At 43.6% G+C, this 144,179-nt stretch overlaps 1 protein-coding gene across 1 annotated transcript; it reads left to right on the top strand.

The window, feature by feature from the left end:
- The first annotated feature begins 73,675 nt into the window (after positions 1 to 73,675).
- PCDH8 (protocadherin 8) lies at positions 73,676 to 131,658 on the top strand. Its single transcript, XM_030202413.1, is given in 8 exon segments — positions 73,676 to 73,696; positions 74,462 to 74,579; positions 79,634 to 79,689; positions 82,392 to 82,574; positions 125,165 to 125,194; positions 125,196 to 127,577; positions 127,690 to 127,897; positions 131,249 to 131,658. Coding segments are annotated over 8 exon segments (3,408 nt in total).
- Positions 131,659 to 144,179: the final 12,521 nt, after the last annotated feature.

Raw genomic sequence — 144,179 nt, 5'->3', positions numbered from 1 at the left:
CAAAATTGGTTTTCTGGCTACGCCACTGCTTTGAGACCTGCCTTTCTCTTACCTCAGTGTCTTCTAAATTCTATCATGTGAGCTTCTGAGGAAAACTAGTCAACACAAACAAACCACTCATCCTCTCATAATTAAACATTACTGCAGTCCTGTTTAGCCAAAAAAAATGGAGGAAAAAGCCTCAACAGACTCCATTATTCAAAGATCCATAGTCATCTCTTTCAAAGAGTTCTTACTGTCATCATTGGTTACGTGGGAGATGCCTGGCATCCATATAAGATAAGTTGCCTTCTTTAAATTTCAATAAAGGGACAATAAAAGGATAATATATTAAAGAAGAGTAGATTTATTGATGGAGGTTTTTTGCCAAAGATGACGTAAGAACTCCTTGAAAGAGATGACTATGGATCTTTGAATAACGGAGTTTGTTGAGGCTTTGTCCTCAATTTTTTGGATAAACGGGACTGCAGTAATTTTTAATTGTGAGAGGATAAGTGGTTTGTTTGTGTTTCTCTTACCTCAACCAGGTAAAAAACCTGACCCTATTGGTCAGGTCCAGAGCCCTTGGCCTATTGGGTAGTCTTCTATATCTCTCCCTCTCAGGAGAAAAATCTCCATCTCAGCTCCCAGCACAGCAAGCAAGGTCTCACAAAGCTCCTCTCCCGCATTTCACTTTTGAAAATCCATCACTTTTTCCCTGGTTCAACATTCATCAACTGCAGCATTTGTCTTCATTCATTACCATGGAAGTCAGTTCAGCAGCACATCCTATCAGTGGTTGTTGAACTGGGACGATTCATTCAGACAGACTCTGACACATTTCAATGATCTGCTTGCAGTAAGTTACCTGCCTTTACTTATCTGAATTAAACAGCTGCAACCTAACAGGCTGACGATCAGAAGCCCCACGCTGTTCCAAACAGTGCTCTAAAAATAGCGCTGGAATAACACAGGGCAATAACAGCCCTATGATCAAAATTAATAGAATGCAAATTTGTGCGCTATTAGCTCTGATCATAGGGGTACTTCTGCAGGATGATTGTGCTTGGGCTATATTTTTCAATATTGAGGGAAGGGGAGTAGCGGTTCCACTTTAGTGTTTATGGGGTGGGGGCCTGGAGATCCTCTTCAATGGGTCTCCCCCATTCCTCCCTTGCTGGCAAACCCTAACACCAGCTCCGAGCTGGCGTAAGGTTTGCAGCGGGAGCAGAACCCTTGTTTGGCGTGCTGCCTACTGATCATTAGGGAGGAATGTGGGAGAACTTTGTTTGCATGCATTTGCATGCAATTTTGCAATCAGCGCTGGCGTGCGCTTTGTTTCACGTGCTCACCGGCTCTGATCCTGGGGCACAGGCAAACGCAGGAATTAGTCCAGCGTTAATGGCCTCTAGTGCCTGCATTTGCTTCTAATCATCAGGGCTTAAAAGACTGAGGGGCTCATTTTCAAAACAAAAAAGTCCAAAAAAGGTCATAAGGTGGTAGATGAATGTTTTTCTCTCAAAAACGTCCAAGTTGCAATTTTCCACACTCTGATTTTAGACAAAGTTTCAAGTTTCAAGGGGCATGTTTTGGGCGTGAATTGGACAAGATAAGGTAGGCACCAAATGATAAATGTTTTTCTGCAATATTGAAACAAAATGAAAGTGTCTGGGGCTAAAATTAAGAGGTTCTTGGCTAGACCTGTTTCAATGATAAGTGAGTGACCAAAAGGTGCCCTAAATGACCCTTAGAGGGAGTAAGGCATAACCCCCTGTGAAGAAATTGTGTTTTAAGCCTGTAAAATGTATTAGATACTTTCCTATTTTAATTATGTCCTGAAATGTATTTCTCTTATTTGGCCAGCAGGTGATGTTCCTTTCCTGTAAAGTTGTCATAGGGAACTGAATGTTCTTTTTCTTTAACACAAGCAGGAAGCAAGTAGCAGTATAGTTTTAAAACTTGTTGACTGGGCTCCGTTTGGTCTGGAGTTTGAAAAATTACCCAGTAGTACTGGCTGTTGCTTCAGTCTTAGCCCGGGTGAAAAGAGAGACAGATCTCTTTGCTGACGCTCGGTGAATTATATGTCCTGATCTCCCCAGGTACTTTCTAGGAAGTAAGTACATGTTTAGTTAGTGTTATAATTCATCCATATTTCAGTTTGCTGATTGCACATTTTTTTGTACATTGCTCAATTTTAAGACAATAAACAATGTATTGCCTCTCTGTCTAGACTGATAAAGAATCCTGGTGGTTTGTGTATTGGGTCTGTGAGTGCTTTCTGGGAACTGTGGGACCACTGGGAATGTGGCTCCAGTAACCTAGAAATCACTGGGAATAATTGGAGGGTGGGAGACTTGCCCAGAGGGAAGAGGGTGCTAGTGTAGAGCACAAGTGGCAGGTGCAGGAGGACCTGAGCTGTGCTGGGAATAGACCCTCTAAGTGGCCATAATTGGCTGAGGGGTAACCCCAGGCAGGTGGCTAGGTATTTCGTGACACCCCCCTTTACTCCCACAAGGGTCACACACCCCCTCCCACCCACCCCCTAAGATGTGACATGTTTTGTACTTTTTTGGGATCTTGCCAGATATTTGTGACCTGGATTGGCCACTGTTGGAAACAGGATGCTGGGCTTGATGGACTTTTGGTCTGTCTCAGTATGGCAATACTTATGTACTTATGACAATGACAGTACATACCAGGCTCTGTGACAGCTTCAGATATGATGGCCTTTCTTGTTAGAGCAGCAAGAAGGTCCCTGGAGTAGCCTAGTTGTCAGTGCAGTGAATGTAGAGAAGGGGATCCAGGCCCATATCCTCCTCTAACTGGTACACTTGTGGTTAAATGTGTGAGCCCTCCAAAAAACAGTAAATACCTACTATACCTACAAATAGGTGACACCTGCAAGCTTAAGGGCTACTGTAGTGGTGTACAGTGAGGTACAGTAAGTTTTTCTCTGTTCCTGGATGGCTCACCATACAATAGAAGGGGGTAATGGTGAGATGTGTATCTGGACCTTTTATGTGAATTCCACTGCACTGCCCCCTAGACTACCCCACTGCTCTTCTGGGATGCCTGTGTGGCCAGTCTACTAAGAATGATGTCCCCCCAGACATACCAATGGCTGTTTTTTGGCATTTTTCTCTTAGACCTTTTTTTTTCCCAAAAGAAAAAATGCACTGAGCACAAAACATCTAGAAAAAGGCAAATTTTTAACCAAGAGGATAGATATTTTTCAGGTTCGAAAATTGCTATGTTCACCACTCAATTTTTAGACATTTTGCAAAATCTGATTTAGATGTTTTATCAAAAATGCCCCTCCAAATCTCCTCCAAGTTTAGCTAACTGTTGAATATTGCAGTGGAAAATGCAATATGAGAACATCATACTGTTATACAGGGCTTAGTCTGTAGACAAAAGGAGGTGGAACTGTGCAGTTAGGGACAGAAGCAGGCGATTTGGCCAGGGGACAGAAGCAACAGATGAGGGACTAGATTAGGGAGTAGAATGACTGTTCTCTTCTTTGCTCCAGGTTCACACCCTTGCTCCCTCTTCCTGGTAGGCTGCCTAGAAGGAAGGGGCTAGAGCAGAACACCCTTGCTGCTTTAGAATATGAAAAAGAAGTGGGGGGAACTGTGTTCCAGGTCGTTCCCCTAGAAATTAAGCCCTGCTGTTATATATGTAGAAGGGGGAAGCTCTAGAGTGGAATGTTCTGATTCTGCACTATACACTTTTAGGTTATTTGTATCTATCTTTCTTACCTCTCAGGATGTGCAACTCTTAATAAGTGCTAGTGTATATAAGTACACCAGTCAATGCATAACTCCCTTATTCCTGGCTGTTCCTGATGCTCCTGTCCTAGTCGCCGCTGCCCTGAAGTGATTAAATCTAAAAGCAAGCTAGAATCTCCTGGAATCCTGACTTCTCAAGCTGGACATCACATCCACCTGAAAGAAACGGCTTCAAGCTCCATCAGACAGCAAATCTACAAAGAAACTTCCTGTTCCAGCAAGGATCTCCTGCATCACTCTCCATAGCAGCCTCCATCAATGTGAGTTATTCAGCTTCATTTACAATCAAACCTGTTATTTTGTAGCATACTTCCATTGGTAAAAGATCCTCAAAGAGGTGGGATAATGTGGGATACAAATGCAATAAATAAATAAATAAAATAAATCCACAGAATTTCAAAAAATGTTACAAAGTGCCAGGCCATTTACATCACTAAATGGTCAACACTATCCTTACAATTGTTGGCCTAGTTTGGGATGGGATCCTAAAATATATCCAGATAGTAGTGATATTTGCCATTGCAGTCACCAGAAGATATTGCCAGCATGGTCACAAATGCAGACAGACAGGCAGAAAGACAAAGAGACAGACAGACCTACCTTCAACAATAGGTGCTTTGGTTTTTGCAAAATCCGCCTAAAAATGGAAGTCAAAATTCAAAAGCCCTTATGTAGTTAATATATTTATTTATTTATTTATTTATTGTATTTGTACCCCACATTTTCCCACCTTTTTGCAGGCTCAATGTGGCTTACAGAGTATGGAAATGAAAACGTCGCTACATGATTTGAAGCAAAAAAAAAAAAGGATGATGACTGCAAAAATGCTCTGGAAAAATCACCCTACTTCCCCTTGTTATAGACGGCGTGTTCCCCCAGTGGTGGCCTGTCCTCAGATACAGCTTACATTCCTCCTTTCTATCCTTCTTTGCCCATTCTTTCTCCTTCTCTCTATCTTTCCATGTGAGTGTACTATTAAACCACTCAGTCTGACCTAACCCAGCTAAATGTGTCTCCAAAAATTTTATTCTGATTATGTAATCACTTCTTATTTTTGAGTTCTAAGAAATTTGAAGCAATTTATTTTCCAAATCATTGCACAGCAGTTCCTTCAAGTCTCATTACTGTTCAGCTTCATCTTCATTTTAAAGACTCCCTGAGAATCTTGGGGGTGATCTTTGATAGCCATCTAACCTTCGAAGATCAAATAAATTCAGTTCTAAAGGTCTCTTTCTTCGTATTATACCATACTCGGGCTATTCGCTCTCTTTTTTTCTTTTACGTCTGTTCGCACTCTATTTCTCTCTTTGGTTATTACACATTTGGACTACTGCAACTCCATGCTGGCTTACCTTTATCTTCTTTGAAACATTTACAGCTGGTTCAGTCTACTGCTGTACGTCTACAGCATTTGATCATGTCACTCCTTTATTACATGCTGAACACTGGCTCTCACTTGTTTCTCGCATTCAATGAAAAATACTCATACTTGTCTTTAAATCTTAGTTACCTAATGTACCGGATTATTTGTCTCGTCTTCTAATTTCTCATGTGCCTTCTCGCTCTCTCCATTCTATAAGTGCTGGCTTATGTCAGGTTCCACCCCCGTCTAGAAATCGACTAGAGACTACTCATGCCACTGCTATAAGTTATTTGGGCCCATAACGTTGGAACTCTATTCCTGCCTATATCAGATCTGAAACTTCTTTTGTTAAATTTAAAACTTGCATCAAAATCTCTCTTTTCTCTTTGGTACTGTATATCCTTCCTCTTCTTGGTTGTTTGTGTGCTTGTATGTGTGTGTGTTTCCTCCCCTGGCACAGCATGACTATGATTAGTATTATGTAAACCGCTTAAAGGCAAGTTCCTGGTGCAGGCGGTAAATGAAATGCTTGTAAATAAATAATATAATATAATATACTGTGGAGCTCATTTTCAAATCACTTATTTTTTGTTGCATTTGTACCCTGTGCTTTCCCACTCATGGCAGGCTCAATGTGGCGGGCAATGGAGGGTTAAGTGACTTGCCCATAGTCACAAGGAGCTGCCTGTGCTGGGAATTGAACTCAGTTCCTCAGGACCAAAGTCCACCACCCTAACCACTAGGCCACTCCTCCACTTAGACTTACAAAGTCTAAATGATTTGACAATACGCCTCTGTGTGAATTGGAGTTCCTTTCTTACCATTTTACTGAACTTTGTTTTAGATTTCCACTGCTCTGCCCTGTCAGGGCACTTTAGCAAGTGTTAATAAACTATAAACTAAGTGCTCTGTTTTAAAAACCAGCTGACAGCAAACAGGTTTTGGCTATATAAGTCAATATACTCCAGGGTATTCTGGGGTGGGGTCAAAACATATGTGGCGAGCAGTGATATTCAGTTGCTATCCACAAGATTTAGCCATTTAAGAGTAGGTAGTTAACAATGTGCATTAAGGGAATAACACACAATCTTTACAAATAAGGATGGTGGGGGTGATGGCGATATCAGAGAGTGAAAGGGGATAGGATGAGTGAAGCTGAAGATATAGGGAACACCACAACCAGTTGAGGTTTCAGGATATCCAAAGGCTACAACCCCAAAATAATCTCCAAGAATATTGCCTCCTCCCTCAAAACACCCAGGGAAAATCTGCTTGGACTCACAGGATATCCAAAAAGAATATACACAAGATAAATTTACATACATTGGAAACCCAGTACATGGAAATTTAGCTTATGCATATTCATAGTGGATTGTCTGAAAACCTGATGGGCTATGGGGTCTGTGGGAAGCCCTACATAAAGGCATTCCAATGCCCTTGTGCTAAGCCAAAATTTACTTTACAACAGAACTTCCTGGACCATCTAGTTCCCATCTTAATTTTCAGACAGAAATAAACCAGAGTGCTTCAGCAAGCTTTCTAACATGCTGCTGGTCCATTTCCTGCAGAGATCTAATTAGACACATGGAATTTCATCAAGGAAATCACCCAGCATTCAATAGGTGCAGAGCCAGCTGGATTATAATCACAGCTGCACTGGTAATCCATCTGGCACTAGAATATTTATGGACATAGAGTGTAGATAATATGGTGCTGCCAGTAGCATAATTGTAACAATAAAGTTTGAGCGAATGCAAGATGTTTCGATTTGTATACTTTTTCCTACTGATATTACAAATAGATGACCGAGTTTAATAGTGCCAATCTGTCTGTTCTTTGGGAGAAATCCAGGGAGTGTGTTTATTTTCTTTATACCAGTATTTATGCACTGCACAGCTCTAAGTACTGGTTCACTTGCTTGGGATGAGAAGTCACTATATGAAGCACTATATCAACAATTCAAGCAATATTTTAGCCTAGCTTCCTAGAGGGAAAATTACCTTTAAAAATCATATCTGTGTGTTCATTTGCCTATCTGGTTGTCCTTTTCTTGCCCCCAATCACTTTTGAGCTATTCATGTTTTTTCAAATAAAAGAATACCCCATGAGCCCTGGCTCACACATTTCATCTGCTTTTCATGCTCCTGACACTTAGAATTCCTGCTTCTTTTGTTGACTGTTAGGGAAATAGGCCAGCTCAGTTCTGCTGAAATTTGAGTGAGGTCAGAGTACACTGTGATGTCATAAAGCATTTTGAAATGTTCTCTGCCATTTTGAGCATTTTGAAAGTTGCCCTGCTATTGCTTGGTGCCCATTGAGGATACTATGCATACTGAAATGTTTCTTCTTATCATTCTGCAGTACTACTGGATGTACAGTATGCAGGGCTATACAGTAGTGATAAGTACTCACGTACAATATGACTGTGCCTCAAAAAGTTTACCATTTAAGTCAGGGGTGGGCAACCTTGGACCTTGAGGGCCGCAACCCAGTCGGGTTTTCAGGATTTCCCCAATAAATATGCCTGAGATCTATTTGCATACAATGGTGCATGCAAATAGATCTCATGCATATTCATTGGGGAAATCCTGAGAACCTGACTGGGTTGGGCCCTGGAAGACTGAGGTTGTCCACTCCATATCTAAGCCATATCAATATAGCGCAACAAATGATAGGTGCCAAAATGCACATGAAATGCCAAGCCCTAAGTACTATTTATAATGGTATCTGGATGTCCAAATGCTATTAGGGAATAGAAAGTAAGTCGGCATTTATGTGGCAATATTTAGGTGCAAGCACTTACGTCTATAGCGGGTGTAAATGCATGCTTAAGTGTTGCACTTTAGCACCTCTGTAATTTATAGTATTCTATACATAATCCTGGGGATTCTATATAGCACACCTAGAGATCTATGCCAAAATCCAAGCAGATTCTATAACAATGCACTTAACTTAACAAGCTAATGAGCGCTGATCACAGCACTTAACAAGCAATAATGAGCACTAATTGGCACTGATTAGAATTTAGGTGCACAAATCGCTAAGTGTATTCTGTAATGAAGTGCGCTGAACTTCTAACACATGCAGACAAAAATGGGTGGGGTATGAGCAGGAAAATGGGTGTTTCATGGGCATTCCAAAATTTACATACATATAGAATATGGCCCAGTACACGTAAATCTACATGCCATGATTACGCCACATTGTTGTTGGTGTAAATGGATGCATGTAGTTTTAGGCACTGAAATATCAACTAAGCGTATTCTATAATCGGCGCCTAAATCTAGGCACCAATTATAGAATGTACCGATTTTTTAGACGCCATATATAGAATCTCCCCCTATTTGCATAAATATGGCACCTGTCCATGCCCTGAGCAAGTACATGCCTCCTAGCTAATATGTGAAATGTATGTTGTGCATACAATTTGCAGAATAGCATTTACTGTGCATAGAGCACTTATATACGTGAATGTTACATTGATGTGTGTATGTGCTAGAATTCTGTAATCTTGTGGAATGAGGGGGAAGAGTATCAATGGCAGAGGTGGGAATTAAACCCTGGCTTCCTTGATTCTTAGCCCCTTGTTTTAAGCTCTATGCCACTCCCCCCACCTCCAGCTAGAAACAAGTTGACACAATGTAAGCCATTTATCAGAACATTAATCTTGTACAGTAAGTAATTATGATGATGATTATTATTATTATCATCATCAAAGGGAAGTACTCAGATGAAAATGGGAAGTGTAAATGCACAGGCAAAATAAAGTGAAAGAAATGCAGGGATACAAGAACTATAGTTTTTGAGGGTTTACTTAATTCATTTCAACTCACAGCTGGAGGAGTAGCCTAATGGTTTGTGCAGTGGGCTGAGAACCTGGGGAACTGGGGTTTGTTTCTAATGTAGCTATTTCTGACCCTAGGCAAGTCATTTAAGCCTCCATTGCCCCACGTACAGAAAGAGTGTGAGCTCACTTGGGACAGAGGTAGTACCTGTATGTGTATATAATATGCAAACCACTTTGGTTGTATCACAGAAAGACAGAATACAAAATGCATGACTGTTACTCTTACAAATTAGGTAGCACAGTAAAAAAAAAATCCTCAGTAAAAAGCAGTGCCCAAGTTCTTTGAAAATTCAAGACAAGCTTTATGATTTACATAGTCCTCACCACTGGACAAAGAATTAAGCAATATCTACAAGTATTCTCCATTTTCCTCTGACCAACAGAATTTATTGAAAATGGGGAGGCCACAGGCCAGGGTGCCCGGCAGCTGGGGATAACCTGGCGTCATGCCCCTAATCCTGCCCCCACGATGCACGCGGCTCCCCAACAATCACGGGAGCCACAAGGAAGCAGCGCTTCATAGATGTGCAACTGTGAGAAAGGGTGCCAACAGGAGGTGTGCTGGCGCTTATAAGCAGTGACCACGAGACCGGCACCCTCTCTCAGTCTAGGCATGGAGTTCGAGCCCACCCACCCCTGATCTGTAGCTGTGGGGGTTCACAGCAGTCGCAGCAGTGAGGGTACCCGATCCAGATAGGAAATCCATGACTTAAGAGAGAATAATATTACTACAGAGGAGTGCCCTGTACGCAGGGCCGGTGTACCCCTAGGACTATGGACTGCTGACGCTTGAATTGGTGCAGGACGGGGCCACCTTGCTTCATGGCTGGTGCTACCCCCGCCCCCTCACTTGGCAAATGTAACTGTGGGCAGGCCTACATGATGTTCAGATCAAAGGTACCACATGGCTCGGGTACTGAATTGTTTGAAATGGCATGTTGATGCATTTAATAATCAATACAATTGTGTGGCTAATTATTTCACCTGGGAATCCATCCACCTATGTTTCAACTGGCTCGGTTCCAACTACAACTTTCTGTGACCCTGGACACGTCACATAAGGAAAAATGAATTCTTACCTGATAATTTTCTTTCCTTTATTCCCAACAGATCAATCCAGAGACTTGTGGGTTGTGTCCCTCTACCAGCAGGTGGAGATAGAGAGAACCTCCGAGATTTGCTATATGTGGACCTGTGCAGCCAACTGAACCTCAGTATGAACGATGCCAAAGCAGTGGAATGGAAACAATAGAAAACTCTCCTGACATTGTCAGATCAATTGCCCAACACTTCCACCACTTCTATATTTATTTATTTTTTAATCAAACGAAGGAAGATTCAGAACAACAGAACCCGAAAAAATAAAACTAACCAACCACAACAAAACCGCAGACAGTAAACCCAGGGGGGCCTCTGGATTGATCTGTTGGGACTAATGGAAAGAAAATTATCAGGTAAGAATTAATTTTTCCTTCCATGGCATCCCACAGATCAATCCAGAGACTTGTGGGATGTACCCAAGCAGTCTTCAAGTAGGGCGGGACACCCCCAACCCGGCAGAAATCACCGACAAGCCAAACACCGCATCTTGACAAGCTGCCACATCCACCCGATAATGACAAGTGAATGCTTGGACCGAAGTTCATGTAGCTGCCCTGCAGATATCTTCCAGAGAAACCAAATGAGACTCTGCATAGGAGGAAGCTTGAGCTCGCGTAGAATGAGCACAAACTTGCAAAGGGGCTTGCTTGCCCAATGCCACATAGGCCGAAGAGAAGGCCTCCCACAACCAATGGGCTATGGTGTCCTTGGACGCCATATGACCCTTCTTACTGCCTCCAAAAAGGACAAAGATATGGTCAGAAAGACGAAATTCATTCATCACCTCCAAATACCTGAGAAAAGCCCGTCTCATGCCGAGGCAATGAAGAGCCCTGAATTGCTTGGGGTAATCTTCCCGATGGAAGGCCAGCAAATGCAGGGACTGCCCCAAGTGAAAACGAGAAACCACCTTGGGCAAAAACGAAGGAACTGTCCTAAATCGATACCCCTGCCTCCGTAAAATGTAGGAAGGGGTCTCTGCAAGAAAGGACCTGCAACTCTGAAATTCTCCGAGTGGAAGTAATGGCTACTAGGAAAATCGCCTTCAAGGTGAGATCCTTAATCATAATCCCTGAGAAGGGTTCGAAAGGAAGACGCTGAAGCTCTTTGAGAACTAGATTAAGGTTCCAGGATGGCAAAACTGGCACGTGAGGAGGGCACAAATGATTTATGCCCCTCAAGAAATGAACCACATCCAGGTGGGAGGTGATGAACACACCCTGAAGCCGACCTCTAAAACATGCCAGAGCTGCCACCTGCACCTTAAGCGAACTCAACGAGAGTGATTTTTGTACAGCCTCCTGAAGAAACACGAGGATAACCGAAACTGAAGGCGAAGCTGCTGACAATCCTGAATTCGCACACCACGAATCAAAGGTATGCCACATCCTAGCATAAGCTATCGAGGTGGATCTTTTCTGAGCCTACAGCATCGTAGCGATAACTGCATCCAGATACCCTTTTCTTCTCAACCTCGCCCTTTCAAGGGCCAGGCCGGAAGACCAAAGGGGGAGGGATCCTCCATCGTGACTGGCCCCTGCAGCAGGAGACCATCCTGGGCCAGTAGCAGAAAAGGACAATCGAACAGAAGCCTGATCACATCTGCATACCAGGGTCATCTGGGCCAATCCAGGGCCACTAGGATCACTCGACTGGGATGACTGGCAATGCGAGTCAGTAACCTGCCCACCATTGGCCATGGCGGAAAGGCATAGAGCAGGCCCCTGGGCCAAGGTTGACGAAAGGTTGAGATCTAAGATGGGTCAACAAGAACCGCCCTTTTTTGGCACCACAAAATAAATGGAGTATCGACCGCACCCTCTTTCTGCTGGGGGTACAGGCTGGACGACACCCAGTCATTGTAAGTTGAGGAGGGTGTGTCGAACGGCCCTAACCTTGGCGGGACATTTGCAAGGAGATTCCAGAAAAGAGTCTACTATCGGACGAGCCAATTCTAACTTGTAGCCGTCTCTGATAACCTCCAAGACCCATTCGTCGGATGTTACCCTGGTCCACTCCACCAGGAATAGGGACAGTCTGCCCCAATAACCGGCTGGATATGGACCAGGGCCCCATCATTGAGCGGACCTGGCTGCGGGCTGGATTCTGCTACCAGAAAGGAAGACCCACCTGTCATCTCGAAAGGGCTGAGACCTCTGAGAAGACCTTGCTCTCTGAAAAGAGGCCCCGCGGCCTGGATGGTAACGCCATGTATCCCTAAACTTAGGTCTAGGTCCCGCCGGTCGTACAAACTTGGACCTGTTCTCCGGGAGGCACTGGCCCTTAGAGTCACCGAGGTCCTTCACAATCTGTTCTAAGTCCCAAACAAAAGCTTTCCCCTAAAAGGAAGACTTGCTAAATGTGACTTAGAGGCCACGTCTGCAGCCCAATGCCGCACCCACAGCAAGTGACGTGCGGTGACCACTAGGGAAACCTCCTTTGCCGAAGCCCTCAAAAGATCATAAAGAAGATCCACAAGGAAAGCTAAACCAGACTCCAAGGCCAGCAAAACAGCCATGAGATCTTCCAGAGAGGAGGCTTTCTGTACCGACGATAAGCATGCCCACGCCGCATAGGAGCCACAAACTGAGGCATGCAGGGAAAGGACCGCTACTTCAAAGTACAGCTTCAAGCAAGTCTCCAACTTATGATCCTGAGGGTCCTTGAGGGCCATGCCCCCCCCCCCCTCCACAGGGAGAGTGGTTTTCTTAGTGACCGCTGTGATTAAGGAATCCACCGTAGGGACCTTCAGCAAGTCTAAGTCAGGAGCAGGTAGCGCGTAAAGACGCGACATAGCTCTAAGCAACCTTAAGCCCACTGTCCGGCATAACCCACTACGCCGAAATAAGGATCTTCATGGCCTCATGCACATGAAAGGAACGAGGTGGTCATTTGGTGCCAGACATAATAGAGGGCACCGGACCTGTTCCCCCTGAGGATTCATGGGGGAAATGGCCAAAACCTCAAAAGCCCTAACAATCAGGGAGGGAAGCTCTTCCCTGCGAAAAAAGGCGGGCAGCCGTCGGATCATCCCCCTCCTCAGAAGGCAGGGTGATCTCATCTGCCAAATCCAAAGATTCTGAGGGAGAGCCCGGAGACAAAACCGGGCCATCTGTGTCACCCGGGGACGTTTTGGCAGGAAAGACTGAGAGGCTGCAGCAACCAAAGTTTGCTGAAGAAGAGATTGGGCTGCCTGAAGAGAAGCTCCTGACTTCTTCAAAAGAAAGGCATTGTGCATTAATAAAACAAAATCCGGGGAAAAAGGAACTGCAAGGGACTCCCCTGCTCCCTGTACATCGCTTCCCTCCATCGGAGCCTGTGCCACAGAAGCGCGCTGCACCTCTTGTCTATCAACCGCCACGTGCGGAGCAGGTCGCACCTGAGGGGAAAAAATGGCACCCACCAACACTAACTGCCCTGAGGAAACCGCCAAAACTGTCCCCTGCACTTCCGCCTCACCGGACACCTGAGGGGAACCCCCATCGTGCTGAACACCCGCTGCGGGCTGATGGCGGCAGGACTCACACTCCCCCGATGCTGCTCTCCGGCCCCCACATCTGGAGCAGCGCTTAGGCGCCTCAGAAGACACCGACATGCTCCACAAACGCCTGCCCAAAACTGACTCGGAAGAACATCTAGTTCCTCCATATGATTAAACAAAAACAAAGTCTTACCTTTTTTTTTTTTTTTAAGTCAGGAGAGAAAGGAAACACCTGATCAAGTCAATAGCCCCGGGCGACAGAGGAAAGGTAGGGGGAGACCGGGAGGGACCTGGCACCACCAGGTGTACACCACATGCTGCAAACAGCCACTCAACCCCTGTCTGTGCTAGACTAGGCCCAAAGGACACCAGTAGCCAGATCAAACCAGAGCTGCACAGAGATACCCCTCCACCTCATAGATAGAGAGAATACTGAGATTCAGTTGGCTGCACAGGTCCACATATAGCAAACCTCGAAGTTTCTCTATCTCCACCTGCTGGTAGAGGGACACAACCCACAAATCTCTGGATTGATCTGTGGGACACCATGGAAATCTCCATTACCGCAGACCCCTGAGGCAGGCGTTTGTACGCTGAAACACAACCCGTGTCGGGTCATTTTCAGAATAAAAGGATAACATTTCTCTCAATCCTGAAGGCCCAGTGTTTGCTTTTTTTTGTTTTTCCGCAACTAAATATAATCACAGGAAATGAGTGCTGGCGTATTCTATGAACTATACCTAAATTTAGGAAACCACACCTAACTTTAGGCATAGATTATAGAATACACCTAGGCATATTTTTTGGGCAACAATTTTTTAGGCATCATAAATAGAATCTAGCCTAAAAGAGGCAATTGTACAAAATATGCTACTTATATGTAGATGCAGTTAGAGATTTCAAGGAGGCCTGTTCTGAGTATGGTTTGGGTGATTTTTCAAAGTATACATGTATTCCATATTTTAAAGCAACTATATAGGTAAATCCAGGTATATCTGCCAACAAGCCTTCTCAGGAGAAGCCCACACACTCTGGAATTTACTCCCAGAGGGGCTATGTCTAACTCGAGAGCACCTCAAGACTAGCTCTACTTCAAGAAGTAGGTGAAAGCCTGGCTCTTCTCCCAAGCCTTTAATACATAGGATGACCAACTATACACCACTCTGCACCTGGACTAACTTGCTATACACACTGTCACTTAGACCTGTTTCTTACATTTTGTTTAACTGTACAAAGAATGTGCCTTGAGTTTAGCCACCTACCTATTTATCCCAACTGACTCTGTACCACCCATCTTGTCCCCTTCTATATATCTGTACTTGGCCTCTCGGCTATATAGTAAGCTGTATTGTAGAAAAGCATTAGCATCATACCTACGTTATTTGAATATTCTAAGTGTGTTCTTATTAGATGTTTCATTTGTATTATATCTCTGTTATTTGAATTTCAGCAGTGTTAAAGATTATATATATATTGTGAAGAGCAAAGAAACTACAAGCCCCAGAAGGCAGTGCAGCACCAGAGAGATTCAGAACCAAGGAACTACAAAGCCCAGAAGGCAGGGCAACGTCAGAGAAGCCAGGAGCTAAGAAACTACAAGCCCCAGAAGGCAGTGCAGCACCAGCAGACAGATCAGGGGAAGGGAGAAGAATCTATGCAAGGGGGGGAGGAGCCGGGGTGTGATTGGGAGATGGAATCAGATGGGGGAAGGGAGGAGCCCCTAGACCGGGAGGAAGGGGAGGAGAGAATGGAACTGGAAGAGGAGAAAGGAGGGGAGAATGAGGAGGAAATGGAAGTGCTGGTGGAGAGCTCTTAAAGTGAGTTATGAACTGAACTGAGGGGAGTGAATGAAGCCTGGGTGAATTGACCCGGTGGGTGGATGTCAGGTGGTTTTGTGCTGACAAATGAGGGAGGTGGGTCATTAGGTCTAAGAGTGAGAAAGTGACTTAGACCATATTGCCATTGAATGGAACTGTTTAATTTCATTTCTAAGATGAACTGTGTTTGAAGGCAATGCTAAACTAAACTGTGTTTGAAAGCAGTGCTAAAACTGAATTGAGGAGGAAAACATTGCTAACTGAACTGAATTGTGAGCAGTGCTCGTTAACTGTGGGAAAGAGCAGTGCTACTAAGTACTGGATTAGAAGCAGTGCTGGGGAAAACCATATTGCAAGCAGGGCTCAAATGAACTGTGTTTAAAAGTGGAGCTACACTGAGGAGAGGGAAAGGCCTGTGAAGCCTTAAAGCAGAGTAAATGTACTCTGCAGATAATAAAGCACTTCTGGTGATTTGCCTGTTGTCCGGAGACCCTGATTGCAGACTGTCGACTCGGGAGTGAAGGGCGTGCTTGGTAAAGAAAGGAAGAGACTGAGAAAGAGTGTTGCGGAGCTGGCGGCTGAGCATGACATATTATGGTGGCAGTGGTGGGATCGCAGTGAACCTCCACGGGAAAGAGTAGTGTCCTGGAAGGAGTGGAGTGGGTTCCGGACCAGACCAGTCGAGCAGTCGGAGTGAGGTGAAGGAGTCCTGGAGGTTTCGGAAGCCCGTCGTGTGGGCCAACGCTGACAAAGGCGTATTACTCGCCTACCCAGGTAAAGGGTACCTAGGGAGGAGGCGAGGGAGGATACAGTAATTGGGGAAGCACAGTTTCTGTGCAATGGAAAAGAGTTTGTGAGATACCGCACTTGGGTGGTTGTTTTTTTTTTGTCTTTTTGCAGGTGCGGGGAATCCGGTGAAGGATATGGATCCCAAAGAGCTGTTTGCGTTTATGACGCATCAATTTCAGAAACAGCAAGAGATGGCTCATCAGCTGTTGGAGGAGTCGTTGGCGGCTTCCCGGGCACAGCAGCAACCTCTCTTGGACTTATTTCAGGAGTTGCTTCGAGGTGGAGGACGGTTGTCTGACAGGGGGCCGGATGGAAGAGTGGACCGAGCAGAAGGAGCGCTGGGAGTAGGAGGACTTCCCGGAGTGAACTGGCTGCCGTGGGGTAAGCTGACTGAGTCGGACAATATTGAAGATTACTTAGGGGCATTTGAAAGGGTGGCGGTGGCTGCAGGGTGGCCCCGGGAACAATGGACAATTCGATTAGCCCCTGCGCTGTCTGGTGAGGCCTTGGCCGCCTTTAGGGCTTTGCCTACACTGGAGGTGGCGGACTATACCAAATTGAAAGAAGCTATTCTGGACAGGTATGGAGTGAGCCGCCACACATATAGAAGGCGATTCAGAGAATTACGCTGGGTGGAGAGTGAAACACCCCGGGCGTTGGCTCAAAAGCTTTTGGATTTAGCAGGAAAGTGGTTAGAGCCTGAAAAGAGAACTATGAATCAGGTAATGCAAGAGCTTGTGCTGGAACAATTTTTGGAGGCACTACCTGAAAAGTTTCGGGTAGATTTGATAAAGAAGGGTTGTATGTCACTTGAGGAGGCCATTAAAAGCATGGAATGCTTCCTGGAGGCCCAGCGTTGTGAAGGGGGAGGGGGACGAATGGGGGAGAAAGTGGCAAGAGTAACAGGGGCCAGACCTTCAGTGAATGAGGAGAGAATGTGTTACCGGTGTGGAAGGAAAGGACATCTGAGGAGGGACTGTTTTGCTAAACTAGGGTTCACCTCATACTCCCAAGGGCCAGTGGTGAAACAATTGAGGCAAGCAGTGGAGATATGTGGGGTCTGGGTCAATGCTCTGCTAGATTCAGGGGCGGATCAGACCATGCTGTCTCGGGCCCTGTGGGAAAGAATAAAGGGAAAGAGGGGAGTATGTAATGATAATAGGGGCCGGGAGGTTAGAATTCAGTGTGTTCACGGGGCTACCACTACATATCCCCTTAAGCGAGTTGGTATAAAAGGTCCTTCAGGGTCACACTGGGTATGGGTGGCAATATTACCCCGGCTACCTCAGGAACTAATTTTGGGGAGGGATTGGCCCCCATTTGTGCACTGTTTAAGAGAAAAGGAAGGGTTGGTCGTTACTCGGGGGCAGAGGAAAGAGCAAGAAGGAGAAGAGCAAAACTTGTCACATATTTTTCCCTTTCATTTGGAGGTACTAGGGGCACCTGGGAAGACGCGGGAGTCAGGGCAAGTAAAAAAATTAACGCAGAGGCACAGGACTCAGACAATGAAAGGGATTGAGCAGGGAGGGGAGTTTCCGGAGGATCCTGAGGAGTTGTTGAGCAGGTTCCCTTATTTTAGCAGGGAACAGGAGTCAGATCTCACATTGAAATATGCCTGGGAACGGGCGAGGGAGCCGGTGGGGGGCACACAGGGACCCAAGTTTGTGATAGAGAAGGGTTTACTGTTTAGGGTGATGCCAGCTGAGGGCAGTGAGGAGGAGATTAAACAACTTATTATACCTAGGGGATTCCGGAAGTTGGTGTTACAGTTAGCGCATGACCATCCTCTGGGAGGACATAAAGGGATCCAGAATACAGTGAAACAGTTACTAGGGCGGTTTTACTGGCCTGGGGTATATAAAGAGGTAGAGGAATACTGTAAATCCTGTGTGGTATGTCAGAAGCTGACAGAGAAAGGGCCAAGGCCTGCTCCATTGCACCCTCTTCCCCGAATTGAGAATCCGTGTGGGAGGTTGGCAATGGATATTATCGGTCCCCTACTTAAATCCAGGAGAGGGTTTTATTATATTCTGGTGATTGTTGATATGGCTACCCATTTCCCCTGGGCCATACCCTTGCGAAATATCTCGGCAAAGGTGATTGCTGCGGAGCTGATTCGGCTCTTTTGTGAGGTTGGTTTTCCTAGGGAGGTGTTAACTGATAGAGGCACCAATTTTCTTTCTCGCACCCTGGGACAGGTTTGGGAGGCTTTTGGCATTAAACACATTTGTACTTCAGCCTATCACCCTCAAACCAACGGCCTAGTGGAGAGGTTCAACAAAACTTTGAAGATGTTGTTAAGGAAGGGGTTAGGATCGCACTATGAGAACTGGGATCAACTTTTGCCTTTTGCATTGTATGTATCTAGGGAATGTGTGCAGGCGTCCCTAGGAGTATCCCCCTTTGAATTATTATATGGGAGGGCCCCAAGGGGAGTGTTGGATATTCTCCGGGAACAGTGGGTACCACCGGAACGGGAGGATAAGACGGTAGTAGAATATCTTCATGATTTGAAAGGGCGGTTATGGAGGTTAGGCACTTATTCCCGGGGTAATCTAGAGAAAACCCAAAGTTATCAGAAGACGCATTATGATCAGGGAGCGCAGGTCAGACTATTTCAGGAAGGGGATAAGGTGGTGGTTAGGGTCCCGGATAATCCACATAAATTTTTAAGTAAATGGAAGGGACCCTGTACGGTGAGGAAACGGTTGGGCCCGGTCACTTATGAGGTATTGAATGAGCGAGGGAAGCCTCAGACCTATCATGCGAACTTACTCCAGCCTTGGCAGGAAAGGAAAGCCTATTGGGCAAAAGGGGAGGAGGAATTGGAGGAGGACTTAGGACCGCAGATATCGGAGATCTTTATTCCTAGGGAAGTGACAGTGGGAGACAGCTTAGAGGGTCCCCAGAAGGAACAGATGCAAGCTCTGTTGCTGGAGTTTCAGGATGTTCTCACAGCGTGTCCTGGGGAGACACACTTAATCGTACATGAAATTGAGACGGAGAAAGGGAGGGTGGTTCGTCAGCGGCCTTATAGGTTATCCCCAGGTAAAAAGCAGGAGGTAGTTAAACAAGTGAAGGAAATGCTGGACTTTGGGGTGATCGAGGAATCCTTTAGTCCGTGGGCGAGTCCGGTGGTGCTAGTGCCTAAGAGGGATGGATCCTGGCGTTTTTGTATTGATTTTCGGCGAGTTAATGCGCTGTCTGTGCCAGACGCTTATCCTATGCCTCGTATTGAGGATTTGATAGATAGGCTGGGTTCGGCACAGTTCTTGTCTACTCTTGACTTAACAAAGGGGTACTGGCAAATTCCCTTATCGAGGAAGGCTCGGCCTAAGACCGCTTTTTGCACCCCGCTTGGGTTATTTCAATTCAAGCGAATGCCATTTGGCTTAAATTCAGCTGCGGCTTCTTGCCAACGCCTGCTGGACAGAGTATTGAGATCACACCAGGAATACTGTATGCTGCTGCATATTTGGATGATGTAATCATTCATAGTCCAGATTGGGAGACTCATGTAGTCCAGGTTAGGGGGGTATTGCAATCTTTTCGGGAAGCAGGTCTCACCCTTAACCCTCAAAAATGCCATTTTGCACAGCGAGAGGTAAAATACTTGGGATATCGGGTAGGAAATGGACAGGTTAAGCCATTGTGTGATAAGGTGAAAAGTATTCAGGAGTTTCCCCTTCCTACAAATAAGAAAGCGCTAAGAAGTTTTTTGGGATTGATAGGTTATTACAGAAGATTTATACCTCACTTCGCCTCTCGAGCCGCCCCCTTGACAGATATGTTGAAGGGTAATAGACCGAATCAGCTCCGGTGGCAGGAGGACTCGGAAAGGGTATTTGCGGGGATGCGGTCAGCATTATGCCAGGAGCCTCTACTTAAAGCAGTGGACTTTGAGAAACCTTTTGTATTGCATACTGATGCATCTGGGGTAGGATTAGGTGCGGTGTTATCACAAGTGCATGAGGGAGAGGAGCACCCAATTATGTACTTGAGCAGGAAGCTTCTCCCTCATGAAACTAGATATGCCACGATTGAAAGGGAATGCCTGGCAGTTAAGTGGGCGATACAAGCCTGTGAGTTCTATCTTGAGGGGTGTCCCTTTAAGCTGGTCACGGATCATGCCCCCTTAAAGTGGCTGGGTCAGATGAAGAACCATAATGCTAGATTGATGAGGTGGTATTTGGCATTGCAACCATTTCAGTTTCAGGTGGAACATCAAGCAGGGAAATTAATGCAGCATGTTGATGTTCTGTCTAGGATTGCTAGTCCGGTAGTTAAGGAAGGAAAAAACAAACGGACTAGCAATCGTTTGACTGGGGGGGTATGTGAAGAGTAAAGAAACTACAAGCCCCAGAAGGCAGTGTAGCACCAGAGAGATTCAGAACCAAGGAACTACAAAGCCCAGAAGGCAGGGCAACGTCAGAGAAGCCAGGAGCTAAGAAACTACAAGCCCCAGAAGGCAGTGCAGCACCAGCAGACAGATCAGGGGAAGGGAGAAGAATCTATGCAAGGGGGGGAGGAGCCGGGGTGTGATTGGGAGATGGAATCAGATGGGGGAAGGGAGGAGCCCCTAGACCGGGAGGAAGGGGAGGAGAGAATGGAACTGGAAGAGGAGAAAGGAGGGGAGAATGAGGAGGAAATGGAAGTGCTGGTGGAGAGCTCTTAAAGTGAGTTATGAACTGAACTGAGGGGAGTGAATGAAGCCTGGGTGAATTGACCCGGTGGGTGGATGTCAGGTGGTTTTGTGCTGACAAATGAGGGAGGTGGGTCATTAGGTCTAAGAGTGAGAAAGTGACTTAGACCATATTGCCATTGAATGGAACTGTTTAATTTCATTTCTAAGATGAACTGTGTTTGAAGGCAATGCTAAACTAAACTGTGTTTGAAAGCAGTGCTAAAACTGAATTGAGGAGGAAAACATTGCTAACTGAACTGAATTGTGAGCAGTGCTCGTTAACTGTGGGAAAGAGCAGTGCTACTAAGTACTGGATTAGAAGCAGTGCTGGGGAAAACCATATTGCAAGCAGGGCTCAAATGAACTGTGTTTAAAAGTGGAGCTACACTGAGGAGAGGGAAAGGCCTGTGAAGCCTTAAAGCAGAGTAAATGTACTCTGGAGATAATAAAGCACTTCTGGTGATTTGCCTGTTGTCCGGAGACCCTGATTGCAGACTGTCGACTCGGGAGTGAAGGGCGTGCTTGGTAAAGAAAGGAAGAGACTGAGAAAGAGTGTTGCGGAGCTGGCGGCTGAGCATGACTATATATATATATATATATATATATATATATATATATATATATATAAAAGGCACCACCAATGTTCTAAATGAAGCCTCCAGCCGGAAGTGTGAAGGGGGAGAGATATCCGGTTTCCCCATGAGTGTCTGCCCCGCCCTCGCTCTCTCTGTAACACAAACAGTGAAGGAAAACACAGCAAAGCACGAAATCAAATCGCTCTCTCTGTAACAGTGAAGGACTCAGAGGGGGGAGGGGACAGAGGGCAGAAGCCCTCACTATCTCTGTAACACAAACACAGCACAGCAGGAAACTTAACACTGAAGGACTTGACTCCGAGGGGACAGACAGCACAGGGGAAGGGAGAGAGGGCAGGGACACACACACTCCCACATGCACACAGAAGAAAACCTTGCTAGCTCCCGTTTCATTTGCATCAGAAACGGGGCTTTTTTACTAGTATATATATATTTGATACTTTTTCATGGTAGTCCTATTAGGTTTCAATTTACTGTTTTCAAGTTTACCTCATTTATTGTATTTATGTTTATATTTGGTCATTTTTACTATTTTTATGCTGTTAACAAAATTGTAAGTTTTATGTTAAACTGTACCTGCTGTCCACCACCTTGGGTGAATCTCTTCATAAAGGTGGTTAATAAATCCCAATAAAATAAACCGCCAGTGTCAGTGGCTGGGAACATGACCGCCAGTTGCCAAAGCGTTCTGGCTGAGAATATCCAAGGTATTAGGGGACCCTTTTACTAAAGGGTTGGTGCATGGGCTTGCCATGCAAAAATCCAGAACTACTGTAGGAGCCGGGGGGTAGTTCCCACCCCAGCATGCGCCATGTCTGGCGCTACAAAAATATTTTGTATTTCTGTTGTGCCGGGGCGTTACCGCCACGTTAGCATGGGAGCCCTTACCTCACCTAAATAGGTGGTGGTAAAGACTCCCCCTAGAAATAGACGCATGGCCATTTCTTTTTTTTTAAAACACAGCCTTTTACCTGCTGTGGTGAAAAAAAGGGGCCTCGGTGCATGCCAAAAAAACACATGCTAATACCACCGCAGGTCCCCTTTTACTGCAGTTTTGGTGAAAGGGGCCCTAAGTTTGTAAGTTTGGTGGGGATTGGGGATGGAGAGGAAATGCATGGGGCATCCAGACATTGCTTTCCGGCTACAATTCTGGTATTGGACCCACTTGACCACCCAGGATCAAAGGTTTCCCTGAGGGAGTGAATTCCAGGGGACCTCAGATTCCCTGTGCTGCTGCTGCTGCTGGCAACACCACTCATTTAAATGCAAGAATATGAAGTATCTGTTCTCACGTTTAAACCTGTAATTGTGCCAGTGGCAGTTGAAGGAGGTGAGCACAGCACCAACAGCAGAGCTGTGAAGGGTGAGCTAATGAGATAGACTTTCAGCACCCTTGAACGTGGGCACCCTGAACCAGTTCCTCACCTGACCCATGCATCAAGACAGTCCTGTGTACAAAGGAGGCAGTGCATGCCAATAAATTTCATCCTTATTCCATTGTGAATATCCTGAAAACCCAACTGGTTGGGTGTAACTCAAGGAATGAGCAGAAAACCACTGCACTAGGCAACTAGATTTAGCACTTGTCGCGTGCTCGAGGACCTTGGCATACTGTCAGGCTTCCTCCCCGGGAGCACTGGGTTTGTGAGTCCGTGGGCCACTACCGTGGAGCGGCAGTGGCAGGCAAGATCACCTCCAAGGTAGAGATAAGACAAAACTGGACCGGAACCCCGGACTGGAGTTCTACACAGGAATACACGGAACTGGAACGCACCGGACGGGTGCGCACTGGAGTGGAGCCCGCTGGACTGGAACACACTGGAGGGCCCCACTGGACTGGAACATACAGGAGTAAAACCCGCTGGACTGGAACACACTGGAGCGGAACCCACGGGACCGGAACCCGCTGGACTGGAACACACTGGATCTAGGCTTCACCTACGCTTGACCACCTTTCCCCGAGGGTTGAGCCCTCAGGTTCGGGTGGCCGGCAAGGCTTACAGGAAAAACCGGAACTGGAACTTGCAAGCAGGAACAGCAGGAATGGGGATCCAGGAGTGCCCCCTGGCACCTCGGCGAAGGCAAGGCAGCCAGGCAGGGAATGTCCGGGTTCTGGCAGTCGGCAGGTTAGACACAAGGACTAGTAGACTGTACCCAAGCTAATAGGAAAGCTATGCCCAGGCAAACCAGTCATACACAAGACACATACACTAGGTAACTCAGGAGACTAGTAAAGCTATACACCAGCTAACAACAAAGCTGTGCCCAAGCTAACAAGTCATACAGTGCCTAAGCTGGCTAGTCTAAACAAACACAGAGCACTAGCAAAGCTATACACAGGCTAACAAGCCACACGGTGCCTAAGCTGGCTAGTCTAAACAAACACAGAGCACTAGCAAAGCTATACACAGGCTAATAAGCCACACGGTGCCTAAGCTATCTAGTCAAACATAGAAACTCACACAGAGCAAACACTGAAACAGTGTACAGAGCACTCTATACACCAGGGCCCTAGATGAAATGCAAAGGGCCGGGCTGTAGTCTCTAAGTGATTAATAAAGCCCTTCCACACCAGAGGCACACTGCAGCAATCACCTTGCATCCAAACAGAGGCTTGACACACAGAGAAGTCAGCCCAGCGGGAGCCATCTTGGATACTGGCATAGAGGAGTCGGTGGCAGCCATCTTGGAAAAGGCATAGCCCACACAGGTGAGGTTCAGTAGGGCAATCAGCACACAGAGCCAGAGAGAAACTAAGACAGAGACAGACACAGAGACAAGCAGAAGCCAGCACAGCCACTGACTCCCAGAAACAGGGTAAGTCTGAGGGTGGTCACGGCCACAGACATAACAGCACTCTAACATAAGTATCCCCAGAGGCAGTATGTGGTCAGGTGAGAAACCATGTGCATCTATTTCATAGTTCAGTAGATGTGCATAGTATTTTCCAGCTAATCATACATGCAAAAATAACAGAGGCAAGGCATGTAAGTACTTTTGTTATCAGGTATGCGCTAGATGACTTAATAAAAATGGCCCCTTAGGAGTTAATACTCAAATGTTTCATGCAAGTTTGATGATTACTCTCCCATAACCACCACCAACAACAAATACAGCTAAAACATTGCATGCTGGAAGACAGTGTGCATACATTTAGATATGCCAGCAGTGGGAGCTGCGTTAGGGTAGGGATAGTAAAGTACACACAGGGAATTAATTTTGAAATCCCTACATTTACTTTCAGCATGTACTTTTGCACCAGCTTCAAGACAGATGCAGAAATACGCAGTTTTGACTCACTGGCTGGACTTTTCAAGGGAAACTATGAAGTTTCCCTTTTTGAAAATGTGCTTGCAGTCCTGTGAGTACCACTGGATGCTACTTGTTTAACTTGGGGAGCAAGAGGAGAAATAAAGGCATTATTCAGCTGCTGCTTCTTCTATTTGACAGGGCAGAAGGAGGTAGGGATCATGGTGCTGCTTGGCTGCTACTCTTATACTGAGAGATAGAAGGAATGTGGGATTGGTGAATGACTCAGTGGTGTCTGTGCAATATTTGTCTTGATTATCTGATTAAATTTAGGACAACTGCTTGGCCAAGTTGAATTATCTGGATAACTTTAGCCAATCAGCACTGAATATCAGAGTTAACCGGTTAAAATTTACCTGCACCAGAACTGTAAGTTCTGGGCAAGCAATGATTTGCTATTGCAAAATGTATCCAGTGAGTAGCAGAAATTTTCAAATACCAGGCATTGCTTGGGTAACTCCAAACGTTGCACAGCAAACCCTTTGAATATTGACTTCCTTTATTTTTACTATGCAATTTTGTAATATGCAACGTAATTAAAGTTTATGCACATGAGCTCTAGAATTGCTACAGAATTGGAGAAACAGTGCAGTTGAATTTTTCTTTTTCTGTAGAAACTACCCTAACCTGCCACAAAAAAAAACAATGGATATCTATAATTGTAAGAATGTGAATATGAACAAGTATAGCTGTCACTCATGTTTCTAATATCTTAAAAGAAAAATGAACAAGGAAGGATATGAAAGCCATGCTTGTGCATGGATTTTATTGTGCTTCAACTTTGACCCTGTTAAAAGATAATCTCACCCTTATCAAGTAAAGGTCACTTTTAGTACAATGGGTGCTAGGCTCATGCTGCCTCTTCCCTACCCCACCCGTCTGTACCCAAGTAGTAAATTTTCACAAAAATCAGTGTGTCCCCCTAGGCAGGTGGACAGATGGATTGTTACAGTGCTATAGACCCTTCAGCCCTGGATGAACAGTGCTTAAAATGAAAGAACATTAAAGCGAAAAAGAAATAGAAGCACCGGTTTCTGTAAGATTCAAATCAATTGTTTGAAAAGATCTCTATATGTTTAACATTCCCCATCATTGCAGACTGACACAACACGTCTCTGCATGGTTTTCAAGAAAATGCAATAAATTTTTAGAGCGTATTTAGGTGGCCCCAGTGGCAGCTAATGATCCTATAACTGCAAATATGTTGTTGTGTGGTTGTCTGGCTGAGTGAATGGTTTTCTCAGCAAAGCAAATAAATTAGATAGCGCATATTGACTGATGCACCCTGGGGTTGTTAGTACAGCTTATGGGGATTTTAGTTTATAGGAACATAAAGTTTCATCTGCAGTCCCTTTCCTGTTGGCAGGTCATTCGTTTCCCCTTCTTTTGCAGGGTGCTCTGAAGAATTTAGCTCTTCTGTCCCATACCTAGTCTGCCAAATCAGTCTCACAAACATACAGGGAATCTTCTTCAGTAGGTTCATTCATTCTGACCCATATTAATTAGCAAAAAAGGGGGCACTGTAAAAAATAGATGTGATGGAATCTCAGTCATTTTTGCCTGAGGTCCAGTACTCTAAAATCATTGCTTTGCTAGAGATGAGGAGGGCTACTGCTGTGTCAGCCCTCTCAGCCCTAAGACTTTGGCAAACAGCTTTAATCCTGGCACTTGAAAGCCCAGAAAGTTCCCTTTCTCTTCTTCTCCCCAGGGTAGAAGGGATGATTCAGAGAGCAAGGGGCAGGCAGAGGTGGAAACTAGCTCAGATCCCGGAGAAGAACAGAAGCCGCGAGGCAAGAAGGACAAACAATGCAGGCTTGTACAGTCTTCCCTGAAAGGGAAAGGAGGGGCAAGGAAGGGGGTGGGGGATGACAAAGCCTCATACATTATCATTGAAAAACCATTAGAAATCTGGAGGCCATCTCTGCACAGATTGCTAGCTCTGACGAAGCACAAAACAGCACGTTTCTCCACATAATTATGGAAATAGGCTAGAACAGAGGTAGATGGGACATGAGGAAACAAGAGAGAGAAAGAGGGAAAGATTTTAAAGAGGGTGGCCTTCCCCTTTGGAATTTTTTTTCTAACTTACCCCCCAAAAAAGTTTTATTCATGAGCTCTTAACCATTTTGTCTAGCAAATTGGTTTATCCCAATGACCTTGCCCGTCTTAATTTCTAGATACCAGATGGCATGAAAGAAATCCCTAAATCCAGCCCTACAGCTAATCTGTTTGCCGAGTGTATGCAGGCATCAGCATGCCAAGCACAGCCATGATTGAGCCGCAGACACAAGAGCTTGGGAAAGAAGAGGCTTTGGCTTATTCAGGGGTAGACGGTGGAGACCCTAAAACCTCTCTCTGCTGTTGTTTGCAAACATCCAGCCATCCTGGCCACACTTGTTATCACAGTGTGGACTGTATCCTGAGGTTCAACATTTTAATGTTTTCCAGGGGAGGAATGGGGGGGGGGGATGTGTTCACACTTGATTAATGCCGAACGGCAGAGAGTAATAGGGAGGGAGCGGTTTGCCTGTATAGCAAACAAATCAGAATTTATTTTAAAAGAAAATCCAGTCTCACGATTTACATCTTCAGCAATTTCTCTTTTCCTAATAAGCCAGCTGCTGGACAAAAATACAAATGAGGGTAGACAGTAGAAAAAAAAAACCTAGTATTTTAAGTCTCCATTCAGCCACTAAACTGATAGTACCATCTAACACCATCTGGACCATCCAGTTAGAGAGCCAGTTTCCCTCACTCTGCCTTACCGCAACCCTTTTACAGGGCTCAGAAAATTAGATGACAGTTGAAAATATATTTCCAGGGGTATCTGCTGGTTTATTTTTAGGGAAATCCTTACAAGTTCGTGATCTCTTTCCTATTCTATTTCTATTGATTGGATATGATTATTTGACTTTTCAAATCCAAGCTGACTGGATTTGAATTTTGCATTTGATTCACAGGCCTGGCACTATCTGGATAGCTGTGGGGATGTTGGTAATGATTTTCAATGGTACTATCTGGATAATGCAACTGAAAATCACTGGATGGATCAAGCCAGCAGCACTTATTCGGATAGCAGGTATTGCAATGTGGCTAAGTTCATTAGATATTTCCCTGTTCAAGTTTTGTACCTGAAGTAATGGAGAGTTAAGTGACTCGCCAAAGGGGGATTTCAGCCCTGGCTTCCCTGGTTCTCCGCCCACTGTTCAAACCATGTGGCAAGCTGAGGCCCTCATTATCAAAAGCAAACTCCGGTGCTAGAGGCTGTTAACGCCATACTAGCGCCAGAGTTTGCTGCCGACCCATGATCAGAGCCCTCGAGCGCGTGAAACAACGCGCTCGAGGGCTCTTAGCGCAAGTAGCATGCAAATGCATGCTAAACAGGGCTCTTAGCGCAAGTAGCTTGCAAATGCATGCTAATCAGCACTTGATATATTCTGGGGGTTTGGGGGGCTGGAGACCCACCGGATCTCCAGCCCTCCCTGAACTTGGGGGGGGGGTGAGATCGTTGGGGGGACCGGAGGTCCGCCTGACCTTCAGCCCCTGTTTTGCCTTGCTCGGGGCAGGGGTAGTCAGGGCTTGGTGGTCCCATGGACCTCCAGCCCCTGTGTTTGAGAGGTTTGGGCTTTTGACAGCCCAGACCTGTCAAACAAGTGCGGGAGAATTGTGCTGAGCACATGCTCAGGTACAATTCTCCCACACTTCTAGCCTTGATCAGAGATAATTGCGCTGCTTAAATTTGCTTGCATTATCTCTGATCATCAATGCAGAAAAGCCCTGCACTGTTCCAGCACTATTTTTAGAGCTCTGTTTGGAACAGCGCGGGGCTTTGGATCATGAGGGCCTGAGTTACAGAGAGTATTTAAAATTGTTAGCACCTGAGGCAGTGGAGGGTGTAGTGACTTGCACAAGGGGTATCAGTGGAAAAAGCAGAATTTATTTATATATTTCCACTCTGACTTCATTGATTCTCAGCCTGCTGTTCCAAGTACTAAACGGCTTCTCCACACAAGTCATGGGCTGTAGGTGAAGAACAATTAAAGCCATACCCAAATCATAAAATCAAAACTACAAACTGTAAAAATAAAAACCATTGTAAAAATGAAACATATCAAATGCAACATTAAGAGGTAGTTATCAAAATGCAGTTTAAGATAGGTTTTTGCCTCATCTTGATTTACCACAGGAATCAGCAACCAGTGGTAGTTCTGGTTACTAACTCCCATGATATCTGAATATTACTGCTGGTTAGTCACCCTGCAAGCAGAATTATTCTACCATCCAGGAACACTGGGCTGCAAAGCCATGACCAAATGCTCCCAGCTGACATCTGAAAGACTAGCCTCTGCTCTCCCAGTCCGCTGATTGAGACCCCCCCCCCCCCCCCCCCATTCCAGAAAGGAATGAAAAACAAAAATGAGGACGTTATAATGCCTTTGTATCACTCCATGGTGTGATCGCACCTCGAATACTGTGTGCAATTCTGGTCACCGCATCTCCAAAAAGATGTAGTGGAATTAGAAAAGGTTCATAGAAGAGTAAAGAAAATGAAAAAGGTGATGGGACAACTTCCCTAAGAGGAAAGGCTACAGCGACTAGGGCTCTTCAGCTTGGAGAAAAGATGGCTGAGGGGAGATATAATAGATGTCTATAAAATAATGAGTGGATCATAATGAATGGAACAGGTAGACGTGCTTGTTTACTCTTTCCAAAAATACTAGGACTAGGAGATACGCAATGAAGCTACAAAGTAGTAAATTTAAAACAAATCTGAGAAAATATTTTTTCTCTCAATGTGTAATTAAACTCTGGAATTCGATGCCAGAGAATGTGGTAAAAGTAGTTAGCTTAGAGGGTTTAAAAAAGATTTGGATAACTTACTAAAAGTCCATAAGCCATTATTAAAATGGACTTGGGAAAATCCACTGCTTATTTCTGGGATACTGCCAAACACCACAGCAACACTGTAGCTGATATACCTAATAACACCACCAAATACAAAAGTAGAGTAGAATGGGAGAATCAATATGGTGGGATTTGTTTAGGCAAGGTCTCATATTCTAGTAGCAGCCAATAATCAATATGTTCATGGCTGCTAATATTCTAATCATTGACGCTTGCCCACCCTCCTACTATAACTAAAGCTATGTAACACGCTCGTATTTTTTATGTAACAATTATGCTTCTTGTGTTCACTATAATTTTTTATCTTTTTTTTTGGCGTGCTACTAGCTAATAGATCTTTTGTTGGCTAGAAATGGCTTAAGTCATTGATAACTTATCTGTGTGTCAGTAGACCAGCACACCCCTGGGATAAGCAGCATAAAATGTATTGTACTGTTCTGGGATCTTGCCAGGTTGTTGTGACCTGGATTGGCCACTATTAGAAAGGATGCTGGGCATGATGGACCTTTGGTCTGTCCCAGTTTATGTTCTTATGTACTACACTCAATCAAGGTACCCCCATTTCCAGCCTCCCACCACAAATCAAGGAACCCCTGATCCCAAACTTCCCCCCCCCCCCAACACACACACACCGATTCTGACTTGCCTCAATCAAGGCATCCCCCAATCAAAGCACCTCCCAATCCAGACCACCATGGGTGTACCCCCTTGCCCCCCCCCCAGCCCCTCTGAGTCTACCTTAGATGTCCCTTGTGGTCCAGTGGGTCCCAGGAAGGAGCACTTCCCATTAGTTCCTGCCCCTGCCAGCACCAGGATTCAAAATGGCACTTGTGACTCCTAGCAGTAGTCTTGTGTTACTACTGCTAGAGGCAAGGTTTCCATATAAAGGCAAAAGGCCGGGGCTTGCTCCTCCAGTAGACCTACTGGAACACCAGGGACAACTGAGGTAGACCCAAAAGAGCTGGAGGGGGCAATGAAGGAATACTGAGGGGGGTGCCCTGATTGGGGAGGTTGGGACATCACAGACAGGCCCTTGAAGATGCCAGCCAGGAGCATCAAGCCACAGCTTTGTAACTTAATGTTCTGGGACAGTAAAATAACCCCAGCTTTTTGATGGCATTATTTGCAACACGATTTGCATTAATGTCCTTTAAGTCATATTAAAGGGCAAACAACACACATTCTAACCGTAATGCAGCTTGATAACTACCTTCCTAAGTCAAATTGATAGCATTATTAGTAGCACCAGCTAGAGGATCTATTTAAAGAAAAGAAGCCAACCATTAGGGGATAAAAATAAATAAATAAGGGGGTAAAAATAGTAATACAGCAAAATATAAGAACAAAGCAAGCTTAAGTAACCATGTGGCTGATATTTAAAGTGAATTATGTATTTGCCAGCAGGTGGTAACTCATAACTCACCTATCCATATATTTTCAGCTCTTCTAGGGATAAAATCTGGTCATTTAACTCGCTAAAGGGGCCAGCTTTGGGGAGAAGCAAAGGTGGATCCAGCAATTATTTTTTTTTTTAAATGGAAAGATTGAAAATGACAGCAGATAATTACCATATGGCCTTCAGGTATCTAGTCGGCCTATCTACACCAACCACTGGATATTCTATCTACTTTACTCGTACCTCCAGTACTGGATCCTGATCAAGACTTTTAAATTATTCTTCAAACACTGGGATGTTCAGTTTTTCAGTATGGAAGTCTGTATTTTTCCTGATGTAGCTAAGGTCACACAAAAAAAATGTAGCAACTTTTTTTTTGTAATATGACCTAGAAAATGCCAACCTTGCTCCTCAAGGGGCCTCAATTCAGCTGAGTTTTCAGGATTTATTCAATGAATATGCATGAGATCTATTTGCATGCACTGTCTCCATGGTATGCAAACAGATCCCATTTGCAATATGTAATAAGGATAGTTTTACCAAACCCTAATAAACATATACATAAATACATCCAGAGTGAAAATTCTGAAAACCCAACCTGGTGAGGGCCAAGTTTGGACACCCCCTGACCTAGAATCTTGCAGGTGGAAGCTGTGGGCCTAATATTTAGAAGCACTTATCCAGATTGCAGTACCTACTATCTGAACAAGTGCTGCTGGCTAGGTCCAGTGATTTTCAGTTGCACTATCCAAATAGTACTATTGAAAATCATTATCGACCACCCCACAGCTATCTGGATAGTGCCAGGCCAGGGAGATATACACATAAATTAAAGAATACTATAACTTATCCACGTAAGTGTGTATTCCACCCAGAGTGTGCAAGTGGTAAAGCTGGTGTAAATGATCATGCCTAGATTGGGGAAATGTGTGTGTAAATTATAGAATACCATAGTGCTCATTTTCAAAAGAGAAAAATGTCTCAAAAGCAGCACAAAGTGCCAGTTGGACATTTTTTTCACAAACAATATGCAAGTTACAATTGTCGAAACTCAGATTTGAGAAAGATTTCTTCACAGCATCTAAATTACAAGGGGGCATGTAGGGAGCATGTTGAGGGGGGGCGTTTTGTGTGGAATTTGGGCAGGCCCAGAATTTGGACATTTTCCCAGGATAATGAAACATCTAGGGCAAAAATTGGAACATTTTTATCTAGATCTGTTGCAATCATAACTAAGTCATAAAAAGGTGCCCTAACTGACCAGATGACCACTGGAGGGATTAAGGCATGACCCTTCTTTATCCGCCAGTGTTCCCACTGGGTATGACAGGTGGCCTGAATCAAGACCAAGCCACCCTTAGGAAGTGGCGCACTAGGAGAAGTGGGAGTGAGTAGGGGTGGAGGTAAGGGGTTTAAAAATAAAAATGTAAAACAAAATTGTCTGAGGTTCAAATGTTTAAATGCTGTTGTTGAAGAAGACAATGCTGTTGATGTAATTCTTTTTCTTATATACATAGTTTCAATAAAACAGTTTGAATATAAAAGATGGAAATCCAACTGTACCCCTAGATTTAAAATAACAGATGATACAAACAGGACATCATTCCTAAACTTCAAAACTGGAGGACTGAGCTCTAGAGAGGTTCTCCCTATCCAGAACAGTCGTTTTAGCACCAAAATGTTGTTATCCATCCACAATGATATCATGGCTTGACATCTGTACCTAAATAAACTCTACTCTTTCTCCCATGAGAAGTTGAATGTCTTCTGCACATATCCAACAGATTACCCCCATGACACGAAACACCTAGCCACCTACCTGGGGTTACCCCACGGTCACTTAGAGGATCTATCCCCAGCACAGCTCAGGTCCGCCTACACCTGCCACTCATGCTCCACACTAGCACCCTCCTCCTACCGACTGAGTCACAACCGCCTCTGGGCGAGTCTCCCACTCTCAAATTAACCCCAGTGATTTCTAGATTACTGGAGTCACACTTCCAATGCTCCCACAGTTCCCAGAAAGCACTCACAGACCCAACACACAAACCACCAGGATTCTTTATCAGTCCAGACAAGCAGAACGAACACACAAATGTGTTTATTCTCAGAACTTGGAACAGTGGGGAAAAAATGTGCAAATACAAACAGTAACAAGTAACTGAAAACTGGATCAATAAGATAACTAGAAAGTACCTGGGGAAATCAGGACATATATAGCTATTATCAGCATGCCACCACCTTCAGGCCTTCCTGCAGGTATGAACTCGTCTGACCCTGGAAGGGCCCTTCCCTGGACACAGCACTCCCAGAAGCAGACTCCAAAAGTAGGCTTAAAACCGCTTTATTCCATCAGCAAGGCCAATGGTATGGGATTTGCATTACAAAACGCATGAGGAGAGACTTGCTGACCTGAACATGTATACCCTGGAAGAAAGGAGAAACAGGGATGATATGATACAGACATTCAAATATTTTGAAAGATATTAATCCGCAAATGAACCTGTTCCGGAGACGGGAAGGCGATAGAACTAGAGGACATGAAATGAGGTTGAAAGGGGGGCAGACTCAAGGAAAATGTCAGGAAGTATTTTTTCACGGAGAGAGTGGTGGCTACTTGGAATACCCTCCTGTGGGAGGTGGTGGAGATGAAAACGGTAACGGAATTCAAAAATGCGTGGGATAAACATAAAGGAAACCTGTTCGGAAAGAATGGATCCTCAGAAGCTTAGCGGAGATTGGGTGGCAGCACTGGTGGTTGGGAGGCGGGACTAGTACTGGGTAGACTTCTACGGTCTGTGCACTGAAAATGGTAGATAGAAATCAAGGTCAGGTATACATACAAAGTAGCACATATGAGTTTATCTTGTTGGGCAGACTGGATGGACCGTACAGGTCTTTTTCTGCTATCACCTACTATGTTACTATGTATGTAAGACATTTCCTCTTCCAGACACAGTCCTTGGTTACAGCACAAATCACCCCTTGTTCCTTCCCCCCGCCGGCCACAGTTTCTGGATATAGTTTAAATCATTCACTGCTTCCCCAGCATGGCCTGATTCTTGGACACAGTTTTAAATCACTCACTGTTTCACCCGCATGGCAGTGTTTTGAACACAGTTCAAGTCACTCACTGTTTCCCCAGCATGGCACCACTTCTGGACACAGTTTAAATTACTCACTGCTTCCTCAGCATGGCCAGGTTCCTGGACACAGTTCAAGTCACTACCTGTTTCTCCAGCCGGGTCTGACTTCTGACCACAGCTGAAATCATTCACTGCTTTACAGCACGGCACCTCTCTCCCTCTTGAGTGGAACAGCTACTTAACTTTTCCTCAGCCTTGAAGGTTTGTTATGAAGCCTTTCAACTTCTTCCCTTGTACCTGAGCTAGAGCAGCAATCTCCATGGGCTCACTTCCCCAGTCATCTTGGGCTTGGATGTCCTCTCCAACCTCTTTCTCCACCTCTCATTACATGGGCTCCTCTCCCTTTATGGTCCCCAGCTGGTCCTTTCCCTCCTGATTATTCTTCCTCAGCCAATCCCCCTCCTCTCCCTCTGGATCCTGGGACTTTTAGTTCCCTTGCTGCTCCCTTTGCTTGCCCCCAGGGCTTTGCAAGAGTTCTTGAGAACTGTAGTCCTCCTCAGTGGCTTACCAAGGGGGGGCGGTGGGGGCGGTCCGCCCCGGGTGCACGCCGCTGGGGGTGCCGCAGTGCGCGCCTGCTCTGAGTTCGCTGACTTTGCGCGTTCGCTGCAGCTCCCTCTGCCCTGGAACAGGTTACTTCCTGTTCCGGGTCAGAGGGAGCTGCAGCGAACACGCGAAGTCAGGGAACTCTGAGCAGGCGCGCGCTGCGGCACCCCCCCCAGTGGCGTGTACCCGGGGGGGGGTCCGCGCTGCATTGGGGGGGTGCTGCACCCGGGGGGGGGCGGGGCGCCGCCCCGGGTGTCCGCCCCCTAGGAACGCCACTGTTCCTCCTCCCTTCTCTTCCTTCTCCGGCTCTTGGGAAACGTATGCCTCTGTGGGGGCATGGCTTCCCAGCCCCTAGGATCCTGGGACTTGTAGTTGGAATCCCGGGTATGAAATCTACCCATCTTGCTCCTCTCCCGGATCCCTTCTTCCCTAACCCTCAGGGGTTCCTCACACTGTTCACCAGTTATCAAATATAACTGTTTTTTACAGGGCTTCAGCAAAGAGCTCACTCTCACTCCTTCTCCCGGGCTGAAACTGAAGAAACAGCCAGCACCTGGTGGGTAATTTCAAACTCCAGGCCATTCAGAGCCCAGAGCAGGCAAGTTTCAAATAAAAACTGGTTACATTACTAAAGGCATTTTCTATTATCTGTGTGCCAACTAAAAGAAAGAGAAGTCAATCCTCTGTAACAGCTTTAAGCATAAACATGAACCATCTGCTGGCCAAATAGGAGAAACACACTTCAGAACATAATCAACGCAGGAAAATATCCAGTACATTTTACAGGCTTAAAACACACAGTAACAAGGCCAATAGCCAAAGTTGCCGATTAAACAATGCCAAAGAAACTGAGGATCCCAGAGCCATCCCCTGCTTTAAAGAATATCAAGAAGATTCAACACCACTTGATATAACTTATATTGTTCTCTCTGACACAAAGGAGTAAACCATTGAAAAACAACTTTAGAAAAAAAAGCTTGGAGATGAGTGTTCAATTATAGAAATATTAAAAAAAAAAAAACCTAAGAATAAGAAAGCAAAAGGTTTTGATTGGAATAGTTAGTGCAGTGGGCTGAGAACCAGGGAAACCAAATTTGATTACCACTGCTACTCCTAGTGATTCTAGGCAAGTTACTTAACCCTTCATTGCTCCAGGGAGAAAAGCCCACTAGAGACAGAGAAAGTACCTGCATATAATATGTAAATCACTTTGATTGTATCACAGAAAAATATATCAAATGCATTACCCTTACTCTTAAAAGTCTTCACACTCTTTGTCATAGCAAACCCAGATTAGCTCTGGTTCCAAAACATTTCTTAACAAAATCTATAATGAGTTAAATGCAGACCTTCTATGTCCAATCATAGCAAAAGTTTAAATATGTCAAACAAAGAGCCAAAGAAAGAATCCCAGCATAAAGTTATTCAAAGGTACAGGCTAAGAGAAAGGCTGGGATCTGTAACTAAATTTTATTTGCGAGTCAAAAGGGGGGGCACAGAAATGGGAGGGTCCTGGGCAGATCGGGGGCATTCCTTTCAGTTACACACGTAATTATAGAATAAGGTAGGATCGCGCCTAATATAGGTGCGGGCATTAGTACCACATTTCCATTGGTGTAATGGCCACACCTAAATGTAGTCGCAGTTCCAGGTGTAAATGCTATTCTATAAACCACGCCTATCTTTACACATGGTTTATAGAATAGCACTGAGCAATTTTTTCAGTGCCCATTGTTTAGGTGCCATATGGCTTCTTTCAGCAGTGGCTTCCTTCTTGTCACCCTCTCATACAGGCCATGTATATGGAGTAATGAAACTACAAACAGTCAACATTTTCCCCAGTCTCAGCCAGAGACTTCTCTAGTTCTTTTAAAGAACTCTTAGGCCTTACAAAGACCTCACTCAGCAATATTCTTAATCCATTGCTCTGACTTTGGCAGAATGACCTGATCTAGGCAGTGTCTTTGGTGGTGCCCAACTGTTGCTGCCATACAGTGATGGACTTGACAGTGCCTTAAGGGATATATGTGGCATTGAATATCTGGATATAAAAAGCTTGCAGCAGCTGGCGCTTAAAAAAAATTCAGACTGCCATGGGCTGAATATTGAGTGTGGAATTTTGTCCTCCTGGAAAAGAATCATCGTAGGAAGAAAGAGGTCATTTCTGAGGCACAGACATATCCATTGCACTCATGATTAGAGCACTGGGCTAAGAACCAGGGAAGCTAGGTTCAAATGCTGCTGCTACTCCTTGTGAATATGGACAGGTTACTTAACCCTTCATTGACTCAGGTACAAACTTGGGAACTGGTGCTGTCTTAGAGATATGCACTATAACTTAGTGCACGACTTACAAACACAAGTATAAAGAACGATGGGCTCCTTTTACAAAGCTGCGCTACCAATTAGGGCCCATTGAATGTAAAGAATGGGCTTCTTCACATTCAGCATGCCGCTAATCAGTAGCGCAGCTTTGTAAAAGGAGCCCAATGTTTGCTCCCCAGTGTAGCAAGCAAATATTTTGTACATAAGCTGTGTGCAAAAATATGCCCTAATATGGAAGAACACAAAAAAATAATATTGGCACCCAGAGTAGCATGCGCATTGTAGCTGGGTCGCCCTTCCAGGACCCAGCCAGGCTCAACCCTGCTTAGCTGCCTTCTTCTTCACAGGGCTGCTGCCTCCCTCCACAGCAATCTGGCTGCTTTGAGCCTTAGCTCCAGGCCCTGAGAACTTCCAGGACTCCTTCCTCCCTCCGTTCCCTTTCACAGAGGCACATTCAAAGCACAACGTTTATAAGTAAGGGCTTTTATTTTCTTGCTTCAGGTCACCATAAACGCCCAGGCACACCTTAACTCCAGGTTGTTTAGGGCTTGCTACCCAAAGCACAAGTCAGGTTCAAAACAGTCCATATAACTTCACTTCACTTGACCTAAGATTACTTCTCTTAGGGAACAGTACATTATCAGAAAGAAAACACAGTAGCTTGGTAGGTTGCAGCCCAGACCTTTTCAGTAGGAAACAGTTTACACAGTCTTTCTTGCACCTCCTTACAGCAGTTACACAGCTTGGTTCCCACCTGGTTCAGGCTAGGGTTTCAATTGTGCCCAGCCCTCTTTCTCTCCCAGGGCTGCACCTGTTCCCTCTTTAGTAGAGATCTTCCCCAGCGCCTCAGCCTCTCTCTGCCGGTCTTCCATCAGTCTCTCCAAGGCACAGCTAGCCACCCTCTTACAGCAGCTTTTCGGGTTTGCGCCAGAGCTCCAATCTCCATCTGTTCCTCCTCTAGCCCTTCAGTAATCTCCATTTTATCCTCCTCTTCAACTTCCCCCGCCCCCAATCTCTCCAGCTGGCCCTCATCACCTTCCTCAGAGACCATTTCCCAATCTTCTATCTCCTCCCCTAACTCTTGCACAGCCGTGTGGGGAAGAGAAGGATTCTGGGACTGGTAGTTCCTCCCCTTCTTCCTTAACCCAGCCAACCTCTCTGCCTCCGGTAGCCCAGCTTTCTGAATGTGGGTGTTGTGTACAAGAAATCTGCCCCATTGGGATTCCCCGGCTCCCTGCACCCCCTTTCTTCGTGCCTTCCCGGATCCCCTTTCACCTGCACTCTCACAGCATACATCTGCACTTGTGCTGGAATGCTATTCTCTACATACAATTCTCTACATTGTAAAAAGAGAACTGAAGATCCTGTTCTCTCTACATTTTGTAATATCGACACTGCTTATGCAGAAAATAGTATTCTAGCATATGCGCATTGGATCTCTCAGTGCCGATGCAATTTATTGTGCTCTCTCATCTTAGTGCACATTTTGGCACACAGCCTATTTAAAATATTTATTGGTATATGGGGCGTTCCAAGCACATAATTATGGGCATGAGCAGGCAGGCTACTTGTGGATAAACATTAATTATTCTTATTTATTTATATATTAGGATTTATTTGCCGCCTTTTTGAAGGAATTCAGACAAGGCAGTGTTTAGCAAGAATAAGTCAAACGCAAACAATAGACAATTATATTATATTATAATTACAATACACAGTATGGCATAGTATACTACTTACAATGTCAACACAATACACAATAAAACATTTTAATAGACAGCATAGGGTGTAAGCAAAGATGGAATGTATAGATATATAGATAAGAGAGTAACAGGAGTAAGAAAATAAGATGCTAATTTAAAGAAAGTTGCAAATGAGGTCAGAAAGGTTTTTAATATTATCTTAGGTAGGGTAGGAGTATATAAGCATGTCCTGTGTGTGTGCGTGTGTGTGTGTGTTAGTTCTTCCATTAGAGGTCTGGTTGAAGAGCCCAGCTTTCACCTGCTTTCTGAAGTATAGATAGTCTTGTGTTAATTGAAGCTGTTCAGGGAGTGCATTCCCGAGTGTGGGGGCTACTCCGAAGAAGGATCCCTTGTGGGTATCACATCGTGTGATGTCCTTTGGAGAGGGTATGGTTAGGGATACTCCTTGGAAGGACCTTAATGACCTTGGAGGAGTGCAGAGAGAGATCCTGTTCTTCGAGTAATCTGGGCCATTTCTTTTGAGGGCCTTCTGTGCATTTCTTAAAGTCCAGCACTTTACTCTGTTCCAGCACACCTCCCGCTCAGATCCTCATTCCTACACAGTTTTTTTGACCCATCCCCATCAAGAAAGCCAGAAAAAAAAGTTGTGGATCCTGAATGCTCGCAGTAAAGAGAAGTTAACAGGTATAAAATCCTCACTAATACTGACCACAGAACAAGTTAACCTTTTACTCCTTCTCAAATCATTAAAGCCCTACATTCAGCCTTTGGGTCTTCTGTGCTCCTCTTGCATCTGCCCAATGCCTACCTTACCATAGGATTTAAATATGTTGTGCACTGATGTCAGTGTGAGTCTTCATGCAACTAGCTTGTGTGCAAAATTTGTTTTAACAAAGGGCACCAACAAAACTGTGTGCAAAAACTGAACAAAGTGGCATAGCACACATTATTGCATCAGCACTTTAAATTGCAGAGCTGCCAAGTTACCCAATTCAGGCTGCGACTTTTTGGTTAGTCCTTGTTTTGAATTTACATCCCACAGCAGTGTGGGATTTGTAGTGCCTGATCTGCTCATTGAAATCAATACTGCAAGTTCCAAAATGCACCAGAATGGGGTGGTCAGAAATTCAGGTCTGCCCAAAGTCTCCAGCCTGGAACTGAGTAACTTGGCATCTCTGAAATTGTAAGCCCCCTACGCACCAGAAAAGATCTACTATACCTGAGTGTAATTCACCTTGAGCTGCTACTGAAAAAGGCATGAGCTAAATCCATAATCTTTACCCTACTCTAGACAAACCTCTAATTTTCAGACTTTATACCATCCTTCAAAGCCATGTCAGGGTGTACACATACTTGGAGCTGCAAAACAACAAGCCATTATTCAAACACAATGTATGCAGGCACCTTGTATTTGAAAATCATTTTGGTTTGTGTGGGCTGGAAAGTACGTAAGTGCACTGCCGGTTTACACTCTGGGGAATTATGCCCAGAAAAGAAATCACAATTGCACAATGAAAACAACCTAAATTATTTGCCAGAAAAATCTAAATTATGCAAAAATGGATTGCTTTTAAAGACTCTAGAAATATATGCAGGTGTGTTAGCATGCTGCAATAAGGCTTGTTTTTTGTTTTTTTTTACAATGAACAAGGAATACTTCTGGGATCAGATGCCCCAGAACCTTTCTCCCTGTTCACTTCTCACATGCACATGCAGTCGCAACCATACATGCAGCAACTACTCTATCACTTCAGCACAAGAATAACATAATTTTATCTTTCAGTGAGAGAACATAATGTAGCAAAATAATTTTAAATTGCAGAGAATAAACACTTTTATCTATTGTTGACTATGTTGGGTGGTGTTTCTCAGTGTTTCCATGTACATAACTGCTGTGCCTTTTTTTTCCCCCTCCACATCAGAAACCCTCTCTCTCCACCTCTTACTGCAACAGATAAATAATTTTTGTGCACCAATGAGTAAAATGTGTGTGGCGATGGATCCCCCTGCCTAGTACAGCCCCACAGCCCTAGCACTTTCCTCACTCTACAATACCAGCTCAGCCCCAGCACTCTTCCTGAACACAGCCCCTTCACTCTCCCTCCTGCGCAGCTCCCCAAAGCCCCATCATAACACAGCAGAGCTCACTACATCCCAATGCAGCATCCACAGTTTCAGGAATCACAGACACATTTGGCAACAACATTCAGCATCCTGCCAGCCCCAGGGTACCCGGCCTCTTACCAGCCATGGGGCTTTATCTGTTCTGACCTCTAATCAGCTCTATGGCACTCTATGGCACTCAGCCCCCAATGGGCACAGGGCTGCACTAACATTCAGACATCTGCTAAACCCATGGCACAGCTGCTGCCCCTCGCCCATATGCACCATGAGTCAGCCTAGCCATTGGGCAGACTGAGCCGTCACCTAGGGCAGCAGCTTCTGGAAGGGGAATGGCTAGTAAAGCAAATCAGTAGGTCCTGACAACCACAAAAATGCATAGAACCATCAGTGCATGCTGTTACTTGCAGGGAGGGTGGGCAACATTACAATACCCATTTACCTGAGTAAATGGCTTTTGGAAATATTGCACTCACTATAAGAGAATTTTATAAGGGGGCATCTGGTTAAAGCAACATTTAAATTGCCTATGTGAAGCCTATTTTATGAAGACAAATAGGCACTTACTTGTCTATATAAAATATTAACATAAATAGCAAGCATGGGCATTTATACCAGCTCTGGAGCTCATGTAAATGTCCATGTATTTGTCAAGTATGTATATAAATTATAATATTTTATAATCTACATGCATACTTGAATGTTCTGCCTATGCTCCATCCACTGGTGAAATATGCATCATTATTTCAAAGTGCATTTTTGCACCAGTTGGTAATTTAGAAGAGGTTACCCAGAGAGTGCCTATTCTATAAGAGAAAGTAGGCACCTAGACTCTGCTAATATGTATGCAAACCTGCCAAATATTGGGAATGTAAGATATGCACATACTTACAGAATAGCTTTTAAGAGGATTTTTGGCTTTTACATAGTAACATAGTAGATGACAGCAGATAAAGACCTGTACGGTCCATCCAGTCTGCCCGAGAGAGATAAACTCATTACATAAGGTGATACGAGGTGATACAACATATGTATACTTGAACTTGATTTGTTTATGCTATTTTCAGGGCGAAGACTGTAGAAGTCTGTCTGGCACTGCCCTTGTTCAAAATCTTTTGAAGTTATTATCGAAGCCTTTGATAAGTTCCACTCCACTCCATTCTAACCCATCCAAATCTATCCAGCCACAATCAAGACACAAACCGTAGAGGTCTGCCCATTACTGCTTCCCAATTACCATTGTTGCCACCTAGTCTCTGCTAAGCTTCTTTGGATCAATTCCTTCTAAACAGGATTCCTACGTGTTTATCCCACTCATTTTTGAATTCCATTACGGTTTTCATTTCCCCTACCTACCACGGTAGGGCATTCCAAGTATCCACCACTCTCTTGGTGAAAAAATACTTCCTGACATTTTTCCTGAGTCTTCCTCCCTTCAACCTCAATTCATGTCCTCTAGTTCTACCACCTTCCCGTTTCTGGACATGTCAAATATTTGAAAGACTGTATCATATCACCCCTGGTTCTCCTTTCCTCCAGGGTATACATGTTCAGGTCATCAAGTCTCTCCTTGTACATCTTACTACACAAAACGCATACCATTTTCATCACTTTTCTTTGAACCACTTCCAGTCTTCTTACATCCTTAGCAAAATTCGGCATCCAAAACTGAACACAATACTCCAAGTGGGGCCTCACCAACAACTTGTACAGAGGCATCAACACCTTCCTTCTCCTATTGGTTATACCCCTTTCTATGCAGCCTAGCATCCTTCTGGCCATGGCCACCGCCTTGTGGCATTGCTTCATTGTCTTGAGATCCTCAGACACCATCACTCTAAGGTCCTTCTCCTGAGCCAAGCTTATCAATCTCTCCCCTCCTATCCGGTACAAATCTTTTGGATTTTTGTACCCCAAGTGCATCACTCTGCACTTCTTCACATTAAATTTTAACTGCCAGACCCTTGACCATTCTTCCAACATTTGGAGATCCATCCTCATGGTTTCTATACCCTCCAAATTATCCACTCTATAGGCTATCTTTGTGTCATCTATCAATAGAGTGGATACTTTAGAGGGTGTATGTGCAAATGTGCACACATAGGTACATATATGTTGGTATTCTAATCATTAATGTGCATGTTCAGCAGGTAAAGCGAAGATACTTACCTGTAGCAGGTACTCTCCGAGGAGAGCAGGCTATATATTCTCACATGTCCAGAGCTTGAAAAAGCTTAGTATAGCTCTAAGAGCACACGCTCATCAATACAATAAAAAAGTAGAGACACAACTCCAAGGGAAGGTGGGAGGGTATGTGAGAATATATGGCCTGTTGTCCTTGGAGAATACTTGCTACAGTTAAGTATCTTCACTTTCTCTGAGGAAAAGCAGGCCAATAATTCTCACATGTGGGAATCCCTAGCTACCAGGCTCACTGAAAACAACAACCATTGGTCAATGGAACCTTGCAAAGTTATACAAACTGTGTGACAGCACAGTCTGGAACAGACTAAAACAGGTCTAGGGAGGTGGAGTTGGATTTTAGACCCCAAACAAATTCTGCAGAACTGTCTGTCCAAACCAGGGGCGTATCTGGAATCCGGCGGTAGGGGGGGCCAGAGCCAGAGAGGGGGGGCACATTTTTGCCTCCCTCCCCCCCCCCCCCCGCCGCCGCCTCTCTCCACCCCCTCCCCGCCGTCAACCCTCCCCCGTTGCTTACTTTTGCTGGCGGGGGGCCCCAACCCCCGCAGCGACGTCAGACGCCGAACTGGATTCAACCAATCAGCACTGCAGCGTTACTTCCTTGAAGCACATGGCCACGGAGGAAGACGAAATATGGAGATTGCGGGTCGGACCTCGGCTGGCGGAGGTTGGGGCCCCCCGCCAGCAAAAGTAAGCAGCGGGGGAGGGTTGACGGCGGGGAGGGGGGCCAGGGCGAAATCTGCGGGGGCCCAGGCCCCTGTGGCCCCACGCAGATACGCCCCTGGTCCAAACCGACTGTTGCATCATGTATCCTTGCTCAAGGCAGTAGTGAGATGTGAATGTGTGGACTGAAGACCACATTGCAGCCTTGCAAATTTCTTCAATACAGGCTGACCTTGTGGGCTACTGACGCAGTCATGGCTCTAACATTGTGAACCTTGACATGACCTTCAAGGGACAGCCCAGCCTGGGCGTAAGTGAAGGAAATCTGCCAGCCAGTTGAAAATAGTGTGTTTCCCAATGGCGACCCCCATCCTGTTTGGGTCAAAAGAAACAAAAACCTGGGTGGACTGTCTGTGGGGCCTAACCTGCTCCAGGTAAAAGGCCAGTGCTCTCATGCAGTCCAAGGTGTACAAGGCAGTCTCGCCAGGATGGGCATGAGGTCTGGGAAAGAATGTTGGCAAGACAATTGACTGTCAGATGAAACTACCTTAGTCATGAACTTACCGTGTGTGCAGAGGACTACTCTGTTGTGGTGAAACTTGGTATAAGGTGCATCCACTACTAGGACTTGAAGCTCACTGACTCTGCGAGCTGAAGTATCAGCCACCAAAAATATGACCTTCCAGGTCGAGTACTTCAGAGGACAGGAATCAAGTGGCTAAAATGAGCTTTCATCAGCTGAGTGAGAATGATGTTGAGGTCCCATGACACAGCTGGAAGTTTTACAGGGGGCTTTGTCAACAGCAGAACTCTCATGAACCGAACAACTAGAGGCTGTCCACAGATGGGCTTACTCTCTACACGTTGATGATAAGCACTAATTGCACTGAGGTGAACCCTTACTGAGTTGGTCTTGAGGCCAGACTCAGATGTAGAAGGTTTTCAAGCAGGCTCTGTGTAGGGCAGGAAACAGTTTCTAGGGCCTTGCCCTCACACCAGATGACAAACCTCCTCCACTTGAAAGAGTAGCCTCTCTCAGTGGAATCTTTCCTAGAAGCCAGCAAGACACTGGAGACACCCTCTGGAAGATGCAAAGAAGCAAATTCTAAGCTCTCAACACCCAGGTCATGAGGGCCAGAGACTAGAGGTTGAGATGTAGAAGAGATCCCTCATTCTGCATGATGAGGGTCACAAAACCCTCAGAAGAAAAGGGAACCAGATCTGCCAGGGCCAATAGAGCACAATATGAAATGACCATTTAACCCTACCCTCTGTTTTCTATCCAATAACCAATTCCTAATCAACATCAGAACATTGCCTCCTATCCCATGACTCTTTAATTTTCTCAGGAATCTCTCATGAAGAACTTTATCAAAAGCTTTCTGAAAATCAAAATACACTATAATGCATGGTGCCCAAATTCTATTGTGCACAACACAAAAGAAGGCATGACCATGGGAGGGGCATGAGCACGTCAGGGGTGTTCCAAAACTTTAAGTGTGTTGTTACAGAACTCTTGGTTTCTGCGGCCAACTTGGGCACCAGCATTTACACCAGGTTTCAGCAAGCATAAATCTAACGCCCAAAGTTAGGGCACAGGAATCAGTGCTAAGCGCAATTCTATAAATGTAGTATGTGCCCTTTATAGAATCACACAGCGCCAATCTTTTCTGGTGCTCATTTTTTAACATGATTCATGGAATCTGGCCCTATATGTGTGGGTATATTATACCAGTTTATTTTTACATAGACTCACAGTGTGTACATGTTATATGCATGTGCGCATTATATGCGTGGGCATGTTATATGCATAAAAATATGGCTGTGTGTGTTTGTGTACAGAGAGAGATATGCATACAAAATATTTACAAGTTTATAATTAAAGTTTATTACAATTTATAGTTTATTAAATTTGTTATATCACTTTACTTAATACAAATATCAAAGTAGTTTACATTCTTCAAAATTTAAAAGACATAAGAAAAAATGGAACTACCATAATGATATTAAAGTCGATACACAACAGAACACTCACCCCACCATCACAACATAAATCATCAATAAAGGGTTCCATTGTGCATTTTTACAGGATTGTTCATGGAAGGGTTGCAATGAAGTGATCCTGACTGTTGAATTTAATTATCAAAATCTCAAGTGGGGGGGGGGGGGGGGGGGGGACCTCGGGCCTGACAGTTAATTGAGGAAGGACACAAGGCTAAACGTTTGTCTAGGAGGCCTAATAGTTTTGCAGCAGTCCTGCATGACCCTAAGTGACAGCATCTCCTCCTGCACCAGTGGAAGCTGAAAAAAAGATTAAGACACTGCTCCTACTCAGATTCCACTCCTGCCCTTTCCTTCCTCTGGCCCCTGCTCTCAGATACAGGTGGAAAAATGACACCTTCTGATTGGCACCTGCAGTGCCAAAAGTCAACTGCACCTTTTCGGGTCAATTCAAAAAGAGTTCAGATGTGCAGGGCAGGGAGGTCAAGCTGTAGGTAGGGAATTATGCAAAATTTGCATGACCATGCCATGGTTAATTATATGCAAAATTGTGCAGATGTATAATGCAATAATTCTCCAGAATAAACTATTTAGGCACCCTATTGAAAATTTACTCCATAAACTGCAAAGTACAGTATGTATTAATTTTGTCTCTCCTTGAACAAGTTTTATTTTTGGTACTAATACATATGCATGCATTCCTAGTATGCAGAAAAAGTATTCAGCCCAGCTGCATGATCAGTTCTAAGTCTGAACAATCCACTAACTTGTTAATAGAAAATCCAGTTTATTTGAACTTTTAATGATGACGCATCATGTTGATAACACAAAAAGTAAACTGTACTGGCAAGACCCACACTGAGTGCTATACACATGCAGAGAATCAATTTTTGTCAGTTTGTGCCTCAGGCTTCATTACTCCCAGACAGAGCTAAACTGTAACCATCATTAGTATTCAGGCTGTATCATCTTATGTTTGCAGCAATTCTAATCTTTCCAAAATATGTATTGGGCTAGTGCCATGCTTAGCCTGCAGTGCAGACACAGGAGCTTCGGGTTTGAGTCTCCTCTCTTGCAGGGCTGGCAGGGCATGGGCTCAAGGTGTGAACTAGGGGATTGGAAGGGTTATTGAGGTGGGAGCAGTGCTTACTTTGGGGCACAGGATGAAGATGAAAAGGGATAGACTGAGGCCTAATATACATCTTTACAACAGGGGTGATGAATGCATGGAACAGCCCCCCCCCCCCCCCCCCCCCCCCCGGAGGTGGTGGTGAAGCCTGTATCTGAATTCAAGAAAGCATGGGACAAGCACATAGGATCACTAAGGGAGAGGAAGGGATAATAGATGGTATGGATGGGCATATTGGATAGGTCATAAGATCTTTATCTGCTGTCATTTTCTAAGATCAACGTTCAAATCTATAGCAGGCTTCAGTAAGGTCCAGGAGAGGGTATTTTTTGGCCTGGTGTTTTCCAGCTTAGCCAGAAGCAGGCTGAGATCTGGTACCATGAGGCTATTCCCAACAATTTTGAATTTCTCCCATAGTTTTTATCCCCTTTCAACTGAAATCCAGTCATTGTAGTGTCAGTCCTTGGAATGAAGGCCTTGCACCAGGGCTGCTTCTCGTTATGCTGCAATCATGGAACATAAATCTAGTCAGAATTATGTGATGAGCACGACACACTTCTCTGTCTCTCATCCTGAGGCCAGGTCCTGAGACGTACTAGAGGCTGTGAATGGTGCCTAATACATCTCAGGACATGGCCATTGTAGAGAGTAGAAGAGCTGAGCTGTATTACCTTCTCCTGTTAAAGCGCAGAACTACGGAACGCACTCCCAAAAGCTGTGAAAACAATCCACTTCAGGAAATCACTAAAACCCAACCTGTTCAAAAAGGTTTACCCTACCAATCCAACGTAAATCCCCACACCCGGCAACACAGCAAAACCAATGATCGTACTGGACAATATAAAACCTTCCATCCCTTCGACCTTCATGGTGCCTGAAACACACTGACCTTATTCGACCACAGTATAATCTTGTATTTCTTCTCTACCATACTTGGCAAACGCCTTCACGGTACTATGTAAGCCACATTGAGCCTGCAAATAGGTGGGAAAATGTAGGGTACAAATGTAACAAATAAGTGATAGTAGATGGTATGGATGTGCAGACTGGATAAGCCATATGGTCTTTATCTGTCATCATTTTCCAGGTGGGAGGCAATGGGCATTGCAGGAGCAAGCCCTACTGATATGAGTGAGATACAAAAGTGTAGATACAGCTTAGAGATTAGACAATAGGCGAAGAATCAGGGTTCACATCCAACTGATGCTTCTTTTCACATGGTTGTGTCACTCTGGGGCCAATGATCAAATTCCCCATGCTGTTCCAAACAGCGCTGTAAAATTAGCACCAGAACAGTGCGGGGAATTAAAGCACCGATGATCAAAACTAATAGCATGCAAATTTATGCACGCTATTAGTTTTTATCATGGGGTACTTCTGCAGGAGGATTGTGCCTGGGCATGCGCCCAGGGAACAATCCTCCCGCGGAAGTTGTTTGACAGGTGTAGGCTGTCAAAAATAAATCCCTGACCTGTCAAACAGAAGGTTTCCCCCTTAATCCCCCGGACAAGCTTCCCTGGTGGCCCAATGGCCTTCTCTCTCTCCCCCCCCCCCCCCCCCCCCCCAGACCCCTGGACACAAGGAGGCTGGAGTTCTGATGAAACTCTAGTCCTCCTAACCGCCCCCGACACAAAAAAAAACTGTCCCTGGTGGCCCAGTGGGCAACTCTACCCCTACCCACCCTGGGGGCTCCCCCCAACCCCCGTCCCCACACACACATCTTAAGGAGGGAATAGCACTCACTCCTCTTGGAGTACCGCCTTAAAAATGGTGGTGTCCTGCCCTGCCCAGTGCATACAAGGGAGTTTTTCCCTTATAGGATATTGAAGCCCCACCCAATGCATCCCAGGATGCACTGGGCAGGGCAGGGTATTGCCATTTTGAAGGTGGCATCCCAGGTATGGGTGTTTTTGGGGGTACTAGGCCCCAAGGGTGGGTGGAGAGTGGGGGTAGGATTGCCAACTGGGCCACCAGGGACAGTTTTTTGGTGTCAGGGAGTTGACCTCTGACCCTCCTAACTCCCTGACACCAAAAAACTGTCCCTGGTGGCCCAGCCCCCCTTGTGTCCTTGTGTCCAGGGGATGGGGGCAGAAGACCACTGGATCACCAGGGAAATTTGTTCAGGATGGGCCTGTACGCATGCAAATGTATGCTGGACAGGGATCCCCATTCCTCCCCAATGCTCTGCAAACCCTAATACCAGCTCCAAGCTGGTTTAGGGTTTGCCGCGGGAGCAGCACCAATGTTTGGCACGCTGCCTGCTGAGCATTGGAAAGGAATAGGTAATGCCCTGTTTTGCATGCATTTGCATACTACTTGTGGTCAGAGTTGGCAAGCTCGTTGTTTCATGTGCTCGCCGGCTCTGATCATGGGACTGAAGCAAATTCAGGCGCTAGTATGGTGCTAATAGCCTCTAGTGCTTCTGATTATCAGGGCCTAAGTTTCCAGGTGAGTCATGTACCTTGCAAATCATAAGGTACATGAGTCAACTAGGAAAGGGGCTTATTTTACTTCAATTCCAAAACTGCTGTAAGCAGTCTCAATCTTTCCTTGACAAAGGTGGGCTAAAAATCCAGATTTCTTTTTCGTTTCAAAAGCAAAGGATCCTGAACCTACCCAAGCATATTATTTTGAAGAAGGGATTATAAAGAATAGTCAGAACCGAGATAGATACATTTCCTATTGTCTTTCATATACTGACTGTTCCTTTTATAAAAGGCTCCGTCTGATATAGTTACATTCTACGTTTTCGTCTCTATATGCTGAAAATAGAGTTCCAACGTGAAGAAAACTATTGATCATAGAAAGCAGAAATCATTTTAGAAACAGTGGTATTGGCCAACTGGATTTTCGTTTCTGTTCAGTGCAATGTGCATATTTCATTTTGACAATAATTAAGGCACACTTGTGTGCTTACAAGGTTAGCAGATATGTCAGGCACTGAACAAGAACATTCTCTGACTTGTTTTCCTATTTTAAATACAAATTCTCTTTGAAGAATTGACATTACAGTAATTCCAAAAGTAATTTGGATTAGCAGAACATCTTTTATACAAGCAGAATTGAGTTTAAAAGTTAGAACTTTTAGAAGCATATGCATAAAGGCATTTCATGAGTGGAAACCTGACTTTGGGGTTCTTTGACTACGCAGTGCTTCCCATGCACCAAAATTCAGTACTGTGGGGCATGCTCAGGTGCCCTGCAGTAGTTCAGGCATGTGCGCATACTTCCCCAGGGACATGCTTAAGAGGGCGGAGAGTTGGTGTGCCCAGTGCTAATTGGTTAGCACAGCTACATTGCTGCACATCAACCAATTATCACATGGTTAGCACATGAGCCCTTTCCCCCTATTAAATAGGTGTCGGTAAGGGCTCACGCGCAAATGGTCATGCGCTAATTTGGAAATTAGCACTGGCCAGTAATAGAAAAAATGGAAATGTGGCCATTTTGCAGCCACACTAAATGTTGATTCAACACGGGGGAAACCCACACATTAATCATAGCGTGTAGCCCCTTTTAGGGCAGCTTAATAAAAGGGCCTCTTTATTTGTTCTTAAGATAGCTAACTTTGCTCATTTATAAATATCGACCCACTGTTTCATGATTTTTTATTAGATTATGTTGTTATTAATATTGATAATTATTTCTGCTATATGAAAAGTTTTATTACCTTATTATTATCATTATAACAATATTTATGCCTCAACTATCGTAGCACTTGTAAGAACAAAACATACATAAAAATTAAAAACAACACACAGAATAAAATGATCATAGCACAAAAAAAATACAAATTATAATTAAGATCCTCTTTTATCTTCTACTGCTCCCTGCCACTCTTTTAAACTAATCTGGGTCATTATGTAAACCCCATGGCCAACCAGGGAAGAACAGGGAATAACCTAGTGCAGTGGTTGCCAAACTGTGCACCATGACACCCTGGTGCACCACAGTGAACTCTCAGGGGTGCTGCGGTGCATCGCTCCCTACTTTCCTCTCCCACAAGTCCGGCATCTGCCACTTCCTGTTTCTTCCCCCACCACAGTGCTTGCAGCTTACATTTTCGGGCCGTCCACAATTTACATAGGCACTGTGGAAGTTGCATCAGAGAGGGCCGGACACATCAGACTGGGAAGGCCCCAGAATGCCTGTATGAATCGCGGACAGCCCGAAAATGTAAACTGCTAGCACTGCAGCAGCGGCGGGGGAAAGAGAAGAAAGCAGCAGCAATTCTGGACCTGCAGGAAGAATGGTAGTGAGCAATGCTGGATTTGGGGAAGGCAGAGGACTACAGGGAAAGGGAGACCTATGTGGCCAGGGGGGGTGCGGAGACTCATGTGGCCGGGGGGGGGTGCCACGGAGACCCATGTGGCTGGGGGAGGTGCCACGAACCGCAAAGGTTTGGGAACCCCTGACCTAGTGGTTAGAACAGCAGGCTGAGAAGTTGAAGTATGACTTCAAATCCCACTGACCTTTCTTGTGGCCTTGGGCAAATTACTTAACCCTCCATCACGTACAAAATCAACCATATTCACTAACCTATGATAAAATATCACATTTGTGAGCTAATTTACCATTGTAATACCATCAGGCCCCTAGTAGGCCTGGCACTGCCATTTTGGAGAATGAGGCTGCCAGGGCAGGAGCAACCAGAGATCACTCCTGCTCCCCACTAGACACCATAGATATTCCAGTAGGTTCCAGGGAGGTGTTTTGGGGAGACCAACAATTCTGAAAAAAGGCAATAAGTTTGTGGGAGTGTGAAGGGGCTCACAATTTAGCAAAAGGATCAGTGGAATGCCAGAGTTTTGAAAAATGAACAGGGATGGAGGATTCAGAGATGCTGGAATTTTGAAAAGGATTCAAGGTTGGGGGTGCTACTATTTTTTAGAAGGAACTAGGATAATGGCTATTTTCTTCCCATTAACCCCCGGATTCTATTTAAGGCATGGTGAGTAGCACATATTATATTATGTACACGGCCAATTTATGTGCACTATTCAATTGAGTAACAAGCCAATCAGTGATGATAATTAGCTAACAACCAATTATCATCACTAATTGGCAATAATTAGAATTCATGAGCGCTTCTTTTTAGGAATATTTTAGAAAAAGGGGTACATTAATTCCAATGCACATAGCTAAAAAGGGAGCATGGCCATGGGAGAAGTGTAGGTGTGTCTGGGGTGTCAATCACATTTATGCGCATTTTTATAGAATTTGGGGGAATACATGTACATTTAGGTGTGGGCATTTACACCAGGTTTTCAGTGGCGTAAATGGCCTTGCCTAAATGTATGTGCATTCTCCTGACCTATACGCTGTTGTATAAACCACGTCTTACTGTAGACTTGGTTTATAGAATAGCGCTATGAACGATATTCCAACACACCTACATTTTGGACGCCATATACAGAATAGCTCTAACTGTTCATTCTGACCTCTTCCCTTTAACATATGGAATTTCTGTCCAAAAAGTGCATGGTGTTCCATACACGACTTTTATCTTGTTGGACTCAATGCCAGGGTCTGGCAGTTAAAACAAGCAGTCTTTATATGATATAGCCTATGGGAAAGTGAAGGTCTTTGAAAGGCAATTTGGTTCAAACATTATTGTTGGTCTTAATGTTTCTATAGGTTAAATGTAACATTAGTTATATACATTATGCAAGAAGAATTGAGCTGATTCAGTAATAAGGGTGTGTGTGTATGTAGTGGGTGAATTGGTATAATAAAGAATATTTTTATATTTAAAACGTATCTGGAGCACATTAAGATAGTGATTTATACAGCGTGCTCTGGTTTTGAGTAATTTAACCCCTGTTCTTTACATAATTAAAATTTAATGCCAAGAAGTGCAGAGTGATGCACTTGGGGTGCAGAAATCCAAAAGAGAGATACCGAATAGGAGGGGAGAGATTAGTAAGCTCGACTCAAGAGAGAGACCTTGGGGTGTTGGTGTCAGTGAATCTGAAGGTGAAGAAACAATGTGACAAGACGATGACCGTGGCCAGAAGGATGCTAGGCTGCATAGAGAGGGGTATGAGAGTCCCAGAAAGCAACAAGGCAAATGATCTGCAAAATCCAACGTGGAAAACAAACCAGCAGATCAGTATAATATCCAAAAAGACTTTATTGAGGATACCGTGTATGAAACAAATGCCCGACACAGGCCATGTTTCGCCCAACAATAGGGCTGCATCAGGGGCTAGTCTGTATCTTTCTTAAATAAGATCGGTATCAAATTATATGTCAAAACAAGAATATAAGGAACCTTCTTAATAAAAAACCAGCATGAGCAGCATAAAATAGAATATCCTGTATGACGCCAGATAGACAATGAATAGCCTGCTAACGAAGGCTGGAAAAAAACAAAAACAACGCCAGTAATTGGGAAGCAAAACCAGTGCTGGGCAGACTTCTACAGTCTACGCCCTGATCATAACTGAATAGATAGAGATGGGCTGGAGTGTAAATTTTAAGAGACTTCAATGTTAGCTTCAGAACTTTTAGTAAAAGAACAGTGCTGGGCAGACTTTTACGTCTGTGCCCTGAGAAAGGCAAGGACACATCAAACTCAGGTATATATATAAAGTATCACATACCATGTAAAATGAGTTTATCTTGTTGGCAGACTGGATGGACTATTCAGGTCTTTATCTGCCGTCATTTAATATGTTAATATGTATGTTAAATATTTGTGCCTTTTCTAATCACAATAATTGCTATTACCAAATTAAAGCTGGGTGAACAGAAAGGAAAATAAAAAAGATTTAGCCCAGCATCATAAAAGAATCTGTTGCAGAGTGCAGTTTAAATTCTATTCCAGAATTCTCCTGATTTGTATATTTATGCTGTGAGCACTGGACTACAGTACAAAAATGAAGTTAGTAAAGGCATTGAGAAATTGGAACAAAGTCTTTCGGAATCAAGAGCTCAATAGATATGCAACCTATGCACACATTCTTCAGTGAAAGAAACTTATTACTATAATCCGCATAAGGTATTTGTGGTTCAAGTGGCAGTGGATAATGGGCCAACCAAAATAGACCACTCAACGGAAAATGAAAGGGAATGAGCAAACTACAGAGATGAATTTAGAAGTGTGTTAATAAATGCCTTCCCTTTCTTGTGTTGGGACAGGAGGACCATGGGGTCTATTCTGACAAAAGGAGCACATTTTCAATGCAGCCAACCCAAATACATTTAGAATGCAAGTTCAGTTAATAAAAATAAACCTCATACTGCTTGGAAAAGATTTAAAAATGCCAGTCGTTTCTACCACCAACAAATGCAGCTGCAGGGAGAACAGTACACAGGCGAATGTGGAGAACATTGGCAGCCTAGATCAGGAGTTTTCAACCCTGTCTTTTTGTAACCCCTAGCCAGGCAGGGTTTTGGAACACTCATGCCCCCCAATATTCAGCAAGCAGCACTGTTGATGTCTGCTGCCAGTGTTGAACCCGGATATTCAATGCCGGGCCATATCCGGCCGCCGGCATTGAATATCTGGGTTTTTTAAAGCCAATTAACTTGATATTCAGAGTTAACCGGCCATGCATTAGCACATATAGGTGGTCTCTTACAAAGCATCAGTAAGCCCAACACGGGCTTACCGAATGCTAAAGCAGGACTACCGCTGGCCCAACAGTAGTTCCGCCCTGAGCACGCACCATTTCTGGGATAAAAAGTAGAGGAGTGTGGTAGCCGTGTTAGCACATGTTAGCCGTGTTAGCCCATTATAAACCATAAAGCTGTATGTCTCTGTTGATCACCCCACCCCTCACCTATCCACACCCATCCTGTTAGAATATCAATGATATGCTTTGATGGCCCCATGCATACCTCCTACCCACCCCCATCCTCCCATCCTGTCAGACTGTCATAGTAATGCTTGAATGTTTTCACTTATATACACTGTCAGCTAGCACATTTGCTTATTTCCGATCTGACGAAGAAGGGCAACCTTCGAAAGCTAATCAAGAAATGTATTAAGTTATGTCCAATAAAAAAGGTATCATCTTATTTTCTTTTCCATGGGATAAAAAGAAAACCCTGGAAATGGCTTGCCCGGTGGTAACCTGGCGGTAATCGGGCATACCCATGTGCTGCCCAGTTACAGCTGGGTTACTGTGGGAGCCCTTATCGCCACCTCAATAGGAACTCAATAGAAGTTCTGCTACCGCATGGCTATGTTTGTCTGGGGGCTTTTTACCCACTGCGGTAAAAAGGGCCCTGGCGTGCGGAGAAAAATGGCCCCTGCCACTAATGCAGGGCCCGTTTTCCCACAGCTTGGTAAAAGGACCCCAAAGATAAAACAGCTATTTATGCTGTCTTACTTATTCGCTATCACTAGCCAGTTAGCTCTGAAAATTGGAAACTAACCAGATTCTGCCCCCGGAATGCCCCTAACATAGGTGGCTTACACTATGGCATTAACTGGTCATTTTCAGTGAAAATAACCAGTTAGCCACAAAAAGCGAGTTAACCGATCGGCAGCTCAGTCTGGAGCGGCCTTTACAGAATAGTAGTGAGTGCCGATTTTTTTTGGTGACAATTTTTGAGCACCATTTACTGAATCTGGCCCTGGTTTGTGTTGTATAAATAAAAGACCTGTTTCGACTATCATCTGGTCTGCTTGCTTATGCCGATATTCTACCTAAGCGCTATACTGCAATTTCACACGTATCTTGCATTGCTTGTATTTTTGCAAGGTAGTGTTTATATGGGTGAAGCATGGGTGGGGTTCCCACTTACAAATGTTATGTAGAGAAGATTTTAATATGCGCGTTTATCCAACATTTAGGTGGGAGCAGATACACCATCTCTATAGCTGATGTAAATGCTCACCCCTAAGTGCATACACAGTCTATTAGGCTACTATTCTATAAAGAAAAACAGGCTCTTAAAGAGGGCAATCCTACAATCCTATAGCAGTATACCCATATATAGGTGCCCAGAGGGTGCCTGACTGGTTCATATTCTATAAATAAATGTAGGCACCAACTTTCCCTTATAGAATACTAGTACAAACAGGTATATATGCAGGTATGCTCTCGGGCACAAGCACTTATGTTAATGTTCACACCCTGTTCTTCCCACTCATATGATCACTTCCCTCACCCCCAGATAAAATGAAGAGAGGCTCAGTACCATGGAAGCGGGAAGGAAAGAGTGGGGATCTTTCCTACCCCGAAGAAGCCACTAGACCACCAAGGTACCTTGAGATATGTACCAGAAGGTCGCCCGATGCTGGGGGGAGAAAAGACACTTCTGTGGGGATCCTGCAGGACCTGGGTCCATCCCTGTGGGATTCCCGTAGACCTAGAGGAGATCCCCGCAGGATTCCTGCAGTACCTGCGGGGATTCCCACAGTATCTGTGGGAATCCTGCTATCCACACTCCCGTGCAGCTCTCTGCTCCAGAGCTCTGCCTGTCTCTTGGGTCCTGTGCATGGAACAGGGAACACTTCTGAAAATGCTACCCTGGAGGTCCTGGATTTCTGTTTTCTACTTAATAGCCTAAATTTTGCATCCAGAACCTCCCTCCCACATTTTCCTATGTCATTGGTACCCACATGTACCAAGACAGCAGGCTCCTTCCCCAGCACTGTCTAAAATCTTATCTAGGGGCCAAGTGAGATCCGCCACATTCTCACCAGGCAGGCAAGTGACCAAGTGATCCTCACATCCACTAGCCACCCAGCTATCTGTAGCCTAATTATTGAATCTGCAACTACAATGGCCATCCTAACCCTTCCCTCCTGGGCATGTATGATTGGAAACCGCCATGGTCTACAAGTTAGTAAAGGTGGTATAACAAGTTACTATTAATAAATAAATGACAGCACAGAGGTTGCCAGACAGGAGGTGGGGCTTCTCTACTATGTCCCTGTAGGCCTCCTCTATAAACCTCTCTGTCTGCCTCAGCTCCTCCAAGACTGCTATCCTAGCCTCCAGAGAATGGATCCATTCCTTGAATGCTAGAAGCTGTTTGCACCGAGTACACCCATACAACTTCTCACCAACTGGGAGATAATCAAACATGTGACACTCAGTGCAAAAGACTGGATAGCCCCCATCTCGCTGCCAGACTGCTGCCTGCATCTTATTGATGATTTCTTAATTAAGTTGCTAATGGAGTGGGAATATGTATACTAAAGTCCCTTAAGATTGCTAGTTATATGCCAGGCTATGCTAATATTTAGTTATTATTATGATGATTATTATTATTTTAATGTTATTAGTAGGTTCCCCTCTACGGATCTAATTAGACTGTATTTCTAAGAGCTAATTACTGGCTGATAGAGATGCCCTAATTAATTTTGTAGCCTCCGAATTGGTTCAAGGGCTTATAAATCAGAGATGGGCAGGAATTAAAGTCTAAACTGAGACTTCCTGTGCCTATTAGCTGTGCTTTATACTGATGCTATAATAACTGTAAAATAGCCACCTTAAATGCTAGCCTATGGAACTATAACAGAGACTGTATATTATATGCTAAAAAAAACAAACTATTCCTTAAACTTCTTTGCTAAGTGAGCAGAGTAACTTAAAATAAAGTCCCTAAGGATATCTATTTAATTCTACTTATCCCCAAGTTTAAAAACAATTTCCCAGCAAATTCTTACCAATGACGATCTCTCCCTCTCTTGAAGTCTTCTCACAGCACCTCTTCTGCTGCATCTCCTCAATATCTGCATGTGCAAAGAAGAAATGTAATGTTTCAAAGAATTTATGAATATTCCTATAATGACCCTAGTCTGAAGGACATACTTTAATTACACAAGTAGAATTTGACTTTAAGGGACAATTAATTTTCCTTTTCATATGTAAGTGTGACATAACCAATCTCATGGTTAAGTACCAGTCATCAACCAGTGTCCAATGCCCTTGTTTAAATCTGAAACTTACAGATGAGGAATACTGTTTGTGTGGAGCATCTCTATCCCAATCCAGCTGAAGATCTTAAAGGGAATGTGTATATGTAATATGCTTATGGTCTCTAGCTCAGAAGTTTAGAATAGTGAGCCTTTTGGGATATTTGGAGAATTTTCAGCCCAGAGCCTGATAAATATGTGGTTTCTGGTAGGTACAAGCACTTGCATGTGTAAAATTACAGAATACTGACACCTTCACAGATAAACATACACTTACACATATAAGTGCTAGCAAGCAATGTTCCCTCTAAGCTGTGCAGGAGTCCTCCACCCCAGTGGCGTAGCTACGTGGGACCCCAACCCCCGCCAGCCAAGGTCCTCTTCTTCCGGCGCAAGGCTTCGTTCTGTTTCTGTGAGTCTGACATCCTGCAAGTACATCAGACAACGTGCAGGACATCAGACTCACAGAAACAGAACGAAGCCTTGCACTGGAAGAAGAGGACCTCAGCTGGCGGGGGTTGGGGTCCCCCGCCAGCAAAGGTAGGCAATGGCAGCAGTGGGGGAGGGTTGGTGGCGGGAGGGAGGTCAAGAGGGTCGTCGGAGGGGGGGCAAAGGTGGTGGTGGTGGTGGCAGCGACAGTGGCGGGGGTCGGCAATGGCGGGGGAGGGTCAGCAATGGCAGGGGGGTTGGCGGCACCGAGGGGGATGCTAAAATGTGCCCCCTCACCTCGGGCTCTGGACCTCCCTACCTCCGGTCTGGCTACGCCCCTGCTCCACCCCCATGCCTGCTAGTGGTGGTGCTGCGTCAATGTCCCATTTTCAATACTGAAGGACAGGCAAGTTCTGTCTGTCCATAGTGATTGAAAACATAACATTGAAGAATCACCCTCTATTGGCAGGAATGCAGTTTGAGGACTCCTGCACAGCTTAGAGCAGGGGTTTTCAACCCAGTCCTTGGGATACACTCAGTCGGTCAAGGTTTTCAGGATATCCCCCCTAGCTTAGAGGAAACATTACTAGCAGGATGCCTAAGTGCTATTCTGTAACAGCATGCATAAATATAAGGGGGTGTACACATGGACATATCTCCTTCTTATGCATGTAACTTACAGAATACTATAAATTATGAGCATTCCAGCTGCATTTACATGACTGCAGTTATACCAGGTTTATAGCTGGTGTACTTGTAGGTGCATAAGTGTAAGGTGCACTGATAATGGAATCTGTGCACTCTCATTGCGCACCTAACTTGGGGCACCCACTTACAGAACTGCCCCCTTTGTGAGTGGCCCAGTTACCAGCATTCCAGCCAGGGCCCAGATGGACCTGGACCCATCCACCTTGGGCTCAGGTCCACCCAAAATTCTAGCACTCTTACTATCCACCTTATAATCGAAAGAGAAAAACGCCTAGATTTCGACCCAAATCGGGAGATAGATGTTTATCTCACAAAAATGAATAAATCAGTATAATCGAACGCCAATTTTGGACGTTTTCAACTGCACTCCGTCGCAGATGCGGACAAAGTTGATGGGGGCGAGTCAGAGGTGTGGTGAAGGTGGAACTGGGGCGTGGTTATCGGCCGAGGAGAGATGTACGCGTTAGGGCGATAATCGAAAAAATAAAGCCGTTTTTAGCGAACATTTAGGACACTTTTGTTGGACCCTTTTTTCACACGAACAGGTCCCACAAAAGTGCTCTAAATGACCAGATGACTATCGGAGGGAATCAGGGATGACCTCCCCTGACTCCCCCAGTGGTCACTAACCCCCTCCCACCACAAAACATGATGTTTCACAACTTTTTATTTTCACCCTCAAATGTCATACCCACCTCCCTGGCAGCAGTATGCAGGTCCCTGGAGCAGTTGTTAGGGGGTGCAGTGAACTTCAGGCAGGTGGACCCAGGCCCATCCCCCCCCCCCCCACCTGTTACAATTGTGCTGCTTAATGCTTAGTCGTCCAACCCCCCCAAACCCACTGTACCCCCCTTCACCCCTTAGGGCTATAGTAATGGTGTAGACTTGTGGGCAGTGGGTTTTGAGGGGGATTTGGGGGGCTCAACACACAAGGGAAGGGTGCTATGCACCTGGGAGCTCTTTTACCTTTTTTTTTGTTTTTGTAAAAGTGTCCCCTAGGGTGCCCGGTTGGTGTCCTGGCAAGTGAGGGGGACCAGTGCACTACGACTCCTGGCCCCTCCCACGAACAAAATGCCTTGGATTTATTCGTTTTTGAGCTGGGCGCTTTCATTTTCCATTATCACTGAAAAACAAAAACGCCCAGCTCACAAATTGTCGAATAAAACATGGACGTCTATTTTTTTTGAAAATACGGTTCAGTCCGCCCCTTCACGGACCCGTTCTCGGAGATAAACGCCCATGGAGATAGACATTTTCGTTCGATTATGCCCCTCTATGGCTGGTGGGGATCCCCAAGCCCACCAGAAGCAGACATCCTCTGGTGGCAAGAACAGCTTCCGTTCCTGCTTGCTCCAGCCAGCAGCACTCTGTATGCACTGCCATCGTAATGGCCTCCCCCTGCTGCATGTGCAAAAACTGAGTATACACAAGGGGACGAGGCAGGGCAATGGCAATGCTTGGGGATCCCCTCCAGCTCAGGTATTTAATGTTTTTTTGTGTGTTGAGGGGAGGGGAGGAGGGGGGCATGTATAGACTATATGTGCCCACCCAGTTTGCCCAGTGGCCCTCCCAAAATTTGAGGTCTGGCTACGCCTCTGATTCTGACTCTCGCTTGAATCTTGACCTGCAGACTAATGAGTTTTTCAAGAAACATGGTGTGCACTAATTACATGAATTAAATAGAGACTGGTGTATTGGAGTAAGGGTAGGGCTTGATGAGAGACAGGTAGGAAAGGAAAAGAAGATGGGTTTTACAGAGCAGAGGGGAAAATGTACTTCTATTAGAATAATCATTCATTTCAAGGATGTAATCACATTTCTATCTCTTATGGGGAGGGGGTATGAGATACTGATTACATAACAATAGCCATAGTGTAAACTGAGGCATCAGTCAAATGGGATTAAGAAAAGCAAATGAGAATCTATAATCATGTTACAACTCATGAATATTTTGTACATTTAAGTTTCCAAAGCCATTGAACAAAAAGTTCCCCACAGCTGCAATCAAGTGATTTATTGTTATTACATTGTTCAAGGCTAGTTCTTCCTTCAGAAAGTTTGGGACTTCAGTTAATCTATCTCACTTACTGATTGTCTTTCCTGTAACAGCTATGATGTATACCAGGATGTGTATTTTGCAACGGATGTGCAAAGTGCTCTCTGACATTTTCTTCATAATTATAACAGATTAAACCAAGTCCTGATTGGCTATAGAGGCTGCTTCTGTGATGTCATATATTTGTTGCAATTGTAATTGCAAACAGCAAACTAAGTAGGTCACAAGAATTCCCTTGTGTGCACCTCATGCATCCACTTCATCAAGGCTGCCACATTATAGAGTCTTATACTGGGTAGTCCTGTACCCCCTATTTCTTTCTAATATCAATTTGGAGTATCCAGTCCTAGGATTTCTTGAATTCCACATGAATCTCCTTGTAATTCCCCTGTATTGCCTTTCTTCTGTTCATTTTATCCAGACTGGCGTAGTTTGCAGTGGGAACAAATTGTTTACCAGTGCAACCCGCCCAAATACTTACAGCTGTAGATCTTTTCATTTCTCACATAATATCTTTATGTGCTCTATCTTGTCTTTAATGTTCTGCTTTTTACATAATTTGGTTGTTTCTATTCAGGTACAATGTATCCCCAGATATTTCACACTTACATTTACCCAGATCAACAGGAAACCTCTTATTCCTTTTCCCAATCTATTCCCAGCCAGGTCAAGAAGAGCCTCAGACTTCTCACAGTTAATCTTTAATCCAGAAGCTGCCAAATTTTCTATTAGTTGCACTATCTCCAGCATGGTCTTCCTTTCTCTAGTCACAAGGAGCAGCATATCATCTGCAACCAGGTTAATGCAATATTCTACCTTCCCCCACCTTAACACATTCTCTCTGTGGTGATATCCACATGTTCTCTGTGAGTGGTTTTAGGGAGAGAATAAACAGAAAAGGAGAAACAGGACACCCCTGGTGAGTGCTTCTCTGCAGCTCTCACACTCCGGTCCTCATCATTTATTAGGATGGCTGTTGGGCCATTATACAGTATTTCAACCCACCGTCCTTTGAGCCCAAGAGCAGATACCCCCAGAAAAGATATTATTAGGTGATCTTATCCAATGTCTTTTCAGTGCCCAAACTTGCCAACACCGCCCCCTCTTGTCCCACTCTCTTAGCGTGTAAAACCGTCAGTGCTTGTAATAAATTTGCGGAAGCATATCTTCCGGCTAAAAAGTCATCCTGGTCTTTGTGTATCAGGCCAGACAATATATTTATTTATTTATATTTATTTATTGGGATTTATTAACCACCTTTGGTCCTCTTTTACTAAACTGTGCAAGCGATTCCCGCGTGGCAATGCCAACAAAGCCTATTTAAAATGAATGGTAAAAGAGGCCTTTAATGAAGAGATTTACCCAAAGCAATGTATATTATTATGTCTAGCTGCCAGCACAGCTGCTACAATTTTTTTCTATTTATTTATTAAAACAATTTACATAATTCACCAAAGCTAACTTTGTCAAGCAATATGCCATAATTTACAAGGAAACAAGATATTTAGGGATACTACCTCTTCTACAAGAGTTTTTTATAGGCTTTAGTCCACTAGGAGGGGGACTGATATACACCATTCCTGAGAGGAGGTATAAGAAGGAAAACAAAGAAAAAAAGAAAAATAGCGCACAAAAACTGGAACAGATTGTCTCAGATAAAGTCTTAACAAGGTCTCTTTATCTTGAAGAAATACAAAAGAGACCAACAAGGTGGACCAAAAGTACACCTCATCTTGTGGTCTCTCTAAAAGCGCTGAGGCATTCAAGCTATCAGAGGACAAATTCACCATCACTTGGCCTTTCAATCTGGCTTCACAAACAAATGAGGATGGCAAATAATAAAGTTTTTGTATTGGGGGAAGCCCATTTTCAAGATATTGAAGAACTTCTTTTAAAAATTTGTGAAATAAATCCCTTGAGGAGCAAAACTGAATACAGGGAAAGTTTAATATTCTCAAATTCAATAATCTAGCTCCATTTTCTAAGTTCTCCAACTTACGATGAACTACATCAGCATTCTGTAATAATTTACATTCCACCTCCTTTACTTGGGATAAAGATAATTCATAGTCTTTCATATTTGACTCCTGAAGGATCAGTCGAGATTGAAGCGTTTCTATCATTGAGGCATTCGACTTTGTATTGGAGACAAAAATAAGACAAACCTTATGCAAGCATTCCATAGGTGCCCATAAGGACTCCAATGTTACCTTTGCTGGTCTCACCAACAGTTGCAGGGCTGCCTCAGGACTAGGCCGCATTTCACAAACCCATCAGTGTTCCAGGTATTGCCTCTAGCCCAGACAAATTCAGCCCAACTTCCGAAGGGTCGGATTTTCGGGGGAAACTCCCTCCTGAAGTGACACAATGATATGAGAAGAGCCCTCCTTAGTTCGTCCAGAGACCCCAACTTCCGAGATCTCTGGACTCCATGGGCTAAGTGAAACCTCACTTTCCTGACCGGGACTCCTCTCTGTGCCGGTCAAAGGAGCGCCCCTAGATGCTGTTGGCGTTGCATATGCTGTAATCGGTAACTGACGAAGAGTAGGGTCCGCAGAGGGTAAGGAAGAAACTCCTCTCTTTCCCTTTGGCATTATTAGCTCAAGAAATAAACTTAAAGGAGAAAAGAATCCACGGAGCTCAGCATAGCAAGTCTGACCTCGGTGCCATCTTAGTCAGCACCCCCCCCCCCCCCCCCCCCATTTTTTTAAAATCCTGATTCAGGAGTGAAATCATTCTTTAACCCCCCCTCCTTGCTCCTTACCCTTAGTCAATTTTGATATCATCATCAACATACGCGTGATTTTGCAGGTCTCTCTCCTTCCCTCCTCAACCAATGCACTGCTTATTTGCTGCAATAAATAGATTAGAATTTTTTTTTTGTTACATTTGTACCCCACGCTTTCCCACTCATGGCAGGCTGAATGCGGCTTACATGGGGCAATGGAGGGTTAAGTGACTTGCCTTTAGCCTTTTTATAATTTTTATTTTCTCCTTTTCTCGTGTAGGTTCACATAACATTTGAAGTTTCTCCTTACCAACTTGGCTTTGTTTTATTTTGGGCCACAATGTCATTGTATCAGTTGATCAGGTTTTTCTAATATGTATGCAGTGCTGCATAATTAGAAATTGTTAAGTGTTGGGACATCTGATGTACGCAATTTTGCTGAAACCTAGCCATGTTGGGTCTTCTTCAAACTAAAGTACCTTTGATGAATCATTTGATTGTTGTTCTACCTTTGTTCTACTTGAAGCTCTTCTATTACAGAGGTTTCTCCTGTTATTTCTTTTCCTTACTAGCCTGGAGCATTCTTAAATCTTTTTTAAAAAATGTGTTCCTGTTGTCCTCATTAACTGGGCCAGTCAAGTTACTGTAGTAACCCAGAAACTGCACTGCTTTCTCTTCAGTTTTGATGAATTCTCTCCCTATGCCATCCTTCATTTTTGTAATTACGGATCCAGTTGATTGGGGCCTCACCAAATTCACTGGCAGCTTCTCGCCCCATTCCCCCATCAATGTAGCTTGTAATAACAGAGCCTGAAACTTTGTGATTTAACAATTTGTCTTTATTCTTTATGATTTCCATCATTCTTCCCCCCCCCCCCCCCTCAAATCAACCGAGTTGCACGGATTTTTCTATATTTCTGTAGTTCTCTAGTCAATTGCAGGAGTTCTTTATCTATGCTCCTTTTTGTTGCAGACACATAGCCTATTATTTTCCTCCACATCACTGCCTCTGTGGCAGTCCAGTAGCTGACTGGGTCCACTTCCTCTCTATTATCTCTTTCATAATCCTGCCAGACATTTCTAAGTTACACATGAAACTCTCTACTCTGCTATAGAGTCAGATTCATCTACCATACAAAATCTCTACTCCCAGTTTAAGTACTATTCCTACAACTGAGTGATCAGATACTGTGTGTGCTTCTATATGGGCTTTGACTAGCTTAGAAAAAAAGGTTTCTGTCACCAAAATGTAGTCGATGAACATAAACCTTGTGAGCATTTGAGTAATAAGTGGATGAAGGTGACTGTGAAAGAGAAATGGGGTTAAGTGTCCTCTAAGCATGGCAAAAAGTTGATCCCTCTCCTATCATTGTCCCTAAGATGCACTCTCAGGAGCTTGAAAATCTATATTGGGATCTGCTTTCACATTAAAATTTCCTGACACTATCTTTTTATAAACTTTTTAATATAACAGAAACCAGAGTACAAATATATATTTCAAACAAATAATAATAAAACTATGTTTATTTATAATAAATTTATAACAATTTATTATAAATAAACATAGTTTTATTATTTGTTTTAATATATATATTTGTACTCTGGTTTCTGTTATATTAAAAAGTTCATTTGAAGAAGAAACTGATAATTTTTTGGAAAACCCATCATATCTATTAACTTTCTTTTTATAATCATTGAAGTCTACTAGTTTGGCTGCCAGGAGTAGGAAAAACTTATGATTGTAAACATTTGAAGCATGCATGCTGCCTAATTGTATTTTCTGCTCCTACTATTCTCCCACCATCAGCAATACCTCCCTTCTATATCCCTAAGGATTTTACGTGTTTCAAATGTTACCCTCTTGCTGATTCATATAGCTACCCACCTCTGGCTGCCCATCTGTGTCTACTATTATATACAAAAAAAAAACTAATTCTTCCATCTATTCTCTCTTGAGCTTCTAGTGTTCCTCCATACTCAGATGTGTCTCTTGTATGAATGTATATCACCTCAATAGTTATTGAGCTTGCAGGCAGTTATATAAGAAATTAATTAATAAAATAAAATAAATACAATGTTATATCTGCATCTACTCTTTTCAGATTGGTCAGCATTTTTTGTTTCATTTTACCAATGAATGTAACCCAACTACATTCAGTGAAATCATTTTTATTTCAGCCAGTCCTCATATTCACCCTCCCTGTAGCCAGCTGATGTTTCCTTTTTCTAGGGGTCTCCCAAATGAGCCACTTAATTCTACCCTTATCCCCCTTATTTCTACCCTTACCCGTTAGATTGATCTCCTTTTCATCAAGTAGCCTTCTGTCTCTTCCTTCTGATTGTTACATATTGTCATAGAGTTCCCTTACCCAGTCCCCTTCCTCCTTCTTTTTCTCCTTAGCTCTTTCAGTTGAACACTCTCTTGTGTCATTCACAGACATATACCATTCCCATCTATTCATCCTCCCATTCATCTCCTCACTCACACCGATATTTTCCCATCCTCTTCTCCCTTTCGCTTCTGTTTGGTTCCAAAGCCTTCCCCTCCCCCACATTTCCATTCCCTCTCCACATATTTACTCTTTCACGCATTCCATTCTACTCCATCTCCCACCCCATGCTCATCCTTGCCACATAATCTTATGACATCATAGCTAAGTCTGCCTGAACATTAAATAACAACTGTAAATTAATACCTTCCATACTACAGTGTCTTACTTATTTTCAAATCTTCAATGTCTGTCATTCCCTACCCCACTCTTCTCAGCCCCTTCTATCAGTCTTATATGGTTCCCCTGTCTCGTTTTTGGCATCACATAATACAGCTGTCGGCAGGCACTGGCAGCCTTGCTGAATTTGATTACTGTTAAGGAAGCACACTTATGTGGGAGGATATAAACATGTTTCCTTAGCAGTAATCTGTTATCCAATCTCTTGTGATGTGTGTGCATACAATCTTTAACTCATGGTCATTTGACTAGCCCTTGCCCATTCAGGCCACATCTCCAAGGTAGGTATTACTTTCATACTCTCACTTCTGAAGCTTGATAAAGAGTCCACATAATCAATATCTCCCATTTCTCTTCCAAAATCATTTTCATCCATCTGAACTCATAATTTCAAAGTATTTCCCAAAGCCATCATATAGTCATTCCCTCTTTTTCAATTCAATTTTATATCTTTTACTCAACCACCACCAATTAGATTCTTCGAGATTACCACTAGAGGATGTGGCAGCCATTTTAAGGAGCCAACCATTACAGCAGGACCGAGTGGGCATTGTCCTGCCCCTTGGACCCCCTGGACCAGAGGCATGTTAAGGTAGGCCCATGAGAGCCTACGGGAGTGGGAACAGTAGGGGCATGCCTGAGCAGCCCTTCTAACCCTCAATGGAGTGGGGAGGGAAGTAGAGGGATTGGAGAGAGGCTTTTTCTGAGGGAATTCGGAGGAAGGGTGGTAGGACTGGGAGGCTGCTTCTATGCTTCTGGGGGGTGGGAGAGAAGGAGGTAGGGGAAATGGAAATGGGGCTGTGATTCTCTGCTTCCAAGGGGTAGAAGGAAAGGAAGGGGATAGCAACACATTGGTCAGGCCCAGAAGTAACCCCAATATTCAGACCCCTGGTTAACTCTCCACAAAGATAGGACAGCCTTTTTTCTGTCCTAACTTTATGCTGTTACCCAGCTAGTTAGCGTTACTGAAAATTGCCACTAACCAGCTAAGCTTCTGCTCCGCCCTAACTCTACCCGCAGACTGGCCACAAGCTAGCTAGTTTTGGTAGTGGCAGTTAGAAGGGATATTCAGTGGTACAGTACACTTAAGTGCACTGAAAATTCCTGGATAGCCCCGCACAAGTGAGTTAAATTGCCAGGAGCCTCTCCTGGATGTTTAAATTGCTTTGAATATGTATCCCACAGTGTTTGTTCCTCTCATTTCCCATGTCATTTCAAACAAATGCGCATCCCTAGTAAACTGTTCAGAAACTACTCCCTCTGCAAAACCATAAGGCCACTAATATTACCAATAAAAGGAATCACTTTTATAGACAGGTTGGGTGAGTGGCAAGAAAAACAGGATCCCTCAGACATAACGAATATTTAAGGTTCACTAGGTCAAGTTTAAATTGGTCACTACAATGCTTCTTAATCATCTGAGTCACTCAGTCTTCAGTCGTGTGCCTTCTGATGAACCTGAGGAATGTTTTAATGATTGGGCAAAAAGCTCCCTGTCACACCTGATTGCATAAATATTAAACCTTCAAGTAATTATTTTTTCTACTCCTTCCAAGAAAAAAAAAACTTAAAAATACATTAAAATCCACAAAACATGAAAAGTGCTGCAAAAAGAGGACCATTAATCATGTCACTGTAAACTACATTTCCATTATTACTTAACAGGAAAGAGGTACCTTTTTAAAAAGTCGACCATCTCTTTGCTGTGTGTTAGAATTCCCCATAGTAGAAGCATGAGCACTACAGATTCCATTATTTGTTTCAGTGCTGTTGCAGTAAGAAAACATGCTATTAGCATCCTAATTGCAACAGTGGTGTAAAAGGCTTTGCACATATCTGTCGTTCAAACATTAACCCCTGCATGCAAACTTTTGTTAACAGCATAGAGACTATGAACCTTTTTTAGCAAATCACTTGAGAAAAGCATGACTGGTCTGAAATTGAATGATGTTTGCTAGTGATCTTGGTTAAGCCGAGGAAGAATTCTTTGTCACAAAGCATATTAGCATATCTTCCCTCATTAATAACTCCTGTGCAGCATTAATTTGCTTAATGATCACATTAAAAATTCAACATGGTAGCTAATTAATTCAACGGCTTCAACTAACAAACCCCAAAATTCTAAAACACATGAGCATCTCTCTGCTTGAATACTTCTTCTGTCCTGTGTCTGTCTGTCTGTCAGGGTTTTTTTTATAAATCATTTTCCATGTTCTGCTACCCATGAAACATCAACACATTTTTAATGTTAAACCCTATGCCTCAGCAGTTATTTGCCTCCTGTGATGATGTTTTGCAAAACAGTACAATACCATTCTTATATTCCACAATTACCATAATTCTGTTTCATTACAGATTACAACAAAAAAAGAGACCAATCAGTCACTGGAAAATTAAAATCATATTAGTGTAAACTTCAAAATAAATGCATAATACTCATAAGACCTTAGTTTTCCAACACCTTGGAGAGTAGAAAATTTTTCAGTTTCTTATTCAAGGTCATATAGGACTAGATTCAATAAATGGTGCTCATAAATCGGTGCGGGAAAAAAAACAGCGCTCAATGCTATTCTAAAATGGGCACTCAAAGATGAGCACTCCAAGAATAGCAAGGTGTAATTCCCCTTGCCTAATTTGGGCACACATTCCCGCTACTCTTTATCAAACTGCATTGCAAATTTTAGGAACACATCTTGGATTGGTGCCCAATTTTGTGCACCATATATAGAATCTGGGGGATCATGCCACTGCTGGATTCTATATATCGCACCTAGCATTCTGCACCTAAATCTAAGTGTATCCCATAATAATGTGCATAACTTAATTGGTTTAACAAGCCAATCAGCATTGTTAACAGCACTTAACAAGCAATAATAAGCACTAATTTGTAATAATTTGAATTTACACGCATAACTCGCTAAGCGTATGCTGTAACTCACTGTGCCTAAATTCTAATGCGTGCATCCAAAAATGGGCATGGTTATAGGTGGGGAAATGAGCATTTTGTGGGCAATCCCAAATGGGTGTTTTGTGGGTGTTGTTATAGAATATGGCCCAACCCGTGTAAATCTATGCGCAGGGATTTACAGCACATTTTTATTGGTGTAAATGGATGCACATAGTTTTAGGCACTGGAATATCAACTAAGCATATTCTATATACTGTGCTTAAATCTTATGGAATACACAGGTGACAATAATTTCCACGTGGATTTCCTAGGCGCCACATGAAGACTCTCCCCCTTAATGTCCATAGGAAGAAAAGACCACATTTTTGCTGTATGGTAAAATGTTTGCTGTTGAGAACATTCAATTATATTTTATGTTCCCTGCGGCCGGAAAATTGATCACTGATAGACTTCTACTGCGTAATGATCTATTGGGAGAAGAGAAAACTAACAAGGAAGATGTATAAGATGGAGTTGGGCCATGTAATATTCTAAATATCATAGCACAAAGTTTAAAAGATACATGTCCTTCCAGAGGCAACCAATGCAATCTTCAGAGAAATGGGGTCACTCAATCAAATCTTCAGGCACCACAAAGAAATCCTGCCGCCATGTTCTGTAAAGTTTGCAAATGTTTCCTGAGTCTATCAGAGCAGCTGGAATACAATACGTTGCAATAGTCAATTGGGAAAGCACAAAAACTTGAGCAATATCCTTAAAATGGTGAAATGAAAAGTACTTCCTGATTCTGGATAATTGATGAAGCTTTCCAGAAACTTTCCTGGTTAACAGATTTACATGATTAGCAAAGGAGATGATGAGTCTACACTAATTCCTAGAATGTTATATGAGGGTTCAATAAAATGAATATTATTCTTAAGACCAAGGGGTCCTTTTACAAATGGCTTGCAATAGTGTAGGCACGGGTTTTGGGCGTGCGCCGATCCATTTTTTAGCGTGCCTGTAAAAAGGCCTTTTTGCCAAAAATGGACGTGCGGCAAAATCAAAATTGCCACGCCTCAATTTTGGGTCTCAGATCTTACTGCCAGCCATTGACCTAGTAGTAAAGAATCCTGGCGATGAAGACCTACGCACATCAAATGCTACTTGGCATGCATCCATTACACATGCCAGAAAATAAAAAATATTTTTCAGACACACATAGCAGACGGGCACCAAAATTGAAATTACCGCAAGGGCCACGTGGTAACTGGGTGGTAACTCCAATTTGGCACACGTTCGGGGCACGTAGGCACCTACACGGCATAGTAAAAGGGCCCCCAAGTTCTGTATCAAATAATGATTTTAGTGAGTGACCTAATCCCATAAATTTAGTCTTTTCAATATTTTGTTTTAGATGTTCTGAGGCCCAATTTTTAACCATATCTATGTATTCCTGCACAATTAAGGTTACATCCTTGATGTCAGGTATTGTTTTTAATTTTTAGTATGATAAGAATCGTAATATCATCTGCATAAGTGTAGAATTAAACTTGTAAGTCAAATAAGCCTTTCCCAGAGGAGCTCATTAGAACATTACAAAAAACTGGTGAAAGGAGTGAACCTGCAGAACTCGTCACTCAGCTGACCAAGATGTAGAGCTAGTTGTTTTATCCTATATCTCAAAAGAAATCCTCTAAACCAGTTAAGTACCCTCCTTGAGAGCTGTATTTCATTTATTTGTAGTAGGATAGCATGATCCACCACATCAAATGCAGCTGACAAATCAAATTGTAGTATGATTGCTTGATGACCCATGCATAGTAATATAGGGATGTTGACAACTGGTCTCTGGTTAGAAGGATCCAATTTTCCTCCAGTTGGATTTTTGAGAATGGGGATTAATTATATATCTCCAAGAGTAGATTAAAGTTGACCAGACTTTAATGAAAGTTGTATCCAATTATAAAACCGAGTTTAAAAAAAGAAGGCAGAAATCTGTTTAATAAATAGGTAGGACAACAGTCCACATTGCAATAAGAAGAAGAGAACTTTTTCAATAGAGATAATACATAAGAGCATTAGCATTGCCATACTGGGACAGACCAAAGGTCCAGCAGTAGCCAATCCAGGTTACAAGTACCTGGCAAGATCCCAAAACAGTACAATACCTTTTATGCTATTTGTCTTAGAAATAAGCAGTGGATTTTCCCAAGTCCATCTTAATAATGGCTTAAGGACTTTATTTTTAGGAAGCTATCCAAACCTTTTTTTAAACCTCACTAAGCTAACTGCTTTTACCACATTTTCTGGCAAAGAATTCCAGAGTTTAATTACACATTGAATGAAGAAATATTTTCTCCAATTTGTTTTAAATTTACTACTTTGTAGCTTCATTGTATGCCCCCTAGTCCTAATATTTTTGGAAAGAGTAAACAAGCAATTCACGTCTACCCGTTCCACTCCACTCATTCTTTTATAGACCTTTATCATATCTCCCCTCAGCCATCTTTTCTCCAAGCTGGAGAGCTGTATCCACTTTAGCCATTCCTCATAGGGAAATCATTCCAATCCCTTTATAATTTTCATCACCCTTCTCTGTACCTTTTCTAATTCCACAATATCGTTTTTGAGATGTGGTGACCAGAATTGCACACAGTATTCATGGTGCGGTTGCACCATGGAGCGATACAAAGGCATTATAACATCCTCATTTTTGTTTTCCATTCCTTTCCTAATAATACCAAACATTCTATTTGCTTTCTTAGCCACCGCTGCACACTGAGCAGAGGGTTTCAATGTATTATCAACGATGACACCTAGATCCCTTTCCTGGTCAGTGACTCCTAATCTGTAACCTTGTATCACGTAGCTATAGTTCAGATTCCTGTTTCCCACATGCATCACTTTGCACTTGCTCATATTAAAGGCTAGGTTTACTATGGGCACGTTAGCACTTTTAACGCGCGTAAATGGTGTACGTGTGTTAAACGCTAATGCGACCACAGAAATGTATAGGCATGTTAACGTTTAACACACCTTAAATTTACAGGTGCACTAAAAACGCTAACGCACCTTAGTAAACATACCCCTAAATGTCATCTGCCATTTGGATGCCCAGTCTCGCAGTCTCGTAATTTTTCACAATCCTCTTGCGATTTAACAACTTTTGGAATTGCTAGTCTATCTTCACACTTTCTTCTTTTTCTTCTTTTCTTTGCTTGAGGTTCTTTAATCCCAGTGAATTTCATTGGGAGAAAAGGGGACATATGCCTCAGTATCCCAACATGCTCTTCAGCCAACATTATCTACTGCTGTTGGGCAGCTATTCCAGTTCTTGTTTATGAGAGAGCACCAATTCTCAGTTTGCAGTGCATAGACAAATATGACTTCCCAGCTTGTAGCACCGACAACTAAGAAAACAAGCCCACAAATAATCACTCCACTTGGTAAACCCAGATGCCTGACACTTGTTTATAATACTCAAGACAAGAGCTATCCCAATAGCCTACTGCTATTGCTGTACAAGAGATCCAAGTTTGACAGGGGCTGAGGTAGACTGCTGCAGAAGTGGTGCTCAGAATACCATGGAAATCCCAATCAGTGCACACAACAGTGATTCAAGGTGCATCCATACCTGGTTCAAAACAAGCCATAGTTTGTGCTCTCAGACTGAAGACTGTTGTTGAGCTAGATAGGAGGTAGAATGGTTTAAATCTGAGAAGTTTCTGATTGAGATGGAAGCCCAAAGGAGCAAGCAGTAGAGCTAACAGATATACATGTTAAGGAAAACAGAGACTTAAAGCGTATCTCTATGGAACACCAGCTAGAAACAGTGATGTTTTCCCCAGATGTTTCTAAACAATGCTTCACCCCTCTATAAAGAGTTTTAAATAAAGCCTTGTATTCTTATATGTTGTACCTGTGTGAAGATGGATTTCATGTCTCAGCATGTAACACAGGGATTCAACGTTAGGCCTAATAACAAGCACAATAATAGTTAACCAATGATACCAGAAGATTGAGGGGGAGTGGTCAAATGGTAAAAGCATGATCTATAAGTGAAGGAATGTCCTGGGACAGAAGTACAAATGCTCCCCATTCTGTCATTGGGCAAGTCAGTTTATTTCTATTCACCAAGCTAAAATCGTTCATTCTCTCTACTCCTCAATCTAAGCCTTCCTACGCTCAAGCCCCAGAAGTACACTGCCTAATGCTAACACGACCCCTCCCAAAGATAAATGTGGCATGCTTGTTCTTGAACTACTTTCAAATTACCTTGGGATCCTGATGGGATGATAGGTGCAATCTAAATCCATGGTATCATTCCAACTGTTATTTTGTTGCTACAAATGCACTGTGCTATCTGAGATGCTCCTGAAGGAATATGAGGTGAGAAGACAGAAATAAATGTGGGGGGTTTTTAAACACAGACTCCTGTTCCTGAAAGCCATGTGTAATGAATATTGTGCTCATATCATTTATCAAACTTGCTATACTGCTTTCATTGTGAACAAATTAAAGCAGTTTACAATTTAAAAAAAAAACAGCAGAAAATAATAAGAAACAGGAAAGAATGCCAATTTGGATAGAAAAGAATTAACTATCTAAACCAGTCAACCCTAGCTCAATCATACAAGAACATAACAGAACAACATTCATATCTGAGACCACGCATAATCAACAATTCATATTGCTATAAACCAATCCTGACTGCTCATTGCAGAATTGATCCAGACCTATAGATTAAAAGCCTGCTGAAATAGGTGAATTTTTATTAACGTACGAAAAATAGTATATGATGTTTCAAACCGAATATATTGTGGCAACGAATTCCAGTGCAGGTGCAAGAAAATAGAAGACCCTAGATCTAGTGGATTCCCACCTAGCTTTAGATGGAGATGGCAAAACTAACTTGTTATCCTTAAGTGACCGTAGAGTGTGGGAAAGTGTATAGGGAATCATCAGAGATGCAAGGTAATCAGGGGAGCCATTATAAAATAAACCTTGTGGGTTAGAGTTAAAATCTTAAATTTAATCCTAAATTCTATAGGTAGCCAATGAAGCTGTCTGAGAGGAGGCGAAACATGATCATAACGGGATATGCGCGACAGAGAATATGAGCACAGTATTTTGTAGTGTTTGCAATTTTTCAAGGTTATGTTTGGTAATCCCGGCATAGATGATGTTACAGAACATGTGAAGACTCCCAACCCCTTCTGGGAAACAGCAAAGGTGATGAGGAGGGAAGAAAGTATTGCGTATGTCAGCAAATGTAAGAGACAATTAGCAGCTAGTATTTTGGCATTCGAGGCCTGTCTTAGGAAAGCAAAGAAATTACAGTTATCTGCTCCAACCCAACCATACAAAAATATTTTCTAAATTACCAAAACTGCTTTGAATAGTGTGATCCTCAAGAGGGAATCTTTCTTTTACAAGTATAGATTGTATCAGTAAGGCAATAAGCCCAATAACTACTTAGTTAATCTGACTAGAACCTAAATTCATCCTTGCCATAAAGACTAAGGAAGGAATGATTATTCACCAACAAAAAGCCATGACTTAAGTTTTCTTTGAATTTTATCAGGCCCTCTAGGATTCCAAAGTACAGCACTTGACCCAGTTCTTTTGGTCCATGTCTTTGAAAATGTTTTCAGAATCAGAATGTGAATTTTTTTAAATGCCCCAGGTGAGGAGATCCAGAGGGCTATAACGCACTTAAAGTTCCATAAAACATTGGGCCCAGATGAATTCAATGCAAATTTTTATAGACTGTGTCAATTACAGCTTGTGGGACCATTAGAGGCATACTATAGTCACATCATACAAGAAGGTCATTTTGGGACCCTTTTACTAAAGCTTAGCATGCTCTAACAGAATTAGGAGTGGAGGAGTGGCCTACTGGTTAGGGTGGTGGACTTTGGTCCTGAGGAACTACTACTATCCCAGCACAGGCAGCTCCTTGTGACTCTGGGCAAGTCACTTAACCCTCCATTGCCCGCCACATTGAGCCTGCCATGAGTGGGAAAGCACAGGGTACAAATGTAACAAAAAAAAAAATTAGTGCATGCTAAGAAGTCCATTTTATACCTATGGGCTTATGGGTCCTTTTACTAAGGTACACTGAAAAATGGCCTACAGTAGTGTAGGTGCGTGTTTTGGGTGTGTGCAGAATCATTTTTCAGCGCACCTGCAAAAAAATGTCTTTTCTTAATTTTTGCCGAAAATGGACTTGCGGCAAAATGAAAATTGCCGCATGTCCATTTTGGGTCTTAGACCTTACCGCCAGCCATTGACCTAGTGGTAAAGTCTCACATGGCAACCGGGCTGTAATGACCTACGCACGTCAAATGCCACTTGGCGTGCATCTGATACGCGCGTCCAAAAATAAAAATGGTTTTGGACGTGCATATCGGACGCACACCAAAAACGTAATTACTGAAAGAGCTCCGTGGTAGCAGGGCAGTAACTCCATTTTGGTATGTGTAGATGCTTATGCGGCTTAGTAAGAGGGCCCCTTAGTGTGCACTAATTCCATTAACATGCTAAACTTTAGTAAAAGAGCCCCTTTGGTAGGCATGCTAATTAAGCTTTAACTACTCTGGGATCCTTTTACTAAGCTGCGATAAGCCCTAGCTTGCACTTACTGCAACAAGTTCCCAATCAGCATGCGCTACCCACACAATAAAATATATTTTATTTATTTTTGCATGGAGGGGGTGTGTCTGGGGTGGAGAGTGGGCATTCCAGAACTAGTCAGTTAGTGCATCCATATTACCAAGTGCTAACTAATTAGCACAGGATTACAGCAGGTGCCCTTAATGCCTACAAAATAGGTGATGGTAAGTGCTCCAGTGGTATTTCTATTTAATGGTTAAATTTGAAACACAATGGGTTCATGTGAACTCTTGGTCCCATTGGGTATACAAATGGTACAGCTATATTGATGGCATATTCCTGCTCTAGAAAGGAGATTTAAAACAACCTGAAGAGTTTTTCACATGGTTAAATGATCAAGATGCCAACATAAAATTTACCATGCAATCATCTTTTCAGACCATTAATTTTTTGCATGTATCGGTGCAACAGGCAGAAGATAAGTTAGTGACTACAGGATATACAAAACTGATGGACCAATTCTCAGTATTACAATTTAAGAGTTGCTATCCAATGTCCTTGAAAAAGAGTCTTCCATTTTCACAATACTTAAGGTATAGATGCATTTGTTCTAATACACATGATTATAAACTTCAATCTAAAAGATTAACTAATAAGCTGTTACAACAAGGCTATCCCAAGAGAACACTGAAACAAGCTTATAGAAGAGCAAAGTATAATCATAGAAAACTGTTATTAGCCTTGAGACAAGATACAAAAAGTGATCAAGACACACAGACATGTGTTATGTGTTATTCTCAGGGTTCTACAATAGTGGTCAATATTATTCAACAACATTAGGCTATAATGCAGACTCACCCTGTTTTCGAAGAACAATACATAAGAATAGCATTATTGAAAAATAAAAATTTGAAAGAACTTTTACAACAAAAGTTTATAGCAGAAGAGTCTGTACAGTTAGGTCACTTTTAAATGTTCATGTCTCACACTAATGATTTTTATAATCTGCAGGAACATAGGGCAGTGTGGTTCCCAAACTTTTTCTGTTCACAGCACCCTTTGTGTCCGAGCACTTTTTTGCGGCACCCCCCAACCTCCACTCCCCCGGCAACATAGGTCTCTGCCCCTCCCCCGGCCATACAGGTCTCCACCCCCTCCCCCAGCCACAAAGGTCTCCATCTTTTTATCTGCACAAATATATCAGTGCTAGGGTGTCCCTATAACCAGCCCCTCCAAATAACACACTGATTATGATTTTTAACAAATTACTAATCCACCTATGAAAAGTTATTCTATTATTATACTGGCTTTTCATGCAACTGTATGCTGCACAAGCCAGCATGTTTAAAAATATAAGTGAGATTAAATTAAAAACGCTACCAACAATAAAGAATGACAACTCGGATGCAGCAGCTCATAGGTTTGCTTGCTTTTTTTAAATAGGAATGAAAACAGAGACTACTGACCTATTGGCTTCAATTTTTTGACTTCATCCCGTCTCCTGTTTTCATCCAACCTCCTTAGCAGTCACCTCTGAGTCCCGAACACCATCTACTCCCTGTCCCCATTGGCCACGCCCAAAAAAAAAAAAAACACAAGTGCGGGGCCGCAGCAGCCTTCAGGCATGTGCTGTCGGCTCTGCTGGTCCTCTGCCCCCGCTGATGTCAGCTTCCAGTTCTGGGGGCAGAGGACCGGCAGAAAAACTTCTGCCGCTGCTGTGCTGCTGTTTGCAGTAGCAGTTCGGGCGGGAGGGAGGTTGGGATTTGCCGCGGCACCCCAGAGAGGTTGCTGCGGCGCACCAGGGTGCCGCGGTGCACAGTTTGTGAAACACTGTCATAGGGTTTACAAAGGGCTACCAAGAGACTGGGCCCGGGGCAAGGCTGCCCCTGGGGCCCCGCCCCTGCCGCCCCGCCCCCTGAGGTCGCCGCCGCCGCTCCCCCCTCCTTCCCCCCCGAGGTCACCACCAATCCCCCCCCGAGATCACTGCAGCCACTGCTCCCCCTCCACCCCCCCCGAGGTCGCCGCCGCCGCTGCTCCCCCCCTCCGTCTGCCACCGGGCCGGACCCCCTGCATTGAAATCGCAGTCTCACCTCCGTGAAAGCAGCGCTGCAGGCAGCAGAATGCCTCCCTTTGGCCCTCCTTCCCTCCTTGTGTCCCGCCCTCACGGAAGTTACGTCAGATGAGAGCAGGACACAGGGAGGGAAGGAGGGCCGAAGGGAGGCGTTCTGCTGCCTGCAGCGCTGCTTTCACGGAGGTAAGACTGCAATTTCAATTCAGGGGGCAGACGGTCAATGACGGAGGGTGGGTGGGACTGCGGCGCCGGGCCCCCCTTGGAGACCCGAGCCCGGGGAATTTTGTCCCCCCTGCCCCCCCCTCTCGGCGGCTATGGGTTTACAAACTAAAATATAAAATGGATTGTACTAGCTCATTTGTAGCTTATGTATTAGTGTGTCTGTGTTCTAAACTTTATGTAGGAAAAACTACCACGCAATTAAAAACTCATTTGAATGAACATAGAAGTTCGTAATAATCACACATTGTTTAGAATGTTCACACAAATTTGAAGATCTGTCATGCATAGTCATTGTTCATGTGGAAGAAGACATAAGGGGAGGGGATGGGGCAAACCTTTATTATGAAGAGAATAAAGATGGATTTATAAATTGCAAAGTTTAACACCTATAGGACTCAATGTAAGAGTTGAATGGAAAAATGTTTTGTGCATTAGTGAAAGTTGCATCCAATCTGAATTCAGCAGTGACTTGATTGGTGGCTGAGAGGGCCACCATTTTGTTTAATGGGTATGAAAACTATGATCGAATTGGCAGGAAGCCTAGAGGTAAAGAAAAAAATGATCTGTTCCATATTCCCAGAACTAAAGGAGGTTCTTTGTATGTGTATGTGGTGGGTGGGGAGGGGGGCATCGTAATTACTATCTATTGTGAAAAGGGTCCACTGCTTCCAGCCACCCACCAACCAAACTTCCAGAGCTCACCACAATTGCAGACAGTAGCTAGGTCAAAAGCTTTTATTATCAGGCCAATAACAGCTGTCTCAAACTTCAGTACACAGGTTATCGCCAAACAAACAAGTTCCAACAAAAACAGGTTTCCAACCAATCAGGGTTTTTCCAGACCAAGGCAGGTTTTCAAAGTCAGGCTTTCTATAAATCAGGCTTCCAGTAAAACAGGTAAATAAAGCAGGCTTCCAATTAAATCAGGTTTCCAAATAAATCAGGCTTCCAGTGAAGCAGGTTACTCTCACCTCTTAACAGCACTTCCAAACCCTCATCCCTGCCTTGGAACTCTCCCACTCCATAGAGGCTTCTCCTCCCCACTGGGATTCCTCTCCCATCTTATCTACCCCCCCCCCCTTCCATATAATCTATCCAATTATCTTCTTCCCTCTCCATGGGCCCCTCTCTATTCCAGCTGGGCCTCATGGTATATTGATTGCGTACCCAGGGGAACTGAGCTTCTTCCCTCCACCTCCCCCTAGTGGGTGACGACATTATAGGCTCAGCCTGGCTATCCCCCTGGCTCCCTCTGCTGGAGCTGGGAGTCCATTCCCTTGTCTCCAGACTACTCTCTGCCTCCCTCCTTGCAATGGCTTCTGGTACTTGTAATTCAGGGTCTAACTGCTTCATCCTATCCGCCCTGGCGGTAGCCTTGTCACACTATACAGATAATGTTTTTGCTTGTAACTTTCAAGGTTCGGTGACAAACATTGGCAACATTTACGAAGCTGTAAAGCTCCCGAAGAAACAGGTAACAAAACAGCAGCGCTCTGTTAAGCTGTCAACAATGGAAAGTTTTGGCACACCTTAGTAAAAGGACCCCTTAATGAGATCTATCATATAAGATGGTAAGATACCTTAAAGAACCTGATGAACAAGAACGCAGTGCTTAAATGAAATTCGTTCATTGATTGGTAACCAATGTAGATCCTTAAGAAGAGGAGATGCTTTAACGTAATGCAGCGATCTATATATAAGGTGAGCAGCTGTGTTTTGTGCAGTTTGTAATTTTTTTTAGGAGACTCTGCTTAATACCTGCATAAATTGAATGATGGCACATGTGTGCAAAAATTATGATTTTCCAGCTATACACTATTCTGTTAGTATGCATCAATATTCAATGGTGAATATTTTGCACAAAGGCAATCACATCAGCAGAGCTTGGGCAGAGCGTGGGACACATTTACTTCTGTACAATATAAAATATTACAATGTATGTATGTTCTTCAACAATCTAGGCACAAGCATTTACAACAGCTCTTTGGATAGTATAAGTGATCACACTTAAAATATAGGCATTTTTTAACCTATTACAAAAGTATTCCAAAAAGAAAAGTGGATGCCTTCTTTTCTTTATAGAATATATTCTAAATAAATACATTTATAGGGTTAGACCTGTGCATGGCAATTCTATAAAGGACAGTAGGCATCTTTTTTTCTTTATAGAATGCTAGTGTGATACGCACGTCTAACTTAGGCACAAGCACTTATGCCAGCCACATGACTGATATGTGTTCATCTAAGTGCTGGTGATTCTATAAGTGATGCACATAATTTTGCATCGTGCCCAGACTCTGCCTAGGTGTACGTCCAAAGATACCCATTTTAAATTGGGACAGAGTTTGGGGCAGTCCAGGGGTGGGCCTAAAAGTTATGCTGATGATGGTGAAATTCAGTCATTCAGCACATAACTTATGTACTAAAGTTCAAATGCAGAAATAGCAGGAATCATTCTAAAAGGATAAGTTATTTGTTTAAAGTTATGCGTTGCCCATCCCTCTGTATATTAACCTTGATACTTATGATTGTTAATTTGTTTTAACTTTATATTATGTTATGCCTAGTTTTCAGGTTTGATTATGATGATTTGTAATATCTGTTTTATAATTATACATGTTCTGTTTTACATTACTTTGGGTGATTTTTCCAGTAAGATGACCTAGAAATCAAATAAACAAATGGAATGTGCCACTTAGTTTACTTTTAACATCAAGTTTCTACACTTCGTCTGCAATAAGGCTCAGATGATCATTTTTCTGTGTGAGTGCATTCTTTCTGCTGGACTGTAAAATAAAATTGGTCTCATTATTTCTAATATTACAGTTAGTGACTCATTAACAGGGGATCATTTGTCATGTTGACAGTAGAAATGACTCAGATAATCTGTCCCAAATGCCTAACAGTAATATTACCACGCCACAGATATGCCATCAGTTCTGGTTCTGTGAACCAGAAGGGGCTGAAAGTTTCAGAAGAGAGACACACTATACCAGAGGCTGATGCAGGCCCAGCATAGTGATGAAAAGTAGAGCCTTTTATAGAAATGTGCTTTTACTTTGAAAATATTTGCTGTTTCATTTTCACTTCATTTATGCATTTTAGTATGTACTAAAACTATTTACACAAAAGCTACCACTACCTTTTCTATTTCTTCAAAAACTCTATGAATAACCACACAAACTACGGATGTCCTCTCAACATTGCACAACACTATTGTAACTCTACCAAAATGTAAATTGGAAGCCACTTTGAACCGAAACTTGTTTTTAGATAATAGTAGGATACAAAAAAAAATGCATAAATAAATAAATAAATTTACTTGTGCTAGGATCATTTACCACATTCTAAAATCAAAACAAACAAACAAGGAAAGAACACAAAAACAAATCAAAATAAATAATGAAATGAAAAGTTTTTCTCTGTACATCTCTAGATATTGTAAGGGGCAAGCCAGCTGTGGTGATAATCCCTTCACCCTCAAACACAAGTTCAGGGAAACCGCCCTTCCAGCATCACACAATGCCAATTTTATTATACTTTTTCCAAAATAGAACACAGACTTAACATGAGAAGTGGAGTTAGCCCAGCAATATCCAAGGTAGTGCATTCATTACTACAGTAGGCAGTCCCCTTCTCTTTATGGACATTACATTCAGCAGCATCTAGAACAGCTTTTTCAGGTCAGGTTTTCTTTTTTTCAATGGCTGCCATGCCTCATTCCAACTTCTGGTCCTGCAGGACCTTTGCAGAAGCAGAGAGGAAGGCTCCTGCCTAATTCCCTTCAATCTCCAGGAACCCTCCCTCCTTCCTTAGGGTGTCTTTTACAAAACCGTGCTAGCATTTTTAGCTTGTGGTAAAAATTAGCTGGTAGTTAACGCTGAGATGTCCATTATATTCCTATGAGAGATCGTGTGTGCAGTTTTGCAAGAAGCTAAAGGTGTGGCTTTGCACTGAACATTATGGGAGCACGGCACAGCACTTTCTTTAAGAAATGCTAATTAGTTATAGTTGGAGAGTAATTATGTTAATTATGTTATCTAAATATAAGCTAGAGGAGGTTTTATTATCGGAGGTTTTTATTATCTATTGGAGGTTTTTAAATATCTACAGTTTTTTATTTATAAATTATACGTGTATTGTAGCTTACTGTTAATTGTAATTGATTCACTTTAGAATGTACACTTCTTTTTGCAAATAGGAGATGTGGTGCATCAAGTAAATAAATGGATTGGAATGGAAACAAGGAGACAGAGCATGGCTGCAAAGCCAAGGATATATTTCCAGGGTCCTCAGAGCAGAACAAGCAATGTTGTTTACCGGCAACAGATGTTTTCCATAGATAGCAGAATTGATAAGGTAATATCATCTGAAGGCCTTATATGGCAGATCTGCCCTACCCAATTCATCCCAGGATGCGTCGTCATTTTGAAGATGATGGCAACAAGGCAGGAGTGAGTGGGAATCATTCCTCCCTTGTTTAAGGTATGGAGATGGAGGGGGCTCCCAACAGACACCAAGGATTTTTTTTAAATTTAAGTCAGGTTGGGTTGGGAGGGGGAGGAAGGGTGCTACTAGACACCAGGGATTTTTTTTTTCATCTGAGGGGAATGGAAGGGTAATCGGTGTGTGTGTGGGGGGGGGGGGGGCCCTAGATACCAGGAATCTCTTTTTTAAAGTGGTAAGAAAGGGGATTGGGTGAGGGTGCCCTAAACACTATGGAATTTGATTTTTTAAAGTCAGAATGGAGGGAGAGAGTGTCAATTCTAGTAGGAGCGGGGGGGGGGGGGGTGCCATTGCAGAAAGCTAACAAGGGAGGGAGGTCAACTTCGGCTACATCTGCCCTGGAGCTAGTGAAAACATTTTCATGGTAACCACTCATTAGAGGCCATGTTTTCCTTTTATGCATCACTGCAGCATATTTAATGGCCTAATATGCATTCATTTAAATGCAATGCGCAGCCATGTATGCTGCACAAGGTAAACCCAAGCTCAACCTCTTTCCTGCATTGCTCAGGCACATATACCTCACAGTATCCACACAGCTGAGCTGGCAGTGGCTTTCTGCATAAGCCCCTGGGTAAGTATAGATTAATTTCCTATGTACTTTTGTGACTGACTGGGATAGAAGAAAATTCATGTTTATTAATTTGAAAAAGATTGAATTTCTTAAAAAAGCAAATAATGTATTAACTTTAAATAATATAAAACTCTTTTTACAATATTTTTAAACTTAAACCTTCTGCCAGAGTTTTAAATTTAACTGTTACAGCCCAGGACATTAAAAGATAGCCAGTATATATTAAAGCAGGTGTCACAACTGTGGTCATGATCCCTCTCTGACTCACCTTATTTCCTATGGTCAACTGCTGAGCTGGCTACTGTCTGCATGGTTGTTTCTTTCCTGTGTTTTTCAAGCCTCACTTTGGGTTCTGTGTATTTCCTGCCTCTGTCCTGTAGGGTTTCCACTTCCTCTGTGTTTCAAGCCTCACTTTGGGTTCTGTGTATTTCCTGCCTCTGTACTGTTTATAAGGAAGTGGTGTACTGTCATTCAGTGCCTTTGCTATGCCAACGGTCTCCAAGTTAGTCCGTGTGCAGTAAAGCACTTCTGCCTTGTTCTAGTCTGTGTGCCTGTGGGCACTTCTGTCTTGTTTCCTTGTTTAGGGTGCCTGTGTGCACTTCTGCTTCTGTTCTTCTTGGTCTGTTTGTGCGCTAGGTTCAGCCTTCAGCCATAGTTCTGTTGTTTGTCTGTGTGGGTCAGCTTTGTGCCCTGCCTAGTCTGCCTTTGTCAGGCTTTTCCAAAAAGCAGGAACTCGGATTGTGAGCCCTTGGGCCACTGCCGAGGAGCGGCAGTGGCAAGCAAAACCACCCCACACAGGGATAAGGCAGAACTCTGACAGGGCCAGCTAGACTTCACCTGCACTTGACCACCATTCCTCAGGAGTTGAGCCCCTGAGTGCAGGTGGCCGGCAGGACTTACCGGACAGGGCCAGAACTGGATACCAGCAGGATACACCAAGGGACTAGAACACACAGGGAGGCTAGGCAGAATACTAGACTAGGACTCTCAGACAGATAAGGGACAGAACTGAAAGCTGCAAGCAGCCACTGAAACAGGGAACAAACACTGGTAGACAAGAGACAGAACTGAAAGCTACAAGCAGCCACTGAAACAGGGAAAAAACACTGATAGATAAGAGACAGACAGAGAAACAAGCAATACAGTACAAGAAGCTACACAAAGACTAAACTAGAATAAGGCAAGAATTCAGACTATAAACTGGACTAGGCAGAAGTGCAACAAGCACCAACAAACCAGGGCCTTAGGCGATGCAAAGGCAAAGCAGAGAGTTTCCAAATGGCTAATAAACCCAGCAGCAGCTGAGATTCAGCTGCAGCAATCACCAGGCAGCTATGGGTGCTGTGCAGGCTCAAACAAGACAAACAAGTCTGGCAGGCCAGAAGATCTGGACTGGACTGGGCTGAAGTCTGGAATGGGAAACAGCACACAGACAATCCAATGCAGCCACCAGGTCTGGCCACCAGAGTGCAAGAGGAACACAAACCAAAACACAGGCAGAAGGCTTACTGAAACACAGAGAGGCTTAACACACACAGGTACAATATAGTAATCAGAGCCATGCTGGAAGCAGCCAGCACACAGAGACAGAGACAGAACTAACTCAGGAAGAACAGACAGAAGCCAGCTCAGAAGCTGACCACCAGAAATAATGTGAGCCTGAGAGGGGTCACGACCACAATCGTGACAGCCTTGCTTGTTCTAGTCCCGTCTACCTTAGCTGCAGCCTTAGTTCTGTTGTTTGTCTGTGTGGGTCAACTTTGTGTCCTGCCTAGTCTGCCTTGCTTGTTCTGGTCCCCTCTACCTTAGCTTCAGCCTTAGTGCTGTTGTCTGTCTGTGTGGGTCAGCTTTGTATCCTGCTTGTGTCTGCCCTGTTTGTCTTCAGCTCCAGTCCCCTTCCTGCTTGTCTCTGCCTTGTTTGCTTTCAGATTCTGTTCCTGCCAAGCTTGGTTGAAAATCCTGAATCCTGCTTGCGTATCCTGCTCCTGCCAAGCTTGTTTGAAAATCCTGAATCCTGCTTGAGTATCCTGAATCCTCTTCCAGCCAAGCCAAGTCTGTTCCTGAATCCAATTCAAGCCAAGCCAAGTGCATCCTGAATCCTGTCCTGTCCTGCTTGGGGGGTTTTGCCTCCTGCTGCCGCTCGACGACAGAAGGCCAAGGGCTCACGTTGTTCCAGAGTTCATGACTATTGTTTAAAGCCTGGGACTGTGACAGCAGAGCCTAGTTCAAAGGTGAAAGAAAGCCAGGAGCCCTTAAGGAGAGAGCAAAGACTACAAATTATCCCTATTCACTTCTAAACAGCTTGTAGATACAAAGAAAAGCTAGAAGCCTAAAAAATAAGATGGGGGAGTTAAAGTATATAGCACTGAGGGTCTCTTTTCCAAAGCCACACTACTGATTCCCAGTGCAGCAAATGAGAGGAAGCCCATTCAATTCCTAGTGCGATAATCACTAGCGCAGCTTTGTAAAAAGCCCTAAATGAAGAGACAGACATAACAGGCATCTCAGAGACTTGAAAAAAGGACAACCAATGGGATACTGTTACCAGGGTACTGATTTTATCTCAATGATAGTGTGGATCAAATTGGAGGGGGTGGAGTTATATGTTAAAGAGGGAACTGAGTCTAAAAATTCATCAGGAAACAGACTGCAATGTGGAATCCTTATGGAAAGAAATTCCAGGTGTGAAGGGAAAGAGTATACTGATAGGGCTACACTACCATCCACCAGGCCAGAACGAACAAGCAGATGATGAAATATTAACAGAAATTTGGGAAACTAGCACATTGGCAACTTTGAGTGACAAATTTTCCTTTAGTTTTAGTTTGTTATTGAGATGCCTCTGTATGCTTAAAGAAAAATATACTCCTTTGATTTTTTTTTTCTTTTGTAAAATATGTTTATTTTCTTAGTATATTTTGTATTTCCTATATATATTCCTATGTTTCATGTTTTAATGTTTGTAAAAATTTTGAAAGCTTATAAATAAATAATTTAAAAAAATAACAGGTGACTTTGATTAACCTAATATTAACTAGATAAATGTCATGTCAGGAAATGCTAGAGAGTTAAAATTCCTAGATGAAATAAATGACTGCTTCTTGTCCAGGAACTGACAAGAGGGGGGAGCTATTTTAGATCTAGTCCTTAGTGCAATGCAGAACGTAAGGGAATTAGCACGCGCTAAACGCTAGAGACACTTAGTAAATGATCCCTTTAGTGCAAGAGGTTACAATGTTGGATCCACTGAGAAACAGTGATCATAACATGATCAAATTTAAGTTAATAGCTGAAGACACTGAGAAAATCTACTGTTGTAGCATGTAATTTTCAAAAAGGCAAATACAATAAAATCAGGAAAAATTTTCAAAAAAGCTAGAAGGAGCACCCACAAAAGTTAGGACTGTAAGGGCCCTGTTTACTAATCTGCTCTAGAGTTTTTAGAATGCGCTAAAATTAGTGTATGCTAAATGTTAGAGACACTCATATATTCCTATGGGTGTCTCTAGTGTTAGTGTGTGTTAATTTTAGCATGCGCTAAAAATGCTAGCGCGCTTACAGCATGGCTTAGTAAACAGGGCCCTTAATCAGGCATGGACGTTGTTCAGAAATACCATCTTGGAAGCCCAGACCAGATGTATTCCACATATTATACAAGGAGAAAGAACAGCAAACGACAGCCAGCATGGTTAAAAGGTGAAGTGAAAGAGAATATTAGATCCAAAAGAACAACTTTCATAAAAAGGAAAAATAATCCAAATGAAGAAAACAAGAAGCAGCATGAGCTTTGGCAAGTTAAATTAAAAGCAATGATAAAGAAGGTTAAAAGAGAATTTGAATAAGAACTTGCCAAAGAGGCAAAAACTCATAGTAATAACTTTTTCAGGTATATCAGAAGCAGAAAGTCTGTGAGGGAATCAGTGGCACTGTTAAATCATGAAGGAGTAAAAGGGGCATTCAGGAAGGGCAAGGCCATAGCAGAGAGCCTGTATGAATCTTTGCTCTGATCTTTGCTAAAGAGGATATACGAGATCTACCTGTGCCAAAACATATTTTCAAGGATGATGACATAGAGGAACTGAAACAAATCTCAACGAACCTAGAAGATGTATGGAGCCAAACTGACTAGTTAAACTGTAGTTAATCACCTAGACCAGATGGTATAAACCCCAGGGTAGTGCTAAAACTCAACCATAAAATTGATGATCTACTATTAATGGTACCTGAAGATTAGATAGTAGCCAATATAACACCAATTTTTATAAAGAGTTCTTGGGATGATCCAAGAAATTACAGACCAGTAAGCCTGACGTCAATGCCAGGCAAAATGAGAGAATTACCAAACACATAGACAACCCCCTTTCCAAGCCCTCCTCAGAACCCCACACCATAAACAAAGCAGGAACGATATCCACTCACTCCTGCCTCTGGCCCATCATTTCCAAAATGGCGGAACTCTGCCCTACCCAATGCATCCTGGAGATGCACTAAGTGGCTCATTTTGCCATATAAGGGAGAAACTCCTTGGAGCAGCTTGCAAAAAGGTAGAACTGCCACATACTCGAGAAGAAGGAACCAGTTCCATCAAGGCCAATAGGGCAGTATGAACATCATGGTGCCTTGGCTTTGTTGGAACTTGTGTAGAACCCTCAGTATGAGAATAAAGGAACCACCAAGTCCATGGAACTTCCAGATTATATGGTGTAAGATGTAGGGGGAAAAGAAAAAAGGAACATTAGTGAGGAAGCTTTGTATGGTTTTTGCTGGCAAAAAGGTCAATCTCTGTTGCTCGCCAACCTGAAAGAGGGAACTCAGAAGAGTAGCATATAGAGACCATTTGTGAGTGTGACACACTGGGACTAGGTATAATAGTAGATCAGTTTGACTATAGCAAAAGTTCCAGATTCTGTTTGCTTCTTAGGAAAAGCAAAGAGAACCCATACCCTTTATTCATTCACAAAAAACATTGCCACTTAGTTGTTCATCTGAATAAAGTACAGAGGAATCATAAAAGCAGTAAAGCAGCAGTAGTAGGGCACAAAAGATTGCCCTGAATACCAAGTGGTTGAAATGAAGAGTAGTTTTGAATCTTGATCATATTTCCTGTGATTGTTAATCATTGGAATGAGTGCCTCACCCTCAAGTGAAAGGATCTGTAATTATGACAAGCCAATGCTGCCATAGTGCAAAAGGATCGTCCACAGCTAGATTGGGCTTGGAATTCCACCAGTATAGAATGAGACAGAGCCACGAGAGAGAGCAAAGCCTGATGGAGAGAGACTAAGAGCATTGATCTCATTAGAAAATAAGATTTTACTGAATTTTTGAGTGGACTAAGGGACAAAATGAACAGCCATGGCCATGCAACCTAGCATTTGTAAATACACTCTGGCTTTAACTGGGTGCTGACTGCATGGCATACATATGATCTATCAGAGTCTGTATCCTATATTCTAGGAAAAACAAGCCTTGGATTAGATAGTATCCAGCACTAGTACTATAAAGAAGGCAGACTTTTCAAAGTTGTTAATAATCTCAGAGAAAGAAGAAAAGCAATTGTTTCCTTCAGGAGCCTTAAATCCTGTAAATCTGAGCCACCAGAAGCCAAGCATTAAGGTACAGAAAGACTAACAGGTAGATCATCAAAAGCCCCGTGCTGTTCCAAACAGCACTCTAAAATAGCGCTGGAACAGCGCGGGGCGCTGTTAGACCTATGATCAGAGATAATGCATGCAAATTTAAGCAGCACAATTATCTCTGATCATGGGATAGAAGTGCGGGAGAATTGTGCCTGAGCATGTGCTCAGCACCATCCTCCCGCAGTTGTTTGACAGGTCTGGGCTGTCAAAAACCCAAACCTGTCAAACACAGGGGCTAGAGATCCATGGGACCACCAGGCCCTGACTACCCCTGCCCCGAGCAATGGGGACTGGAGGTCCAGCGGACTTCCGCCCCCCCCCCCGATGATCCCCCCCCCAGGTTCAGGGAGGACTGGAGATCTGGTGCTGGCGACCCCCCCCCCCAAATTTTCCTGAGGACGTCCTCACAGGACATCCCCGCGAAAGGGCGGGGAAACTCGTATTATCGAAACAAGATGGGCGGCCATCTTTCTTTTTGATAATACGGTCGGGGATGTCCAAATCTCAACATTTAGGTCGACCTTACAGATGGTCGTCCCCGATTTTCGGTGATAATGGAAACCGAGGACGCTCATCTCAGAAACGACCAAATCCAAGTCATTTGGTCGTGGGAGGAGCCAGCATTTGTAGTGTACTGGTCCCCCTGACATGCCAGGACACCAACCGGGCACCCTAGGGGGCACTGCAGTGGACTTCAGAAAAAGCTCCCAGGTGCATAGCTCCCTTACCTTGTGTGCTGAGCCCCAAAAACCCACTCCCCACAACTGTACACAACTACCATAGCCCTTAGGGATGAAGGGGGGCACCTAGATGTGGGTACAGTGGGTTTGTGGTGGGTTTTGGAGGGCTACTACTACTACTTAACATTTCTAGAGCGCTACTAGGGTTGCGCACATTTACCACCACAAGTATAACAGGTAGGAGGGGATGGGCCTGGGCCCACCTGCCTGAAGTGTACTGCAGTACCCACTAAAACTGTACAGTTGTGGGGAGTGGATTTTGGGGTCTCAGCACACAAGGTAAGGGAGCTATGCACCTGGGAGCTTTTTCTGAAGTCCACTGCAGTGCCCCCTAGGGTGCCCAGTTGGTGTCCTGGCATGTCAGGGGGACCAATACTCTACGAATGCTGGCTCCTCCCACAACCAAATGGCTTGGATTTGGTCGTTTCTGAGATGGGCGTCCTCGGTTTCCATTATCACTGAAAATCGGGGACGACCATCTCTAAGGTCGACCATCTCTAAGGTCGACCTACAGTGGGGGAAATAAGTATTTGATCCCTTGCTGATTTTGTAAGTTTGCCCACTGACAAAGACATGAGCAGCCCATAATTGAAGGGTAGGTTATTGGTAACAGTGAGAGATAGCACATCACAAATTAAATCCGGAAAATCACATTGTGGAAAGTATATGAATTTATTTGCATTCTGCAGAGGGAAATAAGTATTTGATCCCCCACCAACCAGTAAGAGATCTGGCCCCTACAGACCAGGTAGATGCTCCAAATCAACTCGTTACCTGCATGACAGACAGCTGTTGGCAATGGTCACCTGTATGAAAGACACCTGTCCACAGACTCAGTGAATCAGTCAGACTCTAACCTCTACAAAATGGCCAAGAGCAAGGAGCTGTCTAAGGATGTCAGGGACAAGATCATACACCTGCACAAGGCTGGAATGGGCTACAAAACCATCAGTAAGATGCTGGGCGAGAAGGAGACAACTGTTGGTGCCATAGTAAGAAAATGGAAGAAGTACAAAATGACTGTCAATCGACAAAGATCTGGGGCTCCACGCAAAATCTCACCTCGTGGGGTATCCTTGATCATGAGGAAGGTTAGAAATCAGCCTACAACTACAAGGGGGGAACTTGTCAATGATCTCAAGGCAGCTGGGACCACTGTCACCACGAAAACCATTGGTAACACATTACGACATAACGGATTGCAATCCTGCAGTGCCCGCAAGGTCCCCCTGCTCCGGAAGGCACATGTGACGGCCCGTCTGAAGTTTGCCAGTGAACACCTGGATGATGCCGAGAGTGATTGGGAGAAGGTGCTGTGGTCAGATGAGACAAAAATTGAGCTCTTTGGCATGAACTCAACTCGCCGTGTTTGGAGGAAGAGAAATGCTGCCTATGACCCAAAGAACACCGTCCCCACTGTCAAGCATGGAGGTGGAAATGTTATGTTTTGGGGGTGTTTCTCTGCTAAGGGCACAGGACTACTTCACCGCATCAATGGGAGAATGGATGGGGCCATGTACCGTACAATTCTGAGTGACAACCTCCTTCCCTCCGCCAGGGCCTTAAAAATGGGTCGTGGCTGGGTCTTCCAGCACGACAATGACCCAAAACATACAGCCAAGGCAACAAAGGAGTGGCTCAGGAAGAAGCACATTAGGGTCATGGAGTGGCCTAGCCAGTCACCAGACCTTAATCCCATTGAAAACTTATGGAGGGAGCTGAAGCTGCGAGTTGCCAAGCGACAGCCCAGAACTCTTAATGATTTAGAGATGATCTGCAAAGAGAAGTGGACCAAAATTCCTCCTGACATGTGTGCAAACCTCATCATCAACTACAGAAGACGTCTGACCGCTGTGCTTGCCAACAAGGGTTTTGCCACCAAGTATTAGGTCTTGTTTGCCAGAGGGATTAAATACTTATTTCCCTCTGCAGAATGCAAATAAATTCATATACTTTCCACAATGTGATTTTCCGGATTTAATTTGTGATGTGCTATCTCTCACTGTTACCAATAACCTACCCTTCAATTATGGGCTGCTCATGTCTTTGTCAGTGGGCAAACTTACAAAATCAGCAAGGGATCAAATACTTATTTCCCCCACTGTAAATGTTGAGATTTGCGCATCCCCAACCGTATTATCGAAAAGAAAGATGGCCGCCCATCTTGTTTCAATAATACAAGTTTCCCCGCCCCTTCACGGGGACGTCCTGCCAGGTCGTCCTCAGGAAAACTTGGGCGCCCTGTTCGATTATGCCCCTCCACGGCTCTTAGCTGCTGACCAGTAACTTATCACAAGTTAGCATAGATCAAATGTCAAACCACAAATTTCTACAGCCCTAGAAAGGTAGTTACCAGAAAAAATACTGTCTTGCAATTCCAGATCTGCTCCCAGCTCAAAAAAAGCAAAATAGCTATATTAAAATAAAAACTAGAAATATGTATGGTTAGCAACTTTTCATGACCTCTACGATATACACTAGCCAGTAGAAAGAATTGAACCCTGATCCCCACAAGCAGAGCAGAATAAATAGTTTGCAGAGACTAAAGATTTGGAGAATAGTCAAAGAGAAGCTGTTGCTTACAATGAGTAAGAATCCCTTAGGTAGGCTAAGGACTCTCTCTTTGCCTTGGACTTTTCTAGATGTTTCTGGTAATAAATTCTTTTGTGGTAGTAATAGCCACATTGGTATTGGTTAAAAGAAGTGCATCTAGGAAAGGTGGTAACAGCAGAAAGCTGAACTGCTGAGAGATGCTGAAGAATAGAATTATGGATAGAATAATGGTCTTTATTCACATCAGAAGGAGGAGTGGCCTAGTGGTTAGGGTGGTGGACTTTGGTCCTGAGGAACTGAGTTTGATTCCCGGCACAGGCAGCTCCTTGTGACTCTGGGCAAGTCACTTAACCCTCCATTGCCCCCCGCATTGAGCCTGCCATGAGTAGGAAAGCGCGGGTACAAATGTAACAAAAATAAATCGTCTCTTTCACCTCTCCAAAGAGGAATCTCCCTTACAAGCAGCATCTGCACACTTGAAGTGAGAATCTTTACACAACCCAGAAGCCTGCAACCATACTAAATACCTTTGGAACAATGGTATCCTTGCTCCAAATCATGGAGAACTGATAGGCAGCACAGCTCCCTAGAAGATCTTCTTCCCCAAATGGTCTAACAAACAGGAGTCCTTTCCTCATGGAGTGTTAGAGAAATCTCTGCATTCCTTTGCCTTTCTCGGGGATCCTTCAATCAGGACTGAGGAATGTGAGAGCTGGACCTTATTAAATCCTAGAGGTGGTTGGAGTCTATACGTCATGAATAATCTTTTGGAAACAAGCTGAACCGTAAGTGGATTCTGTCACCTATATAACTGTTAGTCCTTGAGCGTGCCGTGAACAGGTAGAGTTATTGTCACTTTGGGACCATCTACCTATTTTAGAAGACCAAATACATCAGGTCCTGGTTTTATTTCCTGCTGAAGAGAACTTCTTTAACTAGCCAGAACACATTGAGCCTGCAAAGAGGTGAGAAAATGTGGGATACAAATGCAATAAATAAAATAAATAAATCTTGCTAACAAATTTTGGATATGAAACATTTCCATACTGGCATTCCTTTCTCTGTAATGGAGGAGAAAGATCAGATGGAACTCCTGTAGGCCCCATCTCACCATTGCAAATGCAAAGTGCCACACACTGATAACGCACCACCAAAAGGAAAAATCTATCACCAGGACTCAGAACTGGTAGGTAGGGTCCTTTTTTTCTAGTCCTTTATCTCCAATCTTCTAGGCAAGGGCACAGAAGTATTTGGTAATCATTAACACAATCTAGGTAAACAGTCTTCTTAGAAACTAGTCACTTTTTATGTATATTTCATCCATACCAAGAAGCTGGCTGATTTTCCCAACAGTCTATAGATAAGCAAACGAGCTTCTTCCATTGGCTACAGATGAACTAATTCAAATCAATTCCCAGACCTTGTAGCTTTTAAATAGGACCCAGCCTTCATTAACTTTGTTTCACTGGGGTGAGTAGTGAAACAAAGTATGGGAAGGTCCCACTTTGACATTCCCTGAGGGAACAGACAAAACACTTTCAACACATTCTGCTTCTTCTTTTCAAAACAGAGCAATCCCTCTGTACTCTGTCCAGCCATACAGATTCCACTTTACCAAAGAGAGGAATCAACTACACTGGTGCATAAGGTGATCCTGACTCTGTGAGGAAGATCTTTCACTCAGGGTCAGGGCCAGTGATAGTGGGGGACAAACAAGGCAGCTGCCCTGGGCCCCACAGCTCCAGGGGGCCCCGTGGTCCAGGAATCTCTTCCCCTTCTCCCCACCACAGTTTCTGTCCTCCCTGCCCCTCACCTTCTCAATCTTCTTTTAAAATTTATTTCCCTTCTCAGAGGGGCCCCGGCACAGCAGCCATCCTCACAAGCTGCCTCCAGCTGCCCCGAAGCATTTATACCAGCCTATAATATGACATAAGTACTCACACTTAAATTTAGGTGTGCACATGCAACTTAATCTCTATTCTACAATGGCAGTTTTGAGTGCAATTGCCATTATAAAATTGATGCTTAGTGCCCTTAATTTTCATGCCTAATTTTTGGCACACCTTCTTAAACCTACTCTTAATGCTGACACATCAGTATTGGGTTTATGCACTGTAGAATGCTTTGAGACTTTTTAATAATGTATGCTACAGTTTTGCACTCACCCTGAGCAGGACCAGTTTTAGGCATGGTGGGGCCCAGGGCAGAAATTAAGGAGGGAGCCCCTGATTCATATGCCTGAAATAGACTTCCTGAGCCAGTATGTCAAGCTCCATCTCTGGCCGTTTTCAAATCTAAGCTATAAGCCCACCTTTTTGATGCTGTTTTTAACTCCTAACCCTTATTTACTTGTTCAGAACCCTTATTTTATCATCCTCACTTTAATATTCCCTTATTTATTTGTTACATTTGTACCCCACATTTTCCCACCTATTTGCAGGCTCAATGTGGCTTACATAGCGCTGTGGGGCGAAAGCCTCCTCCTGTCAATAAACAAATATAGAGCAATGTATTACAAATGAAATAGATATGTACAAACACAATCTCTTATTTGTCCTGTTTGTCTGTCCTAATTAGATTGTAAGCTCTGTCAAGCAAGGACTGTCTCTTCATGTTCAAGTGTACAGCGCTGCATACGTCTAGTAGCGCTATAGAAATGATAAGTAGTAGTAGTAGTGATTCCCTCTTCTCCCCCTCCCCCAATCTCCCAACCTGCATTGCTATTACGCAGTTCAAGCATCAATTCTACAATGGCATTTGCGCACAAAATTGCCATTATAGAATAAAGTAAAATTGCCGTTATAGAATGGAGCTTATGTTGCATGCACACACCTAAATTTAAGCGTGAGCACTTACGTCATGTCAAAGGCTGGTACACATGGTCATGCCTAAGTTGACAGTTGTGCATGTGATAGTATTCTATAACTTATGCATGCAACTGCAATACATCCCTGATTCCCTGATCCGTCCATGGGCACACTTCCTTTGTAGTTGTTCACTATAGCATTTAGGCACTAGCTGGACGATATTCAGCTAGAAGTTCAACATTTTTTCAAATGTTGATCATCATCAGATAGATTAGCCCCCAATATTCAGTGCCAGACTATATCCGGGAACTGGCACTGAATATTGGGGCTAATTTCAGGTGGGCTGCCCACCATAGTTTATGCAGGCCTGGTCAACATTCAGCCAGGGCCCGGATAAGACAGTTATGTGGGCCCCAGGTAAATATCGGCCAGGATCCACATAACCTTTTGTAACTTTAAAAAAGGCCCCCGATCCCCCTCCTGGCCCCCCAACAAAACTGTACTGCTTTCCAGCCCTTCCCTCCAGCCCATTCCATGAAGAGACCCCCCCCAGAATGAACCCCCCATCCACGACCCTTCTCCCCCACAGTCTAGGTAGCACCCCTGGGCCTACCTTTGCTCGCTAGTGGTCCAGTGGGGGCAAAGTCCCCTCGCTCCTGTCATTGTGACTGCCAGTACTGTTGTGACCTCTCACACTGAATATTGGCCAACACCCACATAGCTAAATGGCCTAATTTAGGACAGCTTTTGAGCTGTCCTAAATTAGGTCACTTAGCTATGTGGGTGCCGGCACCTGCATGATCCTGGGCTGCTCCCTAATGCTGTCCCCTGTACCGCCCCTGACCTGACCACTATTTTTGGCAGTAGTCAGAGGTAATATTCAGCTGCACTGCCCGCTTTAGTGCCACTGAATATTGGGGAAGGGAGGTAGGCAATGACAGGCAATTTAAGAAAGCAGGATCCTCTCCTGCCCGCTTAAACTGCTTTGAACATCAGCTGATAGGTTTATAGAATGGCATCTAAGTGCAGTTACATAGGTAAGTACAAATTATCACCAAATAACACCACTTGAGCTATTATTGGTACCTAAGACCAATTGGCACCTAATGTAACTATTAAATTAGGCCCACAATTGGCACTATTCTATAACTTGAATGCCCCAAATTTGCATGCTAATCAGAAATTCAGGCGCATAAATTTATAGAATCTGGCCCTAAGTGCCTGCCTTGATGAAATATATCATCCATAACTCCACAAATACCACTACAATCACATTTGTTTGGTCATACTGAGTTTCTTTTACTAAAAGGGCTACTGCATTACTGCACACTATCGTGTTAACATGCATTATTTACACCACTTCCTATTTCCTGCAATGAGACCTCTTTACTAAAAATGCACATTACTAGCAGGCGCGCGCTTAAAGTCTGCAAAGGAAATAGTGTGCAGGGTGCATTGAGATATTGAATTTTAAGCGACTGATGCATGCAAATAAAAATAAAAACTGGACTGTAGTAATATCTTGCCTCAGAAGTAGACAAAAAGCAGAGAGATGCTGAGATCTGCAGAACTCCGGAGGACTGGGAATAGCAGCAGTTCATGAAGATAAAAATCATGTAAAACTTCAGAGCAATTGTATTGTTCTAAACTACGGGCTCCTGTCATTTAATCTCCCTGTAGTTTGCAACAATACAATTGCTCTGAAATTCTACATGTTTTTTGTCTTCCTGATCTGCTGTAGTAATTTCTTATAGCAAATGATTGTAATAAGTGCCCTACTCATCTGACAGAGTGATTGCACATCTTTATATGATACCAATTTATATTTGAGATATAGAACATTTATGCTTACAAAACTGTACAAGTTTTGTTTTTTTATTTGATTTTTCTGGCATCTCTCATTAGGCTATTGAATGGTATTGATCCACAGTTCCCAATCCTCATTCGTGTAAAATAGGCAATCTACTGTAGCTGTACAATTTGTATATAAGAGGGAATTCAGCAACTGGCACTCAAAGGTCCGTGCCCAAAATTCCAGCATGTCTGAGATGTAGTTGGCCCAGCTGATGACTCTCCTTCCTAACCTGCATTCGCTGCATCCTAGACCTCGACTTCTATGCCTTCATCTTCCAATAAAGGCAGACAACATGTCATGATATTAGTATACAGCATGCAACATGCCATAAAATCTTTTCAGCCTTTTACAAATGACAGTGTTAAGAAGCCTTCAGTGCAGTTCAGAAAATAAAAATGAGCTTTCAAAGGTGCTTAAGTGTGCTCAATAACTGACCTGGTAGAGTGATGAGCAACATTATCTCACTCCTCTGAATCATTTTCTCAGTGCAAGAATGGAGCTAAAAGCTATGGAAATTGGGGCTATATATCATTATCTACAAACAACGCATGCGCTAGAAAAAAATTCATACTTAAATCACAACAGCAAATTAAGGAACCATTCATTCTCACGCCAACCCAACAGAACTTCTTCTCTAGGATTCCATCCACACATATGCTTATATAGAAGGAAGACTTTTTTTTAAATATATGAGAATCATAAGAAAACCCCTCACATCTAGCATCAACATTTGGTAATCAAAGCAACTTGCATATTCATACTGTGGTAATGCATGACTTGGAAGACAATAGGCCCATGATAGTACACTTGATAGAAAAGAGTTGCACCTCCTCCTTTTCCCACAAAATACACCTGATATACTAGAAAATTTAGACAATCAACTCATTCAACAGTGACTTTACAACTCTAGAAACAGAACTGATGCCAATCATGTCTTCTACCACCCTCTGAATCAGAGGTGTCCAACCTTGCTCCTTGAAGGCTGCAACCCAAGTCAGGTTTTCAGGATTTCCCCAATGAATATGCATGAGATCTATTTGCAAGTATTGCATCCACTGTATGGAAACAGATCTCATACATATTCATTGGGAGAATCCTGAAAACCAAACTGGGCGAGGGCCGGAGTTGGACACCCCTGCTCTGGATGGAGCCAGCAGCCAGGAATCTAAGAACTGTCATCACTTTCAATTCTACACAGGTGATATAAGCAAGTCTACAGGTATTCTCTCACCTACTTCCAGAGGGGGAAAAAAAAAATAACAAGCTTGATCAGACAAAACTGAATCAAACCCTCAGTCAGGCTTAAAACACTCTTCACCATAAGGCAAGGCATTCCCTCAAGGTTTTTTTTGTTTGTTTGTTTTTTGAAACAAAAGATTAATTCTCCAAGCCATCAAGTGTAATCCAAGATATACAGTGAGTATCCTAGCAAGACCAAGGGTATATGGAGTAAAATCACCAGTCTTCGCTTTTTCATTGGCTGCCCTTAAAGGAATGAATTCATTCATTCATCTCTCTCAGTTGTGTTACATGATGTAAAATTGATGTAAGGATTCTGTGACAGCAAAAGCTATGGTCTCCTAAGAATTATATTGTGGTAACTCAATCCACAAGCATTATGTTATCTGCCACTATCTAACTATGGTGGAGGAAGGCATGAAAACAGGACAGCTGCATCAATGAAGCAATTACAATTTACAATTTGTATAAGTTTCCTTTTATAAATTCAATGAACAAAGTGGTGATTGTAAAAATTGCCTTGTTTAGTGCATGCCTGTGTGCCAGATGTGTTCTATTGAGAGATTTTGGTGCTCATTTTCAAAGTACATATATTTACAAAGTTACATAAGAGGGGCATTTTTCTAAAGGGACATCCAAGTTGCGATTTGGACGTCCTTGCAAAATGGCAAAATCCAGGGGCGGAGAAACCCGTATTTTCAAAACAAGATGGACGTCCATCTTTTGTTTCAAAAATACCGCCAGGGACATCCAAATCCTTAAATTTGGACATCCCTAGATTTGGACGTCCCTAGACATGGACGTATCTGACTTTCGGCGATTTTCAAAACCAAAGACGTCCATGTCAAAAATGACCAAATGCAAGCCATTTGGGCATGGGAGGAGCCAGCATTTGTAGTGCACTGGTCCCCCTGACATGCCAGGACATGCTAGGGGACACTGCAGTGGACTTCATAAATTGCTCCAGGTACATAGCTCCCTTACCTTGTGTGCTGAGCCACCAAAACCCACTACCCACAACTGTACACCACTACCATAGTCCTTACAGATGTGGGTACAGTGGGTTTCTGGTGGGTTTTGGAGGGCTCGCTGTTTCCTCCACAAATGTAACAGGTAGGGGTCCACCTGTCTGAAGTGCACTGCAGTACCCACTAAAACTGCTCCAGGGACCTGCATGCGCTGTCATGGACCTGAGTATGACATCTGAGGCTGGCATACAGGCTGGCACGAAATATTTTGAAAGATGTTTTTTTGAGGGTGGGAGGGGGTTAGTGACCACTGGGGGAGTAACGGGAGGTCATCCCCGATTCTCTCCAGTGGTCATCTGGTCATTTCGGGCACCTTTTTCTGCCTTAGTCATAATAAAAACATGTCCGGTTGAAAACATCCAAGTGTTCGTCTGGGACATCCTTGTTTTTTTCGATTATGGGTCAAGGACCTCTAAGTGTTAGGCACGCCCAAGCCCCGCCTTCGCTATGCCTCCGACACACCCCCTTTAACTTTGGCCATCCTTGCAACGGAGTGCAGTTGGTGACGTCCTAAATCGGGTTTTGATTATTCCAATTAGGACGTCCCTGGGAGAAGGACGTCCATCTTCCAATTTATGTTGAAAGATGGACGTCCTTCTCTTTCAAAAATGAGCCCAATAGTAACCTATGCAACTTTGTAAGTCTATGTGCTTTGAAAACACACTCTCCAGTAACCTATGTAACTTTATAAGTCTATATGCTTTGAAAATGAGCATCCATGTTAGCTACGGATAGTGCATATGAAGGCAGAGCAGATGTTTCTTGTCCTGTCCTGTGCCTCTTTCCGATGATTCTATTGAAAAATTTTGCCGCTAGGCTTACTTTCCAATCACTAGAACAAGATTTTATTTTAAGTTGAAAATCAGCTTTAACATACATATGAAAATGAAAAAAATAGTCCGAAATCTGAGACAGAGAGATGTGATCACAGCTGCAGAAAGGACAGTACTGAAGTAGCCTCCCCCCCCCCCCCCCCCCCACACTTCCTCATCTCATCAAAGTTCATTATCATCTGTCTTTACAGTACTCTTCATATGTTGTCTTAATCCTATGCACCCTACTAGGAATACAATACTGCTAGGAAAAGAACCGCCATTTTGAACCTAGGCTGATAATGGGGTAGGAATGTCCATGGATCATTCCTTCACCAACCCACCAGGGACACCCTGACAAGTGCTGGGGAGTTTGGAGGCTAGGGAAGTGAGTGAGGATGCTGATTGGGGGTGGGGTGCATCAGGATGTTGATTGGGAAGAGGTTTTTTTTTTTTAATATAGAGTGGGCCGTAGTATTGGCATGCAGATAGCATGGATACACTTATTGTTTCTTAAGGAGGCAGTAAATTGCGGTAAGTAGTTACCAAATGAGTTAACATGTGATCATTTTCTGTCTGGTCACTGCACTTACTGCACATAAATCTGCACAGTAGCTGCTTGCTATAACAGAGGCCGGGAAAGGGTGGAGAATGGGCAGGTTATGAGCATGCACAGCACTTGCAGTTGGCACACAGGAAGTTACAGTGCACCGCCACCACTGCAGACAGTGCAGGTGCACTTACTGCCTCCTTAAGAAACAATAAGTGTATCCATGCTATCTGCATGCCAATACTACAGCCCACTCTATATTAAAAAAAAAACTCTTCCCAATCAACATCCTGATGCACCCCACCCCCAATCAGCATCCTCACTCACTTCCCTAGCCTCCAAACTCCCCAGCACTTGTCAGGGTGTCCCTGGTGGGTTGGTGAAGGAATGATCCATGGACATTCCTACCCCATCATCAGCCTAGGTTCAAAATGGCGGTTCTTTTCCTAGCAGTATTGTATTCCTTATTTCTCAACTTGACCCTTAGAGGTACCATGAGACTACCACTAGGGGTCAGAGATACTATTTTGAACTCTAGTCCATGATGGAGCCGAAGCATCTCGGGATGATGTTCCACTTCCCTCCCCACTAATCCACCAGGGACACCAACAGTATGTGTAGGGAGGGGATTGGGGATGGGGTAGGTGGGAGTTCAGATGAAGAGGTAGCAGTGCTGTTTTAGAATGTGAATCAGAAGAACAGAGATAGGGGTTGAGGAGGGATGCTGATCGAGGGGTGGGGTGCTTTTTCAGGATGCTGATCGAGGGGTGGGGTGCTTTTTCAGGATGCTGATTGGAGGATCTTTTTAAAGCAGTGTGTTGTGGTAGCTGCATGCAGATAATGTGGATGCACTTACCACACTGTCTGCCAATACATTTGGCAGACAGTGTAGTAAGTGTATGCCTTATGCAGTAACTCTAGCACACATGCTAGCCACACTCCCAACCATTTCTGCAAAGGCTCCGCAGTTATAGCATGCTAATTTTTGCAACTGATGCAGGGTAACTGCTAAACCTTACCACACTTTAGTAAACAGGCCCCTTTGTGTATACAGTAAGTAAAATATACTGAAAACCACTGAAAATGTTTGTGAAAATAGGAATTAACACTTGAAAGTGATAGAAATGTGTCCATATGACTCTGTACCTGCAAATCTTATTACCTCATGTTTGAGGAATGAACACATTCAGTTCATAGTGCTTTAGGAGCAGCACAAATGGAGTGCATGCAGTTGGCTGAATCACTTCTAGGTGGCAGTTCTTAGGTGGAGTTGCATGTTGTGAGGAACCCCTGAGGGTCAGGGAAGAAGGGATTCGGGAGAGGAGCAAGATGGGTAGGTTTCATACCCGGGATTCCAACTACAAGTCCCAGGATCCTAGGGACTGGGAAGCCACGCCCCCACGGAGGCATAAGTTTCCCAAGAGCCGGAGAAGGGAGGAGGACAACAGTTCTCAAGAACCCCTGCAAAGCCCTGGGGGCAAGCAAAGGGAGCAGCAAGGGAACTACAAGTCCCAGGATTCAGAGGGAGAGGAGGGGGATTGGCTGAGGAGGAATAATCAGGAGGGAGAGGACCAGCTGGGGACCATAAAGGGAGAAGAGCCCATGGAATGGGAGGTGGAGAAAGAGGTTGGAGAGGAGATCCAAGCCCAAGATGACTGGGGAAGTGAGCCCATGGAGATTGCTGCTCTAGCTCAGGTGCAAGGGAAGAAGTTGAAAGGCTTCATAACAAACCTTCTTCAAGGCGGGGGAAAGCTTGGAGGAAAAGTTAAGCAGCTGTTCCACTCAAGGGGGAGAGAGGTGTCATGCTGTAAAGCAGTAAATGATTTCAGCTGTGGCCAGAAGTCAGACCCGGATGGAGAAACAGGTAGTGACTTGAATTATGTCCAGCAACCTGGCCATGCTGGGGAAGCAGTGAGTGATTTGAACTATGTCCAGAAGTCATGCCATGCTAGGAATCAGTGAGTAATTTAAACTGTGTCCAGAAGTGGTGCCATGCTGGGGAAACAGTGAGTGACTTGAACTGTGTTCACAACACTGCCATGCTGGGGAAACAGTGAGTGATTTAAAACTGTGTCCAGGAATCAGGCCATGCTGGGGGAGCAGTGAATTATTTAAACTGTATCCAGAAACTGTGGCCGGCAGGGGGAAGGAACAAGGGGTGATATGTGCTGCAACCAAGGACTGTGTCTGGAAGAGGAAATGTCTTGGCCTTGCTGATGGAATAAAGTGGTTTTAAGCACATTTTTGGAGTCTACTTCTGGGAGTGCTCTGTCCAGGGAAGGGCCCTTCCAGGGTCAGCCGAGTTCATACCTGCAGGAAGGCCTGAAGGTGGTGGCCTGCTGACAATGTGTAAAAGGAGTGTTTATGGTAATCTTTCCTGCTATACAATGTGAATATTTTTAAAGACTGACAAATATTTTTTCAGAACTAAATTATGTTTTGGAGATGGCTAAATATCTGCAGCTATTCATCCTCTGGAGGCAAAAAAGAAATCTGAATGAATCCAACCCTCTGTACTCAAATAGACAATTCATTACATTAATCAAAAAAATCAGTCACTAAAGTCAAATTATATTGCTGCCATCTTAGTTAAACGGAAAAAAAAAACCCTAACAAATACAAAAACTAAACCAAACATTTCATTCTCCAAGCTTTCCATTTTGTCTATTCACTGAAATAAGTAAACCCTACATGTGCTCTAGCTTTATCCCTACTTTTCCATCATTTATGTTAATCTGTGCTTGTTCCATCTTTTCATTTTTCTTTTAAATAATTTTTTTTAGTTCATGCCTTTTCAGGAGTAGTTTAAAATGCATTCAAGTATTACATTCAAGTACAGGAGGTAATGTACTGTTCCTTGAGAGTTTACAATCTAAAGGGCCCTTTCACCAAACTGTGATTAAAAAGTGGCCTTTAGCATATTTCAGATCTTATTCTGTGGAAGTATGACTTTTTATGTTTCCCTTTTTTTTTTGTGGTGTATACTTAGCATGTCATTACACAGTTCATTCTCGCATGCTAAGGCCATTTTTACCACTGGGGTAAAATGGCAAAATTTTCTCTTTTCCGTATTAATGGCCGAGTGCAAATTTTCCCTTTAGTGTGTGGCCATTAGCATGTGAGGTCCTACCGCCACCTATTCTGTAGGTAGTAGGGACTCACGCACGAAACCTTCACTAATTGGTTAGTGAACAGCAATGCCCATGCGTTGATTAGTGCACAACACGCCCATTCTCTGCCCCCAGACCCACCCCAGTGCTGTCAGTAGCATGCACACATCCAAAAATGACAGCAGGATGCCTCAGCACGCCTCGCGGTAAGCCTTTTTTAGCTCCAATAAGCACGTTAGTGCTTTCTGCAGCTTAGTAAAAGGGCCTCTAAGTTTTGTACCTGAGGTAACGGAGGGTTAAGTAACTTTAACAAGCGTAAATGGTTTACACGCATTAAACGCTAATGCGCCCATAGAAATGTATAGGAACGTTAGCGTTTAACACGCCTTAAATTTAAAGGCGTGTTAGAAACGCTAACACACCTTAGTAAACATACCCCTAAGTTTGTGCCTGAGGCAATAGATAGTTAGGTGACTCGCCCAAGGTCACAAGGAAGTCAGTGGACTGTGAACCTGGTTTCTCTTTTCTCAGCCAACTGACCTACTAGACTCCTCCTCCACCATAACCCTATTTAATGTCTACCACCTTCATTGGGATGCTGCTTCATGACTGCAACCTTATTTGTGAATCTAACCCCTCTAACCTCATACCACTTGATCTAGCCCAAGGATTCACTCATTTATACTAGAATAAAGCAAAGTAAAAAAAATGAAAAAGCTCCTGGCATTGAAACTGTAGATAAATTGTACCCCAGAAGTGTATAACAGCTCCCATCTCCATTTTATTCCCTGCTTGCAATATTGGTCTTTAAACTACTTCCAGACACAAATTTCTTTCTCTAGATCCATAGTATTTAGAAAAGAGAACACATTGCATTTCCCCTGGCAGTCACAAGGTCTTTCTTTTTTCTACTAAGGTAAAGATAACAGGAATAATATTTGTTCTGAAAACACTCTTGTTTCTCCTAAGTAATGTAGTTGCGCTCTATAGCACTTAGGCGCTAAGGGGCCCTTTTACTAAGCTGCGTAAGCATCTACGCGTGCCCAACATGCGCCAAATGGAGTTACCGCATGGCTACCATGTGGCTCTTGCAGTAATTTCATTTTTGGCGCGTGGCCGATACGCGCAGCCAAAACATAGATCGGACGTGCGCCAAGTGGCATTTGGTGTGCATAGGTCAATATCTTCTGGTTACCGCGTGAGACTTTAGCGCTAGGTCAATGGCTGACTGTAAGGTCGCAGACCGAAAATGGACACGCATCAATTTTGATTTTACCACACATCCATTTTTGCCAAAAATGTTTAAAAGGCCTTTTTTACAGCCGCGCTGAAAAATGGATTGGCGAGCGCCCAAAGTCCGCACCTACACTACCACAAGCCATTTTTCAGCGCATCTTAGTAAAAGGACCCCTAAGTTTACAGAATAGCGCTTAAGTGCAGTTACACATGTAACTAGAGAGGTGTGGTAGCCATGTTAGTCCACTCTTAAGGTTATCAATAGAAATCAAACAAAATAAAACATGGAAAAGAAAATAAGATGATACCTTTTTTATTGGACATACCTCCTACCCTCCCACCTTGTCAGACTGTCAAAGTAATGCTTGGATGTTTCACTTATATATACTATCTGCTACCACATGTAACTATAAATTAGTGTCAATTAGCAACAATTAACAGCACTTACGGGCTATTATTGGTACTTAAAGTCAACTGGAGCATAATTTAACAATTAAGGGGTCCTTTTACTAAAGGGTTGGAGTGTGGCAGCAGGCTTGCCGAGTGCCAATCTGGAACTACTGCCGGGCTACCACAGGATCCCAGTGGTAGTTCTCACCCCCAGCGTGAGCCATTTCCAGCAGTACAGTAATTTTTTAGATTTTTGTAGCGCTGGAACTTAACCATCTCATCAGGTGGTGGTAAGGGCTCCCCATCGAAATGGAATGCAGTAAGTGGTTCAATTACTGCACGGCCATTTCTTTTCCCTAAAAATGGTCAGCCTTTTACACGCAGCTTAGTAAAAGGACCCCTAAGTTAGATGCACAATGGACACTATTCTAATGTGTACAGCCAAATTTGTGCGCTAAAGCTGGGCATGCAACTTTATAGAATGCAAGGGATAATATCCAGATAGTGGCTGAATATTTTCGCTCTCTGTAAAGCCACTGGTGATCACTGCTATCTACATATTCTTAGCACTGCTCCCTATCAGATAGCAGCACTGAGGGGGGAGGTTATCAGCAGGGGCTGCCATTTTACCACAAGTCTTGCTATTTTAGCACAGGATCTCATTGCATAAAATGGGACTATGTGCTAAAATAGCACAACTTGTAATGGTCTTAATGGTAGCCCGTGTTGATACCTATGCTCCTGAATATACAGAATAGATTTAAACACCACAACCGGAATTTTTTTAAAATGCTGACCGCAGCATTTGAAGGCCGACTTGCAGATGTTTTGCCCCTGAAATAATGTCTGAGGCTTTTGGACATTGGGTGCAAGATGGAATCTTCATTGACAGAACATGAAGACAACTAGTAGAGAAACATGGTTAATCACATCTCTATTAGGTCCCTTTATGATCTCCATAATGTCCACGATTAGAGCTTCTTTTTCTTGTACAGCTCTTCCTTGTTTCTCATACCACCTTCTAGTTGGCAAAAATGTCTTACAAACAGGAGGTCCTGCCTACCTACGGATATTTCAAACCTCCATCAGATATAGTTTAAGAGTGAGATCTGGGGCAGGACCAGTACAAAGGTATTAGGCGTCTTAGGCAAACCTTCAGCCTTGCAATCTCCTCCCCTATTACCTTTTAGGTCCCTTGACCTCCAACCTCCCAATAATCATGATCACCCCAACACTATCCTTTCCAGAATAATCTGGGTAAATGTTGTTTTTTTTTTTTAAACTACCCACTCTCCCTGCTGGTAAAAATACCTTCTAATGTGTCTTTGAGTTTGAGTGGTTGTCATAACCTATTGTTTTGCTTTGACTGCAGCTGCTCTTTGGCACACACACGCACACCCCAGAAGCTGCTCCCCAGGCAACTGCCTAGTCCTAATGGTTTGGTCAGCCCACATCTGGGGAATAACTGGAAGTTAGTACTATGCAGGTTAAGGATCCTAGCAAGATTCTCTAATTTACAGGGAAAACAATTTCATTTCTTGCAATGGGACCACCTGAATAGATGATACCTGCTTTATTTGCTGTACCACTTTCTCAGTTATCAGTCTTTGTCTCCTTGTCCCAGCAAGCCTCTCTCTCAAGCCTTGAAGTATGAATGCATGTCTGAAGTGAAAACAAAGAGACTGTCTTCCCTAACATAACCAAATGAAGATGGAAGTCAAGAGTCACGCCCGACCTTGAGTTTCCTCACTAAAGATCAATTATTCAAATTAGTCAGAATCACTTTTGCTGCTGTCTTTTACTGGGGTACTAACCCAGTTCTCAGGCTCAGCTGCAGTACAGACTCTACTGACAACCTTCCAGGGGTGCTTCCCACCAGCACCTGAGGTTGTGGAGTTCACAGCAGACATAGAACCAGACTGCCATCCCTGTGCTCCCTCTATATTTTCTGCTTTGATTTGGCCAACTCCATGCCTCCTCAGGCCTGCAGGGCTAGACTCCCAAAGGTTTCAGTGTGATCATGGGCTGGGAATGAAAAAGTCACATCTGGGCTCAGCAAAGCATCTACATCCACAGTTGCTCCTCAATCCAACCCCACAATGGACTCATTAGGTGCTTCAAGGTTATGCCAAAGCTGATAAGGGGAGTTGCTGAGTGGATACCTCAGAGGCTTCTGAGGTAGCCCCCTAATTCATCCACTGCATTTGCCCATCTATGAATAAAGTAATGAAGCAAATGAATCCTCTCAGGAAAGTTCACTACAGTGCACCTTCCCTTCATGTCACCATTGATTGCTAAGTACAGGTTTCTGGTTTTGATAAAGAATGAAACTATCTGAACAATTATGTGAATATACAGTGCAATACACTTAAGCGCAAGGGTCTGGGACCAAAGACATGCATGCAGTTAACCAGGGCATGCACTTAACTGTTGTGACCCAAAGAAGCTTGACATCTGATAAACATATGTACAATACTGTTTATTTTTATACGTACAGTATACAGTCTCAGTTAACTGACATTAGGCTTTACTTGAAGTAATCAGTTTTAGTCCTCTGTACACTCTTGGGTCTGTGAGTTCCATAGACTATATCTGCCAGACGGTAAAAACTGTCATAGCACTGACATCCAGTGGCCTCCAGATAGGCCTGCACGATGTTGAGACTCTCCAGCGCTCTTGCAAAAGTAACAGAAAGAGGTTGTTGAATTTCATCAGCATGTGCCTCACTGCTCATTTCTTCATCTGTTCCATCATCAGCCATTGTTGCCTGCGTGTAGGCGCATATCTCCACATCAGTGCTGTCTTCAGCTGTTTGTAGATCGTAATCAACAGCTACGTAGTGATGGAACTCCTCTTCAGTAACATCAGCTGGTATGTCAATAACCTCTTCATCTGACACTTTTGCAACAGCTGCATCCCCCTCCGCATCCTTAACAAAGCTTGCCCGCTTGTAGCAGATAACAATGGTTGCCTGTGTAACATGATTCCAGGCTTTTTTCTGCATATGTAGGGAATCCAAAAGTGATAGATTACGAGCCAGTTCAACAGCACGTTTATCCTTGCCAATCTGGTCATCCATAACAGTAGGAAGAACTGAAACAACCCAATTTTCAGCACCAAAGTCATCAGCGTCTTGTTTCTCACCATGCTGTTTCTTGAATTTTATGCTGTTCCTCTCCTTCCATCTTTCCAACCATCCAACAGTGGCTTTGAATTCAGTTAGTCCAAGACTTTCAGCTAGCTGGTTAGCTTTCTCCATAAGCTGTGGACCACTGACAGGAAACTGTCTGCTCCTGACTCGAGAAAACCACCGAAGAAGAGCATCTTCTACCTCCTCAGCTTTTCCCGCCCGTTTTCGTTTCCGTTGTGGATTTGTATTGTTTTGCCAGTCTTCCAGAAGCTGGTCTTTCTGCTTCAAGACACGTGAAATTTGACTGGGATTGACACCATATTCTTTAGCAATAGATGCTTAACTGTTTGTTTTCTAATTTGTTAAGAACTTCTATTCGTTCAGCCAGTGTTAAAGTCTTACAATTCCGCTGCAATGATGACGACGACCCTGGTGCACACTCTAACAGCATTCTTTCACTTATTCTGCCTGTGGCAGTTAAAGAGGCAGTAAATTTGAAATCTCGTTGGTTGTCACGCGCCAATCGGCTTCCATATTCCATGTCCGTGCTTATGCGGAGTCTTTCCTGCAGAGCAGCGGTCTTGAACCATGCATATAAGTGAATCTTGCACTTATCAGTGGTGCGCTAAACCGGTTTGTCCCCATAGAAATTGATGGTGCCAAAAACGGGACCGAAGTACGGCATGCAGTTAAACAGAGCACGCGCTTATCCGACGTGCACTTAAATGGAGTGCACTGTATATGACAGTAATACTATGATTTGTAAAAGACAAAGGCAAAATATGAACTGTCTGTCGTAGCTTTTAGAATATGTTCATCAGTTACATCATCACATTCAAGTTTACAAAAACAGATTAGCAATTAGGGCCCTTAGTCAATGATTTTTCTGTCACATCATGCCAAGTTGCAGAACTTGCTTCCTTTTCTTCCCATTGCTGCTGAAATGGAAAGTGGAAAATGGAAGCCCATTCCTCCACTGCCCCCCACCCAGTATCTATCTTTTTCGTCTTCTTTTTTTAGAAAATTATCACTGGACTGATTAAAAACACTTTTCATGGACTTTCAAAAAGTAACTTTAGAGTGTATAACAGAAGAATGCTGTAATTCATTACCTTTTCTCTTAAACATACTTAATTCTGTAAATGATGTCCAAATTTGGGCGACAAAAAAATGAACACTAAGCACTGTTCTATAAATGGCACTCTAGGTTGAATGCCATTTATAGAATAGTGCTTAGCGCGGGGATCCACGCCTGATTTTAGGCATGAGGATTTACATCAACTGAACCCTGGTGTAAATTCCCACACCTAAATAAGGCACAGATACCCTAAATTCTATAATACTGCATGCAAATTCTAAAAACGCCCCAACCCACCCATGCCCTTACTATGGCCTTCCCCCTTTTTGAATCTGCATGAAAACATTTACACACACATCTTTATAGAATAGCAACTATAAAGATGTGAGTGTAAATTACAATTATTGCCAATTAGAACCAATAACTGATTGTTAGCGCTCAATTATCGGCAATAATTGGCTCATTAAGCAATTAAATTACACATACAATTTGGGCACTATATATAGAATTAGGGCGCTCATGGCTTATGAAAATGAAAAACTAAGAAGCTGGAGTCAAACTCAGTAAGCCATTCTCCAAATGCTTTTTATGTCCTGATACCAGCCACTTTCTTATTTATCTTACCTGGGTGATACTGCAATTAAATGTTATCCCTGTCTGTGACCACACATCACATTTTCTAAGTTAGCTTCATAAAGCAAATCCTAGGGCAGATACAATGTGAACGATACAAATTGTGAAGGTTGCTGGGTTTGGTATTGCCTGTGATAGTGGAAGCTAATCCTTGCTGTTTGGGGCAAGTCACTTTCTCCATCAACTTACCTAGTATTATGATATTGAGTCTTCAGCCTCTTACCAGCTCCCACAGAAGGTGCAATAGTAGTCAAGATGTCAGTGTGTGAGAAGCATGCCTGTCTATCATGAAAAAAAAAGGACTCTATTCATTTACTTAACTAGATATCTGTGATACACTGGTGATTTGGGAAAACTCCCAGAAAATACCTAGTTAAGATCCCAAGCACAACATTTTTCAGAGAATATATGATGAGGAAAAGCTGTGACAAGCATTACTGGCCTTCAGTTCATCCCAGGTGACATGAATCAATAGCCCGATGATGATAAAGCTTTCAGTTGCCAAAGCAACATAAAACACTTCAACCTGCACTGGGGTGGATCAGTGTTCATGAACTATAGTCTCAGAACTTTTCACTGCAGATTTGTATTTGCATATCAAAAGTTGATACTGAATGCAAAAAAAATCTGAAACTTACACTACTGCACTTCCAAGACCCGTAAATAATTTAAAATAATTTTTAAAGTAAGTTATATGAGATTCCAGTTGTGAGCTTTTGTTCATTTTTTAAATGCTCTGGCGCTAGTCGTCAAAGGACTAACCATGGGTGACAGTACATCATCACATCAATGAAAAACTTTTACAGGCAAATTTCAAACTACCAGGGCTAATTTTCCTGTACTATAGTTTACGATGAAACTCCACGATGTAAAGTGTGAGATTTATTAATCCATTAGCGTATTATTTACAATCCTATAACTTTTAGAGTCAAAAGTACAAAGCTTCAGTAGCCTTGGAGACCCAACAATCTTCTGACTAGAAAGATATACGCTCCCTGAAAAAGAATTGTTTTGGAGCATTTCAAAAGCTCGTCATTAATCCTTCATTGTGCATTCAAAACATAGTTAGCCAGCACTTGTGCTGTGAAGTGTGTGGGAGGCAAACAGTCGTGTTTACAGAGCCTTCCTTCTTAGGTCTGTGCCTCGCAAACCTCTAGGTTTCCCTTTCCTAGGCCTGGCAGATTTAATCCTAATTAAAAATAAATTACATGCTGTATGGAACTTGAAATGGAAAAGATAATCCTATTACATAGGAGAATATATCCTGCTTCCCGTTCCCTTTAAACTGTGGGAGAGATCAGATCAAGCTGAGCTCCCCTTTGTAAATTCGTCTAAAACTTTCCTATAGATCTAATCCATCACGTGACTCCGATGTCAATCTTGCTGTCTGCACGCGAGTCTCAACAATGCCCGTATTAGGCAGAGTGAGAGAAATCCACCTTTTCTTGGCGCCCTGTATTTGCATTCCTCCGAATGAAGGCCATTGTTGGCCGCGTTTGTTCTCAGGAGTGGGAGACAGTTGTGTCTGCTAAGTTGCTCCTATAAAGAATGGGGCTCCTTTAAGAGGGCTCAAGGAAGAAAAAAAAAGTCCTTTTGGTATGATAAGAAGGTGACTCTGCGCTCCTCTCAGCCACCTCTTCGGCCCTGGGCTGCAGCTCCCGCCTGTTGGGATTTGAAGATCTATAGGCGAAGCGCTCAACCGTGCACATTTGCCTAAGCCTTACACTCACGCCTGCCTTTGGCTGCAGTGCGCATGCGCAAGCGCCCTGGTCGTGCTCGGGACTGCATTTGCCCTCGCGAGTTCTGCAGGAGGATGGAATATAAGAATTTGTAGGGATTTGGGTTCGTGGGGCGTGCCTCCCAGTTTGAGGCAAATAAATGTGGCAAAACTGCACGAATCAAACATCTCCCACTGTCATGGTGACTTTTTAATGTCTCGGGCTATGGTTTAATAGATTAGTTGTGAAAGCAAGCCAACAAGTATAGGTTGCTTACCTTTAAGATAGGATCTCTGTGGATAGCAGGAAAAGTCAGCCAAACAGATATCTTTATACTCCCAAGGAATGATCAGTGCCCCAAACTGCTGGGATTACTGGTTAAAAAATACTCATGCGAAAGAAAAGTTAACAGGTTATTTGCAGTTCATTAAAAGTACACTAGTTAAGCGAGGTCATGGGGCATTATTTATTTAAGCTTTTTCCCCATTCTGTGAGTTATCAGTAAAAAAAAAATCTTAATAAATAAGGCTCTTTGTGACTGGTAAACAGAATTTGATGTGACAACACTATTGTCTGACCTTGTCTGAAGCAGAAAGCTGGACAGCAAATGCCAAAGGCTACATCTGACAGCAGGTTCCATATGCACAGTCACATTACAGTATAGTTCTATGCCCTCTCTTTCACATAGGACATCTTAAATAAGAAAATAAAGATTTTAAAAGAATAGAAGCCATATGATTGGAGAAATATATTTGGATGGGTAAATATATATTAACAGGAGATGTGAGACATTTTCACCTTCCTCACCATACTCAAATAACACCATATAAGAAACTAATGTATTTTGGTAGAAAACAAGGCCATAGCTTCACTTTTAATGGTGGTAAGTAACAATGGAATCCGAGCAATGAACAACAAAAACACATATACAAGGAATATACCAAACGCCAGGCATCCAGCCCCAGCCCCAGTAAAGAGCCCATAGTATAATTAAACCAGCTTACTCCTCCACACCAGCAGAGGCAAGGGTCAGGCCTAGACCTCCAGGCCTGAGCAGGCAAGCATAGGTCTAACACTGACCACCCTGTCAATGCTAACTCCCTCCCCTTCAAAGGATCTTCTTTTGAAGGTGCTCCTGGCCTGGGTACCCCCCTCCAAGCTGCAATGTCTAGCCCAAGCCAACAGCATGCCAGGGTGGGCGGGATGGGCAGCAGGATACCTCTGAGAAGCAGGAAGAAGCCTGCTCCCTGGAGGCCATGCTCCCCCTTTTAAAATCTCCCCTCTGCCGCTCACAGCTGCTTGAAGGAAGCCACCTGATTGATTGATTGATTGATTGAGTCTTCCTGCCAGCAGCATTTTTCAAATCCTTGCCCCCCAATTGGAGGATCCAAGCCTGCGCGGGCCACCGCCCCCCTCCAATAGGGTTCTTTCCCTAATAGCACTCCCTGTCCTGGCCAAGAAAGACTTCGCCTGAAGCCCACCACGGTCACCAAGGTCGATATGGGATGAAGCTTACCCCCCTAAGGACAGGCTCACGATGAGCCCTTCGCCCTTAAAAACGTCCCTTCCCAGAACTGAAAGGAGCCTACTTTTGTACTGGGCAGGGGTGAAGGAAGTCCCCTCAGAACTGGGCGTGGAAAGGAACAGAGTGAGGGAAGTGAGAGAGAGGCCAGACTAGGGCTTTAATTTGTAGATAAAAAGGAAGTGGAACTACAGTGTAGAGAATGGCTCAGGGACAAAGTTTGTCCCCATCTCCACAAGTTTAGTCCCCATCCCCGCAGTGTCAAGGACAAACATAAATTACTGAGTACTGGTCAACCAAATGCATTCTTTTTCTTTGAAGGCTGGTTCAAACAAGCTAATGAAATCTGACTATATTGGTTAAAGGGATACCCGTCTGCTCCTAACATAATTGCTATGATTTGAATCCCTGGTTGAATAATTAGTCATCATCAATCACAGGAATCAGTCTAGTTCTCCTTTCTTTCACAGTCCCTCCCGCAGTAGAAAATATCCTCTCATAAGATGTGTTGCCCTCAGGTTCTTTCCAACAAGCATTCCTCTGTTCACAGAGATGCGGCTGCGCTCTAGCTCCTTTGTCTTCCAAAAAAAAAAAAAAGCTCAAAGTATCTTGAAAAATATTGGCTACAGTGAACAGAATGAATAATCCTGCTCTGATCAGCTAGTCTAGAGATGCAGGAAGAGCCAAAAAAAAACAAAAAACTATGAGAATGTGTCAGACATATACCATTCACCCATGTACTACAGGAGCCAGGTATAAGTGACAGGGCATCTCAATTTCCAAATGTGCAGGGGAGCGGATGAACAGAAAACCAGACAGAAAACCTAGATCAAAGGTACTAAACCAGTCTGGGTTTCAGGTTGCATCTCCATCCCCGTGTCATTCTCTACTATGGAAATGAGAGGGGAAGGGGAGGTAACATAGTAACATACATAAATAGTAACATAGTAGATGACGGCAGAAAAAGACCTGCACGGTCCATCCAGTCTGCCCAACAAGATAAACTCATATGTGCTACGTTTTGTGTATACCTTACCTTGATTTGTATCTGCCATTGTCAGGGCACAGACCGTATAAGTCTGCCCAGCACTAGCCCCGCCTCCTAACCACCAGCCCCGCCTCCCCCCACTGACTCTACTACTACTACTACTACTACTACTACTCAACATTTCCAAAGCGCTACCAGATTCACGCAGCACTATACTGCGACCCAATCTCGGCTAAGCTTCTGAGGATCCCTTCCTTCTGAACAGGATCCCTTTATGTCTATCCCACGCATGTTTGAATTCCATTACCGTTTTCATCTCCACCACCTCCCGCCGGGGGGCATTCCAAATATCCACCAATCTCTCTATGAAAAAATACTTCCTGACATTTTTCCTGAGTCTGCCCCCCTTCAATCTCCTTTCATGTCTTCTCATTCTACCTCCTTCCCATCTCCTGAAAAGGTTCGTTTGCGGATTTATACCTTTCAAGTATTTGAATGTCTGTGTCATATCACCCCTGTTTCTCGTTTCCTCCAGGGTATACATATTCAGGTCCACAAGTCTCTCCTCATATGACTTGTAACGTAAATCCCATACCATTCTCGAAGCTTTTCTCTGCACCGCTTCTATTTTTTTTACATTCTTCGCAAGATACGGCCTCCAAAACTGAACACAATACTCCAGGTGGGGCCTCACCAACGACTTATATAGGGGCATTAAAACTTCTTTTCTTCTGCTGGTCACACCTCTCTCTATACAGCCTAGCAACCTTCTAGCTACGGCCACCGCCTTGTCACACTGTTTCATTGCCTTCAGATCCTCAGATACTATCACCCCAAGATCCCTCTCCCCATCTGTACCTATCAGACTCTCACTGCCTAACACATTTCTCCCGTGAATTTCTAGGTAGGTTGGCCAGTTGTGTTTTCAGGATATCCACAATAAATATGCATTATAGTGCATGCAAATCTATATCTTCTTTGTATGCAGATCTATATTTTCATTGTGACTTTGCTGAAACCCTGACTGGCTCGGTGTGCAACCTGAAAAACAGACTGGTTTGTGATCCTCCAGAATTGCAGTTTAACATCAAGCTAGGTGTGCCTAGAGGTAGTTTAACTGCACTGCCCTAACTAGATTGGAAAAGAGGTTAAACAAAAAACAAGTTGGGTGGGGGAGGGCAAAGAGGCACAGCCCTAAAAAGTACAAATAAATTTCAAAGTGAGATAAAAACTGAGCCCTGTTGCTGCTTAGACAGTGTAATGCTTTGAGTGACAATGGTGGAGATAAACATGGACTGAAAAAGGGTCCTAAAATGCAGTCACCTGGGGAAAAAGTCCTGAGGCACTGTATGCCAAAGATTTACAAATTTTTCAACAGCCTCACTTTCTGTTTTCAAAGTGCTCTCTGAACAATGGCTGCTGTTGCTACTGCTGCTGCTGCTTTCCCTCTGTTGAGTAAGGAAGGTTCTCACTGCTTTAGCAGCCCTACACAGAACTGGGAGTCAGTCTTTTACCTTTTTCTCGCCTTAGCAGGTGGCCCTTTCTTGCTGCTTCCCCAGCTCCCAGAGAGAGACTGAGGTCATTTCTCTCCCTTTCCTCAGTCTGCCATGGTTCTGTGAGAGGGTTTTCTGTGATGAATGTGGATCACCCTTTGCCCTTGTCCTGGTTCTGTTGTGACCAGGTTGGAAACCTCCTCTCTTCACTCTTCCCTTGTCTGTAGCAGCCCATACACTATGTGAGCAACAGGGTGCCAATGAAGAAGTTGACCAGCACAGTAGGGTCCAGAGAGAAACATGGATTGCTGGTATTTCATGAAAAGGGGTCCTCCAGTTTAAAAAAAAAAAAGAGCAAGAAAGCAAGTGATCATGGCACATGGGGGCCCAGCATTGCTTCTTTAGCATGTGAGTGCAGAAGCGAGGGCAAGTGGTAATTCGCAGAAAATGCTGGGGCTTTGCTTTACAATGGGAAAAATTAACTTTACCATTCCTGCGGGGCAGTTACAGTTTTTCCCGGCATCCACGGTAATTTAATCAAACTTTTTACCATTACCTTGGATTTACTGCACTTTACTGTGCATCTCCATCCCCGTGTCATTCTCTACTATGAAAATGAGAGGGGAAGGGGAGGTAGGCCGGCTAAGGGTGGGAACAAAGTAGAAGAGAGACTGGATTAGAGAGCAGGTTGACTTTCTTCTGCTGTGCTTCAAACTCACCCCCTCACTTTCTCTTCTCTGCAGGTGTGAGGATGTTATAATGCCGTTGTATTGCTCCATTGTGTGACCGCACCTTGTGTATTGTGTTCAATTCTGGTCACCACATCTTAAGAAAGATATAATAGAATTCGGAAAGGTGCAGCGAAGGGTGACTAAAATGATAGCGGGGATGGGATGACTTCCCTATAAAGAAAGACTAAGGAAGCTAGGGCTTTTCAGCTTGGAGAAGAGATGGCTGAGGGGAGACATGATAGAGGTACAGTGGGGGAAATAAGTATTTGATCCCTTGCTGATTTTGTAAGTTTGCCCACTGACAAAGACATGAGCAGCCCATAATTGAAGGGTAGGTTATTGGTAACAGTGAGAGATAGCACATCACAAATTAAATCCGGAAAATCACATTGTGGAAAGTATATGAATTTATTTGCATTCTGCAGAGGGAAATAAGTATTTGATCCCCCACCAACCAGTAAGAGATCTGGCCCCTACAGACCAGGTAGATGCTCCAAATCAACTCGTTACCTGCATGACAGACAGCTGTCGGCAATGGTCACCTGTATGAAAGACACCTGTCCACAGACTCAGTGAATCAGTCAGACTCTAACCTCTACAAAATGGCCAAGAGCAAGGAGCTGTCTAAGGATGTCAGGGACAAGATCATACACCTGCACAAGGCTGGAATGGGCTACAAAACCATCAGTAAGACGCTGGGCGAGAAGGAGACAACTGTTGGTGCCATAGTAAGAAAATGGAAGAAGTACAAAATGACTGTCAATCGACAAAGATCTGGGGCTCCACGCAAAATCTCACCTCGTGGGGTATCCTTGATCATGAGGAAGGTTAGAAATCAGCCTACAACTACAAGGGGGGAACTTGTCAATGATCTCAAGGCAGCTGGGACCACTGTCACCACGAAAACCATTGGTAACACATTACGACATAACGGATTGCAATCCTGCAGTGCCCGCAAGGTCCCCCTGCTCCGGAAGGCACATGTGACGGCCCGTCTGAAGTTTGCCAGTGAACACCTGGATGATGCCGAGAGTGATTGGGAGAAGGTGCTGTGGTCAGATGAGACAAAAATTGAGCTCTTTGGCATGAACTCAACTCGCCGTGTTTGGAGGAAGAGAAATGCTGCCTATGACCCAAAGAACACCGTCCCCACTGTCAAGCATGGAGGTGGAAATGTTATGTTTTGGGGGTGTTTCTCTGCTAAGGGCACAGGACTACTTCACCGCATCAATGGGAGAATGGATGGGGCCATGTACCGTACAATTCTGAGTGACAACCTCCTTCCCTCCGCCAGGGCCTTAAAAATGGGTCGTGGCTGGGTCTTCCAGCACGACAATGACCCAAAACATACAGCCAAGGCAACAAAGGAGTGGCTCAGGAAGAAGCACATTAGGGTCATGGAGTGGCCTAGCCAGTCACCAGACCTTAATCCCATTGAAAACTTATGGAGGGAGCTGAAGCTGCGAGTTGCCAAGCGACAGCCCAGAACTCTTAATGATTTAGAGATGATCTGCAAAGAGGAGTGGACCAAAATTCCTCCTGACATGTGTGCAAACCTCATCATCAACTACAGAAGACGTCTGACCGCTGTGCTTGCCAACAAGGGTTTTGCCACCAAGTATTAGGTCTTGTTTGCCAGAGGGATTAAATACTTATTTCCCTCTGCAGAATGCAAATAAATTCATATACTTTCCACAATGTGATTTTCCGGATTTAATTTGTGATGTGCTATCTCTCACTGTTACCAATAACCTACCCTTCAATTATGGGCTGCTCATGTCTTTGTCAGTGGGCAAACTTACAAAATCAGCAAGGGATCAAATACTTATTTCCCCCACTGTATATAAAATAGCGAGTGGAGTGGAACAGGTGGATGTGAAGCGTCTGTTCATGCTTTCCAAAAATACTAGGACTAGGGGGCATGCGATGAAACTACAGTGTAGTAAATTTAAAACAAATCGGAGAAAAGTTTTCTTCACCCAACGCATAATTAAACTCTGGAATTCGTTGCCGGAGAACGTGGTGAAGGCGGTTAGCTTAGCAGAGTTTAAAAAGGGGTTAGATGGTTTCCTAAAGGACAAGTCCATAAACCACTACTAAATGGACTTGGGAAAAATCCACAATTCAAGGAATAACATATATAGAATGTTTGTACATTTGGGAAGCTTGCCAGATGCCCTTGGCCTGGATTGGCCGCTGTCGTGGACAGGATGCTGGGCTCAATGGACCCTTGGTCTTTTCCCAGTGTGGCATTACTTATGTACTTATGGCTGGAAGAAAGGGGCTGGAGAAGATCACCCTGGTTGCTCTGGAGTCTAAAATGAAATTATGCCCTGGGGTAGACAGAGCTGACATTAAACCAGTGTCCTGAAGGAAAGGGGCACAGATATCCCAACAAGGAGAGGAGAATGACATGAGAATTTCAGGAGAACTTCATCAGAATTTTCAAACTATATGTGGGCTGGCAGCCAAGAAACTCTGAGAAGAAGTAAAATGCAGTTCATTAGTACAGTATGAAACTATATATAACTGGACATATATGAAATAGATTTAGCAGCAATATGTAACAGCACGTTTTTGTCATGTTATTCATGAGAAATATTGCAGGAAGACTTTAGGAAATTGGAAAACTGGGCATTCAAATGGCAGATGAAATTTAATGTGAACAAATGCAAGGTGATGCACATTGGAAAGAATAATCCGGTAGTTACCCGATTCTACCTTGGGGGTCAGCACGCAAGAAAAAGATCTAGGTGTCATTGTAGATAATACACTGAAATCTTCTGCTCCGTGTGCAGTGGCAAGATGCTAGGAATTATTAGGAAAGAGATGGTGAATAAGACCGAAAATACTATAATGCCTTTGTATCACTCCATGGTGTGACCGCACCTTGAATATAGCATTCAGTTCTGGTTGCCGTATCTCAAAAAAGATATAGTGGAATTAGAAAAGGCTCAAAGAAGAGCAACCAAAATGATAAAGGGGATGGAACTCCTCTTGCATGAGGAAAGGCTAAAGAGGTTAGGGCTCTTCAGCTTTGAAAAGAGACAGACGAGGGGAGATATGATTGAGGTATAGAACGAGTAGAAGTAAATCAATTTTTTACTCATTCCAAAAGTACAAAGACTAGAGGACATGGAAATACTTTTAAAACAAATAGGAGGAAATATTTTTTTCACTCAATGAATAATTAAGCTCTGGAATTCTTTGTGGTTACCATATCTGGGTTTAAAAAAAGGTTTGGTCAAGTTCCTGGAGGAAAAGTCCATAGTTTGCTATTGACTGCTTGCCCTGGGATTTGTAGCATGGAATGTTGTCATGATTTGGGTTTCTGCCACTGTTGAAAACAGGATACTGGGCTAGATGGACTATTGGCCTGACCCAGTATGGCCAGTGGCGTAGCTAGGTGGGACACCAGAAGAGTGGCCACTCCTCCAAATGGAGTTCTGCCGGTGCTGGCGCCTATTTTTTTTCATCCTGTTGCAGTGAAAATGTGCGCTGGCGCCAGTGGAAGTCTGCTCTCACTCCCCCCGTGCCGTCAACTTGCCTCATCCTGGCTCCGCTTCTGAGATGGCTACTCTTATGTACTTCCTCATTGATCCTTAAGATGTCACATATTTGTTTGTAATATATAAACTCTGAAATAATGAAAAGTATTTAAGATTATTGCTTAGCTCTAATTCAACTTCTTGTGCACAGATTCCCTCCTGGCATGATATCAGGTTTCACTGCTGCATCGAGGTGAAGATTCCTGCAGAAGAAAAACTCATATAATTTCCAACATACTATTTGCTGAAGTATTCATAAAATCTTTTGCTACACTCTATTCAATTTAAATCTCACATATGACTGTTTAAATTGAATGTAGTGTGCCCCTTAGTTGCCACCCAAGGAGGAGCACCTCCACTGGGTGGAACACCCCCTTCCTTCAAGCAAGGGGATGTGCCGAGGAGGCATGTGACTGTCAGCTCTGCTAGTCCCCTGCCCCCTCTGGCCAACTTCCTGTTCCAGGGTAGGAGACTAGCAGAGCTGATAGCCGCATGCCTCCTCAGTGTATTCCCTTGTTGCCTGCACCCGGAGTGGACCACACCCACCATCCTACCCTTGGTACACTAGAGAGCATGCCAAAAGATTTTTTGAATGCTTTAGCAAATAGTATGTTGGAATGTGGTAAAGGTGATTAGCTTAGCAGGGTTTAAAAAGGGTCTGGATGGCTTCCTAAAGGAAAAGTCCATAGACCATTATTAAATTGACTTGGGAAAATCCACTGCTTATTTCTGGGATAAGCATCGTAAAATGTATTGAGCTTTTCTGAGATCTTGCCAGGTATTTGTGACCTGGATTGACCACTGTTGGAAAAAAGTTACTGGGCTTGATGGACCTTTGGTCTGTCCCAGTGTGACAATACTTACCTACTTATGTAAGGTGGGCTAAAGGATTTCATTCCTAGGGGCTTCTTAGCACTTTAGCGCATGCTAATCATTAGCACAAGATAAATCTGTTCCTGCACCTTAGTAAAATGAGACCTAAATGTTTTTGTTCTTTAGAAACCATCACCCTGACACAGCAGAGCAGTGGCATTCCTAGGGGGGCTGACAGCCGGGGTGGATCGCCGATGCGCCCTGCCCCCCGGGTGCAGCGCCCCCCCAGAACAGCGCGATGCCCCCCCCCAGCAAAAGAACCCCCCCGGGTGCACGCCGCTGCAAAGGGAGCATGAAAACGAAGAGCCGACAGGCGCGCGGCATCCCCCCAGTGGCGTGCACCAGGGGCGGACCGCCCCCACCGCCCCCCCCCCTTGGTACGCCACTGCATCCGAGAGAGCATGACATCATGTTGGGAGGGAACCTGTGCACAAGAAACTGAATTAGAGATAAATCACATACTCTTAAGATGTCACACATTTTTTGGTAATATAAAAAGCTTTGAAATAAATAGATTAGCTGTGCTTAAATTGTATGCCAGCGCTACCTTTTGAGGATCCGACATTTTTTAAAACTTATCTAAGTGGATTGTGATATGTGGCAGTGATCAACAGTCGCATCTCAACTTCTCCCCAAGTGTTTCATCTAAATTCTGGTTAGGTGCCGGAAAATAATACTGAACAAAGTCACTCCTACAAGAGGAGAGGGAGGCTGAGTAAAGGATGCCCACGCTGCTTTATACACACACACACTCTCTCTCACACTTTCTCTTTCTCTCTGTTGCCACCCCCTCCTCCCAGGCCTGCTGCCACCAGCCTCAACCTTCCCACCTGTTCAGTTGTAGCTGCAGCAGGGTGACACAATAAAACATTTTCAAACTTTTGTATTTCTTTATGGATCTGTACCTTTTGTTTAGATTTATTTTTGTGTCTCTAGCTTTTCTTTTTAAATTTCTTTTTCTTTTTCCTCTGTTTCCTCTCTTCTCTGATTTCTAAGAGTTTTTCTTCTGTTACTCACTTTGTTCTTTCAGCGTTTCCTCTAGATTTTCCCTAGCTGTTGTCATCTGTCTTTGGCTTATGTTGTAAGCTTCATTTCTTTTGTTTTCCCTTTTCATTCTGTTTTTCAACCACTTTCTAGACCCTCATTTCCGTCCTCTGTACTCATCCCCTCTCTAGCCTCATCTGCCTCTATCTCTCATCCCCTCACCAATCCCAGTTCCTTCCCTATTATTTATCCCCTCTTTACCTCCAGGCCTCTTATGTCTTACCCCCTTATACAGGCTCCCATTCCCCCTGTTACTTATACATTTCCACCTCCTCTCACTTCCTTCAAAAACCTGTCCCCTTTCCTTGTCTCTAACCCTCTTCATAGTTCTCTCTCTCTCTCTCTCTCTCTCTCTCTCTCTCTCTCTCTCTCTCTCTCTCCTTTCACTATGATCCATTGACCCTGCCTCTCCCCCATCCCTAGCATCCATTCTCTGCCTCTTCTCCTATAGTTCCTTTCCCAGTATCTGCCCACCATCCCCTTTCTCCAATATTCCTTTATCCCACCTATCCTCTTTTTTGCTCTCAACAACCATTTCACTGCATGTGCCTTTGCTTTGTGCCCCTCCCCACACATACAGAGTTACAGTCCTCCACCTCCTTTTCACTCCCTTCACATCAGCCCCTTCTTCTACTACCACCTGCCAGCATCTGCCTCCTCCTCCTCCCAGCTTCAGCTCCTGTGGCAGCTCCCAACTCCTTTCTCCTAGCCCCAGTATCAGCCTCTTCTCCCAAAATCAGCCTCCTTATCTCACAATGCCAGTCAGACCCCTTCCTTCATGCCCACCATCTGCCAGTTAGCCCTCTTCTCCCATCCCTAACCCCAGTGTCAGCCCCTTCTTTTAAAATGACACCTCTTCTCCATTCTACCATTACCAGTGTCAGCTTCCTTGTCTCTCTCTCCCTTCAATCCAGTATCTCCCCTTTGTCACCTATTCCCTCCTCTCTGTGTCCAGCATCTCCTCTATTTTTTCCCTCATTCCCCAAATGAGTCCAGCCTCTTTCCAATCTCCGCATCTCCACCCCTCCTCCATGTGGCACAGCATCCATCTCTCTCTCTCTCTCTCTCTCTCTCTCTCTCTCTCTCTCTTTCTCTCTCCCCTCATCCCTCTTTCCAGAATCTTCCCTATTCCTCTTCCCATCATATTCCCCCATCTCCCCCTAGTCCCTCTTCCCCGGACCACCCCTCCCCCCAAACCTTCCTTATTCCAGTCCAGCCACAGTAAAATGAAAGGCAAAAGGGAGGAGGTAAACTGGGGAAATGGGGGACTAGTGGGAGGTGGTGGACCATGGCAGAGAGAGGCCAGAGGGGGAGAAATGGGCCATGTATAAGGGAGGAGGGAGGCACCTTTCTCAGCACCAATGTCCTACAGCATTGTGGGGGGGGGGGGGGTCAATGCCTTCCATCTCCTCTCTTTAAATTATGCACATGAAAATACATAAGCATTATTGTTGAATGACTACATGTGACCTCTGAAGCTGGCTTTCAAATGGTCTTTTGCCTGGATACTGAGTGACAAAAGTTCCTTTTTTGTGCAGTCGGTTTATTGTAATATCGTGTGCTTCAAGGGGAATGCACCAGGAATGAGATAATCACTAGTTCAGGGCCTCCCACGGTGAGCTTTTCTGTCTTGAGATTTAATTCGCTGAATCGTAGGTGAACTTGGCAGGATAAAAGTCTGTAATACACGTGCAAGTGTTACAGTGTCCCCATAGACGGGGGACTAGTAAAACCTGGTGATTCACTGTGTTATGTGGTATAAATGTCTCCATACTTTGCTGGGCAGATGGTTTAGTTCCCCAAGGTTCGTGCCAGGTTTCAGCCTCATGCTGTTATTTTGTTCTTGTGGAACGAGACTACTGTTGCTTCCCAGAGAGGCCCTATTAGGACAAAAACAAAATCCTTTAAGTAGGCGTAACAGGGCATCAGGAGGAATAGATCTCTAAACGTATTTTAATATGTGCTGGGCATTGTATGCAATTCAGCACCTATCATCGTTTAGTCAGAGTTATGGCAGTGATTGAGAATGAATGGGGGTCCATAATGGATACATGTGGCGTTTGTTCATTATATTCAACTTAGCCCAACTCCTTTGTGGAAACTGTTCAACTTCTTTTCCTTTTAACTTGTCATAGGAGAATAATACAGACATTGGAGTCTCAATGGGATAGCCTGCCATGCCATTATGTTTCTTCAGCTAACGAGGGCTTCATAAGCCTTTGATACTTTCTGATCTTTGAAACCTTTCCAAATCTCCTCAAGCTTATGCTAAATCCTATTTGGAACATAGCTTACCAGCGTCAAAGGCTTAAGGAAACGCTTGGGCAGTGACATGCATACTAAAATTCCTAGCTAAATCCTCTGGAAAAAAAAAAAAGGCAAGAAATACAGCTCTGATCACGCGAGTAAACCTGGAAAAAAAAGTGTTTTCGGTAAAGTATTTGATTTGATGTCATTTAGTAGGTTAGTCTGCTTTTATGGAACATAAATCAGATTGTACATGTTTGCTAGGCGCATGAGAATGAAGACAATCAAAACGCGTTACGGTCGCCTTATTGGGAAAAGTAGAATCTGCTCTGTTTGTACACAAGGCATCTGTTCAACTGAAGGGAACTTTAGTGTGGTACAATTAACAAACACTCCGTGTCATTTAGCCCACACTTCTTCGTGCCAATCCTTTTGCAGTTCGCCCTAAAAACGGGGCAAAAAAAAAAAAAGTTACAGAAAACAAAAGAAAGATTCACCAGTTTTAAAGGTTCTTGTTTTCCTTTCCAAGCCTTCCCACATTGAAGGGATTTTGTGAGAGGCAGAGGAGTCTGAGAGGGACACCTGTGATTGGCTGCTGCGGGTGGTTAATTTGCATGTCTGTATCTACAAGAACCTCCGAGGAGCTACCGGTTCTGCTCAGTCTGAGAAGTCTTGCGGGTGAAAATCTTATCAGCCCAGGAGATATAGCGAGATCTTTATTATAGATAGGTCTTTCGGAAAAAAAAATGGAGCATGCTATATGTTATGTATGAGGGCAAGCTAATTACTTAACAGTTTATCAACAGATTAGAAAAGAGATTTATTTTTCTTTGAATTAGCTAATCAGTGCAGGGTGCCATGATTTCTGAAAAAGAAAGGTGCTGTTCCTGGGTCTCTTCCTTAAGATGCTTCTGCTTTTACTCGCTGCTTTCAATGGTCCTCTGCAAAACTATTAGATACCGATTGTATGAGGAAGATGAGCCAGGTACAGTCATTGGGACTTTGACTGAAGAGGCGCACATGAATGTACCAGCAGAAGGAAGTTTCCGCCTGATGAAGCAACTGAACAGCTCTCTGCTCCGGGTAAGGGAAAGTGATGGGCAGCTCAGCGTCGGGGAGCGCATAGACCGGGAGCAAATCTGCAGACAGTCCCTGCACTGTGTTCTGGCTTTCGACGTGGTCACTTTCTCCAAGGATCAGTTCAAACTGCTTCACGTGGAAGTGGAGGTGAGAGACATTAATGACAATTCGCCGCACTTCCCCAGAGCCGAGATTCCTCTGGAGGTATCGGAAAATGCTGCTCTGGGCACTCGCATCCCTTTAGAAATCGCTATGGATGAAGACGTCGGCTCGAACTCCATCCAGAGCTTCCAGATTTCCGTCAATAGCCATTTTAGCCTGGAGGTGCAGACAAGGGCAGATGGCGCGAAATATGCCGATCTGGTGCTGATGAAAGAACTGGACAGAGAGACTCAAGCTTCCTACACCTTAGAGGTGGTAGCTAAGGATGGAGGGAGCCCGGCTCGGTCTGGTAGCGCAGTGGTCACCGTCCGAGTGCTGGACTTTAATGATAACAGTCCGATGTTTGATCAGAACTCTTACACCGTAGATCTCATGGAAGATGCCCCTCTCGGGTTTCTTTTACTCGATCTCCACGCGTTGGATCCCGACGAAGGGGTGAATGGAGACATAATCTATGGCCTCAGTCCCCAGGTGTCTCCTGAGGTGCGCCAGGTCTTTCAAATTGACCCCAAGTCCGGCCGCCTGACTCTGACCGGTCCGGTGGACTTTGAAGTGAAAGAAACCTACGAGCTGGACGTGCAGGCTCAGGATCTGGGTGCCAGCCCTCTGACAGCCACCTGCAAGGTCATTGTGCACTTAACGGATGTGAATGACAACACGCCAACCATCAGCATCACCCCGCTCACCTCAATCAGTGCTGGGGTGGCTTATATCACGGAGGCAGCGGCCGCCGACAGTTTCGTGGCGCTGATCAGCACCTCGGACAGCGACTCGGGACCCAGCGGCCAAGTGCGCTGCACTCTACACGGCCACGAGCACTTCAAGCTGCAGCAAGCCTACGAGGACAGCTACATGATCGTCACCAGCACTGCCCTGGACAGGGAGAAGATCCCCGAGTACAATCTCACCGTGGTGGCCGAAGACTTAGGTTCCCCTGCTTTCAAAACCATCCGGCACTACACCATCCGGGTGAGCGACGAGAATGATAACGCTCCCTTTTTCACCAGGGCTGTCTATGAAGTGTCCGTGCTGGAGAATAACGCCCCCGGAGCTTATATCACAACCGTGGTGGCCAGAGATCCAGACCTGGGACACAACGGTAAAGTCATTTACCGATTGTTGGAGGCAGAGGTGATGGGTGCTCCGGTGTCTACTTATGTCTCTATAGATCCTGCCACTGGCGCTATCTATGCGCTCCGGACATTCAACTATGAAATTATAAAACAGCTGGACCTGCGAATCCAAGCAAACGACGGGGGGACCCCACAACTGTCCAGCAGCGCCGTCATTAAAGTGAAAATAGTTGACCAAAATGACAACGCCCCCGTTATTACACACCCCGTGCTTTCTAATGGGTCGGCTGAAGTCGGGGTACCCACAAAAGCCTCTCCGGGGTATCTTGTGACTCAGCTTAAAGCCAGGGACTTGGACGAAGGAGTGAACTCCGAGCTCACCTTCTCCTTCCTGCAGCAGCAACAAGACCTCCCGTTTACCATCAACAAAGCCAGCGGTGAGATCTTCCTTGCTGCCGATCTGAGCAATGAACTTGGCCAAACTGTCAAAGTCCTGGTCAGCGTCACTGACGGAGGGAGACCCCCCTTGTGCACAACAGCCACCATTACTTTCGTGGTGACTGCTACCGCAGCGCCCCCTATCAGTCGCGAAGTCATCAAGCCCAGTTCTCGGGAAGAGAAGCCTTTGCAGTGGGACACCCCCCTGATAGTTATCGTCGTGCTGGCGGGCAGCTGCACCCTGCTCCTCACTGCCATCATCACTATTGCCACCACCTGCAACAAGCGTAGGAAGGACACCGAGGGGAAGAAAGACTGCCTCTCCGTGCACCACCAAAGGGATCTGACCCACCTGGAAAAGGGGAGGCAGGAAGATGACGGCAACCTGTTCTCCAGTCCGAAAGGGAAGGTGTTCGATGTGCGAGCATTTCCCAGCAAAGCTCCCACCACCGGTTCTGAGCTGCCTGCGACCAGCGACGAGGTCTCCAGCGCGGACGAGAACCGAGAGATGACCCCTGCTCTCTATGAGTCCCAAAAGAGACCACGAGGAGCAGTTCACTCCGAGGTGAGATCTCAGGGTCTGGCCTGAGCTTCACTCTAGGGGCGTATTGGTGGGGTCGGGGGAGATGTGCGCCTGTTGAATCATTTAATCGTATTCTATCTGTTCTGTTCCACAGCCCTATGCACCTTCTCCTGGTTATGGCAAGGAGTCTGCCCCGGCTGTCACTGTCTGGAAACGAAATTCTTTCAATGCCATTTCGGCGAGGGAAGCTGAGAAGTTCAGCGGGAAAGACAGCGGCAAGGGCGACAGCGACTTTAATGACAGCGACTCAGACATCAGCGGAGAGGCTCTGAAAAAGGATATCATTAGCCATATGCAGACAGGTAAGGAGTCTTTGCGTCTGCACCCGCGCGCCCTAAATTTGTAGGGTGCCTAAGTAAAAAGGTACTTGCTGCATGCGGTTAAATATTGCTCATTTTTTTTGTTAAACACTGTGGTATAAAAAGGATAGAACAGAAAAGCTTTCAGCACCTGAAAAATGCTCCGAAGTCTCTCACATCCTGCAGTGCTTTAAAAAAAAAAAACGCCCAGGCATTAAAAAACCGATCAGCATACACAAAAGAAAGATCATACATCAGTTATTAAAGTCATTTATTAACATAAAAATAATGACAAAACTTATGGCTTTATTCGTCATGTTGTATTTTAATGATTGCTTTCATGGACTGGATGTTGTGATTGGTTGTAGGCCATTTTAGAACCAATCACAATTGCACTTTTACTTTTGAAACGGAAAGTAAATAATCCAAATTTTAATCTTTTTTTTTTTCAAAGCTACCTCAGGCAGGGCTACACTAGAGATTAATTGAAAAGTCTTATGGGGCACCCTTGGGTGTCATTGGAAATCCAAGGTGAAAATGAGATTCCAGATTATTTCTGGGACTTTATGGTACCCTTGCACATTAGATTTTGGATCCTGTTCCTAAAACTCCATCCATAGAAACATACCTGGATCATGTGAAAGAGTTTGTGCTATTGATCTAAATTGACATTTTGACCCACCTTTAATTAGATTGGTGTAGGAGGGGGAATGGGAAGGGATTTGGATTTAGCTTCCTCCTATTTTCCAGTTGTTCAAGGTGAATTTCATTCAGGTACAGTAAGTATTTCCCTGTCCCTGGAGAGCTTACAATCTATCAAGCAAAATACATGCATAAAGCCAATTCTATAAAACATTAGGGCATGCCTAACTCATTATAGATAACAGCATAAACCCCCAAATTCTATAAAAGTCATTACAAATTGTGGGCATAAATTTGGACACAAGCCCAATTTGTGTGTTCAATTTAATTGCATAACAAGCTAATTAGCACCAGTAATTGGTTTAACAAACACTTATTGGTACTAATTAGATTTAATTAAAATACATGCACATAAATTTAGGCACAGGATCCACATCTAAATTTTACATGCACAGAAATTGTAGGGTCATGGGCAGAATTGGGGCATTCCTGTCATTTATGCACATTATTATAGAATGAAGGGGATGCATGCCTAATTTAGGTGCACACAATCGCACCATGTTTCAGTTGCTGGAAATGGCTGTGCTTAAAGTTAGCAGCAATTCCTGGGTGTAAAGACTATTCCATAAACTGCGCCTAACTTTAAGCTCAGTTTACAGAATAGTGCTTTTTTTCTGTTCCATATATAGAATTCACCCCAAAGCAGATTTGGCATATCAATATCTAAGTGTGACTACTTATGCCATGGTGGCAGATGTAAGTTGCCATGCCTAAGTGCACTTTGCAGCACATACAACTCATAGTATTCTATAAGTTCCACATGTCACTAGGCAGAATGCCCATGCTCCATCCACATGCGATCAGTGCCTTAATTTAGGCACATTTTATAGACTTGCCCTTAATGTTTTTGCACCCGAGGCAATGGAGAGTTAAGGAGTCCTGCGAAGAAACAGTGTGTTTTAAGCCTGTAAAATGTATTGGATATGTCTGAAGTGTATTTCTCCTGTTTGGCCAGCAGATGGTGCTATGTTTATGCTTAAAACTGTTACAGAGGACTGGTTTCTCTTTCTTTTAGTTGGCAAACATAATAGGAAGTCCCTGTAGTGATGTAACTAGTTTTTATTTGAAATCTTGTTAACTGGGCTCTGATTAGCCTGGAGTTTGAAATTATCCAGCAGTTGTTGCTGGTTGTTGCTTCAGTCTTAGTTGGGAGGAAAGAGAGACAGATCTCTTTGCTGAGGCTCGGTGAATTATATGTCCTGACCTTCCCAGATACTGTTTAGACAGTATACAAATGTTTAGTAAGTTTTCTAATTGATCCATTTTTCAGTTACTTGTTGCTATTTGTACTTTTTTGTCCACTGTTCAATATATTTGTGAGAATAAACACAATTGTTTTGTTCGTTCTGCTGTCTAGACTGATAAAGAATCCTAGTGGTTTGTGTGTTGGGTCTGTGAGTGCTTTCTGGGAACTGTGGGACCACTGGGAGTGTGGCTCTAGTAACCTAGAAATCACTGGGGGATAATTTGAGAGTGGGAGACTCACCCAGAGGCAGTTGTGACCCAGTAGGTAGGAGGAGGGTGCTAGTGTAGAGCATGAGTGGCAAGTGCTGGCAGACCTGAGCTGTGCTAGGGATAGACCCTCTAAAGTGGCCATGGGGTAACCCCAGGCGGGTGGCTAGGCATTTTGTGAGAGGTCCTTTTACCAAACTGTGGGAAAAGGGCCCTGTGGTAGCGGTGGGGGCCATTTTTTCCGTGCACCAAGGCCCTTTTTATCGCAATGGGTAAAAAGCCCCTAAAAATAATGACCATGCGGTGAGGCTCATGCAGTAACACAGCGATGCCCGATTACTGCCGGGTTAGTGCCACGCTATAAAATTTTTAAAAGTTCCAGCATGACGGAAATGGTGCACACTCAAGGCGGAACTACTGCCAGCAGCTGTGTTAGTCCGACGGTAGTTTGAGGTTAGTGTGTGGTAAGCCTGCATTGGGCTTACCACCACTTTGTAAAAGGCTCCCTAAGTGACTTGCCCAAGATCACAAGGCGCTGCAGTAGAATTGAATCAGGCTTCCCTGGTTCTCAACCTGCTGCTCTAATCATTAAGGGGTCCTTTTACAAAGGCACGCTAGGGTTTTTAGTGCATGCTAAAAAGCGTGCACTAAACACTAGAGACACCCATATATTCCTATGGGTGTCTCTAGTGTTTAGCATGCACCCATCATTAGCACATGCTAAAAACGCGCACCTTTGTAAAGACCCCCCCTAATTTATTCCTAAGTGGGAACCCTGTCCATTGGTAAGAGAGAGAGGCTGGTTAGGAAAGTTTGTGAAGGACTATAGTTTGATATGATAATTATTATTATTTTGCATTATTTTTTATAGATACTGATTATATATTGATATGCTTTTCATGTTTGTTATCTAATTTATGTAGAGACGGCAGTCTTGTAAGACTGAAAAGGCAAATTTTTAAATGTAAACTAGAACAAAATATTTATGTTTTCACTCAATAAATCCTTACATTGTACAGCAGTGATTTACTAGCTGTTTGAAACAGTCCACATAATAGGGTATTTTTATCATTATACAGCCATTGGTTTTCTTTGTGTTCAAATAGTTTTTGACACTTACTAATCCCAGTGTTGATCCCTGATCATCTAAATTATTTCTGCAGTACACTGCACTGTTTGATTGTCATTATTTTATTTTAGGATTATGGGCTTGTACAACTGAGTGCAAGATCCTTGGTCATTCAGACCGCTGTTGGAGCCCTTCCTGTGGAAGACCATCCAACTGTGACTCCTCCTCCATCCACCCAGGACAAGTCTCTGTATCCAGTTTCTGCAAGAGCACCTCCCTCCCTAGAGACCCCCTCCGTAGGGACAACTACTACCAGACAGTGCAAGCATATGCTCATATCCCTAAGACAGTGGGGCTGCAGAGTGTGTATGAGAAGGTGCTACCCAGGGACTATGAGAGCAGAGCAGTGACTCTGCTTTCCCCTTCTCGACCAGGCAGGCTTCCTGACTTACAAGAAATCACTGTGCCCCGTTACAAACCTGCAGGCTCTGCCAGGTACCTGTCACCACAGGTGGGCACAAGTGACAATGAGGAACTTTAAACAGTGTACAACTTAAACTAGTTGTATACTTAAAACTAGAGTTTTAAGTTATTGATCAAGTCTAGTTCAGATAAGTGAATATGTATGTATGTATATGTATTATACATATGCAAGATGTGCCTTAAAATGAAGCTGTTGGGGAAAGTTTCCTGTCACATTGGTACTGTTTGGTATTAGCAAACAACAACTGTACTTTATGTAATTTTTATGAAATGTGCAGTATTTAAGAATTTTACGTGCTCTTGCTTTAGTTCACATATGACTTCCCATTTCCTAGCATTTTTAACATGTACACTGTGTAATGTAATATGTTTGTATATAGTGAAAAAAATCATTCTATTTTTATATAATAATGTTAAAATTTTCTGCCAAAGGAACTGTCTGAAAGACATTAAAAAAAACACTGAATAATTATAAATTAGCAGACGGGAAAGGATCCTTCCAAATATAACATCAAAATAATCTTTGATAATTCAGGTGGATGTTACCTTTGCCACGTCTGACTTGTCCTTCTTGAGCTCTGTGGTCACTTCCAAATTACATGTTATTTAATTACATTTTGTTTCTGTAAATCATATCACTGATAAACACACTAATAAAGAATTTATAATGTGTGCAAAAATTCTGTTTATGAAGTTTGTGTTTTTAATATTTACACAAGGTAAGAACTAATCTACCACAAGGTGCTGGCAGTAGTAATATGTAACTTAAAGATGGTCTAATTATTTCTATGTAATTAACTGTGGCAATTAAACATTTAAACACAGCAAAGGCTGTTTCTGGTAAGCATTGCAAAATGCCTAGGGTATATTATGAGGTAGAAAGTTAAGGCTGGTTAGAGTTAATTTAGTAAAACCTGGATTCAGTCAACCATAAAGCTATATGACTGATACATCTAATTCTGTTTTCATGCACTCTTGCCTACTGTTTGATTCACCTATGTTTGGAAAGGCTGGCCCTGTGGCTCAGTCTGAGTGCTACATAATATCACATGGACCCTAAATTGGGTCTTTCACATTATTGGTTGACTAACCCCCTTGCTGGAATCAGCTTTACCTTTTACAGTGGCGAAAGCGTGTCATTTTGCCCTCACTGTTTTGCTGATCTCTACCCTGTAATCATTAAGGGTGACACCTAGTGGCCAGATTTAGAGTTTATTATACACATCTCTTGTTACATGGCTCCCAGCCTCAGATCATTGCTGCAGGGACCAGACTAAGAAATTGGGGGGGGGGGGGGTCTATTAAAAAGAGTGTAAAAGGTTAGGTGGTTATGAATGAAGCTTATAATTCCAGTTGCCCAGCACTGCTTCTTATTCAGGTGAAAGGAAAAAAAAGACAGAATTACCAGGCCAAGAAAATTAGGGATATTGGGTCATTTGGTAAAGATACATTGGAGGATGGCCAATGTAACGCCAATTTTTTAAAAAGGTTCCAGAGGAGATCCGGGAAATTATAGACCGGTGAGTCTGACGTCGGCGCCAAGCAAAATGGTAGAGACTATTATTAAGAACAAAATTACAGAACATATTCAAAAGCATGGATTAATGATAGAAAACAGAGAGTAGGGTTAAATGGTCAGTATTCTCCATGGAGAAGGGTAGTTAGTGGGGTTCCCCAGGGGTCTGTGCTGGGACCGCTGCTTTTTAACATATTTATAAATGACCTAGAGATGGGGGTAACTAGTGAGGTAATTAAATTTGCTGATGACACAAAGTTATTCAAAGTCGTTAAATCGCAGGAGGATTGTAAAAAAATTACAAGAGGACCTTACGAGACTGGGAGACTGGGCGTCTAGATGGCAGATGATGTTTAATTTGAGCAAGTGCAAAGTGATGCATGTGGGAAAGAGGAACCTGAATTATAGCTACGTCATGCAAGGTTCCACGTTAGGAGTCACGGACCAAGATAGGGATCTAGGTGTCGTCATTGATGATACGTTGAAACCTTCTGCTCAGTGTGCTGCTGCGGCTAAGAAAGCAAATAGAATGTTAGGTATTATTAGGAAAAGAATGGAAAACAAAAATGAGGATGTTAAAATGCCTTTGTATCGCTCCATGGTGCGACTGCACCTTGAATATTATGTTCAATTCTGGTTGCCACATCTCAAAAAAGATATAGTGGAATTAGAAAAGGTGCAGAGAAGGGCAACGAAAATGATAAAGGGGATGGGACGACTTCCCTATGAGGAAAGGCTAAAGCGTCTAGGACTGTTCAGCTTGGAGAAGAGACGGCTGAGGGGAAATATGATAGAGGTCTATAAAATAATGAGTGGAATTGAACAGATAGATGTGAAGCGTCTGTTTATGCTTTCCAAAAATACTAGGACTATGGGGCATGCGATGAAGCTACAATGTAGTAAATTTAAAACGAATTGGAGAAAAGTTTTCTTCACTCAATGTGTAATCAAACTCTGGAATTCTTTGCCAGAGACTGTGGTAAAGGCGGTTAGCTTAGCGGAGTTAAAAAAAGGTTTGGACAGCTTCCTAAAGGAAAAGTCCTTAGACCGTTATTAAATGGACTTGGGGAAAAATCCACTATTTCTGGGATAAGCAGTGTAAAATGTTTTGTACTTTTTAGGATCTTGCCAGGTATTTGTGGCCTGGATTGGCCACTGTTGGACACAGGATGCTGGACTTGATGGACCTTTAGTCTTTCCCAGTATGGCAATACCTATGTACTTATGTATCGATATTCAAAAGGACTTATAGGTTTGGTGGCCACTGATAAATATAGTCCCCTATCCATGGATTTTCAGCGGCACTATTAGGATAGTGACCCTGAAAATCCATCCGACCATAGCAGCACTATCTGGATAATGCTGGAGCAGAGCTAGGGTGAAGCAGAGATGCAATGACCAATGACCAATTATAAGGTGATAGCCACTAGCCTTATAATTAAGCAGTATAATTTAGGCCTGCAAAAAAAAGCATACATATTCTTTTAAATGCCATGGCCAGTATTGAAAAATATAGGCTCACTGCTGCTGCTGAAAACTAATCTGAATGCTTTTATTGACTCTCAGTTTTAAAGTTTTCTGATATTATATGATATCTCATCATAATGAGCCTTCTGTCATCCTGAAGAATAGCCCAGTTATTCATTACTATTCAATGTGGTGCCAAAATTTCAATATAAGCAAACCCAGTAGCTATATATTTCTTCATCAGGGGTCAATTTACCACATATTTTGGGGCTCTGAATGGTTAATATGTTCTTAAATTCAGGAATTGATGAAGAGAAACGGTTGGAAAAGAGGCTATGTGGAAGATACATGAGGTGAACAAAAAAATTATATAGCATAGATAAAAAAGAAAGAAAAAGAAAGAAATGTGATTTGCGCAAAAGCAGAAGAAGCACAGGATTCTCTATTAAAGCCATTTCTTCATCCATAGAGCACCCTTAAAGAGGTAAATTATCCACACATTTGCATCATTTGCATTCCAAAACCCCTCAGTCCCGAATGTATTTAGTCCTGGTCAGAGCAGGCATAATCTGTCTTGAAGGTCCCATGTTAAAGCCACAGATCACACTTTCTTACTCATGAAACGAGTAGCCTAATAGTTAGTACAGTGGACTGAGACCTAGGAGAATGAGGTTCAATTTCCACTGTAGCTCCTTGTGACCCTGGGTACCTAACCTTCCATTGCCCCAGGTACAAAATAAGTACTTGTATATATCATGTAAACTGCTTTTGTAACCACAGAAAGGCAGTACATCAAATCCCATCCCCTTTCCCTTTCTAGTTTATAGAAGAAATCTTGTTCCTTTGTTTTCCTCCCATAGCACAACATAGCCATGCTATTTTCCTCTGTTGCATGCCATGACAGGAAGAGATGGCAAAAAATGTCTGGTTATACCTTCTCATGACTATAGCACTTAAAAAAACAATTATCACTTTCTCTGCAACAGATTGCTTCACTCATTTCTTTAAAAGTGCTTTGCTTGGACCTGCTTCCTACACAGTCAGGTGAATATACCCCTTACTGCATAGGACCCCTTCCAATCATCCTTCATCCATTGCACATAGAAATACTACCCAACACACATGAATATATTTACACTCACAGCAACATTGTGGTACTAAAAATATTAATTTCACTAAGGGATAGAATACTTGAAATACCAAGAAAATTATCCCAAAGATACTATAATACTTATAAATAGTTGGATGCAATGAGAAGTGAGCTGTACTTACAAACTTCAGAAGAGTAAATTGGGAAGCCTCCATCCTAATGCAGTTTAAAGGCTACACCATAGATAAAGTTGATGCATCCTAAAAAAAAAGGTCTTCTTAAAGATCCCTTTCATTCTTGAGGTATACATTGGACCCATCAACAATAAACAAAAACCCCAGATTCCACACACACAAATGATAGGGGAAAATACATGGACACCAGCTATGGCAGGACATCAATCTTCATGTATCCGAGAAATTAGGTCCAAAAGGACTAGCAAAAGGAAACGCAGTGGAAGACCAGTAGTGGTGGCTATGATGAACATCATATAGTGGGCAGCAGCACATGATCTCGGCACTATGATAATGCATAGCCAGAATCGCAGACCCATTTAAAGGAATCATATTCCCACATATCTCTTTACACTAGGACAGCTAAAAGGCATCCAGTATGAACAGCAACCTTTATAAAAAGAGCAGGGAGAGGGTGTGGCAGTAATATGTCTAATAGCTTTAGTTATGCTAAAAGTCATTTGTGCATGCTATGATTACCTACATGTGTGATGGCATAAGAAATCTAAGTTTCCATGTTTATTTACATTTGATATATCGCCAATGGCAATGCCTTCAAAAAGATTACATCATATTAAGGCAGGAATAAAACAAAGTAAGGCAAGTTTATGTTTTCTAGTCTCAATCCAAGCTGCCCCAATGTGCATGCAGACTTGAGGGATTCTTCAGTTTCTGAATGCGTTGTAAATAGATATGATTTAAGCCCTTTTTAAAATGATTGATATGATGGATCTAAATGTAACATTGAAGGTAGTGCATTCCAGAGGGTTGGACCAGTAATACTGAATATAGAGTCACAAATAGTGTCCAAAAAAATAAAGCAGAAAGAGGGGCCAACTAGTCTTCTGTTGAGAAGAACAGTACCAAGTCATCGTGCCCCCTTTCTCCTTCATCTTATTCACTCCTCACCCTCCTTTCCAATTACCCCGCCATCTCCCACATTCATTCATCCCTTACTTACTTACTCCTGTTTCCCTACCCACTCACCCCAATGCAGTCCTCATACCCCACCCACTCTTTTCTTCCCACTTATCTACCCATTTCTTTCCCTCTGTTCACTCTGCACCTACCTCTCTCCCTTTTGTCAACTCATTCCCACCTTCTCAACCCATCCTTTCACCCTCTCCTTTCCCTCTACTCTCTCACCCCATCATCCTTTCTTCTCCTCTTCTTTCATCCATGCACACCCTCATCCTTCCCTTTTACTTTCCAATAACCTCACATCCCTCAAGAGGTCACATGATGTTCTGACCTCAGGAAGGAGCCCAAACCTGTTGCTCTAAAGGTGACCCAGAGAATCTAACCCCATCCTCCCTTTCTAATGGGGTTCTCTGCTCTAAGAGATCATGCAGACTAAACATCAATGATGGATGGGAAAATATTTAAGTAAAACGCAATTCAATATGATCTCTAAGATGCAAAAGAAACCTAAAGAGTGGGGTAAGCCAGGAGAACCCAAGATGGTAGACAGAGAAGGAGACACAATTGTTTTGAGTGATGGTTTGGTCGTACAGATCACCAGGACAGTGATGCAAGCTTTGGACACCAAGTTTGACATGCTACCAGAGCAGATTTCATCCATCTCACAAACTCTGAACAAATACATTACCAGAGTGGCAGAAGTAGAATGCCACATTTCGGAGGTGGGAGGTGGCATAGCTGCTGCTGGATGTAGATTGGAAGGTTCCGTCGGCGGAATCGGAGAGAAGTAGACAGATCGTGGATGCTTTCCAAAGTGTTTTGCTCAGACAAATGGTGACGGAACCCACGAGGGAGGGAGCGACGCTGGATCTGGTGCTCACAAATGGGGATAGCGTGTCAAATGTCCAAGTGGGTGCCCACCTGGGCAGCAGTGACCAACAAACGGTTTGGTTTGATATGACTGCTGTAGTGGAGGGCAGCCACTCAAAACTCAAAGTCCTGGATTTCAAGCGTGCTGACTTTACTAAAATGGGGGAATACCTGAGGAAGGAGCTGATGGGCTGGGAGGAAGTACAAGAAGTAGAAGGACAGTGGTCCAGGCTGAAAGAAGCTATAAATAGGGCCACGAACCTTTATGTAAGGAAAGTAAATAAAAGCAAGAGAAAAAGGAAACCGATATGGTTCTCCAAACAAGTGGCTGAGAGAATAAAGGCTAAAGAGTTGGCGTTCCAGAAATACACAAAAACTCAAGAACAGGAACACGGGAAGGAATACCGGAGGAAACTGAAAGAAGCCAAGAGAGAGATACGTCTGGCGAAAGCGCAAGCGGAAGAACTAATGACTAGAAATGTAAGGAAGGGTGACAAAAATTTCTTCGGGTATATTAGTGAAAGGAGAATGACTAAAAAGGGAATTGTGAGACTAAAAGATACTGCGAACCGCTATGTAGATAGTGATGAAGAAAAAGCAAATTTGTTAAATGGATACTTTTGTTCTGTTTTCACAGAAGAAAATCCTGGAGCAGGACCGCGATGGACTGGAAAAAGTACAAATGAACATGGAGTGGATACAGCATCATTTACAGAAGAGAGTGTGTATGAACAACTTGTAAAGCTAAAGGTGGACAAAGCCATGGGACCATACGGGATCCACCCCAGGATATTAAGGGAGCTCAGAGAGGTTCTGGCGGGTCCTCTTAAAGATTTGTTTAATAAATCCTTGAAGACGAGAGATGTTCCGAGGGATTGGAGAATGGCGGAGGTGGCCCTCTTCACAAAAGTGGTGATAGGGAAGTAGCTAGAAACTACAGGCCGGTAAGCCTCACTTCGGTTATTGGAAAAGTAATGGAAGCGATGCTGAAGGAAAGGATAGTGAATTTCCTGGAAGCCAATAAGTTGCAAGATCTGAGACATTGAGTTTTTTGATTGGGTGACAGGAGAATTGAATCAGGGATGAGCTATGGACGTAATCTACTTAGATTTCAGCAAAGCTTTTGACACGGTTCCCCACAGGAGGCTTTTAAATAAACTGGATGGGCTGAAGATAGGACCTAAAGTGGTGAACTGGATTAGGAACTGGTTGACGGACAGACGCCAGAGGGTGGTGGTGAATGGAGTTAGCTCGGAGGAGGGAAAGGTGAGTAGTGGAGTGCCTCAAGGATCGGTGCTGGGGCCGATTCTGTTCAATATATTTGTGAGTGACATTGCCGAAGGGTTAGAAGATAAAGTTTGCCTATTTGCGGATGATACTAAGATCTGTAACAGAGTGGACACCCCGGAGGGAGTGGAAAACATGAAAAAGGATTTGAAGAAGCTAGAACAATGGTCAAAGGTCTGGCAATTAAAATTCAATGCGAAGAAATGCAAAGTGATGCACTTAGGGAATAGAAATCCACGGGAGACGTATGTGTTAGTTGGCGAGAGTCTGATAGGTTCGGACGGGGAGAGGGACCTTGGGGTGATAGTATCTGAGGATTTGAAGGCGACGAAACAGTGTGACAAGGCGGTGGCTGTAGCGAGAAGGTTGTTGGGCTGTATAGAGAGAGGTGTGACCAGCAGAAGAAAGGGAGTGTTGATGCCCCTGTATAAGTCGTTGGTGAGGCCCCATCTAGAGTATTGTGTTCAGTTTTGGAGGCCGTATCTTGCTAAGGATGTAAAAAGAATCGAAGCGGTGCAAAGAAAAGCTACGAGAATGGTATGAGATTTGCGTAACAAGACGTATGAGGAGAGACTTGCTGACCTGAACATGTATACCCTGGAGGAAAAGAGAAACAGGGGTGATATGATACAGACGTTCAAATATTTGAAAGGTATTAATCCGCAAACAAACCTTTTCCGGAGATATGAAGGCGGTAGAACGAGAGGACATGAAATGAGATTGAAGGGGGGCAGACTCAAGAAAAATGTCAGGAAGTATTTCTTCACGGAGAGAGTGGTGGATGCATGGAATGCCCTCCCGCGGGAGGTGGTGGAGAGGAAAACGGTAACGGAATTCAAACATGCGTGGGATAAACATAAAGGAATCCTTTTCAGAAGAAAAGGATCCTCAGGAGCTTAACCGAGATTGGATAGCAGAGCCGGTAGTGGGAGGTGGGGCTGGAGGTTGGGAGGCGGGGATAGTGCGGGGCAGACTTATACGGTCTGTGCCAGAGCCAGTGGTGAGAGGCGGGGCTGGAGGTTGGGAGGCGGGGATAGTGCGGGGCAGACATACGGTCTGTGCCAGAGCCAGTGGTGGGAGGCGGGACTGGAGGTTGGGAGGCAGGGATAGCGCTGGGAAGACTTATACGGTCTGTGCCAGAGCCGGTGGTTGGGAGGCGGGACTGGAGGTTGGGAGGCAGGGATAGCGCTGGGCAGACTTATACGGTCTGTGCCAGAGCCAGTGGTGGGAGGCGGGACTGGAGGTTGGGAGGCAGGGATAGTGCTGGGCAGACTTATAAGGTCTGTGCCAGAGTCGGTGGTTGGGAGGCGGGGCTGGTGGTTGGGAAGCGGGGATAGCGCTGGGCAGACTTATAAGGTCTGTGCCAGAGCCAGTGGTGGGAGGCGGGACTGGAGGTTGGGAGGCAGGGATAGCGCTGGGCAGACTTATAAGGTCTGTGCCAGAGTCGGTGGTTGGGAGGCGGGGCTGGTGGTTGGGAAGTGGGGATAGCGCTGGGCAGACTTATAAGGTCTGTGCCAGAGTCAGTGGTGGGAGGCGGGACTGGAGGTTGGGAGGCAGGGATAGTGCTGGGCAGACTTATACGGTCTGTGCCCTGAAGAGCACAGGTACAAATCAAAGTAGGGTATACACAAAAGTAGCACACATGAGTTGTCTTGTTGGGCAGACTGGATGGACCGTGCAGGTCTTTTTCTGCCGTCATCTACTATGTTACTATGTCACAGATGCAACTAAAGGCCCTGAGGGATAAGCTAGAGTAATGCAAACCTAAACTCAACAATTTAGAAAAGGACTCTTAGCAAAATAACCTTTCGCTGGTAGGATTACCAGAAATGTTGAAAGAAAGTGATCTGATCAGGTTCCTGGAAAATTGGCTTCCCACAGTCTTCCAACTTGGCTTGTACATGGGGAAAATATGAACAGAGAGAGTGAACTGCCTGGGCCTACTTAAAGAGGGAGAAGTCAGGCCATGAGTAGTAATTACCAAAGCTCAGAATTAAATAAACTTGCACTCCTGAAGGGTGAAGAACTGCACTATCACAGTCGGAGGGTCTCAGTCTTTCAGGACTATTCAACCAGAGTGGCCATATCAATCCCAGATATGTTCAAAGTTGGGCAACCAGAAACTATGCTTTTTTATGCTATTCCAGACACACAGGTTTGCTGGATTTAATGCAGTGCAATGCAGCTTTGTCACCCCAGAGGTGGAGAGCACATGGCTGTAACAGCTAGAGGAACTAACTGGAGATGCAACAGAATAAGAGTTATTGATGGTGACAGGAAGAGAACTGATAACAACTGGGAAGGGGATTGAGAGCAGGGCTGACTTAACCATTGGACCAGTTGAGGCTCTGACCTCACCTGGTCTACAGGTTAAGCTTTTTCTTTCCCCCTCCCTCCCCCAGACCGGCCAAATTCAGCCTGTCATGCTGCTGCTACTGCCACCACCAACTAATGTAAACTTTACAGGACTGCGGGAGAATGAGAGAGGTGAAAGAGCGGTGCCAGACCAATGAGGAGAGTGAAAGAGAGACTGGATGGGGGGAGAAATGCCAGACCCATGGGGGTGAGGGAGGGGACGCCAGAAGCAATGTGATGGGGATGGGACTGCTAAAGCAAGTTGGCTCAGGGCACCACTATTCCTTGAACCGGCCCTGATTGAGAACGACTGGTTATGGTGAATGGTGGACTGTGTAAAGGAAGGACAGAATGATTGTTTCTTCCCTTCCTCCTCACCCCCATTTTTTTTTAGGTGTCAAGGTAAAGCTTTTGTTTTCTACTGCTGCCTCCTTCAATGGACTGACAGTTGCTCCTCTAGAGCTGATGGAACCTGGAAACCCTACAGTCCCTACTTCAGACACCTCCATCTTTCTTCCTCTGGTAATCCCTACAGTCCCACTTTTCCAGTCACCAGCTCACTTGTCTTTTGGCACAGCAAGAGGAGCACCTCCAGCCATGCTGATCCTTCTACCAGTTCCTGCTGCTATTAGATTTAGATTCAGTTACTTGCCTTTCCAAACCCATGTTTAAGATCAGTTACAAATTCATTTGATATGTCCCTGTCTCAGAGGGCTTAAATTTTAAGTTTCTACTGAGGCAATGAAAGATGAAGTGACTTATACATGGTTTATAAGGAGGATAAGTAAGAGATGCAGGATTTGAATTTGGCTTTCCTGATTCTCACTACAAGGCCACTCCTTCACTCCATTTGCAGGTTTTTTCATTTGCATATGCTTGGAAACTTAAATGTATGCAGACACCACCTTCAGGCACATTAGCTGTTCTTCTATTTACAGTAAAGAACATCAAAAACTCTCGTTCCTCTGAATTTGCTTTTCAGTTGCCCATAATATCTCCATCCTTTTTATGTGTTAGTGATGTTTCTGACCTTTAATAAGGGTCAGCACAGAAGCCTTCAGACTTATCAGGATTGCTACCACTCAAGGTGCTGCATGGGTGAGCCTGTCCTTCTGAGAATCTTCACATACAGTGCAAACACATTAGGCACTTTATGCAAACCTTCAGCCCTGTACCCATCAATTAACTTTTAGCTGCCCCTTACCCCTCCCGTGAGATTTTCGTAATTAGACTCAACAATTACAACCACTTCATCAGTATCACTCCTAAAACGATCCTGTAAAAACACATAACAGTGTAAATGTACATGTTGATAATTCTTTGAGTTTGTGCGGTTTCAGGACCTATCATTTTGCTTCTGCTTCAGCTATTCTTTGTCATCTACTCTGAAGCTGTCCTAGGTAACTGCCTGGTCTGCCTAGTGGTTAAGCCTGCCCAGTCTATTTGTGACTGCCAAGGGAAGTAAAATGATGGTCCCTTGGTGCATCAGCATGAAAGAGGTTAGTTAGCTTAAGTTTTAGTGCTTGAAAGACCCTATCCAAACTCAATCTGATCCAGTAGCAGACAGCACACTCCCAGATCTCTCCCTTAAGTGTCAATGCAGAAAGCTATGCAGTAGAGCTGTGTGCAGATGGCTGAGTGAATGGCTTCTACCGTGGAATTAAAATCATATGATGCAGTACGTTGACATGCTAATTTCAAGCATGCAGAACTTTCGGTCTAATCGGAGGAAGCCTGCTAGACACATGCGCACAAAGGTTCTGCATTGAGGGTAGCTCAGTTGGTGCATGTCCAAACAAAAGTGCCACCATACATCTGTCCCTGTGGTTCAGCACATAAATATTAGCCTTCCAAAAATTTCTTATACAAACTTTTAGTAGGCTGATATTTCTGTGCAGAACAAAAAGACATGGATGGTTACAGGCACTTTCATTTTTATTCAGATATGCATATATGAGCTGTTACCTCCTGTCTATCTTTTAAAATTGCAGGCACTTGTTTTCGTCACTGAAAAAAAGTTAAAACTGAAATTTATGCCCCCCCAAATTGGCATAACTCTTCTACACTGCTCTAGATTCTAGCAAAACATTTCTATGCATTGCAGAGGAATATTTAATTTATTTATTTATTTATGGGTTGCTTATATCCCACATTAATGGCTGCAGTACTTATTCATTTTAATGCAGTGTGTGCCCATGTGTACCATGCAAGTTAATTTCCATGCTCGACTCCTTTGTGTATTGCGTGGCAGTAACATGTGCCTACACCCTGCAATAACCGTGCACTTTGGCTCATGGTAGCTTTCCACTTCAGCCCCTCAGTGATTCCTTATTAGGTCATCCGACCCATCACTCTGACTATAATTTTCAACATAAATATTCATGAAAGTTATCTTATACACAATGTCATCCTCCAAGGAAGTGATGGCAAACATAACCGTTATTTTTCTGGGTGTGCAATTTGTTGTGTCCATTGCATTAGATCCTTGTCATAAATGTTAAATCCCAACTGCTGACATTTTGAGCAAGCTATTCCTTATAACAGTACATTGCATTTTTCCGGAGGAAAAAAAAACACAATACAGTAATTGAGACTACCTTTTCCAGCTCATAAATAGAATGACATTTAACATTTAACAACACCATGCATCTTGCTTGGTGTATTTTTCTTTTCAGTCTTTTGGTCACATACTATTTGAGCCATGAGGAATAAAGCATATACAGCTGTGCCTGAAAAGGTTGAACATCCATCAAGATGTCCCCTTCTGTTATTGAAATCAAAAGCAAAAGTAGAAGATGTTGCACATATGAACACTACGCTACAACAGAACTACATGCATA

Source organism: Microcaecilia unicolor, chromosome 4 (genome assembly GCF_901765095.1).
Source record: "Microcaecilia unicolor chromosome 4, aMicUni1.1, whole genome shotgun sequence".
In the NCBI taxonomy this organism is placed as follows: Eukaryota; Metazoa; Chordata; class Amphibia; order Gymnophiona; family Siphonopidae; genus Microcaecilia; species Microcaecilia unicolor.
Note: the sequence above shows the minus strand (reverse complement) of the source record. Positions and strands in the feature narration are given on the sequence as shown.